A 139,696-nucleotide genomic window follows, 5' to 3' on the forward strand; every position below is an offset into this window, starting at 1 on the left:
CAACCCGGGAGTGCCCCATGGCTGTGGGGGTGCTGGGGCTGGCCCTGGTCCCTCCCTGCTGCAGGGGCAGAGGCTGAGGGGCCTCGTGGGGCTGTTGCAATCAATGTCACCGTTGTCCCCATGCAACACCTCTTGTGACACCCACGGCACAGCAGCAACGGGCTGTGGGGCCAGCAGGGAAATCATTGGATGGGCACAGGAACTGGTGGACAGCCACAGCTTCTCTGGGCAACCTGTGCCTGGGCCTCTCCACCCTCACAGGGAAGGATTTCTCCCCAATATCCCATATAGTCCTGCACCCTGCCTTTTTGAGATCATTCCCTCTTCCTCTTGTCCCAGGTTGCCCCAAACCCTGTCCAACCTTGAATAGTTGCAGGGATGCCACAGCCACAGCTTCTCTGGGCAACCTGTGCCTGGGCCTCTCCACCCTCACAGGGAAGGATTTCTCCCCAATATCCCATATAGTCCTGCACCCTGCCTTTTTGAGATCATTCCCTCTTCCTCTGTCGTTTTCTTATGTCTCTTCTCCTCTGATTGAATTTTCAATTGGAACAGCGTGTGAAAAAACTCACAGAATATGGAAAACAACTTTGGACACTACAAGGCCATCTTATTAGACAGCAGGTCTGTGCACCTGCCATGTCAGGGGGATAAGCAGGGCTCTCTCTAGTGACTCTTCAGATAAATGGAGAGCAACACAGGACAGATGACAAGTTCTGTGAACCAGGAGATCCAACAAAACTGCTCCTCCTTCTAGTGCCAACCAAGGTGAAGAAATACAAGCTGGATGCAGCCATCACTTGTGAATCCAGCGAGTTTGATGCCAGCCATGGCACTGGGAGAAGTGACAGTCCCTGGCAGGCTGGAGGGTCTGTGCCATGGGACAATTTGGCAGCTCCTTCTCCAGGTGTTTGGCTGAGCAATCTGGTTCCCCCAAACTGAGCTGAGCTTCTGGGGATTTGCAAGTGGAACATCTTGGCCTTTTCTGCTTCACAATCCAGAGATGTGAAGCCACAGTGACAAGGTGACAATCATAAAAAATGTGGGAGAGGGATTCTTGTGTCTCAGCAGAAGCAGAGGCACAACCTCTGCTGATGGGGCACCACCACATTACTGATGATGGGCTCACTGGGAGGGTTTCTTGAAAGGACTCATAAAAGGTTTCATTCAATGCCAGAGCAGCTGGTTGGTGCTGGTGTCCTGTGATCAGGGTCTGTGTCCCTGTATCCCTGGACACAGGGACACAGGGACACAGCACCACAGGGGCCTTTAACAAGCTGGGATGACACAAAGCTCTGGGTTGGGAATCCTTGTCTGAGGTGTCACAAGAGGAAAGCAAAGCCTCCTTTTCTCTGGTGCAGGGGGAGAAACAGGAAAAGGAACTTTTGTTCTGCTGGTGACTCCAGCCTGGCCTCTGTGCTCTTTCCCTCCTGATGCTGCAAGGAGCAGCAGGAAAAATAATAAGGAATTTAATTGGATATGCAGAAAAATGGAGAATATAAGTGATGCTGCCGTGAAGCTGTGCTGTGGATACTCAGGTTTCCATATAGCCATAATACAGATGAAAGAAGACAAAGCAAACATTTTGGTTCAGGTAATTATTTTGCCGCTATCAAGCTCATGATTCACCTGTGAGTTCTCTGTATGTCTATGCTGTCTCCCATGACATCCCTCCACCGCATCGTGATTAAGGAATGACTCCTGCTACAGGTTTTTCAGCTGTCACTGGGGATGGAACCTTGGAACAAAGCTGAGGCTGTGTTAGGGATGAGGATTTGCCACTAGGTCCACAGTTCCCCATCCACGTCTTTCTGACATACAAGTAGAGTCCAGCACCCACGGCACAGCGGCACCGGGCTGTGGGGCCAGCAGGGAAATCCTTGGATGGGCACAGGAATTGGTGGGTTCAGGCACAGGCACCAGTGCTGTCCTGGGGGAGTAGAATCCTTCTTTCATAGAATCTGGAATTGTTTGGGTGGGAATGGACCTGAAAGATCATCTCATTCCACCCCCTGCCATGGACAGGGACACCTTCCACTGTCCCAGGTTGCTCCAAGCCCTGTCCAACCTTGAACAGTTGCAGGGATGCCACAGCCACAGCTTTTTAAATCAACCTGTGCCTGGGCCTCTCCACCCTCACAGGGAAGGATTTCTTCCCAATATCCCATATAGTGCTGCACCATGTCTTTTTGAAATCATTCCCTCTTCCTCTGTCCTTTTCCTATGTCTCTTCTCCTCTGATTGAATTTTCAATTGGCAAGGCGGGTGCAAAATCTCACAGAATATGGAAAACAGCTTTGGACACTGCAAGGCCATCTTATTAGACAGCAGGTCTGTGCACCTGCCATGTCAGGGGGATAAGCAGGGCTCTCTCTAGTGACTCTTCAGATAAATGGAGAGCAATGCCAGGATAGATGACAAGTTCTGTGAACCTGGAGATGCAACAAAACTGCTCCTCCTTCTAATGCCAACCAAGGTGAAGAAATACAAGCTGGATGCAGCCACCACTTGTGAATTCAGCGAGTTTGATGCCAGCCATGCCACTGGGAGAAGTGACAGTCCTTGGCAGGCTGGAGGGTCTGTGCCATGGGACAATTTGGCAGCTCCTTCTCCAGGTGTTTGGCTGAGCAATCTGGTTCCCCCAAACTGAGCTGAGCTTCTGGGGATTTGCAAGTGGAACATCTTGGCCTTTTCTGCTTCACAATCCAGAGATGTGAAGCCACAGTGACAAGGTGACAATCATAAAAAATGTGGGAGAGGGATTCTTGTGTCTCAGCAGAAGCAGAGGCATCGCCTGCGCACATCACCGATGGTGAGTTTACTGGGAGGGTTTTTTGAAGGCACTCAGAAAAGTTTCTACTCTGTGCCACAGCAGCAGGTCAGTGCTGGTTTGCACTGAGCAGGGTCTGAGTCTGTGTCCCTGCATGTGTCCCTGTGCCCCTGCATGTGTCCCTGAGCCCCTGCATGTGTCCAGCAAGCCACAGCACCGCAGGGTCCTTACACAAGGCTGGATGACACAAAGCTCTGGGTTGGGAATCATTGTCTGAGGTGTCAGAAGAGGAAACCAAAGCCTTCTTTTCTCTGGTGCAAGGGGATAAACAGAAAAATGAACATTTGTTCTGCTGGTGACTCCAGCCTGGCCTCTGTGCTCTTTCACTCTCCAGTGCTGCAAACAGCAGCAGACAAGATAATAATGAATTGGATGTATGGAAAAATGGAGGATTTAAATGTTGCTACAGTGAAGCTGTGCTGTGGACACTGATGACACAGGAATGGCTGTGTCCAGATGCCCTTGGGGCCAGGCAATGCTGCAGTGCCCCAAAGACGCTGGGTTTATAGCAGTGCTGGTGGGTGGGACAGGCCCCAGCTGCTGCTGCTGGCACAAGTGGCCTGGGCCAACCCGGGAGTGCCCCATGGCTGTGGGGGTGCTGGGGCTGGCCCTGGTCCCTCCCTGCTGCAGGGGCAGAGGCTGAGGGGCCTCGTGGGGCTGTTGCAATCAATGCCACCGTTGTCCCCATGCAACACCTCTTGTGACACCCGTGGCACAGTGGCACCGGGCTGGGCAGGAGAGAGATGGGATGGAGAAGAGTTCTGGGTTGGTGTTGGGAAGAGAAGAAATGAAGAAATGGTTTCCTTCCTTGTGATCTCCCATTTTATCTGTTCTATACTCAGAATGGGATGTGGAAGATCTGACTGAATATTGCCATTGTGCTTAACTTTGTGCAGTGAGCGGAAAGTTTTGCCACTCATTTCAAATCCACAGCTCTTTTTGGGGAGTTTGCAAATGAGATGGATAAAGTATAATTTCCTTCACTCCCTCTTATCCTTTACTTCTCCCTGTGTGTCCTTGGTAAGCCCTGAGCTCGTTTTCCACATCTCCATCAGTCTGGCTCCAGATGTTCTGGGCCAAGGAGCCTCTGGGGTTGGGGCAGCAGCATTTCACTGCTGAGGGAAAGGGAGCTTGAGGTGACAGCCCCAGAGTCAGTGCCAGGACAGGTGACCAGAGCTGAAGGAGAAGCCAAAGTAGGCAGGGATGTTCTGAACATCCCTCACCAAATCCTCCAACTTGGAAAGCAATGGCAGCGCAAACATTTTTGGGGTCTGTTTCTTCTCCCAGGTTGCAATTGAAACCATGGGAGGAAGTGGTGTCAAAAAGCACCAGGGAAAGATTCGACTGGGTATTGGGAATAATTTCTTTGAAGAATCGGTGGTGGTTGTTTGGGACATACTGCCCTGAGGAGTGGTGGAGTCACCATTCCTGCAAGGAATTTAGAAGATGTGTGGATGTGGCACTTGTGCTCATTGTTTCATGTTGGGGTTGGCAGTCCTGGGGAATGGTTGGATTCAATATTCTAAGAGGTCTTTTCCAACATCAATAATTTTATGGGTATGATTCTTGAGTGGGAAAGTCATAAGTGAACCAGGCAGGGTCCCCAGGTGCTCCCATTCAACCCCTCCAGCAGCAGGACACGCACACACGGCCCAGCCCTGCAATGCCAAAGTGCTGCTCTTTATTCAAGCCGGGAAAAGCAGCCCCTGCCCCAAAGACAGCGGGGCTGGCACCACAGGGCTCCAGCCCAGCAGCAGCCAGCAGGAGCAGCTGCCACTGCTGCTGTCAGCCCAGCTGGGCACGGCACAGGCAGCGAGGGCAGGGCACATCAGCAGATGGGGACATCAGCAGATGGGGTCCAGCATCCAGAAGCGAGGGCCGTCCTGCTTGGGAATTTTAGGGTTTCATCCCCTGGGACTGTAAGAAGAAGGCAGACAAGCACATCAGCAGGTGTAACTTTCCTTGCCACTCTGTCCCCTGCCCTGCAATGCCCAGGGTGTGCTGCAGCAGAGTCAGGCTCAGGGGAGGTGAGCTGCAGTCCTTGGTGCAGACAGGTTGGAGCTGGGCTATCTCAGTGCTGGCAGCCCTGGCTCCAGCTCTGTGCAGATGCAGCAGGACCTGGATCATGTCCTCAGTGCTGCCCAAGCACAGGGAATATTTCAGTCCTTGGTGGCTTTGGTGAGTGGGGAAGCATTGGCTGTCCTGGGGCTGCTGCAGCCCCACTCAGGGAAGCTTGAAACCCCACAAGGGCTTTTCCCTTCTCCTTTTTCGCCTCTTCCACTAATTATAAAAGCAGGTGAGATTTTATGAGATGGTGGCCAGAAAGGAATTTGTAATAGATCCCTCCAGGGAAATAAGAGGAAACTCTTTCTTTAGACAGAGATCTGGTCCTTACCTAATGCAGCACACTTGGCCTGTTGAACATCTTCCAACCTGTTGTGTTCGGGGGCGACATCTCTCAAAGCTGCAGTATCCCCCTCTGCTCATGCATAGAAGTATACTTCCTGTTTCCATGACAAAAGCACAGACACAAACAAATTACAGCAATGAAAACGATAATGGTGATGATGATGATGATGATGACAATAATAATAATAATCATAATAATAATACACTCAGCTGATGAATAAGAAAAGGACACCTTTGTGCCCCAGGAAATGCTTCCATCCAAACCTTCCTCCATCCCCCTGGGACACTCTGCCATCCCTGTGCAGGGCAAGAGACTCCCAAGCAGGAACAGCTGTGTGCAGGCTTGGAGCCTGAAACCTTCCTGCTCTACAGAGCAAGGCAGGATTCTGTCTCCATGGGATTTCTCTCCCCTAAATCTTTGTGGAGATGGAAACACATTTGAGAAACCTCAAGAGGACCTCAGTCTTCCTTTACCTTCTCCTCATTCCCAAACCACAGTCACTTCCAGGGACACTGAATTGCTCCTGGTGCAGACTCACACTTTCCTGCATCTCCCCTTTTCCCTTCTTACCTGCAGCACCCTGGACCAGCAGGAGGAGCAGGGGGAAGAGCAGGAGCAGGATCTTCATGGCTGCTGCCTTTCCTGAGTCTCCACAGAGCTGCAATGGGAACACCAAGGCAATGGGGACAGGCAGGACCCTGGGTTGGACAGAAACCTGGGCTCTGTGGTTCACCAAACTGCAGTGGGGCTGCTTCCCAACCACAGCAGATATTTCCTCGCCCCTTCTCTTTAAAAATAATTCTTAGTTTTGTGCCACTCTCCAAACGTTGGGAGTGTTTCACATCTCTGTCTTTTGGAAATTGATTACCTCAATTGAGTTTTTCAATTAATTTCCTTGAAGGATTTCCAAAGACCTTTTCCCAGAGAATGGGCACCAAACCTGGGGCCAAATGTTTCCCATCCATTGAAAATACATGGCCAGTGAAATGTGGGGAATAACTGAGGAAAAATTGCCCTGAAAGTTATGGAACAGTCCATCTTTCTGTCCTTCAGGTTTCATGCATCAAACACATGCCCCAAACACCCTGTCCAACCAACTCTCCTTCCCTGGGATCAAGAAAATCCTCCCAGCTCAAGGTGGCAGTGCCCATCCCCAACTCCAGAGCATTCTAGGATTCCTCGCAGGGACATTACTCAGCCCCACACTTGCTCCCCCTGATCTGGACAGCACCAACCCATGGAGCAGCCAGAGGGCAGGGAAGTGTCTTGGTGCCCAGAAATGGGAACAGAAATCAACCTTTGCAGTAATTGAAATCTTGAAATGATGGGAAATCTCTGTACTGCTGAGGAAAAAGACTCTCCTTACTTTGTAAGGGAAAGCCCTCATGACCCCAGCAAAGAACTTCCTGGGTCCCTCCTGCAGCATCAAGGCACTTTTCCAGACTGTGCTGTACTTAGGAAACCTCACTTTCACCTTCCACATGTTATAGCCGCTTAGATTCACAGGAAGGCTTTTGTTCTCTTTCCCAAAAAAATCTCTGATGACCAAATTTTGCCCTAGGTACTTCCAGCAGCTTGTCCTTTAGGAGATGCTGCTCTGCTGGGCTTTGAGCAGAGACCCTGAGTGGGCAGGATTCAGGAAAGAGACCCCAAACTCACCTCCCTGACAAAGGCTGTGGTGTTCAGGCAGCAGCAAAGCCAGCAGGAATGGCTGTGTCCAGATGCCCTTGGGGCCAGGCAATGCTGCAGTGCCCCAAACACGCTGGGTTTATAGCAGTGCTGGTGGGTGGGACAGGCCCCAGCTGCTGCTGCTGGCACAAGTGGCCTGGGCCAACCCGGGAGTGCCCCATGGCTGTGGGGGTGCTGGGGCTGGCCCTGGTCCCTCCCTGCTGCAGGGGCAGAGGCTGAGGGGCCTCGTGGGGCTGTTGCAATCAATGTCACCGTTGTCCCCATGCAACACCTCTTGTGACACCAGTGGCACAGCAGCAACGGGCTGTGGGGCCAGCAGGGAAATCCTTGGGATGGGCACAGGAACTGGTGGGTGCAGGCACCAGCACCAGTGCAGTCCTGGGGGAGCAGAATTTTCTCACAGAATCACTTCTGGAATGCTTTTGGTGGGAATGGACCTGAAAGATCATCTCATTCCACCCCCTGCCATGGACAGGGACTACTTCCACTGTCCCAGGTTGCTCCAATCCCCATCCAACCTGGCCTTGAACAGTTACATGGATTCTATAGCCACAGCTTCTCTGATCAATCTGTGCCTGAGCCTCTCCACCCTCACAGGGAAGGATTTCTTCCCAATATCCCATCTAACCCTGCTCCCTGTCTGTTTGAAACCATTCCCTCTTCTCCTGTCCGTTTCCTATGCCTATGTCTTCTGATTGAATATCCCATGTGTGTATGATGTGCAAAAACTCACACAATATGGAAAACAACTTTGGACACTGCAAGAACATCTTATTAGACAACAGGTCTGTGCACCTGCCATGTCAGGGGGATAACCAGGGCTCTCTCTAGTGACTCTTCAGGTAAAGGGAGAGCAACACCAGGATAGATGACAAATTCTTTAAACCAGGAGATCCAACAAAACTGCTCCTCCTTCTAATGCCAACCAAGGTGAAGAAATACAAGCTGGATGCAGCCATCACTTGTGAATCCAGCAAGTTTGATGGATTGATGGATTGATGGATTGATCAGCCATGCCACTGGGAGAAGTGACAGTCCTTGGCAGGCAGGAGGGTCTGTGCCATGAGCCCACTTTGGCAGCTCCTTCTCCAGGTGTTTGGTGGAGCAATCTGGTTCCCCCAAACTACAATGGGTGAGGTGCTGGGGATTTGCAAGTGGAACATCTTGGCGTTTCTGCTTCACAATCCAGAGATGTGTAGTCACAGTGACAAGATGAAAATCATAAAAAATGTGGAAGATGGATTCTGATGTCTCAGCAGAAGCAGAGGCACCACCACATTACTGGTGGTGAGTTTACTGGGAGAGTTTCTCAAAGGCACTCAGAAAATGTTCCACTCTGTGCCACAGCAGCATGTCAGGGCTCATTTCCAGTGAGCAGGGTCTGTGTCCCTGCATGTGTCCTGCAAGCCATATCACTGCAGAGTCCTTACACAAGGCAGGATGACACAAAGCTCTGGGTTGGGAATCCTTGTCTGAGGTGTCACAAGAGGAAAGCAAAGCCTCCTTTTCTCTGGTGCAGGGGGAGAAAGAAGAAAAGGAACATTTGTTCTACTGGTGACTCCAGCCTGGACTCTGTGCTCCTCCCCTCCCCATGCTGCAAGGAGCAGCAAGAAAAATAATTATGAATTGAATAGAAAGTATGGAAAACTTAAGGTTTTTGATGATGTGTTAATGAAGCTGTGTTGTGGATACTGAGTATTCTATACAGTCATAATGCAGATGAAAAAAAGACAACGCAAACATTTTGGTTCAGGCAATTATTTTATACCTATCAAGCTAATGAATGATGTGTGCGTTCTCCTGATGTCTTTGTTGTCCTCCATGACATCCCCGGCACCACATCCTTATTAAGGAATGGTGTCTGCTGCAGGTTTTGCAGGAAACCTTGGAAAAACTATCCAAACAGCTGTGAATATTTTAGGGATGAGGCTTTGCCACTATGTCCACAGTTCCTAATCTATGTCTTCTGACATACAAGTAGAGATCAGAGAAATGAATGATATCTGGGCCTATGAACATCAGGACAATGTTCCTGTTCCCCCAGAGGGAGCATCAGCAGGGCAGCCCCACCACAGGCACCCCACCCAGCCGGGCCCAGCAGGCACTTGCAGGCTCAGCGTGCCCAAAGCACGGCCAGGCAGGAGCATCCCCAGGGACACAGGCGCTGCTCAGCCCCAGCACCATGCCCAGGGCCTCGTGCTGCCACCAAGGCAGTGGAATCGGTGGTGGTTGTTTGGGACATACTGCCCTGAGGAGTGGTGGAGTCACCATTCCTGCAAGGAATTTAGAAGATGTGTGGATGTGGCACTTGTGCTCATGGTTTCATGTTGGGGTTGGCAGTCCTGGGGAATGGTTGGATTCAATATTCTAAGAGGTCTTTTCCAACATCAATAATTTTATGGGTATGATTCTTGAGTGGGAAAGTCATAAGTGAACCAGGCAGGGTCCCCAGGTGCTCCCATTCAACCCCTCCAGCAGCAGGACACGCACACACGGCCCAGCCCTGCAATGCCAAAGTGCTGCTCTTTATTCAAGCCGGGAAAAGCAGCCCCTGCCCCAAAGACAGCGGGGCTGGCACCACAGGGCTCCAGCCCAGCAGCAGCCAGCAGGAGCAGCTGCCACTGCTGCTGTCAGCCCAGCTGGGCACGGCACAGGCAGTGAGGGCAGGGGACATCAGGAGGTGATTTTCAGCAGCCAGAAGCGAATGGGATGTCCTTCTCAGGAATTTCAGGGTCTCATCCCCACATACTGTAAGAAGAAAGGAGACAAGCACATCACCAGGTGTAACTTTCACTGCCACTCTGTCCCCATGTCCTGCCATGCCCAGGGTGTGGTGCAGCAGAGTCAGGCTCAGGGGAGGTGAGCTGCAGTCCTTGGTGCAGACAGGTTGGAGCTGGGCTATCTCAGTGCTGGCAGCCCTGGCTCCACCTCTGTGCAGATGCAGCAGGACCTGGATCATGTCCTCAGTGCTGCCCAAGGATATTGAAGGCTTCAGTCTTTAGTGTCTTCGGTGAGTGGGGAGGCCCTGGCTGACCTGGGGCTGCTGCAGCCCCACTGAGGGAAGCCCCAAACCCCACAAGAGCTTTTCACTTCTCTTTTGGGCCTCTTTGACTGAGTATAAGACAGCAGAGATTTTATCAGATGCTGGCCAGAAAGGAATTTGTATTAGATCCCTCTGGTGGAAGAGGAGGAAACTCTGTTCAGGCAGAAATCTGATCCTTACCTCTTGCAGCAGGATCTGAATGATGAACATCTGCCAACAGGGGTTGTGGGGTAGCGGCAACCCCCAAAGGTGCAGAATCCCCCTTTGCGCCTACAGGCTTTTTCATTTCCTGTATCCATGGACAAAAGCAAACACACACCAATTACAGCAATAATAATAATAGCAACAACAACAACAGCAATATCAATACATTCAGCCGATGGTTAGAAAGAGACACATTTGTGCCCCAGGAGATGCCTCCATCCAAACCTTCCTCCATCCTCCTGGGGCTCTCTGCCAACCCAGTGCAGGGCAAGAGACTTCCAAACAGGAATAGCTGGGTGTAGGCTTGAAGCCTGAAACTTTCTTGACCTACAGAACCAGGCAGGATTCTATCACCATTGGATTTCTTCCCACTAAATTGTTGTTGAGTTGGAAATGCATTTGAGAGACCCCTTTGACCTCAGCCCTCCGTTACATTCTCATCATTCCTACATCCTCAGTCACTTCACAGGACATAGAATTCCCACAGGTGCAAACTCACACTTTTCCCCCATCTCCCCTTTTCCCTTCTCACCTGCAGCACCCTGGATCAGCAGGAGGATCAGGGGGAAGAGCAGGAACAGGATCTTCATGGCTGCTGCCTCTCCTGGGTCTTCACAGAGCTGCAATGGGAACACCAAGGCAATAGGGACAGGCAGGACCCTGGGTTGGACAGAAACCTGGGCTCTGTGGTTCACCAAACTGCAGTGGGGCTGCTTCCCAACCACAGCAGATATTTCCTCGCCCCTTCTCTTTAAAAATAATTCTTAGTTTTGTGCCACTCTCCAAACGTTGGGAGTGTTTCACATCTCTGTCTTTTGGAAATTGATTACCTCAATTGAGTTTTTCAATTAATTTCCTTGAAGGATTTCCAAAGACCTTTTCCCAGAGAATGGGCACCAAACCTGGGGCCAAATGTTTCCCATCCATTGAAAATACATGGCCAGTGAAATGTGGGGAATAACTGAGGAAAAATTGCCCTGAAAGTTATGGAACAGTCCATCTTTCTGTCCTTCAGGTTTCATGCATCAAACACATGCCCCAAACACCCTGTCCAACCAACTCTCCTTCCCTGGGATCAAGAAAATCCTCCCAGCTCAAGGTGGCAGTGCCCATCCCCAACTCCAGAGCATTCTAGGATTCCTCGCAGGGACATTACTCAGCCCCACACTTGCTCCCCCTGATCTGGACAGCACCAACCCATGGAGCAGCCAGAGGGCAGGGAAGTGTCTTGGTGCCCAGAAATGGGAACAGAAATCAACCTTTGCAGTAATTGAAATCTTGAAATGATGGGAAATCTCTGTACTGCTGAGGAAAAAGACTCTCCTTACTTTGTAAGGGAAAGCCCTCATGACCCCAGCAAAGAACTTCCTGGGTCCCTCCTGCAGCATCAAGGCACTTTTCCAGACTGTGCTGTACTTAGGAAACCTCACTTTCACCTTCCACATGTTATAGCCGCTTAGATTCACAGGAAGGCTTTTGTTCTCTTTCCCAAAAAAATCTCTGATGACCAAATTTTGCCCTAGGTACTTCCAGCAGCTTGTCCTTTAGGAGATGCTGCTCTGCTGGGCTTTGAGCAGAGACCCTGAGTGGGCAGGATTCAGGAAAGAGACCCCAAACTCACCTCCCTGACAAAGGCTGTGGTGTTCAGGCAGCAGCAAAGCCAGCAGGAATGGCTGTGTCCAGATGCCCTTGGGGCCAGGCAATGCTGCAGTGCCCCAAAGACGCTGGGTTTATAGCAGTGCTGGTGGGTGGGACAGGCCCCAGCTGCTGCTGCTGGCACAAGTGGCCTGGGCCAACCCGGGAGTGCCCCATGGCTGTGGGGGTGCTGGGGCTGGCCCTGGTCCCTCCCTGCTGCAGGGGCAGAGGCTGAGGGGCCTCGTGGGGCTGTTGCAATCAATGTCACCGTTGTCCCCATGCAACACCTCTTGTGACACCAGTGGCACAGCAGCAACGGGCTGTGGGGCCAGCAGGGAAATCCTTGGGATGGGCACAGGAACTGGTGGGTGCAGGCACCAGCACCAGTGCAGTCCTGGGGGAGCAGAATTTTCTCACAGAATCACTTCTGGAATGCTTTTGGTGGGAATGGACCTGAAAGATCATCTCATTCCACCCCCTGCCATGGACAGGGACTACTTCCACTGTCCCAGGTTGCTCCAATCCCCATCCAACCTGGCCTTGAACAGTTACATGGATTCTATAGCCACAGCTTCTCTGATCAATCTGTGCCTGAGCCTCTCCACCCTCACAGGGAAGGATTTCTTCCCAATATCCCATCTAACCCTGCTCCCTGTCTGTTTGAAACCATTCCCTCTTCTCCTGTCCGTTTCCTATGCCTATGTCTTCTGATTGAATATCCCATGTGTGTATGATGTGCAAAAACTCACAGAATATGGAAAACAACTTTGGACACTGCAAGGCCATCTTATTAGACAACAGGTCTGTGCACCTGCCATGTCAGGGGGATAACCAGGGCTCTCTCTAGTGACTCTTCAGGTAAAGGGAGAGCAACACCAGGATAGATGACAAATTCTTTAAACCAGGAGATCCAACAAAACTGCTCCTCCTTCTAATGCCAACCAAGGTGAAGAAATACAAGCTGGATGCAGCCATCACTTGTGAATCCAGCAAGTTTGATGGATTGATGGATTGATGGATTGATCAGCCATGCCACTGGGAGAAGTGACAGTCCTTGGCAGGCAGGAGGGTCTGTGCCATGAGCCCACTTTGGCAGCTCCTTCTCCAGGTGTTTGGTGGAGCAATCTGGTTCCCCCAAACTACAATGGGTGAGGTGCTGGGGATTTGCAAGTGGAACATCTTGGCGTTTCTGCTTCACAATCCAGAGATGTGTAGTCACAGTGACAAGATGAAAATCATAAAAAATGTGGAAGATGGATTCTGATGTCTCAGCAGAAGCAGAGGCACCACCACATTACTGGTGGTGAGTTTACTGGGAGAGTTTCTCAAAGGCACTCAGAAAATGTTCCACTCTGTGCCACAGCAGCATGTCAGGGCTCATTTCCAGTGAGCAGGGTCTGTGTCCCTGCATGTGTCCTGCAAGCCATATCACTGCAGAGTCCTTACACAAGGCAGGATGACACAAAGCTCTGGGTTGGGAATCCTTGTCTGAGGTGTCACAAGAGGAAAGCAAAGCCTCCTTTTCTCTGGTGCAGGGGGAGAAAGAAGAAAAGGAACATTTGTTCTACTGGTGACTCCAGCCTGGACTCTGTGCTCCTCCCCTCCCCATGCTGCAAGGAGCAGCAAGAAAAATAATTATGAATTGAATAGAAAGTATGGAAAACTTAAGGTTTTTGATGATGTGTTAATGAAGCTGTGTTGTGGATACTGAGTATTCTATACAGTCATAATGCAGATGAAAAAAAGACAACGCAAACATTTTGGTTCAGGCAATTATTTTATACCTATCAAGCTAATGAATGATGTGTGCGTTCTCCTGATGTCTTTGTTGTCCTCCATGACATCCCCGGCACCACATCCTTATTAAGGAATGGTGTCTGCTGCAGGTTTTGCAGGAAACCTTGGAAAAACTATCCAAACAGCTGTGAATATTTTAGGGATGAGGCTTTGCCACTATGTCCACAGTTCCTAATCTATGTCTTCTGACATACAAGTAGAGATCAGAGAAATGAATGATATCTGGGCCTATGAACATCAGGACAATGTTCCTGTTCCCCCAGAGGGAGCATCAGCAGGGCAGCCCCACCACAGGCACCCCACCCAGCCGGGCCCAGCAGGCACTTGCAGGCTCAGCGTGCCCAAAGCACGGCCAGGCAGGAGCATCCCCTGGGACACAGGCGCTGCTCAGCCCCAGCACCATGCCCAGGGCCTCGTGCTGCCACCAAGGCAGTGGCAGCCCCAGGGGCAGCAGGCACAGCACCCCTGCAGCAGCAGGACACGCACACACGGCCCAGCCCTGCAATGCCAAAGTGCTGCTCTTTATTCAAGCCGGGAAAAGCAGCCCCTGCCCCAAAGACAGCGGGGCTGGCACCACAGGGCTCCAGCCCAGCAGCAGCCAGCAGGAGCAGCTGCCACTGCTGCTGTCAGCCCAGCTGGGCACGGCACAGGCAGCGAGGGCAGGGTACATCAGCAGATGGGGACATCAGCAGATGGGGACATAAGCAGAAGGGTCCAGCAGCCAGTAGCATGCAGGAGGTTCTTCTCAGGAATTTCAGGGTCTCAGCCCCAGATTCTGCAGAAAGAAAGGAAACAAGCACATCAGCAGGTGTAACTTTCCCTGCTACTCTCTCCCCTGCCCTGCCATGCCCAGGGTGTGGTGCAGCAGAGTCAGGCTCAGGGGAGGTGAGCTGCAGTCCTTGGTGCAGACAGGCTGGAGCTGGGCTGTCTCAGTGCTGGCAGCCCTGGCTCCAGCTCTGTGCAGATCAGCAAGGCCTGGATCCAGTCCTCGGTGCTGCCCAAGGACAGGGAATGTTTCCATCTTTGCCGACCTGGCCACTTCTCTGCAGAGCCCAAATGAGGCCCCGGGGACAGGGGGAGATTGGGGAGGCTCTGGCTGACCTGGGGCTGCTGCAGCCCCACTCAGGGCAGCTCCAAGCACCTTCCCTTCCCTCCCCTGTATTCTGCCTTCAGACCTCAAGCACACTGAGCCTTTAGATACTCAGGGGCCCTTAAATAACATCTGCCATGACAGAAGCTTTTGTAATTCCAAAACTTACTTTTTGCAGCAGGAGTAAAACTTGGAACATTTCCCCGCAATGCCATAAGGGAAGGGGCAATTCAGAAGTGAGCAGAATCCCTTTTCTCTCTCACACTGTTTCTTATTTGTTGGAGCCAACGAGGATCCTGCACAAAAAGGAAAGAGATCAAAGTGTGTTTGGCATAACTGTCAAAAATGTGTCTGGTTCCAGAGCAGCTGCTGCTGGCTCTGAGTCCCAGTCTCGTATGGGAACTGAGCACCAAACCCCACACCTTAAACTCTCCAGTCAGAGTTCATTTTTTCTACAGCTGCGTGTGCTTGTGGGGAAAGAGAGAGGGAAAGACCAGCAGGAGCTACAAGAGTTGCTGGACTGGATCCTCAGCTGCTCAGGCCTCCCTCACAGCAAATCCCTCCCAAATGTTATAAACACCTGAGAATTGTGGCTGCTTATCAGGACCTGGAAAACCCCTCTGATGGGGGCTCCCACCTCAGCCATCTCCCCTCTGTCCCTCTCACCTGCAGCACTGTGGACCAGCAGGAGGAGCAAGGGGAAGAGCAGGTAGAGGATGCGCATGGCTGATGCCTGTGCTGGGTCTTCTTGTGGCTGCAGAGGGAACACACCGAGAACCAAAGCAGGGCCGAGGATTTAGGGGAATCTTTGTGCCTGGAGAGGCCAAGCTAAATGAAGTCTTATCCAATGCTGTCCATTCTCCAAGCCAGCCCACAGCTTGCTGCCCAGACACCCTGCACAATCCCCTGCAGTCAGGAAAGTCTTCCCAGCTCTGCTTGCAAGCATCCATCCTCAACTCCTGATCATTCCCAGGATTCCCAGCCAGTCCACTTCCCATCCCTGTGCAGCACTAACCCAGGAAGGAGCAAGAGGTCAGGGAAGTGTCTTGGTTCCCCAGAAGTGGCTCCCAATTGACCTACCTGAGAAAGGTGTTGGTTCAGAGCACACCAAGGTCTGTCAGTAACAAACCAAGCTGGAAACACTTGTGTGAAGAGTCCAGCTCAGGGAGTGTCCCTGTGCCCGAAACACGTTGGTTTTTCCCTATTTCCAGGGGGTGGGACAGACCCTCCCACCCAGGAGTGCCCCATGGCTGTGGGGGTGCTGGGGCTGGCCCTGGTCCCTCCCTGCTGCAGGGGCAGAGGCTGAGGTGCCTCGTGGGGCTGTTGCAATCAATGTCACCGTTGTCCCCATGCAACACCTCTTGTGACACCCGCGGCACAGTGGCAACAGGCTGTGGGGCCAGGAGGGAAATCCTTGGGATGGGCACAGGGACTGGTGGGTGCGGGCACCAGCACCAGTGCAGTCCTGGGGGAACAGAATCCTTCTTGCATTCGCTCACAGGATCCACTCTGCAATGGTTTGGGTTGGAAGTGACTGAAAGATCATCTCATTCCACCCCCCACCATGGCCAGGGACACCTTCCATGATCCCAGGTTGCTCCAAGCCCTGTGTAACCTAGCCTTGAACACTTCCATTATGGAGTAGTCACAGATCCTGTGGGCAACCTGTACCAGCGCTTCACCACCCTTAGAGACAAGAATTTTTTCCTAATGTCCAGTGTAACCCTGTCCTCTGTGGCCTTTGAAGCCATTCTCTCTTTTCCTGTTGCACAAGGCCCTGGCCCAAAGTTGTTCTCCGGCTCTTTTGGATCTCCTTGAGGCACTGGATGGGGCTCTCCAACCCCACTCTTCTCCAGGCTGGACACCCGCAGATAACTCAATCTCTATGGTTTATGTTTTGGTATGTATGAGTCTGCTTTTTGAGTAAGGCAGCAAATGAAAAACCCTTTTGAGCCTTCTCCTCCATAACTCCTTCACTGGTCAGAGTTTTGCTGCCAAAACCATTGTCCTGAGACAAACATGAAATATTTCATTTAGGATATCATGTGTTTTGGAGAAAGACTGTTGCAGGATAGAGGCACCTTCGTAGGAAGTGGGAGGTGGATGAAGCTCCCCAGTGAAACAGGATGGAAGCAAATGCCAATAAGCAACACTCTGGCATCTCTGCCAAGTGCTTCATACCCAGCTGGAAATTCAGAATTGGCCAGGGTGATATCCTTGGATAGAGAAATCTTTATCACTAGAACCAGAGCCACTTGTTATGAGCACACATGTTCATGGATCATGATCATGGAGGCATTTTCCACAGAGGGTGAGCTCAGCCTTAGCAGAGGAAAGCCATTCTAACCTCCAGTTGTGTCCGGGTGGGTGGAGAGGAGAAGACCCCCCAGCTCCCCCCCTGCAGGGCTACCCAGGTTACCCACCTGACCCAGAGGGCCCCTTTGTGATGTCACCTGGACAGCTCCCCTGGGAAATCTATTTTCCTCTAAGGTCCACAAAGGTCTCCTTGAGGTGTCCCCATGGGATCATCCCAAGTGCTCATGAGGGCAAGGCAGTCCCTCTCTGCCACGTGGTGGGATGGGGTCTGGAGCAGCACAGCTCCCAGCAGGGTCTCTGGCAAGGAGGGTTACACTGGACCCAGGGCCTCCAGGTGGGGAATGTGGGATTTTAACCACACTTGTTTTCCCAAGGAAAGATTTCTGTGCAGTAAGAAATAAGGGATTTTGGCATCTGAATACATTCTGACAAAGGGAATGAGTTCTTTTAGCCAGCCTTTCTCTTGGCACTGTAGGTTAAGGGCTGTGTAGACTTGGAGAGCAGTATGGCTCAGAAAAACTCAAATTAAGGAGCAGTTTGCACCATAAATTGTTGCCCTCTGGGGTTTGTGTGTCAAACTTCAGGCAGGATCATGACCCACATTTCAGTGACCAATGCTAATCAACAACAATTTATTTAGAAGGAGGGAAAGCAATGCAGAACACATTTGGATTTACTCTACATCATAAAGCCTTTTGCATAGGCAATGAAAGGAGTGTGAGGCTTTGCAGCAGGATCCAATGGGTTTAGGAGTAAGGAGATTCCAAGCAAATTTTTTTGTAGGCTTAGAAGAAATTTTCATTACTCTTCAATGAATGGCTCATCAACTTCTCTTAGGTTCCATGGCCTTCACAAAGGAAAAAAAAATTCAGATTTTCTTTCTGCTTATATTCCCTCCCTACTCACTATCAGTCCATGCTTTTTTCCCTCCTGGACACAAATTCTTCCCAAAATTCATAGTTCATGTCATTTTTAGTCATGTTGGGACAGCTCTATGCAGTCATACCTATGAGTAAGGAGACTGTTTCCCTATTGTTTAGGAAAAAGCAGGGAATTAAATGGATATCCCTAGATTCTGGGGTGAGTTCATTCATTCCTGAGTGAAAATAGAGGGCTGTTTTTCATATGATAATTTAATTTTACAGCAAATTTTACAATAAAAACCTCACCCTGTGCCTGAGAGCATTTCCCAACTTCTTGGGCAACACGTAACACTTGAGGCAACACAGAACACTTGACTGTCCTCATGGCATAATAGTTCTTTTTTTCTCCTTATACCTAATGTAAATATTCAGGAACACCTTAGGGTTTTAAGAGACTCTTTCTGCTTATATTCCCTCCCTACTCACTATCAGTCCATGCTTTTTTCCCTCCTGGACACAAATTCTTCCCAAAATAGTTCATGCCATTTTTAGTCATGTTGGGACAGCTCTATGCAGTCATACCTATGAGTAAGGAGACTGTTTCCCTATTGTTTAGGAAAAAGCAGGGAATTAAATGGATATCCCTAGATTCTGGGGTGAGTTCATTCATTCCTGAGTGAAAATAGAGGGCTGTTTTTCATATGATAATTTAATTTTACAGCAAATTTTACAATAAAAACCTCACCCTGTGCCTGAGAGCATTTCCCAACTTCTTGGGCAACACGTAACACTTGAGGCAACACAGAACACTTGACTGTCCTCATGGCATAATAGTTCTTTTTTTCTCCTTATACCTAATGTAAATATTCAGGAACACCTTAGGGTTTTAAGAGACAGGCAAACTATTTACTATTTCTCTCCTCATGCTGCAGATGAGCCTTGGTGAACCCCAAACTCACGGTTTGCAGCAGGAGCGGAACCCAAAGCAGCTTCCAACTTTAACCAGGTGGAAGGGACATGCTCCAAAGTGACAGCTCCCTCCTCTGCAGAAAAGCATTTCCCTCCGGGGCGAAGACAAACCTGCAACAAGAACAAAATGTTTCCTTCCCCCTTGCTCTGCAGGGCAGGGAATTGCAGTGGAAGGATTTCTCATTCTCAGGTTACAAAGCAGGTCTAGCACAAGCATTGGGCTGATTGATTAATTCCTGACTGGCTTCTAGCAGTTTGGAATAGAAGTGGTTAAAATGTGCTGGGGATTTTCCTTCAGGTGCACAAAAATCTCATTCTAGCATCTCTTTCCCATCTTACCTGGAGAGACCTGGAGTGCCAGGAAGAGGAGAGAAAAGAGCAGACAAAGGGTCTTCATGGCTGAGGACGTGCTGTGGCACTGTTGGGAAAAGGACCAAGGAAGACGTAAGAGACAGTCCCTGGGATCTGCAGTCTCCTGAGCTACATACTTTGTTAATAACAATTACATTTATATTAATTTTAGCTGCAAGCTTTCAAAAATAATCAGTAAAACCCTGACTATTTTATGAGGCAAAATGTTTTCAGGACATATGATCATTAAGTTACTTTAATAGTTTAGTAGCTCAGATTTCTTTTCCATTTTGCAAAGAGTCCTTAGCCAGAACAGAATCATGGACTCCCAGAATGGTTTGGATTGGAAGGAGCATTGAAACTCATCTTGTTCCAACCCCTGAGGCTGAAACACCTTCCACTAGACCAGGTTGTTCAAAGTCCCATCCAACCCGGTCTTAAGTACTTCCATAACTTTATTTTTAGCTAAATGATTTTATCAAGTAAATAAACAACATAAAGCAAAATTAGGTGACAATACTGTAAAAATTACAAACTTCAGGGGGAAAAAAAGTTTATTTTGTAATGTTTAAATTTATCAAGAGGTCAGTTTGCTCAGCATCTCCAGTCTTGGTCTACAGGCAGCAGTTCTAGAATAGAAATGTACAATCAAACCAATTCCTATTTGAAAAGAAAATTTTGAAAGCAAACATATGATACCTTCATTGGAAAAGTTTCAACTAATATTAGTATTAACTTTATAGAATAAAATAGTCCAGAAGGGTGGTTATGGATAAAGAAGTGGCAGTTAATGTTTCATATCCTGGCATTGGGAAAGTTCTGATCTGTCACAAATGATGGTCTCTCAAGCAAGGAATGGAAATGAGATTGTGCTGAAATGTCCTGTTGCTGAGAACAAAATTGATAGAGGGTGAACAAAACTGTTTCAAAATTAATATTAGAAGTTTACACAAGTTTCTATATATTTGAAAATATCAGGAGAAATGAGGAGATTAAGTGAACAATTCTGAAATTGAAATAAGGGTTTTAGAGTAGAGACATAAATAAAAAAGGCAATAAATAAAATATGCATTATATACAATATTAAAATATATAAATATACAAATAATGTATAATTTTATACCTATTATGCATTACAAAAATATTGTATAACTATTTATAATATTTATATTTATATTCAAAGGCTATATATTTAATGGAAATATCTAGATATAGACATGTAGATTCCCACTGAGAGGTCACCAATTTCTCTGGACCACAGACCTCTCTAAAGAAACCTGAACCAAACAAACATTTATTTTTCCTAGGACTTAGGAGGCAGAAAATTTGTTAAAGAATTCTAGATATTAGCATATATTTGAATCACTTATTCAACATGTTCAGTTTTCCGAAATCTTAGGTTTACCATTTTAGTTACAAACAAATTAAAGATAATAACACAGAGGTTTGGGAGTTGGATTTTTGAGGAAAAAACAAAAGCTAACATTGAAAGAAAAGAACTGTGACATTACCAGTATCAAGTGAGCCCTGAAGCCAAACAAGACTTGCTCTTGGTCCCTTCCCTCCTGAAGACTTTGGCTCTGGGACACTCTTTTATAAGGTGAGCCCCAAAAGGGACTGACAAGTACTTTCTCTTCTCAGCCATTCATTGAACCAATCCAAAAATTGCTCTTTTTTTTTTTTTTTTGGATGGCTTCTAATCCAATCAGAAACCAGCTGCTTTTCATTAGCCAATGATAAAACAGGGTTTCTCTCTGAACCTGTTTGAGCTTTTTTCCTGGAAAATCCCATGTTTTTCATGCAATACCTCTTGTGACACTCCAGTTTGTGTAAGATACGTTAACCCACCATGGTATGTGTCAAGCATCTTGGGACAGAGGTTGAAATGCCCCTGCCTAGGAGCGACTTAAAACCTTGCAAGACAAAGCATCTGTGTGTTCCCTGCAATCCCAGTTAATTTTCTGTTCCATAAATACAGACTAGAAGAACAGTGAATGGATATATGGAACTAAAACAAATGTCCGTTGTCTTCCTGGCCCGTGGCCGCTGGAGATGCCAGAGTGAAGCAAGAGGTATCCAAATAAAGTGAATACATCATGGTTATGTCCCTGGATCTCAGGGTTCCCTCTGGTTGAGATGATCCCGAGGTGTGTTAAAAGTCTCTTTTCCCCACCCCAGCTGTCCGAGAAGAAACCAGAAGTCTTCGGCTGTCGTTCTCAAGGTTGTTTATTATTTCTTATCTAAAACATTTTCTGTCTGGACTGCCAAGGTCTGTTCTGCAGGTCGGTCTGAGGCACACTGCCCGCCCCTGGGCTGGTGTTGTCTTTTATACTACAAACTATGTGTTCAATATTTACAATTATGTTCCAATACCTATCACCTATGTTAGACAGTGACTTTCTACTTTAAACCAATCCCAAAGTGCCACCATCACCAAGAAGAAGGAGGCTAGGAAGAAGAAGGGAGAAGGACAGGACAACACCCAAATCCCTCCATCTTGTCTCCTAGAACCCCATAGTAAAATTCTTCAAAATTCCACCTTTCACCCTGTGACAACTACTGTTATGCTACTTAAATTTTTGTGACTTGTAATTCTTCATATAAAGTTGGTAATTTGCTCCATGGGTCGAACTCAAAGCCACAGGAATCTTTGGCTGCATTCCAGGGTCTCTGAGCTCCCTGCCAGGGCTTTGAGCCATCCAGGGCATCCAGAGAGATGTCTTGGGTTCTGACACCTGGACACCCTTCCAGCTGATGGGAAATATGTAAATTTAGTCAAATCCAGTGCCAGAGCATGTCTTTGGGCCTTCATGCCCCAAAGCTCCTGCTTGAGCTTTTTTCCCAGGACTCTGGTTGATTTTTTCATACTTTCTGCCTTCCACAGGGCCTTCAGTTGATCATTCCAAAACCAGATTATGCCTTAGATGAGCATTCAGGTTTTGGTTATCTGCTCTCAGTCTGCCAGCTGTTGAACTCTGCTTCTCCTGCCCTGGGAAGTAGCACCCAACTTCTGCATGGATGGAGCACCTCTCCCGTGAAGAGATGGAGAGAGCTGGGGTGTTCAGCCTGGAAAAGAGAAGGATCCAGGGAGACCTTAGGTTCCATCTTAGTATCTAGAGGGGTATTATGAAAAAGGGGGAGAGGGATTTTTTATATGGACAAAAAGTGACAAGACAAAGGGAAATTGTTTTAAACTGACAAAAGGCAGGTTTGTGATAGATGTTAAGAAGAAACTGTTCCCTGTAAGGGTGCTGAGGCCCTGGCACAGGTTGCCCAGAGAAGCTGTGGCTTCTCCATTCCTGGAAGTGTTCAAAACCAGGCTGGATGGAGCTTGGAGCAACCTGAGATAGTGGAAGGTGTCTTTCTCTGCATTGGGGAGGTTGGAATGAAATTATTTTTAAGGATCCTTAATCCAAACCATGCTATGTTTCTCTGACTCTAAGATATTAAATGCTTTCTCCGATCATATTTTACTTTAAACCTCCCTTCAGTCAACAAAAAAAATATTCTTTATGCAGTATTTTAACATGATATATGAAGTACATCATAATAGGTAATGATACATTTGCTAATTTGAATGATTGGTGTCTCTAATTGGCCAAGACCTCTGCAAATTACACCATGTCTTACAGACACTGCTGTACTGCAGTGTCTAAAAGTAATACCAAAATAAATCTGAAATATTTCCATTGCTGACTGGCAGTTTACCTCCTAGCCGTGTAATTTTTTCATTACTTTGATATTACGTTCTTAAGTAGAACCATAGAATAGTCTGAATTGGAACGGACTTTTGAAAGGTGCAGTCCAAGCCCTCTGCAATGAGCAGGGACATCTTCAACTAGATCAGGTTAGCCCAGACCTAGCTCAGAGCTCTGTCCAAGTAAACAGGTCTAGAGAAGTGTACAGAAATCACCTATATGCATGTGAAAACGTGACTACAAACCATTTCCCTTACAAGCATACCCTGACACAGCTTTTTATTCTCTAGATAATTTCGTATGTGAACTGTTTCTGCAATAGGAAAAAATGGTAATTGGATTTCTGGTGTGTCTGCCAACGTGTGGGCATAAAACTGAAAAATAGGGGGAATAAAATTGCAAAAGTTGCAGTTGCTTCACCTCTTGCCAAGTGTTTGTGGTTAACTTGCCAACTGTTGCTCTTACCCAACACAATTCCTCAAGGAAACAAAGGTGCATTGTTAATTTTTATTGTCTGTAAGATTTTATGTGCAAGTACTCTCAAGGGCTTGGCTTTAACACTGGGCATCCTTGGCCCTGTTTAATATAAATTTCACATGGCCACAGTCCCATCCAGGCCATCAGAAAACCTCTGCCTGGACAAGGGGAAGGGAGAAGCAGAGGAGCGGTGGAGCACCTTTGGCAGAACTCAGCAAGAATTTTGGGCTGTGGCTCTTAGTGGGGACAATCTTTCCATCCCCATCTGCAGCTCCTGTTCTTCTGAGCAAGAGACAATCAAACACTTCCAATTATTATGGTGGGATCAGCATTTTGTGAACAAATCCAGTGCTGAGGAGCTGCTGTGCCTGAAGCAGGTGGGATATGCTCCAAAGGGAAATGTCCTCAAAGGAGACTGCAAAGTGTCTGGAGCAGAAATTTTTTTCACGCTTTTAAAATCATATAATTTTACCAAGATCACCTTCCAGAGAAGAAGGAGGATCTTATCTCCACCTTAGGAGTTTGTATCTAGCACAGAAGATGAGGCAATTGGGAGCAAAAAGGAGAGCCTCAAACTCTGCTCCTAGTAGTTTTCTCTTGAAAATAAAAAAGGGAAATATTAGGCATGTCTTTCACTAGTGTTACCCCTAATTAAAGTGCTTCAAAATGTACATAAAATGTATTTAATCAAGCTCAATACTTTATTGATTATGCATTTATCTTGAGTAAATGATGAGATTAACATCTGCATGAACAATTCTGTCTCCATCTTTTGACCTGACAGCTAATTAAAGGTACTGGGGTACAAGGGCAGAGTCCCCTCTCTTTTTTGAGAAGCAGAATGTGACTGGCAGTGATGTATGTGTGATCAAAGCTCCTTGGCACAGGCCAGGAACCCCAAAGTTTCTAAAATTCAAAGAACCTTTGTAAACCGAATCAAATTTTCTAGAGAAAACTGGCAGGAGTAATCTCACCAAATTTCAGATATCCTAAAAGGAAATATCCAAGTACAAACTATTTTCACTGCTCTCCCTTTATGGATAATGGAGAGAGACTGTTCTACAGACTTTTAATAGACATTTGCAGTAAGATTGTTAGAAGTAAAACATAGAAGTAACAGAAGGGATAGAAAAACCCAGAAACATTGCAGGAGGAGGTGTTTTGCACTAAGAGCCACAAGCACTGATTCAGAACAACACAAGTGGCATCTGTGTCTCCCACAGAGACAGAATTTGCTCTTCAGAGGGTTTTTCTAAATATGTTGTCACCTCTCCAAACCCACCCAGAAAGTCATTAGGAGTCCAAACCATCCAATTTTGGCAACATATTTCACTGGGCACTGTTGTGACTGTTTAGCAACTGCTTTTGAAGAGATAACAACCAAATCCCTATGATGAATACCCATAACTCTTGAGAATATATTTTTTTTACTCTATCCCTTTTTTAACTTTTTTTTTTCCTATTTTGTGTTGCTGATATGATTCAAAATGCTCCCAATTTTCCTTTGCGTAAGGTCCACTCAGAAGCAAAATTTCTCAGATGCCTCCAGGCCCTCTGAAGGAAACATCTGGAGCTATCTTGGCTTTATCTACACTGCTAGGCCATGAAGGCAAGGAAAAGAGACAGAAGCACACATTCCAGCCCATATTTTTTTTTTCTTGCAATGAGAAAGGAAAGTTCACTTTGCAACTGCAACGACTGCTCCTCTTGGTACTGAGGGCTCCTAATTTGCTTAATTGCAGAATGATTTGGGTTGGAAGGGACCTTAAAAATCATCTCAACCCAAGAGCAAGACACCTTCCACTATCCCAGGTTGTTCCAAGCCCTGTCCAACATGGCCTTGGACACTCTCAGGGATGGGAAAGCCACAGCTTCTCTGGGCAACCTGTGCCAGGACCTCACCACCCTCACAGGGAAAATATTTCCCTCTTTCCCTACAAAGAATCACCAGAGCTCAACCACATGACTGCCACCATAGCTGATTTTATTAAAGGAGAGGAAAGAAATAGTTTCCACAGTGTTGCCTGGTTCATGTTTGTGGTGTTTGCTTCACTGCAAGGGAGGATTGTGACAACTTTTCATTGCAGCAGGAACTGGTGCCACCAGGAGCGATGGGATCAGGGTGATTCCCAGGAGCCATTCAATAGAAGCAGGAAGGATTTCCAAGGTGAATCCAGGGACTCTTCAGCTACTCCAACCCCTGCATGAAGAAGAGAGGGTCTCTCTACCCACCTGTAGGTTTTCTGCATAGATGTTCTCGTTATCTCATGACATCAGAGCAGAGGCTGCCGTGCGATGTGAATTCCCCCTCTATGCCAGCAGCTTTGGCACCAGAGAAGTGAGACAGATGGCAGAAGCTGTGCCTCTAAGATGTTGCTCTGGAGGAAAAATAATGAGGATATGAGCCATTCCCATAGAGATCCCTGCATTTCTACTCACCTTCTGCAGCAAGAATATCCATTGCTACATGTTCCAATCCAGTAATAAGGGCGACGGCAAATCCCTGGGAAGCAGAGTCCGTTTTGGATCAAACAAGAATTGTCTAGCCTAGGAAACACTTGTCCTGCACAGCACAAAGAGAGGAGTCATTTACCACGAAAGTGATCAAAAGAAAATACAGTCTTCTTCTTTACTCTCCTCAGTCCTTACCTGCAGCTCCTTGGAGCATCAGGAAAAGGACAACCAGGAGAATGTGAAGGATCCTCATGGCCACAGCTGGGATGTGGATTCTTTGCCTGCACTGAGCAGAGAGCACAAGGTTGAACAATACTGGACAGAGGATTCCCTCCTGACGAGGAGATGATGATTAAAAAATGACACCAAAGCCAAAATCTGTCCAGTGGATTTGGACAAAGAACAGAGTGAATACCTTATCCTTGGAGGTATTAGCAATTTCAAGGAATGCATCTCTAATCTGACCTGATAAGTACCACTTTAAGCACAGATTCAGACTAGAAACTCCTGGATTAGCTCAAAACCTAAGTTATTCTGGGATTCTATGTTGTTTTGGTGCTGATTTTCCTTTTTTTTTTTCTTTTTTTTTTCTTCTTTTAATTTTGGTTTTACTTCATGGAAAAAAAAAGATATCTCAGATCTCTTCAGCACCAGCAGGTTACTCTGGTACCAGCATAGGCCCAAAAATTATCCCTCTTCCCCATATTGAAGTACACAAAAAGTTCAGAGAATGAGCCAATCTTAATCCTTAGGAAAGTCTAAAAAAAGACATCTCTATCTTTTCAGTATTAATTAAGGTAACCACTCAAAATATTACTGCATTCAGGCAAGACACGTGGCTCGAAATGCAAAGCTCAGCTGCTGTGCTGGCTGGGTGTCTGTTTCCAGAGTAAAACAGACATTTCTGCCTCTGATGTCTCAAGGGAAGGTTCCCAGGTCTCTGTTCCTCTTGGAGAGCAGCAAACTCAGTGCCCTCCTGGAAGCCCTGCAAGCAGCCAATCCATGGTTCTACAGAACATGTATACACAGGGGGCACTTGCTGGAGTAAAGAGAGGGAAGGGGTTAATCAAAGCAGAAACCTGAGACTGATGAAAGGAAAGGTTAATAAAGATGGAGAGGTGAGGGTGGCTCTCCAGAACCAGGCAGAGTTACCCGAGGAGAAGGTGGAGGATTACTGCCGCTCCTGTTCTCCTGTGGATACACCAAGACCCAAAGGCCTATAAAGGGCTGGGGATGAGCCAATGCAGTCATTGGCCAATAAAAAAAGCCTTTTCCAGCCTGTATTTTGTTCCTTCCAATGAGAATGGAAGGTCCACTTTGAAACTGCTTTCACCACAGAGCCCCTGATCTTTGTGCAACCCATCCAAGTTTGTGTAAGGCACGTTAGACCACAGGGTGATGTAAAATACCTGGAGCATGCACTGAGTGCTCCTGATCCTGGGGACTCCTTTGCTGTAGAATCCCAGAATGGGTTGAGCTGGAAGGGTCCTTAAAACTCATCCAGTTCCACCCCCTGCCATGGGCAAGGACACCTTCCACTGTCCCAGGTTGCTCAGAGCCCTGTCCATCCCAGCCTTGAACACCTTCAGGGATGGGGCAGCCACAGCTTCTCTGGGCAGCCTGTGCCAGGGCCTCACCACCCTCACAGGGAAAAATTTCCTCTACTTCCCTGGAAAATAATCACTGATAATGTCACAAGCTTCTCCTGGTGGTGCTTTACAGATCTTCTGGACCAAGGATCCAGGACAACCAGAAACCTTGATGCCTAGGAGGGATCTCAAAATTACATAAGGACGAGGACAAGAGTGGGCTGTGGAAATCTATGTGGATTTTACGAAATCTTAGTGCTGGGAATATCTTCGTCAAGGTACATCTGCTTTACAGCTGCTCGAGTGTCCTGAATGAAAAGGCAGCTCAGATGTTCACCTTCAGGTTAGAGAAATCTAGGGTTTGTTCCCAGATAGGCCAAGCCCACATGGAATAAAACACGGCTTTACAATGCAGTCAGGGAAGCGCAGATAAATATTACTGATGGTTTAGAGAGGTAAAGATCAATTTCTGCTCTCTGGATCTCCAAGAAGCACTTTTATCCTTGTATTTCCAGGGTTTTGGGAGCAGCTGACAAACCCTGTTTGCTGGTGCCTTCCCTGTGCTGGGGGGGTCTTTGTTGTGGGAGAGGTGCAATTCCCAAAGGGAGTAGGGGCAGCTCACTCCACATCACTGCTCAAAATCCCCGACAGCAGATGGGATTTCCAGGCAGAGTTTGGCCAAGTCAGGTCTGGGCAGTTTTCCACAGGGCTGTCCAAGGTCAGTGGATGGACATTAGGGCTGCTCCCACATGGATTTCATGCCATTTTCTGCCAGGTGTGGAGGTGCTGTGAGGACAAACGTTGGGCAATCGTACCAAAGGTCTGTCATCCTTCCTGTCATTTGCACAGAGGACGCTGGAGGAAGAGGATGGCAGAGAGAAGGTGAAGGATCCTCGTTGCTTCAAGTGTCTGGGGACATCCCATTGTCACAGGTAAGCTGAGGTGACACACAGGGTTTAACCCAGTAGCCTTCACGCCAGCTCCTAGAGTGATTTAGGGTGCTCTGGGCTGACTGGAGATCTCCTCCTGGGGTTCATGGAAAAGGGTCAGGAGAGAGGAGAGCAAGCCAGGGAGGAGCGATGTGACACAGGGACAACTCAGGCAGCACTGGTCTAAGTGTGGGCAAAGGAACTGAGACCTGAATGTTTACTGGGAACAAAATCTGTGGTGTGCTGAGTAAGAAAAAATCAGCTGGGATTTGGAGGAGTCCTTCCACATATTAATTTTAACAATATTTTATGTATAAATATATATCTATGTTAGAATACATTTGCTAGGAGGGCTATAGAGAATCAGGAGAGTAAGAAATATCATTACAAAATTTGTCTATGTTAAAAAACAATTACTGAAATTAATATCCTGACTATTCCTGAATAAATAACCCATTAGAATACCCAGTTAAAATATTCTTTATTTGCATGTTCTTTAGCAAAGATAAAATATAAATAGTTGAGTAAATCCAGCCTTTGTTTCTCTTGGAATATTTATAGATTATATGTACAGGCATGCAGATATATATTTATGCTTGGAGAACATAATTTTGGGGGCTCCACAAAATGTCCTTTACAGTACCCCAGGAAAAGAGAACTAAGACATTTAGTGGCCAAAATGCTTTCTAGATGCAATATTAAATTGATTTGCAATATTCACTCTTTAATTGCATGTGTTTAACTGCCAATAAATAGGTGAATTGTATCACTTTTGTAATCATGAGTGGCCAAAACAATGCTTAGAGTAAATAACAGTATGTTGGAATTAAGAGTTAAATTATAGTATTTAAGATATTTAAAGGAAGTTTTCCATCAGTCATAAAATAAATCAAATTAATTAGTTAAAGATCTTATCCAAATCCTGATACTTGAGCTTGGATCTCTTTTGTTCCACTTGGGCAGGTGGCACATGGACAAAGTGGAAAAGCAAGAAGAAAGAATAATTTTATCCTATTTTAACTTCCTTTTCAGGAGGTTACACCTCCTGAAAATCTCAGTACAGAGCTCTGTGCCTCTAAAAACTCATTTATACATTCAACATTCACAGTGTCTATTTCTGCTTATTTACATATCATCACTTGAGTTATTTAAGTTTTTGTGGTTTTTTTTTTTTAAGAACAAAATCAAAACCCAATAACAGAAACAAATGCTCTTCCATATAGTAAATCAAATATACATATTCTTCCAATTAAATAATACAGGAATGGGATTTTAAATATATCTATTTTTCTGGGGAGCCTTTTCAGTGCCCAGCCACCGTCTGAGTGAAGAACTTTTCCTGATATCCAACCTAAACCTCCCTCAACTCAGCTTCATTTCATGTCCTCGAGTCCTGTCAATTTGATTTTGAGAGCAGTGACTGGTTTCTTGTCCATCACAGGAGTCCACAGCAGACTGCAGAGCAGGGAGAGCTTTGAGTCTGGCCTGTCAGAAAACATCATTCACTCACATATCAGCGCTGGGAATCAAAAGACATCAGTATAATTAAGGAGAAAAATCCATAAACCCCCGCTGTCAGAATAATTTCCGTACTCTTCACTGAAGAAGGGGAGGGGAATTGCTGGAGGGGAATTCCAGGATTAGCTCTTCATTGCCATCTTCTGGGAGAGACCCGAGTAGGTGAACGCTCTTTGAGGTACAGGAATGTTGGGGTTTTTCCCTGGTTTCTTGGTGGTATGACAATGAAAACACAACATCTGGACTCACAGGTGCCTTCAGTGCTCAGGTTAAACCAGTGCTGCCCCAGCTTCTCTAGTCCAGATCCTCTGAGGGCACATATTTGACCAAAATATTTTTGTTGGAAGTTGTTTCCTTTGGCCACCTGGAATCAGAAAGGCTGTGTGGTGGTGGGTGCTTCCCTGGAATTAATTATCCAAACATAAATATTTCCTCTGGGACAAGCAGAACACAGATGTGGCAAATCCATGAGAATGAAAGAGGGACCAACAGGTCAAGGCAGGGCAATCTGCTCTTGTGATGTCCTACCTGGGGTCCCCAAGATAAGGACATGGACCTGCTGGAGAGTCCAGAGGAGACCAAGAAGATGCTCCAAGGGCTGGAGCCCCTCTGCTCTGAAACCAGGCTGGGAGAGCTGGGGGTGCTCGCCTGGAGAAGGCTCTAGGAAGAGCTCAGAGCCCCTTCCAGAGAATAAAGAGGCTCCAGGAGAGCTGGAGAAGAACTTGGGATCAGGACCTGGAGGGACAGGACACAGGGGGTGGCTTTCCACTGCCAGAGGACAAGGTCAGATGGGATATTGGAATTCTTCCCTGTGAGGGTGGGGAGGCCCTGGCACAGGGTGCCCAGAGAAGCTGTGGCTGCCTCTGGATCCCTGGAAGTGTCCAAGGCCAGGCTGGGGTTTGGAGCAACCTGGGATAATGAGAGGTGTCCCTGCCCATGGCAGGGGGTAGAACTGGGTGAGTTTTAAGGTCCCTTCCAACCCAAACCATCCTGGGATTCTATGAACACAGAGGGCTCTCACCTGTATTTCACACAGAAGAGACATTGCAAAATCTGAACTTCCCAAATTCAGCTGTTATGGGGCTGTGGATGCATCTGCAGGCCCCAGAGACAGCCCTGCAAGGTTTGGTCCCCCCTGGATCCCCACCTGTGTGTCCCAGACCACCGTTTCCCCCTGGCCAAGAAGGATTGATGCGCTGGGCACACATCTGGGCGGTGTGAGGCATTTTTGGGAAGAGCCAGCTCATGTTCCAGGGAAAGGGGAGGGAGTTCCCAAGAGGTCACTGTCCCCCATCAGCTGCTGGGAAGTGACATTTCAGCTGCTGGGAATTGCTGTGGCAAGTCCATGTCCTTGGCCAGCTGCTCTGTGGCAGCTCTGTCACCCACAGAATATATAAAAGCAGTTGTTCTGTGCTGAGACATCACTCTGTGAAGATCCCCTGGAGTGGAACCAGGTAGGACCCACTGGTCCCTCTCTCCTCAGCTCCTCTTGGGTGAGCTAAAGGTGCAGTTTTCACACAAATTTCAACCAAAGAGGAGAAAACCACCCAATTTTTGATAAAATTTGTTGCTGCTCTGAAAAGAAATTAATCATCCAAGACGTAGAATATTGCATCTTAATTAATGAATATCTGAAATGGTCAGTGCTTGGTGTTTCAGTGATGCATTTGGCTGATTGTTATACTCAGTGATGGTGATTCTCAATTATTAAATTAGTTGGTGTTATTTTCCAAAGGTAGCTGGAAATGATGGTGGAGAGGCAATCCAGGGCCTCCAGGATGGATAGATGGCTACATAGATTTTATGTACAGATATTTCAAGGAGTAATTGCTGGCTTGTAAGATAAAAAAATACCATTATTTCGGTAATTAAAGCTTTTGAGTGTTTATATTCAAGGAAATTGGAAAGGGTTATGTTATTAATTAAATAAACTGAATGTTTTAGTCATTAAGTGACTTGCTTTGAACATGAAGCACTGCACTGTATGGACTGCCATGATTAAAGTTAACTCCATCCCAGCCAGACTCAGCAGAGTTGCTCAAATTAAAAAAAAATTATAAGAATATTTATCGTCATAAATACATTTAATCAATCTTATACAGTATGCTTTCGAATTTATTTTTCCTTAAAAACTGTTATTTCTATAGATACCTTCTAGAACATTTTCTCTATTACATAAATGCCAATTTTATTTAAGAATTGAAGCTAATTTGTCATTAATAGTGTTTGTGGTGGGTGATGACAAATGCAGGTTAAATGCATGACCTCTTTTTTAATTTTTCTTAGCATCTGTTGCATTTGGTGGCACTGAATTTGGACATGAAGATCTTTTCCTTTTTCTTTGCTATTCTTCTCTTAATGCTCCAGGGCACTTCAGGTAAGAGTTAAATAAACTCTGAGGAAATGCAGAGGAAAAATTGCGAGAATGGAAAAAAAAAATGGGAATAGAAATAAAAACAGAAATAAGAAATAAAATAAGAAATAAGTAATAGGAATAAGAAGCAATAGAAATAGAAAAAGAAATAGAAATAGAAATAGAAATAGAAATAGAAATAATAGAATAATAAATAGAAATAGAAAGAAATAGAAATAGAAATAGAAATAGAAATAGAAATAGAAATAGAAATAGAAATAGAAATAGAAATAGAAATAGAAATAGAAATAGAAATAGAAATAGAAATAGAAATAGAAATAGAAATAGAAATAGAAATAGAAATAGAAATAGAAATAGAAATAGAAATAGAAATAGAAATAGAAATAGAAATAGAAATAGAAATAGAAATAGAAATAGAAATAGAAATAGAAATAGAAATAGAAATAGAAATAGAAATAGAAATAGAAATAGAAATAGAAATAGAAATAGAAATAGAAATAGAAATAGAAATAGAAATAGAAATAGAAATAGAAATAGAAATAGAAATAGAAATAGAAATAGAAATAGAAATAGAAATAGAAATAGAAATAGAAATAGAAATAGAAATAGAAATAGAAATAGAAATAATAGAATAAATAGAAAAAGAAATAAAAATAGAAAGAAATTGAAATAGAAATAGCAATAATAGAAATAATAGAAATAATAGAAATAGAAATAAAAATAATAGAAAAAGAGAAAAATAAATAGAAATAGAAAGAAATAGAAATAGAAATAGAAATAGGTTTAGTCCCTTTTGCCCAAAGTGCTCGCATGGTGTTGGGCACATTTTTAGCAGTGACCAGACACAAAATGGGTCCCGTGGATTCACTGAACCCTCCCAGTTTGGAAAATAAGGGAATTTAATGGTGTGGAAGTGGCCAGCCTGCAGGTAATTTCAAGACTACTGCCACGCTATAACCTGGATTGTTCTTGTTCTTCTTTGGGAAGGCAAATCTCGACTCTGCATTGTTTTATTTTTCATTCTGCCCAGGTTTCCTGCGTGCCCCCAACACCGAGGTGCAGTGCAGGCAGGCTGGGGGCGTCTGTTCCAGTGACCGCTGCCCCCCGCCCCACACCAGACCCTTTGGACGCTGCCAGCAGGGAATTCCCTGCTGTAGGACCGTGGTGAGTCCAGGATGTGATGGATCACACACCCACAGAAGGGCTTGGGTTGGGCAGGGCCTTTCAAGGTCATCTGTTCCACCCCCGTTATCACGGACACCTTCAAAAAGATCTGGTTGCTCCAAGCCCCGTCCAACCTGGCCTTGAACATTTCTTCGGGTTTCTTGGGGTTTATTACTCATTTATTACTCATTTTTGTACATCTACTCTGTCCTTTAGGTGGAAAATTCCTCCTGCACAAGCTGGCAAAGAGCAGAGACTCTGCACACTCAGATGTAGGATTTCCTGAGGATTTCCTCACTGCTTCCCTCTGTAGCATTAATGGTGCAGCTCAAGTGCCTCGTGGGAAAGATCACAGTGAAACATTATCACGGACACCTTCAAGAAGATCCCGTTGCTCCAAGCCCCGTCCAACCTGGCCTTGAACATTTCCTCGGGTTTCTTGGGGTTTATTACTCATTTATTACTCATTTTTGTACATCTACTCTGCCCTTTAGGTGGAAAATTCCTCCTGCACAAGCTGGCAAAGAGCAGAGACTCTGCACACTCAGATGTGGGATTTCCTGAGGATTTCCTCACTGCTTCCCTCTGTAGCATTAATGGTGCAGCTCAAGTGCCTCGTGGGAAAGATCACAGTGAAACCTCTTGGGCAGAGAGAATTAATTAGCCAGAAATGAACTCTTTTTGCTGCTGTTCTCATTAGCTGGTTCAAGCTGCTCATGATGAGTTGTACTGGCTTCAAAGGACACATCTCTCAATGTGTACTCTGTCCTGAAACCTGGGATTTTTGGGTCAGATTCATAGAAAACCTGCATGTTCCACCTTGCAAAGGCTGCCTGGTCCCATAGTCAGAATAACAGCCTGAAAGTCATGTTGTTCTCCCAGATTTTTTTTTCTATGGTTCCATAAACTGCATCTTCTAGACAAAACCAAAATATCTGGTCTAGTGAAAGGTGTCCCTGCCCATGGCAGGGAGTTGGAACTAGATGGTCTTTTAGGTCCTTTCAAATCAAAATCATTCTTTAATTCTGTGATTAATTTATTCTTTTTCCCCACAAATTCCTTACTGGAATCCTAAAGTTCACCCCATATCTTTATTCCAATATGAAATTGCAGCAACAAATATTTACACTCTGCCTCCACAGATTCTAAGATTTCATTTTCTGATTCTTTTTTTCCCTATAAAATGCTGCAGACTCTTTTATTTTTGGAGGTTCTTACTTAAACTTTGTTCAATATTAGTAGCAAGAGATGTTAAAAAGAAAACTTGAGCAGCAAAAACTCTTTTCAATACTAAAAATTCCAAGAGGAGGATGAGGAAGCTTAAGGCACAGAGTGTGGTCAATTCATTATTAATTAAAGTAGAAAATCAATTTATTATTAAAATTCAGCAGCAGCAGGTCTGTGAATATCCTGAAGAGTTGGATTCAGGCATATCAACCCTTGGTTCTCATTCAATCCCTTCTGTGCATTTTATTTAAATTCTTTCCTGGTCATAAGTACAAAATCTAAGAGTTTTTTCCTTTTTTTTTTTTTTTTTTTCAGTATGATTAGTGACCACTGACATCACAGATGGGCTCTCCAGAGCTTCTGGCAATTTAAAGGATGTATCATCTCACTGGAAAATCTGGAATTCTGAGCAGAATATATGCATTTGACACATACAGGCACATGCCACAATGTGAACCACAGAAAGAGAACAAACCCCTCCACAAAAAGCCTTAATGACCTGAAGAAACTCCAAAGCAATTCTTGAAAAGACCAATATTTTTCATTTTTAGAAATGTTTTGCTGCTGAAATTTTATTGTGCCAACCAACATCTGTCCCAGAGGTCACCAGCATGCAGGAGTATGTGCCCATGAGAGGATGCAAAGTTCTTCCTTTGGCCCTCAGAACATCTATTATTTTATTTTTATTATCATTTTTATTTTATTTTCCTTTTGGAGTCAGCAATAATGTATGTAACGCCAGAATGCTCAGCTAAGGTGTTTATATTTCACAGTCTACACACCTCAATAAATTTTAATAAACTTGCGCTGGAAGATATGTGTTTGATCCTTATCCCTGTGAAGAGCACCTTATTCCTGTGAGGAATTCTCTTGATTTGCGTTTTTGTTGGAGGGTTCACCTGGAAGCAGTTGAGATGTGCCTTGTGGTAAACTTATCCAAGAAAAGGGGAGGAAAACAAACCCATGTGACAGGAATAGGTCCTTGTCCTAATCATTATTAATTTGACCAAGAATAACTACAAGGCCAGGTTGGGTGGGACTTGGAACAACCTGGGACAGTGGAAGGTGCCCGTGGCTGGGGTGGAACTGGGTATCTTTAAAGTCCTTTCCCACCCAACCCATTCCATGATTCTGTGACTCTCCAAACCCAGTGCGATGAGGCCAGTGCAGAGCTGGCACAAACTGATCAGGCTGAGCACCCATGGAAGTCCTGAATCCATCCAGGAGCTCATGGCATGGACACTTTGGGTCACCCCCTGTCCCAAACCCTTGTGGCAACAAATTCCTTCCTAACATCCAATCCAGATCTACTCTCTGTCAGATTGAAGCCACTGTCCCTTGTCCTGTCACTCTTGCAAACAGTCTCTCTTTGTCTCTGGAATATTCCAATACCACAAAATCTCTGTATTGTTTTCACCACACACCAACCCCAGCAATTAGCAGGTACTTTTTGGAGGTTGCAGGGGGCTGGAGAAGGGGCTCTGATGCTGAAAAGGGGAAAAGCCCAGTGATTCTGCTTGCTCTTGGCACTGCAGCCCTTCCCTGGAGGAATTTCTCTTACCATTTGCAGCATTTTAGCTTCCCACCGCGGCAGGTCCCGATGTCAACCAGAGGGGCAGAGCAGGGCACGAAGGAGCAGGAGCCCCGGCTCTGCCGGCAGGCGAGGGTGTCAGCGGCTTCCTGGCTGTAAGCTGCAAAAAATGGGGAAAATTCGTGTTTGTTTGTCCTGGCAGAGGACTGGTGACTTGAGGCGTGAGATTTACCTGGCACTGTGCTAAGCTTTCTGTCATCAAATTGGATTCCGTCCCTAATTTGAAAGGCTTTATTCTAAATCAGGCTTTATTGTAAATCACAGCTTTATTCTAAATCAGGCTTTATTGTAAATCACAGCTTTATTCTAAATCAGGCTTTATTGTAAATCACAGCTTTATTCTAAATCAGGTCTATAACATTTCAACCACTTGGTCCCAGTGGTTCTCCAGTCCTTTCTCTTAGTCACATATTGTTCAAGGATTACATGTTTTTGATGTCACTCAGCTGATTTGGCCTTAGTTTCCCTTATCTCTTAAATTAAAAAGCCCTGTGGTGTTTTATACATATAATCTTTATGAAGAGATAGCAAAAAACTGGTTGCCCTTTCCCCAGAGATTTTACTGGAATTGTAGCAGTCCTGCAGCCATCTCAGTTGTCACAGGGTGTTTTGATATAAATAAAACATTTTGTGGTGCATGAAGTAGGAAAAGCCCAAGAAGGCAATCCCAAAACATGTAATGCAGATTTTGTCTCAATGGTTCTACATTTCTTCTGTGAGTAGACAGACATTTGATGATCTAAGAAAGCTGGTACAAATTTGAGACTACTGCAAATCAAACTGAGACAACTTCATCTGTTTCAAAGACACTCAAATAACCTGAAATGATACATGGGCTCCAAAACCACTTAATGCATGTGGACAGTACAGGCAAAGGGTTCAGGCAAAAAGCAACATTCAAGATAACATTTTTTCCAAAAACAGATGAGATGTTCTAATCTAGAGTATATGGTCAAGGACATGTGGGTGAGAATGTGAGAATGTTGCTGGGTAACATCTTTAGTATTATTCTAAGAATTGCATTAATAAAATCTTCAGGAAATCATTCATGTTGGAAAAGGGTCCTTGGATTCTCCATAACCAGTGAGTCCAACCATCCCCAGCACTGCCAAGGCCACCACTGACCCATGTCCCCAAGTGCCACATCCACACAGCTTTTAAATCCCTCCAGGGACGGGGACTCCACCACTTCCATGGACAGCTGTGCCAGGGTTGGAGAATTTCTGGTGAACAAATGTTTCCTAACATCCAATCTAAACCTCCCCAGGTACAACTTGATGTAATTTTCTCTTGTCCTGTCCCTGTTCCCTGTGAGCACATCCCGACCCCCCCGGCTGTCCCCTCCTGTCAGGAGCTGTGCAGAGCCACAAGGTCCCCCCTGAGCCTCCTTTTCTCCAGGCTGAGCCCCTTTCCCAGCTCCCTCAGCCTCTCCTGGTGCTCCAGCCCCTTCCCCAACTCCATTCCCTTCCCTGGACATGTTCCAGCCTCTCAGTGTCTCTCTTGCCATGAGGGTCCCAGAAGTTTTCCCAGCACTGGAGGTGCCCCAGCAGTGCCAGCACAGGGGTCTCTGCCGCCCCAGAGCTGGGACAATCCAGGTGCCTTTGTCCTGTTGCCCACCTGGGCACACCTGGCTCATGTCCAGCTGCTGTCAGCAGCACACCCAGGGCCTTTTCCAGTTTTTTAGCCACTCTGCCCCAGCCAGGATCTGCAGGGGTTGATGTGAACACCACTTGACCTTCTTGACCCTCACACAATTTGCCTGATCCCATGGATCCAGCCTGTCCAGGTCCCTCTGCAGAGCTTTTCTGCCCTCCAGCAGATCAACACTCCTGCCTAACTTGGTGTAATCTGCAAATTTGCTGAGGTTACCCTCAGTCTCCTCATCTGGATTATTCATTAAAATATCAAACAGGACCAGCCCCAGTACTGAGCCCTGGGGAGCACCACTGGTGACAGCCTCAGTTGGACTTAACTGCATTCCCCACACCTCTCTGGGTCTGGCCATCCTGGTAGTGTTTAACCCAGTGAACAGTGCACCCATCCAAGCCAGGAGCAGGCAGTTTCTCCAAGAAAACTCTGTGGGAAATGGTGTCAAGGATTTAACAATACCCAGCTAGATACCTAATCCACTAAATGGGACACCTTTATCATAGAGGATAGATATCATAGAGGATATCAAGCTGGTCAAGCAGGATCAGCTTTTCATGGACCAATGCCTGATCCCCTGGGTGTTCTGTGCATGCCACATGAAGGCACTCAAGATGAGCTGCTCCAAAACCTTTTCTGGCATCAAGGTCGTTACAGGACCATCATTTTTTTTTTCTTATCTTGTCATCACATGCTAGAAAGAAACCATCAGTACGACTATCAAGAACCTTGAATTGATAGCTTGAAAATTAGGACAATGACCAGGGAAGCGGAATTCTAATAGGAATGTTATGGATTCCAGAGCAGAGAGGTAATCTGACCCTTAGCACTGGGATCTAATGAGGTTCTCTGCATCTTCACCCTTTCAGTGTCCATCTCATCTCTTGTCAGCCTTACCTGGAGCAGCCTGGAAGAGGAAGAAGAGAACAGCGACGAGGAAGAAAAGGATTCTCATGACTGGCAGCTGGCAGCAAGGTAGCTTTGGCAGGGATGGAGACAACACCAGTGTGAACAGAAGCTGTCCGAGACCGAGCACAGGCAGTGCCTCTGCATATAAAGGCTCTGGGACAGAACAAAAGGGGGTGGAGGAGTGGCTGTCTGGAGAACAGAGAGTTCATTGCCCTGTTCCCATGGAGATTGGTGAGGTAGGGAGGTGTTGCAACCTCCCACATTACAAGATGCCCGACCTGAGCCATGACCACGTCTTGCTGCTGACCCGAGCAGCCAAAGCACCCCGTGCCAGCTGGTGGGCTGCGCCCAGGGAGGGTACAGGATTGGAGCAGGAGGGAGGTGGGTTCCTGGGATCCACAGGGCTGTAAACCATGCGGAACTGATGGTGCCCTGTGGCTCTTGGCCATGGTCTTGTGCCAGCTTTTCCTCCCCCTCAGCCACCAGGCAGGGTGAGCAAAGGAGAAAATTCCTCCTTGGAGACAAGAGCATGGAGTGACAGGGCAAGGGGCAATGGCTTCAAGCTGAAAGAGCAGGTTTAAGTGAGATATTCAGAAAAACTCCTTCACTGTGAGGGTGGTGAGACAATGGAGCAGGTTGTCCAGAGAAGTTGTGGCTGCCCCATCCCTGGAAATGTTCAAGGTCAGGTTAGACAGGGTTTGGAGCAACCTGGGATAGTAGAAAATATTCCTACCCAGGCAGGGGCTTGGAATGGGATGATCTTTCTGGTCTTTTCCAACCCAAACCATTCTGTAATGATGAAGACAAAGGCAAGAAAGGATCAGAGATTTAATCCTTGCTTGGGTTGGAATTGTAGGGGCTGCAACAGAAGGAGACAGAGTAGGGCTGAAAGGGTCATGGATATCCCCCCTCCTGGATATGAAACTAGCAGTTGCTCCAGTCTCCCAGGAGTTTTTCCAGCATGGTTCACAGCTCAGTCACTCTCTGTACCTTTCATTTGTGACTTTAGCCAGGGATTTGTGATTTAGCCAGGTACTAAATATCACAGAAGTTATTAAACAGAAAGGTCTGGAAGGGACACTGCTTTGTGTTGTGCCCACTACCACAGGAGACTGGTCCTAATTCCCTCCAGCAACCTCTAAGATCTCTCCCGAAAAAAATGATATCATAGTCTGAACCTTCTTGCCAAATCTAGTCTGCAAGGAGTGTCTAAAATCACTCATTCTTGCCCAAATGATCTTTAATGACATTTTCCCTTGCCATCAATCACCATGCTGAATGTGGTTATAAAGAGACTCACATCTCCGATTTCACAGATTCAGCATATCAAATCCACTTCTGTGTGGTGTGTCCACCTCTCTTATCATCTTGTAACTTATTTCTGTATCTAAAAATAAATCTAATTTTTTTTTCATGCATGTGAAGGTCCAGCCTTATCTAAAATGGACCAGCAGAAGTGTCACCAGAACTCTGCAAAGGTCTCTTAAAAGCTTGTTACTTGTCACCAAGAAATGCCACTCCTGAGACATACAGGAAATTCAAGGGAACATTTTTTTCAGGCAAACAGGACAAACCAAAAATCATCAGTGAAAAAAAGTCACGAGGGTGGTTAATTATTTACTGCTTCAGCCAGAGCAGCAAACTGAAACCATGGAGAGCAAGAGCAGGGATCAGCTCTGACTGCTCACAGAGGGCAGAGAGGTCTGTGCCTGGTGAACCAACTGCTGCAAGCTGGGTGGAGAGCATGAAAGAGCTTCAATTTTTTTTTTTTTTAAACCCCATTAATTCAGTATATCAGGGCTAGAAAAACGCAAAACTCTTCTTGTGGATGGATGAGGAGGTTGAGGAAGGGCAACAAGATACAGATGGCAAAGAAAACTCATTCCCACCCATACTTCATTGAGCCCACATCCCTGAGGAATATGGTGAGGATATTAACCTTCAGACCTCTGCCAGGAGCTGTGAGAGCTGGGGTGGGCAGTGATGGTTTAGGGAAAGGCCCTGTATTTTCACACGCATGAAAATGCACGTGTGTATTTTCACACACACATTTAGAACCTGAGGCAGAGGCACAAGCTGTAAAATGGGCTGTTGCTGTCACCTCTCCTCCATTTCCCTCCTGGATATAGAAGTTTCAAGGAATCAGTAATTTATATTAAATCACTCTGTGTCCCTGTGTGCCTGGAATTTTATTGAAGGGAGTTATAGGGAACACTGACCATCTCCCTGATTCCTGATTTGTGATCCAGGAGATGGACACAACCCCACAACCCAAACCACTCTGCACAAGGCTTCAGACAGGCAGCACATGCACCTGCACCCTCAGCTTCACATCTGGAAAGACAAAAATAAGGAAAAAAACCTGGAGTCCACGGTCTTAAAACACAGCCAGCTGTAAGGAAACCAACAAGGGTGAAACTTACTGTAGAAATAACAGGATTTAATGGAAAAGGGGGAAGTGCTTTTCTACACCTTGCATAATCCCCCTGTCCCAGGCAGCACAAGGGGCAGGGATGTTTAATTTGGGGAGTGAGGCTGCTGAGCAAACCCTGCTGGGCCATGATGTCACAGATGGTTCAATGCTCTTTGGAACCAAACAACATCAGGGAGAGGGAAGGAAAGAGGGAATGGCTCCAGCCTCCTCAACTCCCTCCCCCAGCTCCAGCTGGAGAGTGGCAGCAAAGCTTGTCCCAGGTCCAGGCTCCCTCCATGGAAACACAAATGTACCTGGGGTGATAACAGCCCCCTTGAAGACTGCTTGGCACCAGGCAAAGGGAGTTTGGACACGGTGCTCCACTTCTTCTTTCTTCTTGAGGACCAGGAAAAGATGACCCAAAGTCTCCAGTGAACAGAGAAATCACTGAGGCAGTGACTGACAGGAAGCTGTTGATCTTGAGGTCTCTGTTAGTGTTAATATTTGACCTGGCAGCCAAGCAGTAGGTGGTGGATTTTGTATGGGACCTGTCCTTTTGATGGAAAGTAATTTTGTCACCCAGAAAGAGCAAATTCATCTGTTTGGCTTACTGATTCTTCAGAGAGCTTGGGAAATTTGCCTTTACACCTTGGGAAATCACCACCTGTGGTCTCTGTTCTGGACTGTGGTGAAACCAGTGCAAATATCTTTGGCTCTGAAGGAGTTTCCCTGCTCTTAATTACTGCTGATGAGCAGCTAATGTGCCTGATCAGAAGAGGTGAATTAATTTAGTGACAATCTCCTCTGTTCCAGCAGTAAATAAACAGGCAGAGGCAAGAAGTGGTGTTGACCTCCCCTGTCCTGAAGTTAAGGGCATGGAACAAGTTGTGTCCTGGCCATGGACCAGAGCAGGGAGGGGGATAAGTCACTGATAGCAGATTTTTGGAAAGCAGTGTTCCAATCATCATTTTGAAAACTGATCTGTTCCTTAGGTCACCAAGGATGAGCTTTTCTCAGGTCCTGCATTGGCTTTGGAAGGGGAATATCAACCAAAGCGACCTTTTTCTCCCATACCTTGAACACTATCAAAGAGTTTAGCTTGAGCTTCTGCCCTGGCAGCCTTCCAAGGGAAAACACCAATGGTGTCCCAGGAGACAAGTTCTCAACAGGCATAGAATGAGGAAATCCTTGGGAAGAACTCTCAGTGATCACTGCAAGAGAGAAACAGGGCAGGGAACTAGGATAAGCAGATCCCTGTGGGCCATCAACAGAGGAGAGCAGTGGGAGCTGTCTCACATGAGGCCAAGGCCAGGTTCCACTCAGGCTCGTGGGGGGTGCAGAGGTGAGATGGACACTCGAGGGACTCTGTAGAAATTGGGCACAAATGGAAGAATGAGCCTGGAGTGAGGGTGGCTGCTGGGCTGAAATGCCAGTCCTTGATGGACGTAAGGTCCAGCATCCCGAGACAGAAATGGAGACAATCCCTTTTGGAATAACACCTCTCTGATTTACACACCAGAGATGTGTTTCATTGGGGTAGCAGGGAAATCTGAGGCTCAGTCTGTTCTGAATTTTTCCAGTTTAATAGCAGAGGTTTTCTGCAGGATGTTGTGGTTTAACCCAAGCTGGAAATTCAGCTTCAGGCAGCTCTTGCTCACTTCTGCCTTGGTGGACTGGGGAGGAAATCAGAAGAGTGAAAGTCAAAAAACTTGTGGGTTGAGATAGAGGCAGATTAACAGCCAAAACAAAATCTGTGCAAGCAAAGCAGAACAAGGAATTTATTCACCACTTCCCACGGGCAGGCAGGTGTGCAGCCATCCCCAGGAGAGCAGGAATCCACCACAGGTAACTTGTGGTGACTTGGGAAGAAAAACTCCATCGCCCCAAGTGTCCCTTCCTTCCTTGTTCTTCCTACAAGTTTTATTGCTGAGCATGACCCCAAATGGTCTGGAATATCCCTTGGATCCCCTGGGGCCAGCTGTCCTGGCTCTGTCCCCTCCCAACTCTTTGTCACCCCCAGCCCTCTCTTTGGTGGGGTGAGGAGCAGAAAAAACCTTGACTGAATCCTGCTCAGCCATAACAAAAAACATCCCTGAATTATCAGCACTGCTCCCAGCACAAACCCAAACCACCACTCCAAACTGGGAAGTAAATTAAATCTATCCCAGCCAAAACCAATATATTAATTGTTACATATTTTATATATATAATAATTACATATATATTATATTCTATATTCTATATTTTATATTCTATATTCTATATCTTACATCTTATATGTTATATCTTATATTTTTATATAATATATTATATATTATATATTATATATTATATATTATATATTGTATATTGTATATTATTTTTTAGATTTTTTAAAAATTGCAATACTGCTGGTGTTTATTTGCCACCATACAATTATCCTCTGTGTCAAGAGTTGCCTGTAAAGTTCTTCCCAATAAGCTTTCATTCCTGTCATCCTAAATGCTTTATTACCATCATCAAAACTGGTTGCTCTTTTAGTCATTCCCTTCCCCAAATCCTTTGGGAATATGCGACACTGCACAGACTCACTTTTTTAAAAAATACTGCATCACTCTGAGCCTTGAGTCAAAACCAGAGAGAAAATTACTGTGAGTAACAACAAAGATCATGGGTTTTGGTTTAAGAAAACCTTTATTTTCATGTGCGAATAAAATAATAATATATATATTGCTTCACATCCTCCAAGAGCTGCATGAACCTGAAGTGATTGAACCTCCAAACACCCCTGTGAGGTAGGCTGGAATAGGTGGCCAAGGAGCCAAAGTGGCTTGAGTATTAAAAGCAAAAAGGGAGTGACTTCAGCGAGGAAAAACCTGGATCTCCAGAAGCGGTGTGCTAACAGGACATGCCCTCTGGAAGCTTCTTTTAAAGCTCATTTGCAGGAGGCTTTAGATAGAGGAGGAATCCATGAAAATCAGCTCCTCAAGGCAATGGAAATGCTGCTGGTCCAAGGGCTCTGATCCAGGAAAGCCTTTTCTTCTTATTCTGCCAAAATCCTGCAAGGATAGAAAGGGTCTTGTTATTGTGCTGCAGTGCCACCTCAGCTCGTTCTCTAAAAGCCTCAATATCCTCTAATTACCTTTCAAAATGAACCTACAGGGTGGGTTCAGCCTGCAGGTTTAAAAACCTTCATCTCTGTGTGTGTTGGGTGTCCAGCTCTGCAGATAACCAGTGTATAAGAACTGTGGCCACTGGTAAATTAATATGACCACTTGTAATGACATTTTTTATTCCATTTACAGCCAAAAAAAATGCCACTAAACATCTCAATGTATCCTGCTGAATCAAGCCCTTCATGTCTAAATTCAAAGATTTGTTTTTAAGCAACCCGAGCTGGAAAAAAATATTTATATTGTACTTCAGAACACCCTGTTGATTTTAACTTCTACTCTTGAATTGGTCAGCTCAGCTGAAAATCAAACAGCCAACATAAGACCGTTAATCCTGAACACTAACATCCATCAGTATCAGGTACATTCTTCCAAGAAAGAGTATTTCTGTAGGAAAATTACACCTGAAACTAGACTTGAGAGGTCTTGCTCCTTTCCCAGGCTCAGTTTTCTTTCTGTCAGGTCTAGCAGATGTTCTGACAGAAATTTGATGTTGGAGTTCTCCCACCTGCTCCTACCAGTCCATTTGCTATCAGTGGAAATTGCTTCCCAAGGAGGATGTGTGGTCACAGAAAGTGAGGGATCACATCACTGCTTTGTAAAATTATCTAATATCAGGTTCCTTCTGTTCCATTTGCTTTCCTGAATTCCCAAATGCATCCTTAGCATTTTATTCCTTAGCATCTTATTCTCCTGGCAACAAACCTGTCCTGTTATTGGAATTAGGCTCCCTGAAACCACTGAGGATCCCCATATGCTGAATAAATGTATAAAACTTTTTTTCTAGAACAACCTCATCAGATTTCTTCAGTTTCTGGGAACCTTTAAACCCTGGCAATTCTATAAATAACAGAATCACAGAATAAGGAGTTCTGGGAAATTCAGACATCGCAGATCTGAGCTCTCCCATTGTTTTGAGCCAAAGTCTGTCCTGTCACATCAGTGGCTGGGGATCTGCCTGAACATCATGGCTGGGATAAATTATATCATCACACCAGTCCTCTTCAGCAAAGGTACAGGAACCTCTCCTAATCTGGCGCTGAATTTGGGGGTGTGAATGTCACTGCAGCTGGCAGGGAGCATCTCGTGGCCATTAATGGAACAAAGTTATTCTAAGAATTAAGTGGATGGAGAATATGTTTTATTTTAAGCTGACGAGCATTCCCCAAAAGCACGTTCAATACCTTAAGGAAATTTAAAAAAAAAAAAAATCTGGCTATCAGGGGAAACTCCAGACATTACTAGAAAGTGGTTTCCAAGGTCAAAATGAAATGCACACCCAAGTCTCCACTCACTGACAAATTAACTCCTCTTCACCTTTCTAAGAGCTGTGCAGTGGAGGAAGGAGAGAGGAGGAGAGGTTGAAAAGCAGAGTTCTGTGAACACTTTTTCCCCTTTAAATATACATTTTCTATGTAAATTTTAAAATAAAAACAGAGGGATGATGAAAAGCTCCCCTGATGGGTATAAATACTGTGAAGTATTTTCCTAATAATTTCTTGAAAAAACTTCCTTTCTTGTCCCATAAAAAATTCAAAATAAAGTGAAAAAAATACTGAATTCTTGGAAATTTTGACCATCCTGAACCCTTTCTCCTACACGTAACTTCCATTCAAATGAATTTTCTCCCGAAACACACATCAACATTATACACGTGTTCCTCCTCCCTCTGGACTTTCCCTCCTAGGATTGCCCTGCAAGTCCCCCTGAAGTTTTGCTGATTATTCAGAGAAACAGTGGATGAAACAGGGAACCTTCTGAGGTCCCTGAGATGTTTTGTCACCTACTTGGAGCAGCAGTTCATCACCCCTCCGTGGCACGTCCCCGTGGCAGCGAAGGTGGGTGGGCACTCCCCGGCACGGCAGAATTTTCCCTGGCCCCGGCACTGGATGGTGTCCTCAAAAAGAGGGTCTGCAGAACCTGTGGGGAGTGGCAGGAGTTAAAATCTCAGCGTTCTGCCTGAAATTGTGAGAGGCAAATGTTCAACAAATCATGTGTTGTCTTTTTTAGCAAGAGGGGCATCCTGAGCAGAGATGCTCCTGCTCCCACCACTGCACCATCCCCACGGCATCAGATTTTGCCTTTCAGCTGATGGTGGCTTTTTCCCCTCTGTGAACACTCTGCTGCTTACAAACCCTTTTGCTCTCTATAGGAGTTTTGCTTCTCACCTGAAGTAGCCTGGAAGAGGAGGAGGAAGACAGCGAAGAGCAGGTAGAGGATCTTCATGGCTGTCAGTTGCTTTTGGGTTGTGAGGTCCTGCAGAGCACCTGAAAGGACAATGATGGCTGGAACTGGCTTGAGCAAGGGCTGGGACAGACACCCGGTATTTATAGGGCCCTTGGGGTTGTGCAAGTGTGACAAGTCAATGAGTAACTCCATGAACTTTCTGGAGAGGGACCCTTATCACAGGTGGCAGCGAATGTGTTGCAATCCCCCAAGGGTGAATTTCCACTTCATGTGTCAGTTATATAATCTGACCATCAGCCAAGCCTGACTGAACTGCACCAATTTTCATGGCTTTTGGAAATCTCTTCCCAACACAAGCACCAGAATGGGTCAGAAGGACTTGGAACTCAGTGACCATTAGAGTGGGGACCCAGCTTTGACGCTGGATTCGTCACTCATTGACAGTTCAGGTAACATTTTGTCTCCATCTCCCCATCCCTGTAGCCAGGTGGATGATATCAAAACCAGAGGAAAGCATTGGGAAAGACTTGAGGTGATGCAACTGCTCTGTGTCACTTTTTAAACAGGTCTCAGGACAGCCTCACCCACTGCAGGGGGCTGACACAAAGCTCTCCCCCTCCTTCAGTCCTCACTTGTATCAGAGAATCACAGAACAGTTTGGGTTGAAAGGGACCCTAAAGATCATCTCAATCCACCACTCCTGCCATGGGCAGGGACATTTCCACTAGAACAGGTTGCTCCAAGCCCCATTCAGCCTGGCATTTCATTCCATATCATTCCCACTGCTCTATCTTCAGCCTTAATTTGCAAATTCTGACCTCTCCGCATTCAGTTTGTTTGTCCATATTAAAAACCTCAGGAGTTAAAGAGTTGTAACACTCACTAAAATATCTCTTTTCCTTTAAAGGGGATAAACTACTTCCTTTACACGCACAAGTTTGTGGTGCAATGTCAAAGATTTCCCCTCTTATTGCCCCGAGAGTTTGGGAGAATGGGCGGATTCCACAAGAATCATGTCTGACCCAATGCTTTGAAAGGCAACCTCTTCTGGGGCTTCACTTCAGGGCACGATGCCTGTGGCTGTAAATGTTCTTAAAAGGAGATCAATGCAGGAAGGGTCTTCTTCACAAAATCCTGGGCTAATAAACAGCTTAAACACTGTCACAGCCCAGGTGTTTCTGCAGTGCCTACCTCTGACATTTTGGTTCAGTGGTTTGCTTCCTTATTACCTCATTCATTATGTTTAACTCGGAGTTAATGGCATTTTTGTTCCAAGAATTGTTCAAAGGATGAAAACGTTACTGAGGTTTATGTTTAATTTGCATGGTAATGGGCCAGCTCGAGCAGCTGAGGGAGAGGTAACAAGATGAGTTTATGCAGCAAAAAACAGCAAAACTGATTTCCCTCTCCCACTCATAAAATCTAATTAACCAAGAAATGCCAAGTGCTCCTTTTTTGTGTCTCTTTTTTTTTTTTTTGTACCCTTTCCTTGTAAATTATCTTTTCCCTTGCCAGCAACTCTCCAGCTTTCCCCATTTATAATGGAGAAAAAATTTAATTTGACATCCCTCTCTTTTTAGTGGGATACAGAGAGGCAAACGCCTGACCTGCAACACCAGCATGAATAAACCATTTTTTTAAAATAAATAAAAATAAAACCTTTTTGTTTTTATCAAGATCCATTGAGATGTGAATTCACCTCACCTGTCTTTCACACAGACAGAACACTGTGGGAATGTTGTGCAAGTGGAAGCACTTGTCCATAAGACATCCAAGTGAGGGAGTAGGGGTGTTTCTCCCAAATAAAATTAGAGTGTGGCACTGGGGAAGGTTGTGATTATTTTTTATTATTTGAAAAAGTTCCACTCACTTCCACGGCTTTATTTTCCCTCCTCTGGAACAAAGTCAATCTGTTATCAGAGTTAAATTATATAATTTCATTTACATGGACTGCCATAGCACTCTGATTTTGCTGAACAGCGTCCTTCCTTGCAGAAAGAGAACAACCTCTAGGAAACAGGGAGGAAGATTTTTGCAATGGGGGTGGAAAACCCTGGCACAGGTTGCCCAGGGAGTATGTGAATACCTCTGGAAACAATCAAGGATGGGGCTAGGAACAATCTGGTCCTGTGGAAGGTGTCCTTGCCCATGGCAGAGGATTTACTGAGATGAGCTTTAAGGTCCTTTCCAACCCAAACTCTTAAAATTCCATGATTTTATGGAAGTGACCAACACGTTGAACCCTGCTAGCACAGGCAACCCGAAAATGTCACTCAGAGCAAGAGGAAAATTCCACGACTTTGACTCCTAACCAAAACAAAAACAGGAGCAAACTGGTTGCTTAAAACCAGGCAAAACTTGTATAAAACAGGGAAGGAGCAGAACAATTCATGCAGCACAGCAGTGACCTGGGGCTGGAACATGGAAGTGTGTGCATGGAACTCTATCCCACAGTACCCAGGGCCAGGATGAAGTCCTGGAGATCTCTGTTGATCACTAACTTCCACACATTAGGTGGGAATTCAAGGAGCTGCAAGTGCCTATCCCAGAGAAATCAAGCTCTCTAACCAAAGAGGAGCTGGGGGGATTTTGCAATTCAATTTTCCTGAATTTTGTCCCAGCAGCCCCTTTCCAAAGGTGATATTGCAAGGAAAATCTAATGTTGTTGTGTTGCAAACAGCATTTCAAGCTGATTTTTTCAATCTTCTGCAAGACAGGGTTTTTTCTTCTCTTGTTCCCTCCTTGGGTAACAAACTACCTCCATAATAATTCACAGCAAACACCATACATGATGTTATATAGGAGGGGTTTGCCTCAGTGTTTTCTCTTAAGTGTAACTCATCAGCTAATGGCAAATGAAAAGAAGTCTAAGAACTACTATGCTTTTGAGAAAGTTTGTTTGAAATAGGGTGCATGTATTTGGATGGTGGCAAAACTTCATTTTACCATTGTAAATATAAATATGCCTTTAAAATCTCATAGGCACAGGGTTATTTAAGAAATCATGTACTTATGTTCCATTAAAACCAAATGCATGCTAAAACATAATCCAGTACTCTCCTGGCTTTCCTAATGATAGCACAAATCATTATTATAGAATCATAGAATCATGGAAAGATTTGGGTTGGAAGGGACCTTAAAGATCACTCAGTTTCACCTCTGCCATGGGACACCTTCCACTACCCCAGGTTGCTCCATCTGGAACAGCCTGGTCTAATGGAAGGTGGAACATCCTTGGAACTGTCCAAAACCAGGCTGGATGAGGCTTTGAGGAACCTGGGGAAGTGGAAGGTGTCCCTGCCCATGGCAGGGGGTTGAAACTGGATGGTCTTTAAGACCCATTCCAGCCCAAACCATTCTGTGATTCCATGTTTCTACCCTGTGACATCATCCTGCTAAGGGCATGTGGAAAAGGTTTTACAGAGACTTCTGTGAGCCAGGGAGAAATTTGATAAGAGAATCCGTATTTACCCCTGAAAGAATTTTCTACTAAGGTCATTGACATAGAAACCAAGAAAGAAAGGATAAATAAGAGAAACCTGCCACTGCCTATTCCAATGAGCACTTTGTCTTTCATGACCAATGAGTAAAGTCTAAACTTATGAGTTTTGTAAGAATGCATAAAAAGCACGCATGCTATGATAAAAATGGTTTGAAGCCTTCTGAAAAAGTGTGCTGCTTTGTATCTGGAACAGCCTGGTCTAATGGAAGGTGGAACATCCTTGGAACTGTCCAAAACCAGGCTGGATGAGGCTTTGAGGAACCTGGGGAAGTGGAAGGTGTCCCTGCCCATGGCAGGGGGTTGAAACTGGATGGTCTTTAAGACCCATTCCAGCCCAAACCATTCTGTGATTCCATGTTTCTACCCTGTGACATCATCCTGCTAAGGGCATGTGGAAAAGGTTTTACAGAGACTTCTGTGAGCCAGGGAGAAATTTGATAAGAGAATCCGTATTTACCCCTGAAAGAATTTTCTACTAAGGTCATTGACATAGAAACCAAGAAAGAAAGGATAAATAAGAGAAACCTGCCACTGCCTATTCCAATGAGCACTTTGTCTTTCATGACCAATGAGTAAAGTCTAAACTTATGAGTTTTGTAAGAATGCATAAAAAGCACGCATGCTATGATAAAAATGGTTTGAAGCCTTCTGAAAAAGTGTGCTGCTTTGTATTGTCTCCGTCTCAACTACGACAAGGGCACAATGAGAATGGGAAAATGAGGGCCAAGGTTGCTTCATCCATGAAAATTTATTAGTGGGCATCCTCTAATGGATACTCTTGGCTCTCACACACAGTATTCCCACATGTCTCTTGTCATTAGAGGGGTTTGTGCCATTCCCATGGGCTAAATGGGTGCACAGGGCAGGTTTTACCTCTGTTTCTCCATCAGTCCTCACTGCGCTTGGCAACAGCTACAAAGGTCTCCTATTAAAGAAATATCCTAAATTTTTTAGATGAGGAGAAATACAGCAGATGAGTTAATGAATCCTGCTGTGTGAGACATTGGCTGGTGTCACTGAAAGGGCACAAGGGGAGGCCCCTGTGCATTTCAGTTTCAGGGATGGTGCTGTGCTGAGGTCTGGGAACCTGGTCAATTATTACCTGCCCTTGGCTGTTTTGATCTCAGCTGCTTGTGCCCTCCTGTTGCAATCCAGACACTGAGTCAACATTAAATAGAAATTTAAATGACAGCACTGAACACCAGCTGGGAGAATGTACTGTCCTCTGTGCCTCTAAGCTAAAGGGGAATTCCTCTGTGGAGGAGAGGGTGAGAAGGAATAATAATGAGTGTTTGAGAGGAAGGAGGAAGGCAGGATCTCATGTAGGTTATGGAGAAAAAACTGGTACTTCTCTGGTCCTGATGAGGAGTTCCCTGATGTGTCACACAGCCTTAGTGCTGCTGCTTTTCCTGAAAAATACTGAGACTTCTGTGTGGATGGTGTCCTACAGAATAATACAGAAGCCTTAATTTTTAAGAGTTATTATGCACTTGATGACAAGATATAACACCAGAAGTGTCTTCATTAGACAGTGAGCAGGGTCTGAATGCTTCTCTCTGTGCATCATTTAAATGTTAGACAGTGAGCAGGGTCTAAATGCTTCTCTCTGTGCATCATTTAAATGTTAGACAGTGAGCAGGGTCTCAATGCTTCCCTCTATGCATCATTTAAGTGTTAGACAGTGAGCAGGGTCTGAATGCTTCTCTCTGTGCATCATTTAAATGTCTACTCCTGTGTTGTACTGGGTAGTTTCTGTTGCCTTTGGCACCATCATCATCGTCAAAAACAGAATCATGGAACTCCACTGGTTCTTGTTAGGTAGGAAGTTGCTAATGCTGCAGCCACAAGAATTGGATTAATATATATTTATATCTGTAATCAGTCAGGTCAGCATGGCATTGACCTTCTCCTTGTTTTCATCTGTAGCAGAAAACTCCCTTGTGCCTGCTACATCCAAGATCACATTACAATTTACTGAGCTGCAGCTAATTCAGGCAGCAGAGTGTGAGCAGTGATTCAGGATGTGACCACTGAAAACTCATCATCTGCAATATTCAATTACTAGAACAGCCCTGACAGTTTTATCTTCTGCTAGCCCTCTGCCAAAAATTCCTGGGCTGTTTCAATGATTAGACCTGGCTAGGAACTATTCCAGCAGGCAACCTGGTGTGGTCACCTCGGACTGGAAGCCAAAAATTGCACAATATGGGTATGGTCAAATGATGTCATCTCAGAACCCAGAGAAAGGCACTGTTATGAGTTCCAGGCTGTATTTGCAACTAATCACATTACAATTATTACATATTGCAACTGACAGAACGAGAAGACACAGTCTCAAGCTGCACCAAGGGAAATACAGGTTGGATATTAGGAAAAGGTTTTTTATGGAAAGAATGATCAAGTTCTGGAATGGTCTGCCCAGGGAGGTGGTGGAGTCATCATCCTTGGATGTGTTTAGAAGAGATTGGATGTGGCCCTCAGTGCCATGGTTTAGTTGAGGTGTTAGGGCATGGGTTGGACTTCATGATCTTGAAGGTCTCTTCCAACCTAATGATTCTGTAATTCTGTGAATTATTCATATTTGTCTGTTTTGGCACCTGCTGCAAATGAGCCTTTTATAAGATGCTTCATCAAGTGCCCTTCTCCCCATCCTCATGGTTCAGTTGTCTTGAATTCCTCTGTCCTGCTGCTAGCAATCTTTCTTCTGCTATAAATGATAACTAATAACAATAATTTTTTTGAGATCTAAATATCTGTCTTCCACACAGGTGAGTGTCCTGATCAAAGTTTGGAATTGCACGGAGTTTCATTCCTGTCTCTGCTTGGATGCCACTGTCCCCAAGAGAAATCACAGTGATTATGGATGTGTAAATCCCACTCTGTGAGTCAACCAGTGCAGATCTCCACTTGTACAGATGGCACACAGTGAGGGATAACACTAAAAGAAAAGGTATCACTAAACTAACAAAAAAGCTTGTCCATTCAGTTATAAAAGATGGCTTGAAATATCATATCACAGGACAGTTTGGGTTGGAAGGACCTTAAAGAACATCTTGTTCCACCCCCTGCCATAAGCAGGGACACCTTCCATTACCCCAGGTTGCTCCAAGCCCCATCCAACGTGGCCTTGGACACTTCTAAAGAACAAAGAAATCCAGCTACTAGCAGGAGGAGTCACCTGAAATAGTTAGATACTTTGATTTACTCAGTTATCTCATTTCTAGCCCTCCGTAAAGCCGCCCACAACTTCGAAGGTCAATATCAGGGACAAAACCCAGTTGTGCAAGCCATGACATCATCAAGCACGTCACCAATTTCCAGTGAGCCAATCAGGGCATTGTGTAATGCAGGGGCCACAGCTGGGGGTGGAGTTTGTTTTATCCCACCCAACGGGGCACATCTGCTGGGGATGAGAAGTGGCAATGCCTGGCTCTTCACTTGTTCCTACACCACCCAATTGTTTTTACCTCCCAGGCTCTAGTTTAAATTTCAGTTAATGATTTTTCTTGAAACTTTTTTCCCTGAAATTAGTTTTTCCTGGAATTACACCCTTTGTGCATTGAAAGCACTTTTTAGATTACTATGTTATTTCTTAGGAGTCATAGAGACAGGACTCTGAGCATTTCCTTGATATCTGATGTCCTTTAAATATCTCATTGGGAAAGCATGAGGGTGGTGAGGCCCTGGCACAGGTTGCCCAGAGCAGCTATGGCTGCCCCATCCCTGGAAATGTCCAAGACCAGACTGGATGGGGCTTGGAGCACCCTGGGATAGTGGAAGTTGTTCCTGCCCATGGCACAGGATGGAACTGAATGATCTTTAAGGTCCCATCCAACCCAAAACGTTCCATCCTGTGATCTATCAGATGAACATCTGGGAGCATCAGGTAAATATAATTTCTGCCTCTCCTTGCATTTCATCTCTCCATTCACGGATATTTTTTCCCCACCTCGCTGGTCTCCATGCTGGGGGATGAGGTTTGCTGCAAACTCAGCTGGGAGCAGGGCTGACATTGCAGCAGCTGTACACTTCCAGCATGGAAGAATCCCTCAAAAAACAGGGAAGTCACAGAGTTGTTAATTTTTTATCTCCCTTCCTCACAGATGTTGACACAGCAAAAACCATCCTCACTCTCAGCTGCTGAAGTTTACAAAACGTTCAAGATGATTTTCAATGACCCCAAGCCCCCTCTGCACAGATGTCTCCACAGAGCCACGCAGGGCCAATAGTTCCTGCTCCCCTGTGCATGACTTTCCTGGGAAACCACGTCTTGAACAGCAGCACCTCACCCCCTCCTTGAAGGATGGGATTCCTCCTGGGTAATGAGCCACTAGGAAACTGAACTTTGGAAAGGCCAAGATTCCTAGCAGCATTAAGGGCTCCATTTCTCAAGTCATCTGCACATTTTCACTCCCACGCCTTTGCTGGGGGTATAAAACAGAGTTTAACCCACCTTTTGCCCGCATCTCCAGCCCCCCAGAGGGGCAGTAACGTTGAGTTTGTGGGTGTGGGTGCAGAGGTCCTTTCCAGCCCAAATGATTCCGTGATTCTGAGGCAACAAGGGTGGCTGGCCACATCCATACTGTTGAATTCCTTCAGCTTCAGGAACAGGTGGCTGGATTAGAACTATCCACAGGGAGTGGTTCCTAGCCCATACCAACCCCCATGGGTTTGTGACAGTTCTGGGCCCAAACTGAGCCAGTTTAGCTGATATTACAGAGCCAGGCCCTGTACCTCTGTCCCCACCCTGCTTTACTGCCAGCATGGACATGGTGCTGCTCCAGGACATTTTGTTATGGACGTTCTCACAGGAGAGGGTAAATCGAGCCTTTCCTTCCCTCCTTCCCCTCCACTCACTCCTCCTGCCCCAGAACACTCAGCAGTTCTCCTGGTACATTATTTGGACCAAAGCTGTCGCAATCACACCACAAATAAGTGAAATCTCTGGCTTTTACCCTAAAATCTAATTGGCCTTTCAGATTACAGCAGTTCTGTATTTAATCAGCCATTTCCACCACATAAAGGACATAGGTCGTGTGCAGTGATTTAGCTGCAAGAACAGTTTTGGTTACAGGAATATGATATAAAATCTCAGAAGTATAGAGGAAGGAAGGAAGGAAGGAAGGAAGGAAGGAAGGAAGGAAGGAAGGAAGGAAGGAAGGAAGGAAGGAAGGAAGGAAGGAAGGAAGGAAGGAGCCAAGCTATTGGATCAAATCCCATTTGCAGGCAGCTCCTGTTCTTACATAAGGGACAAAATCCCAGGGAAAAGTTCAGGCAAAGGAAAGAAATTTGGTTGATTTTCCATCTTTAAAAGTCTAAGAGCTATATTATTTCTCTATCAACTTTGGAAGATGAGGAATGATATACTGAGCAGGGCCATCTTCTCCAGCCACATCTTGCCATTTTCTTTCTTGGGAAAAATTGCCATCATGACTTTTTCACTGCAAATATAAGGCATAAAAAGTGTCTAACACACTTCTGGGGCTTTGAAAAGCTAATGGACTGTGATAGAGCAGGGAATGCAATTAGGATGATGGGTACCTACAAACTGATGAGCTCTGGCTTGTATTCATTCAGACATTTATTAGTTTTAAAAATCTACTCTTGATTTTTAAATCCACTGCCAGCGTTGGTGTTTGCTCACAAGGCTGGTGGTCCCTGTGCATTGTCCAGGTTTTCTTGGAATTTGTTCTGATATTCACCCAGTTCCTAAGACAGCAACCTGAAAATCACTCATGAGTACATCCTGGGTCTGCACCTGGCAAGACAGCTGAAAAAAATAGAAAAAAGCATTTACAAGAAATGAATTATGAATGAAGGTCTGGAATCTGATGACAAATAAGTTTGACGATTTTTAGGCTTGGGGATTGCAACAGAGATAGAGATAAGAAATTGCTTTGAGCCTTTTTTATTGTTGTTTTCCCCTGAAATAAATCCAAGGAAATATTTCTCTCTTGAAGATTCTTAGCTGATAATCCATCCCATACTGGTTTATGGCCTGATTCTAAAGATATCAGTGTACAAGCTGAAACCCTTCTGCCTCCTGATTGCAGAGAGAGATAAATATCAGCCACATGCTGCCAACAAAATGTACATTGGGAAAGAAATTACCCAGTGTCACAACCGGGGTTATTTTCTCCTAAATCCATTACCCCCGAGTATTTCTGTTATATATTTTCCCACTTGTTCCATTTTATGAAGTTCCCTGCTGTCTGTGTGGCTTTTAAATAGCTGGAATAAAATTGCCAATATCCCACTCTTTGGGTTTTGGTTTTTTTTCCCATGCCATTGCTGAAGATATTTATAAAAATTTGTCCCCACATGGAAGAGTGAGCAATCACAGCCCTGGCACCCCCATCCTGCTCCACACTAAGGCAGGAGTGAGGTGTAGATGTAAACAGGGAAGGGATGAGAGCACCAGGGACAGGCTTGGCCAGAGGAAATGAGAGACACAAAGTCTGTTAGAATTACAGAATTACTGAATTATTTAGGTTGGAAAAGAGCTGCCAGACCACTGAGTCCAATCTGTGACCAATCCCCATCTTGTCAGAGCACTGAGTGCCAAGTCCAGTAATTCCATGGACACTTCCAGGGATGGAAACTCCACCACCTCCCTGAACAGCCCCTTCCAACTCCTGACCACCCTTTCCATGAAGAAATTCTTCCTGGTATCTAAATATTAATTTTAAAAAATGTTAATAGGTTTATCCATCACTTCATCATCCTCCATCACTTCTCCAGCAGTCACTTCATTGATTGGTTGAAGTGCTGATGGAATAAAGGCTAAAGATGTTTTTTTTTGGCGTGGAATGAGCCTCCCTCCACAAACAGGAGGACCCACAAGTTGCCTGGAAAGGGTGTGGAATCGCCCTCACTGGAGATATTCTGGAATTGTCTGGACACAATCCTGTGTCTTCTAGGATGAGCCTGCTTGAGCAGGGAGGTTGGGCCAAATGACCTCCAGTGGTGCCTTCCAACCTTTTCCATTCTGTGTTTCTGTGGTATTCTTAGAAAAGTCCAGCAGACCAAAAACAAAACCTTTCCTTGGTCACTCACAGGGAGACGTGACCTTGTCTTCAATTTGGACACTGAGACCTGAACCAACAGGGTGGAGAGAAATGAAAACAAAACTTCACCTTCCAAAACAGTCATGGGATCATTCTAGAAGGAAGCCTGGTGACACAAGAGTGACACTGTTGCTTATACAGACAGAAAAAAACCCCAAAAACCAAAACAAACAACCTTGCTGCCTGACAAAACATACTTCAAATTTCTACAGAAAAACAGTTCCACCAGACACAAAAAGTCCAGAGTTGAACCCAATCCGTCCCTGTGTTCAGGTTTCACATCCTCCTCTGGTCAAGCTACTTCTAAGTCAATATTCAGAGTAAACTACTTTGTGTAACAGACCTCAATAGGGCTGATCACAATTCCCTGAGAACTGCATTTTCACTGGAAAATAAAGTTATATAAGAAAGAGAATTTGTTACAGGAATTTACAGCAATATGGAATATTTTAAGCCTTTCTCCCTCACATTTCCCCATTTGATGCAGCCTCAAAGACTTCCTTGTTTATGCAAGACAGAGTATTTTAACTGAAAACATTTGGAGAGTCTCAAGATTATGAAACAATATTGGTTATTAAGTAGTTTATGACAACTTTTCTTGAATTGGAGACAAGTTCCACTCTCTGTTGAAGTGTCCCTTTGATTAAACCTCATCACCAGGCTCTTCACAGAATCATCAAATTGTTTGGGTTGAAAGGGGACCTTGAAGATCCTCTCATTCCAACACCCCTGTCATGGGCAGGGACACCTTCTCTAGATTGTGACTCAAAATGCTCCTGCTTAAAAAAAAAAAAAAAAAAAAAAAAAAAAAAAAAAAAAAAAAAGCTTTCAGAAGTCTTAAGAGTTTGGTCCTTTGAAAAGTGAGAATAGTGGTAAACTCAGATTTTTTTTTTTATGAAATGTAAAACTGTTCCCATTGCCTGTAGTGAAAATAGTTCTGGTGGGAAGTCTACAAGAATAATGCTTCCTACCAGATATCCCTTCAAGAGAGTGCCAGTTGTCCCAAATACAGCATCTTGGACATTGTACTATTTGGGGCTTTTTCATGTGTGGAAGATTTACAAAAGGAAATACCTGAGTTTCTTTCCATTCTGAGAAGTCAAAGGGACAGAAAATCACATTATGGAGACAGAGCCAAAGACAAGGACAATTGACTTAATGAGCTTGGAGGTCTTTTCCAACCTCGATGATTCTGTGACATTGAAAGCAGTGAGGCAGCGACATCTTGAGGAAATCCCTGCTCACTCAACCCTTGGTGGCACTCCAGGAGTTACGGAATAAAGGATCTCAGCTTCTTGTATTTCTTATTGATCCATTGTCTTATCTCAGTATGTCTCCTGGTTATATATCTTAAAATTCACCTTGAAAGAGTCTTTAAAGGAGTTCAACTACTTTTTATGAATTATAACTCATATAAGGTCCTTCTTACAGATTCAAGCCTTTTTTCCAGCCCTCCATGCCCTCTGTCCAGCTCACCATGGGGAATCAAAAGAAGACTAAGCAGAGAGTTAAAGATCCTGATGACCAGTCCTGATGGCTCAGGTTAGGCTCCCCACAGCCAGGTGTTTCAACAGAATCAACAAAAAAACCTCACTGACACAGTGAAGCAAGTTCAGTGAGAGCCATCAAGGTGGTGGGGGAGTTGGATACGGGGGATGTGGAGAGACATGGGGAGAAATTAGGATTATTCAATCCGAGGAAGAATGTATAAAGGGATCTTATCCCCCCTAACAGTTCCTTGACTTTCCAAAGAGGTTTTGGGACCAGAAGAATTCATACCCTGACATGAAGCCACATCTGGGGTGCCCCCCATTCCTGTCAGCTTTGCCAACATAGGATAAGGGAAAGCTGAAGTGATGCTTTGAAGAAGCAAAACTCTGACGATACTTTGAACACTCATCCAGCAAGGAAAGACCACTCTGCCATGGCTCATCCCCTGCCATTCAGCAGGAATTTGGGGTACAGATTTACAGAGTGGGAAGGCAAAAGTGAATATGCAGGAAATGCCCATCTCACATCCTCACAGCCTGACCCCGGTGTGATTTGAACACACAGCCTTCTGATCTGGAGTCAGACGCGCTGCCATTGCGCCACGAGGTCAGGGGTGGGATGTTTCCCCCTCAAATATCATCCTGGAATTTGGGGCATTCTTTGAGGGAATGGGAATTTTGCTTCACCTGACACAGGAGCGGCACCATCTTTGCCTACCTTGCCTTGCTAAAAAAAAGAGGGCTCTAAATGAGAAACTTCACAGGAAGAAGGACAAAAATGGCCACAGCCCAGAGCAGCCCTGCAGAGCCTCTCCCAGGAGAAACAGACTCCTGGATGTGGTGTCTCCAGAGGGACAGGAAAAATGGTGGCCCAGTGCTGGAACCCTGATTACTAAGAATTTTACGCTTCTGTGCTGACAGGCACTGACCCCCAAGAGAACACTGCATTTGACCTGAGGCCATGGAGAAGGCTTCCAAAAATGAATGATAGAGCTGGCATTATGGGTGTGTAGTTTGAATAGAAGTGTGTAATATCACATAGTAGGAAACTTAGAGTTTAAGGTTTTAGAATATAGTAACATATATAAAAAAGATAGAAGTTTTAGAGCAGAAGCTAGTCCTTCTTCTTCACCTTCTTCTTCATAGGTTTGAGTAGTATTGTGTAATTAGATTTAAAAAACCTGCATTGTGAGTCACAAGTAGTTAGTTATTAAATCAAATATAAAAATAATTTGTGTAATTTCTTAATTAAACGGTTTGTCCTTAAAAAACCTTAGAGAGAGACAGAGAGAGATACAACTTCATTTTTAGTTTGTTAAGATATAGTAGAACTCACAGTTTGTAAAACTATAGTATAGATAAAAACTAATAAACATCTGGGTCCAAACATGAAATTTCAACTCACACATTTAATCCCAACCTTAAAAAAAAAAAAAGCAAAAACTCCACAGCCCAGCACCTGCCTGGGGACAGAAGCCCCATTCACCTGGAAGATGCATGGATATCAAACCCATGATTCACAGGGCACAGGTCATAACCTGAGTGCAGGACAAAGCAGGGAGGTGTGGTGGGTGTCTGCTGCACTTTGCCTCATGAAGAAGCTGAAGGGAGTGAAGGCTTTCTCTGAAAAGAGGAAAAAGCTCCACAACTGCAGGCTCAGTCGCCCCTGGGGGACCTGGACTTATCTCCATGTGGTGTTTCCCTGTAAGACCAGGTGAGGTGGCACAGTCAGTCCTGGAGTGTTTAAGGACAATGGTTCAGTGTAAGATGATGGAAATGGAGAGAGGTTCCTGATGAACACCACGAGGAATTGTTTCAAGAAAAGAGTAAAAAAGAGTCTGGTCCATCCCACCTCAGAGGCCAGGTGAGAATGTTCCTGAAATGAAGGAAGAATGTGATGATGGCTGGAGACAGGGACCATGGACTTCCCAAGGGCAGAACACTGAGACAATACAATTCCTTCCACAATGGCCAAATGGACACTGAAGAGCATCATTTGTCTTGACTTTGGTTTCACCTCTGACAAGGTCTCCCAGACGTGTCCCAGCAGCAGGACACAAACACAGAGAGCAGCTCAGCTCAACCCAAAGGCAAATCAAGGGGCCAGGACCAGGCACTGAGGGGGTTGGGGTCACTGTTGGTGGTCCAGGGGACCCTTCACTGCAGGATGCTGAGCTGGGAGTGGGTTGGGGTCTCTGTGGTGGGAGCAGAGGCTGTTCCACAGAAGGAAGGACACGGCCAGCCTGGCACGGCCAGGGACGTGGGGGTGACCAGGGCACAGGGCCAGTGGCGCAATGGACAACGCGCCTGACTACGGATCAGGAGATTGCAGGTTCGACTCCTGCCTGGCTCAACCCTTTTAGCCCACAGAAATTCCTCCTGCTCCCTTTCTGAGCACCTTCCTTCTCCTGCCCATCATCCATCCTTCCTCCTGAAGTTGTGTCCCACATGGGGCCCACACCAGAGCCAGGGACACCACAGCAAATCCCAAAACAGAGCATAGATGCCTCCTGAACTGCTGTCCCTGAGCCAGCACTCCCAGGATGTCCTGGTCCCAGCCCCCCCTCCAAGGCTCACACTGGTCTTGCTGCCCTTTCTCAGTGCCTTGCCAAGTTCTGCTCTGGAAGCAGTGCCCTGCTCACAGCTTTGATGTCACAAAAAGATGTTCCTGTGATGGTGATGTCAGAAAAAAAGCCTGAAAGGTTAAGGGCCTCAGGAAGACAGTTGTCCCTTGTCACCTCCACCACCAGCCTCAGGGTGATCCAGGCAGGACTTAAACCTGCAGACTCCTGATCCACAGTTAGATGTGTTCATGATCCACTGAGCAACTGGCCCCAGCCTCTGATCCCACCTGCTGTCCTCACTTCAGGACCACATGGATTTATTCGTGGTTAAAGGGAAGTGGCAGGATCTCACCTTGCTCCCACCTGCCCATTCCATGTCAGCCTTGCCCTCCTCACCTGTGGTCCCACCGGTTCCACCACCCAGGAGAGGAGATGCCTCACTGAGCTCCAGGATCAGCCCAGCTGCTCTGGAGGGGTGGAGGGCACATCTTGCCTCCCTGTGGGATGTACAGTTAAACTTCCCAGGCCTTACAGAACCCTCTGTGGTGCCCAGTGGAGAGGAAAGCTTAGCCCAAGGCCACCTCCACTTGCTCCAGCCTGGTGACAGAGGGATGGGCAGGTGAGCTGTAGCATCTTGCTTGATGGCCAGTTGTTGTGGGCTACCCTGCACATGGACACCTTCAACCTTCCTGGCCCAAACCACAGAACAGTGAAGGTACAAAACAGTGATGACAGCACCACAAGTGTGCAAATGTGGGATGAAGCAACAAAAGAACGTGGAAACGAGAATTTTACATAAAATAACAGTGATTTGTGATGAAAATGACATGTGGCAGTCTCCAGTCCAGACTTCTGCTTAATTTATGACGTGCAGATCAGGACTGCATGCTCAGACTCTGCATATCTCCAAGGATGTAGAGGCCACAGCCTCTCTGGGCTCCTCTCTTGGTGATTTACCATCTCACAGAGAATTTTTTTCACCAGCATGTCCAGTCAGAGCCTGCCCTGATGCGAGAGAAGTTTTGCTGTGCAGGAAGAGACAACACTGGAGAGAGGCAGGGCACCATGGGGGAAGAAGCCCCTGTCACATCAATATGCCAGCCAGGCTGTGGGCAGGAAAATTGCGAGCCAGGCAGGAGTCGAACCTGCAATCTCCTGATCCGTAGTCAGGCGCGTTGTCCATTGCGCCACTGGCCCTGCCCTCCTGGAGCTCTGGGGGCTTCCCATCACTGGATGGGCTTTGTGAAAGAATTAATTAAATATAGGAAAAAATAGATTTTAGGAGATCCCTTGGAAGCAGGTGATCCAATCCCCAGTCAGAGCACAACACTCTTTGGCATCAGGTTGTAGCCAAACCTTAAATAACTCCAAGGATGGAAACTCCAAAGCTTCTCTGGGACCTACTCTGAGACCATTGCTGTCACATGCAGAACTTGGCAAGGCACTGAGAAAGGGCAGCAAGACCAGTGTGAGCCTTGGAGGGGGTTGGGAACAGGGCACACGAGGTGCCAGGACAACCTGGGAGTGCTGGCTCTGTCCTGGCTGTGGAACAGCAGTTCAGGAGGTACCTGCATTCCACTGTGGGATTTGCTGCAGTGTCCCTGGCTCTGGTGTGGGCCACAGACCTGCCCTTTCAGAGTGTGGGACAGGACACCAAGAGCTTGAGGAAGGATGGATGATGGGCAGGAGAAGGAAGGTGCTCAGAAAGGGAGCAGGAGGAATTTCTGTGGGCTAAAAGGGTTGAGCCAGGCAGGAGTCGAACCTGCAATCTCCTGATCCGTAGTCAGGCGCGTTGTCCATTGCGCCACTGGCCCTGTGCCCTGGTCATCCCCCATGTCCCTGCCAGGCTGGCCGTGTCCTTCCTTCTGTGGAACAGCCTCTGCTCCCACCACAGAGACCCCAACCCACTCCCAGCTCAGCATCCTGCAGTGAAGGGTCCCCTGGACCACCAACAGTGACCCCAATCCCCTCAGTGCCTGGTCCTGGCCCCTTGATTTGCCTTTGGGTTGAGCTCAGCTGCTCTCTGTGTGTGTCCTGCTGCAGGGACACGTCTGGGAGACCTTGTCAGAGGTGAAACCAAAGTCAAGACAAATGATGTTCCTCAGTGTCCACTTGACTCCCAAAGAAATCATCTCTTCAAAGAAATCTATTATTTTGGTCTAGGGTGGTCTGCCTTTGGTAAATCCTTGGCCTTCCAGTCATTTTCACATCTTTCCTCTTTCTGGGCATGGCTTTCTTAGGGGTTGTTTCCATAGTGTTCAGGCAGACCCCAAGCTGTGATTTCCCAGACCAAAGCTTTCCAGATGGTCTTTCTTAATATTGAAAAAAATCTTTCCATGTTGTTCATCAGAAACTTGTCCCTTTTTCCATAATCCCACACAGCATAATTGCTCTTGATTCCCCTCCAGATATCCTCTGGACTGACCACAGCACCCCGTGTTACCCTGCTAGGCAAGCATGGTCAGGTCCTCCAGAAGTGACTGAGCCCGGAGTAAAAAAGTTTCCTGCATTTTCCTGAGGAAGGCATTAACTCCTTTTTGAGCTAAATTATGGCAAATACCCACCACAACACAACCTCCCTGCTTGCATCCTGACCCATAATTTCCATCCAGCACAGCTCCCTGCTCAAAGGAGAGCTCTGGGCATCATGTTTCCCATGTAGTCTAGTCCATGCCCCTACACCCTGAGCCCTGCCCCTCTGTCTTGGTTTGAAAACACAGAGTCTTTTCAACACAGACAAAGACAAGGCAAAGTCTGTTAAGGAAGGCAGGAGCCTTCCTTGAAATGGAAAATGCAAACGCCCTCCCTCTGAATTATTACGATTTTGACATTAAGGGGCTCTCGGGCAAAGATATGGGAATAGGAGTAACAGTTATTTACTAGGAAAATTAAAAATACAAATGCAATAGTTCAAAAATAAACTGCAGACAGAGTCAGAATATGCCCTGACACCCTGTGGGTCAGAGTGGTGACAGCAGTCCCATTCCATGGTGGCTCAGCCCTCCTGCAGCGCCAGGTGTGGTTCTGTTGGAACAGGGATCCTGTACAAGGGGGGAGTTTTCCTCTGAAGCTCCAGGGCTGCTGTAGATGAGCCAGGTCTTCTGGGAATCCAGTGGAGAAGAAAGCTGCTTCTCTGGGATTCCAGAGCAAAAGGCTGCTGTGGTGTTCCAAAGCTCAGATTGTATCCAGGTAGGAATGCTTGGCTCGTCCCCCTGGGTGGAGCATCTCCCAGTGGGATGATGGAATTTTATCAGCCATGCCGTGACTGGCCCATGAACAGAAGAGATCTCCTGGAGCGAGGATTGGTTGTGGAAGAGATAAAGAAAAGCTGCCCAATTAACAGAGGATAACTGTCCCACCCCCAACAGATGGAAATAGAATACACAGCCCCAGCCTAAGACACCCTCCCACAGAACAGCCCCCCAGAAAAGCAGAGGGGTGCCAGCAGTGCCCCAGACTGACCCCGGTGTGATTTGAACACACAACCTTCTGATCTGGAGTCAGACGCGCTGCCCTTGCGCCACGAGGTCAGGATGGAGGGGTCCGGGGCCTGGGATTGGCCGCCGGGAATGTCCTTTCCATGGGGACCACCCTGGGGTGTCCCTGCATCCCGGGAGCAGGGCTGTGGCTGTGGAGGGACAACCTGAGGGGAGAGTGGCCAAGGCCTGGCTCTGAGACCAGCCCAGGATGAAGGACGAAGGAACGGGGTGGGATGAGGGGCCCTGCGGGGTCAGCGAGGGCAGGAACCACGCTCAGGGATGCTCCAAGGGAAGATGGTGGCCCAGCGGGGAACACAGGACAGCCCAAGGTGGGTTTTGTCTGTGGACTCTGAAGTGGTTTTGGTAAAGTGGAACACGCGTGGGCTCAGGCCAGACACAGCTCCCTGTGTCCTGCCCCAGCCACAGCGCTGTGCTGGCTGGGAGTGGCACCTGGAGCTCCTGCAAGGAGGGCAGGATGTCCCCCCAGTGCAGGCAAGGGCCACCACCAGCTCCAGCTGCCCAGTCCTTTCCTCATGGGCTCTTGGGGCAAGGCTGCCATGGATAACCATACCAGTAAGGAGGTGAAGCCTTCCTTAGCCCTCTCCAACTCCATTCCCAACTTCATTCCTACCCCATGGAGACATGCTGGAGACAGTCTGCTGAGAACCAGGGTGTCTGGAGAGGGGCAATACAGGCAGGGGCTGTGGCCAGCAGTGCAATGGGCAAAGCACCAGGAAAATCCACCCTGGCTCAGCCTAATCCTGGTAAGTGCAGAGCTCTCAGTATTACTATAGTTACAGAGACTTTTAAAGCTATGGAAATGTTATAAAATTATATGAAGTTAAGAAACATTAACTTCATAGTTAACACTTACCCTGAATGTAAGAAAGTCCCTCCAAAAATTCAATTCCTCTGTAAAATTTGATGTCTGAAACCAAATCCCATCCCTGCTGTCCAAACATATTAATAATCACCACTCATTTACTCTGAATTAACAGTGCTGAGGATGGAGCAAAGAGGCATTTCCTCTTGCTTTTACCTTTCCACCTGAGCAAATCCTGCACCACGAGATCTCTTCCTCCTCCAGCACCTTTTCCCACAAGAGGGAGCCAGGAACCAGCTCATGGGCTCCATGAGCTGTAAATCAGGCTGGAGATTAATTTCATTCAGTGAAGGATCCTCCATCCTAAAGTCAGGCTGGAAATTCAGCTTGTTTCCTTCTTGGAAATAGTGTTTTTTCCTCCACGGCCCAAAGTTTTTGCCTATTCAACCCCAATGGTTGCTATTAGATTTTCCCCCCGTATTTTTCCCTGCTGCCACTCCCAGTGGCACCTCTCCTCATCCATCCCACTCTGTCACTTGCTGCTCACAATGTTGTAAATAAAGTCAGGTTTTCAGCCAGTTTCAGGACCACTTCAGCCCAACTGCAGTCAAATCCTGCTGATTTACATTGCCGTAACACAAATCTGGTTAAGTGCTCTGGGAAAGCAGAAGTTTCCCATAAATTTAGCATCCCAGGTATTATTTTCAGAGCTGTGCCATGACTGAAAACTTTAAAATGAATGAGAAGTCTTCCCTTTTCATAAAAACTCCCTTACTCAAAGGGATGTGAGTCCCACACTAGATCAGCAAAACCCTCCAGGGGTGGGGACTTCACCACTGCCCTGGGCAGCTGTGCCAGGGCTGGACAGGGCTTTCTGTGAAGGAATTGTTCCTAATTTCCAATCTAAACCTCCCCCGGTGCAATTTGAGGTGATTCCTATTGCTCTGTCCCTTGTTTCTTGGGAGAAGATCCCGACTCACCCCTGGCTGTCCCCTCCTGTCAGGGAGTTGTGCAGAACCACAAGGCCCCCCTGAGCCTCCTTTTCTGACCCACCCCTTTGGCTGTCCCCGCCTGTCAGGGAGTTGTGCAGAGCCACAAGGTCCCCCCTGAGCCTCCTTTTCTCCAGGCTGAGCCCCTTTCCCAGCTCCCTCGGCAGCTTCTCACAAGAGATCCTTAGGCAAGGGGCAGAACTTCCACTGTGTGTGAGCATTTCTTTTGTGATCCATATAAAACACGTCTCTGACCTGGAATAACCTGGGAAAGTAACCTGGGAAAGGAGGAGAACAAAAACAAGCAAACAAAGTGCAGAAGCATCAAGGCAGACTGAGATGGTACTTGAATTTCAAAGAGTTGGGGTTTTTTCTGGGATAATTTCTGATCCTAATTTGAAGGGGACTGTGATTGTATGAGCACTTGTGGTCTGATAGTGAGGACATTCTGGAAATGATGGAGAGGGATTTTGAATGTGAAATTACTGGGCAGTCCTCTTCCACTATTGCTAACACACTTCAGGTTTTAAATTTGTACTTCACCTCCCATGGAAATAAAATTTTAAAAGACAAACATTTCCAGGCCATCACTACAGAACAAGACCATTTTTTTTGTGATTTAAAAAATAATTGTTGAGAAAGGTGAGTGTCTGCTCCAGTCTGACAAAGTACAATGACAGATCTTGAGAGCTGAGATGAATTTCTCAGCTAGGATCCCCTTGGATGCAGTCGGAACCTGAGCCAGCTGAGGGGTTCTTGTTGCAGCCTTTGTTTCATTCCTGTCCCTGGAGTACCTGGAAATGGACACAAACACCTCTCCTTCAGGACTGGATGGCACCTGCAAATTTGCAATGGAAAGCAAACAAAGAAAGCAGGGAGGCAGACAGAGAACAATGCACACAGCTGAGGGGGAGTTTGTATTGATATCGAGGCCGCTGGGTCAGAACAACATCAATAAATACCTTGTACAGAAAGAGGCTGAAGTAAGTGATGGAGGGAGAACCTGAGCTGTCAGCTGCCACTTCCACTTGTCTGTTGATATCATTCAAACTCTGTGCAGACAAATGATGAGGAAAACTCATTAATCTCACTTGTCATGTGCTCTTTGTGCACCTCCCAAGTTGAAGGTGCTGCTGGTGACACCTGAAAACTGATAATCTGCACTTCATGTATCATAGAAACATGGAGTGGCAGAAGGGTTTGGGATGAAAGGGATCTGAAAAATCATCTCATTCCAACCCCCTGACATGGACAGGAAGAGCTTCCACTAAATCTTTTTTTTTTTTTCTTCACAGCACCTTTTACAGAAAAAATTACAACTATTTTATATGTTTGTGTATGGAATGATCACAATAATTTATTTCTTTATCTTGGGAACAGATGTTGCATCACAGGACAAGCAGCAGGATCAGATATTTTCTGTTGTCCAGAGAAGCTGTGGCTGCCCCTGGATCCCTGGAACTGCCCAAGGCCAGGTTTGGTTAGCTGGGGCTTGGAGTAACCTGGGATAGTGAAATCTGTCCTTGCCCATGGCAGGGGGTTGGACTGGATCTCTAAAGTCCTTTCCAACCCAAACTATTCTTTGATTTCATGATGATTCTGTGATACTCCATCTGCCTTCTCTCCCACCAAACAATGGCTAATTTCCTCCAGATAACCCATTACCAACCACATTGACATTTCAAGTTATTGATGCTCTCTGGGTGGATCCATATTGATAAGGGGCCCTCCCAGCAGCCTTCCCAGTGGCCAGGCAGGCAGGCACAGCTCTTTGTCCCCTTGTTTTTTGCGCCCCTGAGCCATTGTTCAGGTTTAGCCACGTGCAGAGGTCAGGCTGTACCCGCTGCCTTCCCCTGCCACCCCTGCCAAGGCTCCCCAGACAGCCACAGCAGTTCCCACTGTCCTATAAATGCCAGAGTGCTCCCTCCTCCCCTCCTCAAAGGCTCTGGCATTGTTTTGCTGTCTCCACACTGCAGCTGAGACCTTCCACCATGAAGCTCTTCTCCTGCCTCATGGCTCTCCTGCTTTTCCTCCTCCAGGCTGTTCCAGGTAAGCGCCAAGCCCCACGCTGGGGTTTGCCTGTGCAGGAGGTACAGCTCGCTCGTGTGGTGGTGCAGAATGTTCTCCTCAGCTCCTTTTCTTAGAGCAGTTCCCTATTTCTCAGTCTAGAAGCAGAATGGTGAGCAGGTGCCACACCAGAACCTCCCCACACAAGCTTCTGCCAGGTGTTGGGTCCTGTGACTCTTTGAAATGTCTTTTGTGGCACTATTGGATGGTGGCAATCCAGGAAATCATCTCCTCTTCTAACCCCAGGGTTAAAAATTGTCCCCTCTGTGTACTGTAGAAGAGAGCAGAGGTGTTCCCTGGTATTGTTCAGGTTGAACTTCACCACTGACTTCAGCTGTCTGAATATCCTGGTTCCCCTTCCTCAGCCCTTCTGCTGCACTGACTCACCTTCTGATTGTGTTTTTATCCTCCATGTTCTTCATGCTTAATGAACCTCCTCACCTTGAAGAAAGGCTTGCAGAGAAAGAAGGGACTGGACAAACTGCTTGTTCCTGTTAATTGAGCCAGATCCTTCTTTTGGGGGTTTTTTAAAGCCATAATTTTATCTTCAGGGCATGTGGTGATCATGCTGTCCCTTGCATGTCCCTGCAATGCTGCAGTCCCAGAACTCAGAAGCATCTAAGACTGGGCTGTTACTTCCCAGTATAGCATGAATGGCCAGGATATGTTCAGAAAATTGCCATCAACCTCCATGTTTCACTCCAGTTGTACAAAAAACCTTCCTTGAAATGCTCTGAGGTCCCATGAGTTCCTCAAAACTTCTGGGTTTTGGGGGTATTTATGCCAGATCCCTAACTGGGGTCTGTGGGGTTTCAGCAGGAGAAATGGAGATGAGAATGGACTGATCCTGCAGCACAGCTGGGAATCCCATTCCCCCCGTAGGTCTTGGCTTGCCCAGGGACACCTTGCATTGTTTGGAATACCACGGATACTGCTTCCACCTGAAATCCTGTCCAGAGCCCTTTGCTGCCTTTGGGACTTGCTATCGGCGCCGGAGGACCTGCTGTGTTGGTACGTGTGGGAACCCTGGCAAGAGGGCAAAATCTGGGGGAGAAATGGCTGAACTCAGCAAAACAAACTTTGCCACCAAATCATAGAATCACTGAATGGTTTGGGTTGGAAGGGAACTTAAATCCATCATCCCATGGTGAACTCATCCAGTTCCACCCCCTGCCATGGGCAGGGACAACTTCCACTATCCCAGGTTGCTCCAAGCCCCATCCAATCTGGCCTTGGACACTTCCAGGCACGGGTCTAAGCCATCTCTTTCCATGTACAAAGATGGACCTGTGTGTTCCTCCACTGACATCAGCGTGGAGCCTTTGGGGGTGGCCAAAATAACCCAAAGCTCTACCTCCAGCTGGGGAAATACAATGAAAGTTTTGGCCCACAGAGAGTCCTCTTTCCTTGGTAAATCTTCCTATAATTATCTGTTGGGGCACTGCTGGCTGCACCCACTCTGCTGTGCTTAATAGGTGCCAACTGATCTTTTCCCTGTTATTTTACCTGAATCTTCACAGAATTGCTTGGTTTTGGTGCTCCTCGATAGATAACCCTTAGCATAAATAATTTATTAATATATACTTTAGAAACAACTGTGCTAATCCTAAAGTTCCTCTGATCCGGCATCCTGGATCCGTCCATGGCCAGAAGTGGATATTTCCTTGCAGTTACTCTGTGTGTGTAAAGTGACCACAACTATATTATTACATTTTTTTTATCTATTAGTCTGGCTTTCGTGAAATTGCAGCTCAGGATTTTTATATTTAGGCATCCTTGTGTTTAAAAGATCTTACTGGATTTTCCCCCCCAGGTTAGGAATTCCTTCCATTTCTTTTAAAACCTCATCCCTCACAACTTTACTCAGTGCCACCTACTTGAAATGTAGTCATTCTGCATCCCTCGTTTTCACAGCTCTACAATATCCCTCCCTCAGTTAATTCTTTTTCAAGCTGGTGGGTCACAAATTCCTTCTTTTACAGAAGTGCTGTGATAAACCCCAAAGCTCATTTTTGTGTCTTTGCTTTTGGAGACACAGTAAGCACAACTTCCCAACAATCTTTGTGTATGAGATGGTTTGGATGGCAGTGTCAGGTTTCCTGGTTTGACTTTAACCCTCTGAATTGCAGACACAACATCCAACTTCCACATCTGCCAAGATGAGGGGGGCCATTGTGTGCCCCCAGAAATCAGATGTCTGCAAGAGCAAGAAGGGCTCTGCCCTCGCAGAGGATGGAAGTGCTGCACAGAAGTGTGACAAGGACCTCGTGGGACTGCAGAAAACCATGGGAATGAACAGCCAAGAAAGCAAACAAGTTTTATTCCAAGTGTTGTAGACGTGTCTGCTGTTCTCAACATGCAAAGTGTGTAATTAACTAGAGGCGACATGTGTCTTTATATAAAGAAGGCAATAAATGCTAAATAATCAGGTGTAACAGTAATTTATTTATGGAAAGAGGCAGAATGTCTCTCTATTACGCCCACGTGCAGAATTACACAAAAATTTGCTGTTGCATCCTTGGAAACCCCATCCCCTAATCCTTCTTACCAGCCTAATCTTATTTACCATGTTTGATTTTACACTTGAATGCTTTAGAAGACTGAGGACACCTAATCACAGAATCATTAAGGTCGGAAAAGATCTCCAAGGTCATCGAGCCCAGCCTGTGACCGATCCCCACCTTGTCACCCAGCCCAGAGCACTGAGTGCCACGTCCAGTCATTCCTTGGACACTTCAGGGAGCAGCTGAGGGAGCTGGAAAGGGGCTCAGCCTGGAGAAAAGGAGGCTCAGGGGGGACCTTTGGCTCTGCGCAACTCCTGACAGGAGGGGACAGCCAGGGGGGTCAGACTCTGCCCCCAGGGGACAGGGACAGGATGGGAAGGAACAGCCTCAAGCTGTGCCAGGGGATGGTCAGGTTGGACATCAGGAGGAATTTCTTCATGGAAGGGGTGGTCAGGCATCAAAACAGGGTGCCCAGGGCAGTGATGGAGTCCCCATCTCTGAGGGATTTAAAAGAGAGACAGACGTGGCATTTAGGAACATGATTTAGTGGTGGCTTGGGACAGCTGGGAAATGGTTGGACTCAATGAACTTGGAGGCCTTTTCCAACCTAAATGACTATGATTTTAGTTATGTTGTTCTGTTTGGGTATTTTTTTAGGGAGAAAGGTGCTTTTAATTTTACTCCTTACTTAAACTCGCCAGTTTAAGATGTGTTCACAGAGCAGTTTTATTACCACAGCTGAAGGGACAGCAAACAGCAGCGCCAGGCAGGGCAGCTGGAATATCAGATTTTACAGCCAGAGCTGCACACTCACCACAGATTTACCACCACGGGGTGCACTGCTGAACTAAGAGCTCTTCTACCAGCACTGTGTGCTCATCACACTCAGGAATGAAGCCTCCCAAATTCCTCGGAAGCCAAAGCTGGGGAAAAAAATAACACCCAGGTTTCAGCTGGAGGAAATATTCACACGAGCTCAGATTAAAAATTAATCACTCCCAGCCTGCATCCTTCTCCTCCTTGCAGATCCTCAGAACTCTTCCCTTGCAGGTTGCTTCCCTCCTGTCTGTCACTTCCAAGGGATTTTGCTGGCTGCAGGTGAAGGGCAGAGGATCTCCCCGAGCTTCTTTTTTTCCAGCTGGAATTCTACCAGCCCTAAATGCCAGCTGCCAAGGAGAGGAGTCAGGAAAGCCAGTAACCAGTGAACGTGAAAAAAAGTCAACATTGTTTGGAGCAGCAGCGCAGGGTCAGAACGACATGAAAGGATTTCTCAGCAGCAAATGTTACTCCGGGGACTGGAATATAATTAACTCCTGCCTACTCCTCCCCTCTTCCAGGATGCCATCCAGCATGCCAGCAGCACACAGAGGCTTCTGTGAAATCTCACTCCCAGCCCTGCGATTTTCCAGCAGAGCCAAAGGAATGGGGATCCTCATGTTTGTTCTCATATTCATCTCCCTGACCCAGCACGGTAAGACCAGGAAGGCCTGGGTGGTGAATAGGATATCTGGGAACAGGGATAATCTTTCTTCACTGTGTGATAGGTACTGAGGAAAGAGGTTTTCTGGGTGAGAGAGTGGGTGAGGTACTTTGGGAAATTTCATTATTTAATCTCTTGGGGGAATACAAAAAATGATCAGGGAGGAAGCTGTGGAAATGGAGCACATCACTGAGTTGGGAGAAGCCCTAAAGAAGAAACCCTGTGCTCTGGGAAAATGTTCCTGCCTTTTCTCAGGCTGCAGTTGCCTCCTTGGCAGGGAGAGGACAACCCCTCTGACCTCCCATGCACAGTCTTTGCCAACATCCTGAAAAAACAACTCCATGATAAAACATTCCTTGAGGGAGGTTGGCTCAGCAGCTTGGGATTTCCAACATGGATATCTGAACCTGTCTGTGGGATGGGGATCCTGGGTGTGCTCGAGGTGCCCAGGCTCTCTGTGTGCTCCCAGTGCTGGCTTGGCTGGCTGGGACCATGGTGCCAGAAGGAGCCCCACTAATTTTATCCATGAATTTGCTGCTCCCTTGTCCAGGAGAGGCTCATGGACCAGACAGCTGCAGCCACGGAGGGGGCTTGTGCCGAGTGGGAAGCTGTGTTTTTGGTGAATACCTGGCTCAGTACTGCTTTGAACCCGTCATTCTCTGCTGCAAAAATCTGTCACCCGCCACCACAGAGAGCTGAAGGTTTCCAGAGGAGCCACTGCAGCACATGGAGAGCTGCAGGCTCCACTGGCAAGGCATGAGCAGCTGTTGGGAAGGAGATTTTGTGGTTTCTGTGGCATTGCTCCCCTGGGAGAATATGGCTGTGGGTTCACTCATGAATCCTGAATACTTTGGTTTTGCTGTAACTTTTTTAGGAAGCACTGTGACAAGAAGAAACCGGGGCCACCTATGTCTGTGGCCCTTTTGGGACTCTGATTATCTGACATGACCAGGTGAAAAATTGCTTTTCTGCTTACCTGAAATAAATAAACCTGATGTTAAACCCACCTGTGAGTCAGCAACGCTGCCAGTGGTGGGATGGCACTGAGCAGGAGTGACCTCAACATTCCTCACCTCCCCAGAACACCACAGGGACTCTGTCCCTCTATTTCCCTTCCCAGAGAAAACAGCTGCAATGGGGAAAATCATTTTGGCATCACTTTTGGTGCAAAAGACACCTGGTTTGACAGGAAGGTGAGTGCGGCCTGTGCTTCTCAGGCAAGATCCACCCCCATCCAGGTCTCCTTTCCAGGCTGTGCCAGGGTCTCAAGGCAGTCATGGAATCCCAGAGTGGTTTGGGTTGGAAGAGACATTAAAGATCATCTCATTGCCATGGGCAGGGACATCTTCCACTATCCCAACTTGCTCCAAGCCCCATCCTGGCCTTGGATCTTCCAGGGATGGGGCAGTCACAGCTTCCCTGGGCAACATTTGCCAGGGAATCACCACCCTCAGAAGGAACAATTTTTTTTCTCTAAGATCCCAGATTTACGTGTTTTAAACATGGTGGGGAGGGGATCTGAAAGCTGTGTCTCATTGCCCTGACAGGCTGCCCTCTCCACCCATGGACTGCATTTCTGGTGCAACTCCTTTCCCTTTTGGTCACCCAGCCCCAAGGAAATCAGTCTCTTTGTCCCTCACAGCTTTCCTCCTACGAGCTCCCTCAGCCTAAATTAATTTTCTGTCCAAATCCCCTCTCAGCCCTTCTGTGTCTTTTCAACACAAAATTTTGACACTTCCCTGCCTTTGTCAGCTCCTGGTCTCCCTTTCCAGGTAAAATATTTCTCTCTGGGTCAATGATTTCTGTGAAAGCAAGGAAACAATGATGTAATGAGAGAGCTATGCCAACCAGCTGGGGCACTGGTCAGACTGAGCCAGGGAAAAGTCCTCCCTGGGAGATGAAATTCTTGTTCTGATGAATCAAACAGGAAAATTCCCACTGACCTCACCAGGGTCAGGCCCCACTGCCAGAGGGATGACAATTCATTCATCCAAGAGTCTCCATTCACTGATGAGCAGCCCAGTTACTCTCCTCGAGTCATCACTGGGACTCCAGTGGTGCCAGTGCTCCCCTGGAGATCCCCTGCAGCTGGATGAACCCTCAGGAGAGCCAGATAACCCAGAGCTGGCTGTTGGCTTGGGAACTGATTGTGAAAATGGGGAGAGGGCTGAATCCAGAGCCAAATTCCTGCCCATTTCCAGCCCATCCCTCTGACGCACGCTGATGTACGAGGACAGCACGGGAAGGGCTTTGAATCAAGGCACCTCTCCAAATCAAACAGTTTATTTCTCACATTCATCCACAGGGTTCCTTGTTCCTGCCCCTCATCTGGGACTGCTCAGCCATCGTGGTTACAGCCTGGTTTCCCAGGAAAGTGAAGAGTGGGCTCTTACAGCTCACCTTGCACATTTCCCTCATAATCACTGGGCCTTCTGACCCTGATATGCTTCAGACCTAGTGGCCAGTCCATCAGGAAAGGTGGAAAAGCTCAGTTTATAGGGAATATTGTCCCTCTGGCACTAATGGGCATGCTCACAGGCATGGTCCCGCTGTCCCACTGCTGCGTGTTCCCTTGTTTGCTGATTTGGATGGAAATAACCTTAAAAAAACCCCAAACCACAGCCCAACAACCAAAAAAAAGAAACAAAAATCCATCATTCTTTCTACCCAATGAATAAGATGAACTGAATTCCCTTCCAGTCTCACAGAGAGGGAGGAAAGAGAAAGCACCAAGGATAGGGTGGATGATGAAGAATGGCACTTCCAGACCTTATAAAACTGTTTTTTGATGTGGTTTCTTTACCCCTGAACTCATCTGAGGCAAAGCAGCCAGCTCAGCTCATGGGGAGTTGCTTGAACAGCAGCATGAGCTCCTTTGGCGTAAGTGTATGACAGGGAATGCTGCTCAAATTAATTAAACCCTAGCTGGAGTACCCTGTAACTCTGAGGAGGAGGAAGACTCATAAAATCATCACAGAATTCCAGAATGGTTTGGGTTGGAAGGTACCTCAAAGATCATCCAGTTCCAATACCATTCCATGGGCAGGTGAAAGCCAAATGAAGAAGAGGATTTTGGTGGGAAATTCTTTATTGAGCTTTGAACTCCAGCTGTCTGTACCTGATAGAGTTCAGAAGGCTACAGATAGGAGTTCTTTAGTACTACCTTAGGAAATTAATACCTCAAGGAGGTGCAAAAATCATCCAATCATCTTGGGATGCATATTTGGGATCTCTGCAGCCACGCAGACAGCCAGGATAGAGTTCTACCTTCATGCCAGGTCTGTCAGCCACCACAAGCCTCCTGGATAACTGGGGATTTCAGTCCATCAAAGCATGGCATGGATTCCCTCAGCGGGATTTGTTTGCTGTTCCCAGGCAACAGGCCAGTGTTTGTTTGGCAAAGAGAGCCAAATCCTCCTCTTCTGCCCTAAAAACGTCATTGTGATGTGCAGTCAGGAGCAGGATGGTGCTGGATGGGCTCCTGCTTGGGGAAACTGTGCCATAGCCATGGGCAGCCCCTTGGATCCAGGCTGTTTCTGACACCCCTGGCAATCCCACGCAAACCAGTGCCTGGATCTTCCTTCATGCGGGAGAAAAGGGGTCACATTCCAACATTCCATCCGCTCACATGGAGCTCTTCCAAATCCTGTGGGGTGAAAGGAATCATCTCAGCACAGCCCAGCTCCAGGGCATGCTGGGGAGATAAAACAGGTCAGGATTCAGAGGCTATACCTACAGGAGTAAATCAAATCCTGTGGGGCTCAGAAGTTAGTGGCTGCTCAAATGTGCTGCCAGAAAATGAACTGTTTTCCATGCTGTTCCTTGGGTATTTTCTTGGCACGGTCTGGAGGTGGGCACATGCCAGGAATGATCAATAAATGACACCTGGATGTGGCCCTGCACTGGAAAGGAGAAGTTAATTTCACAAGGTGTGCTCTGAATATTTTCTGTGGTGCAAAACCCGTAATTTCTTACTGTGTCTGGCTCTGGGGGCCTCTACTTTAGACAAACATGGACCTGTTGAAGAGAGTTCTGAGAAGGCCATGAAGAGTGGTCTGGAATGAAAGCCATGGGGGGTTTCTGGACTAGGGCTGACCCCAGAGCTGAGCCCACAATCATTTCTTCACAGGTTGAATTGCAGGGCTTTATCAGTGCTTGCTTGTTTGGCAAAATGCTGTCAATGGGATTGTGAGTAGGAGGTGGCATCACAAGCTGGCAAAAGGGTTCATTCTCCCAAGGAATTGCTCCTGCTGGCAAAAACTTATCCCAGGATGCATTTCAAAATCAGCCTGCTCAGGTCCTGGCCTGAAGGCAATGAAGTCAGTGGAAACATCCCTCCCATTTGGGGACAAAGAGCAGATATAGACTAATTCAACTCCTCCCAGCCCCAAAACCTCTCAAGCACCCAGCAGCCAATTCCTGTGCCACGTGTCTGAGCACAGATCAGCCTTTGTGCATGGTGAGCTCTGAAAAAAGACATCTGCTGGCAGGTTGGGAAGCAGGGGAGGGTGGGAGGCTGCTGGGCCAGCCCCAGTGGGCTCACCAGAGCCTGAGGCCAACACGACAGCGGGACCACACCAAGGGGAGCCAGACCAGCTGTTGTACAAGCAGTTGCCCAAGGGACAGAGACTTCCTGCCCCTGATTTCTGGAGGAAATCTGTTTTTTGTTGGTACTGTATAGTCCTGGATTTCTTTCCCAAGGCACGTTCTGCAACTCAAGCCATGTACCACAGCTGCAGAGCTGGGGTTTGTTGCGGTGTGGTGGATGCAGCCTGGTCCCCATGGAGCCTGCAGCATCCAAACAGCTCCAGGCACAAATCACCCTCTGCAGTGGTGCTGCTTCCACCACAGGAGAGCAGCTGAGCCGGAGACAAACACCTGGAGTTTTGCCATCCGTCACTGGGAACACCGTGTCCACGTGGCGCCCTGGCTCCACACTCCACATCCTCTCTGCAGAACACCAAGCCATCTGCACACACATGTTCACACACTTCAGGTCACACACTCAGAGCAGGACGCTCACAGGAGCATCCACACACTCCTTCCTGCTTGGACTCAAGGACTCAAGTAGCTCAAGGACTGCTGTCTCCTTTCTGTTGGATAAGCTCTGCCCAAATTCTTTGCTTTGGAGGTTCTTTCCTGTGAGGACAGTGAGGCCCTGGCACAGGTTTCACAGAGGAAATGTGGCTGCTCCATCCCTGGAAGTGTCCAGGGCCTCCTGGACAGGGCTTGGAGCAACCTGGGATAGTGGAAGGTCTCCCTGCCCATGGAAGGGATTGGAACGAGATGATTTTTTTATCATTATCTTCCCACCCAAACCATTCCATGATTCCACAATTCCAGGAAATCCCACTGCACTATCTCTGACATTGGAGATGCCAATCCTCAGAGGTACAGGGTAGGTTATTGCCTTCCACCCAAGCAGGGCACCAACACACATCCTTGCACCCAGCTCTCCCCCAGGTGGGTTTCCAGGTCCATCTCCCTTCCCAGGCTGTGCGTGGCCAGTTTGCAGGACAGCCTGGTTAAGAGCTCAGTGTTCCCTACTCCAAAGTCCAACTGGTGAAGGCCCCTTTATCTGCACTGTTTGATGAAGGTGATCCTTGTTCTGTTCAAGCAGCCTGAAGGACATGGGGTTTGCATTTTCCAGCACTCCCTGGCATCCAGCCTGCAAAGAAAAATCCATCGAGGTGACTTCCGAAGGGAAAAGGGAAGACTCGGGGATGGCCTCCACTGCATCACCACTGTAAGAAAAACCTTTATAAAGTTTCTGTTTCCTCTTCCTCCATTTGTTGTTGGCTAGGGAACATTCCTGCTCATTGTTTGCTTTGTGTTGTTTTCCCAAGTTGAAATGCAGGTCTCACCTCTGCTGATTTCCTGGAACTGACCTGGAGAACTGGTACAAATCCGAGAGCCTGCCAGGATCCCTGGGAGAGCTGTAATCCACCTGCTTTGCTGATGCCACTGAGTACTGCAGGGAGGTGTCACAGCTTTCCCATTGAATGAGTACATAAATGAATAAAGTATTAAATTTCCATTTATTCATGACAGTTGTAAACAAAACCTTGGCAAGCATCCTCTCTGCAGCCTGGAAGTTGGGAAATTGAAGCAGACCCATGATTTTTTTAAGGATCCCGTTATTTTCAAGCCAGCTTTGTGTGTTGGGGAGTGCTGAGGAGGAGACTCTGGATTTTTTCACGCTTGACCGTGTCAGTGCTAAATACAGAGACTGAGAGCTGGAAATAAAATAAATTAAAAAAAAAAAAAAAAACCAAAAAAAAGCCCAAAACCCAACACTTTGATACTGCAAACACTTGGACTGGATTTTAACATCACATGCTCGAGCCTACAAACACAGAGCCAGACTGGGTCAGTCCCAACATCCTGTCTCCAGCAGCAAGCAGTAGCAGACTCCCCAGTGCTCGGTGTAATTGTCAACAAAACCCTGATTTTCCCTTCACTTTTTGGTCTTTTTCCTTCTATTATTTTCCTTTATTTCCCCTTTATACTTTCTGTCTGTAACACGATGTGACTGAGAGCAGGCATACCCTGTGCAACTGTTTGCCGTCATGTTGAAATGCACCTGAGATTGACAAAGTTCCCTCCACTCCAGGAAAATTACACAACCCCCCTGGCCTCTATAAATCCAGAATTTCCCTCTTATTCCTCTCTTTAGGGCCCTTCACTCCTCCTCGGAGTGGAACCTCCACCCACACCGAGCCATGCGGGTTCTGCAGCTGCTCTTTGCAGTCCTTGTCATTCTCCTCCTCCAGGGCGCTCCGGGTAAGGAAAAAATTCTCACAGGGGTTCCTGCAAGACTGTGGAGAGAGAAAAGGCAGGTTCCTACTCTTCTGAGGTAGAAGAGGACAAGACAGGGCCCTCAAGTCAAGGCTGACCTAGGACCTTGTGCTTCCAAGGAAAGAAATTTCTCCTGGGATGGTCTCCATTAAGTTCCTGCATGCAGCTGTCCTGAGTTCATAGTTTGTGCATCCCTTCCTCTCTGCACCCTCAAAACTCACCCAGAAATGCTGAGCCAAAGCCAGGAGCCTGAGCTTTGCTCCTTACCAGGATAAAAGCCTCATCCTCCACAAAACAAGGAGAATCCCATTAAATTATCCATGAGTGGAATACAGATGTGGCAAATGCAGGAAGACGCAAGTGTGACCAGAAGGTTGAGGGAGGTGATTTTCATCCTCTGATCTGCTGTGGTAAGATCCCACCTGCAAAGCTGCCTTCAGCTTTGGGATCCCCAGCATCAGAATCTGATGGAACAAGTCCAGAGGAGGCCACGGTGATGTTCCAAGGGCTGGAGCTCCTCTACTCTGGAGCCAGGCTGCAAGAGCTGGGGGTGTTCACCTGGAGAAGGATCCCGGGAGACCTCAGAGCCCCTTCCAGGGCCTAAAGGGGCTCCAGGAGAGCTGGAGAGGGACTTGGGTTGAGAGGTGGAGGGACAGGACAGGGGGGAATGGTCTTAAGGTGAAGGAGGGTAGGTGTAAATTAGATATTGGGAAGGAATTGTTCCCTGTGAGGCCCTGGCACAGGTTGCCCAAAAAGACTGTGGATTCTCCATCCCTGGAAATGTTCAGGGCAAGCTTGGATGGGGCTTGGATCAGCCTGGGATTGTGGAATGTGTCCCTGCCCATGGCAGGAAGTTGGAAGTAGATGGTCTTTAATGTCCATTCCAACTCAAATCGTTCTGTGCATCTTTGATTCTATAAAATCAAAACTATCTTTCTGGGGGAAAAGAAGAGGGAAAGGCAGATAGTTTACCTTTTTTTGTTTGTTTTCTTCTGGGATTCTGGTTTGATAGGAATTTATTCCTTGGCTTGGCATTTTTGCTGTCTGCTTGTATACATATGTCAGAGATTTGGGCTCCATTCAGGTGTAAGGTCACTATGATGTTAGCAGGACTTTGGTGATAGTTTGCAGAAGGCAAACCTGACAATCAGAAAGAGGAGATTTACTTGCTTAGCCTGTTTATGCTCTCATTTATTTAACTGAAGACAACAAAGAGAGGGAGAAGGGTTTGCACACTCCACTGGTGGTGGACCCTCCAGAACCCCCAAACTTGGAGTTTCTGCTTCATCTAAAGAGAAGCAGCACATGCCCTTTTAACCAAAACAGCAAAAGATTTGAAAAACCCAAGCAAACAAAAACCCCAAAACACCAAGAAGCAAAAAAAATCTCCAAATAAAGCAACAGGTAAAACACCTGTTCCAAAAGACACTTCTCTGTCTTTTGATGCTGTCCAGCTTCACCTAACTCATCCAACCTAACACAGCCAACACAAACCTGGCTGTCTCACCCAGGCCAGTCGTTAGGAGACTCCCAGTGCTTGCTGGATTATTGTATTTGCAGGGTGCCCAGACAAAGGAAGGAATGATGAATCTGACTCCATGTTCTTAGAAGGTTAATTTATTAAGATACTATATTATATTAAAGAATACTGTACTATACTAAAGAATACAGAAAGGATACTTACAGAAGGCTAAAAAGATAATAACAAAACTCATGACTCTCTCTCCAGAGTCTGACACAGCTTGGCCCCAACAGGCCAATAAGTCAAAACAATTCATGTGAAGCCAATGAAACAATCACCTGTTGGATAAAAAATCTCCAACCACATTCCAAAGCAGCAAAACACAGGAGAAGCAAATGAGATAACATAGTTTTCCTTTTTCTCTGAGGCTTCTCAGCTTCCCAGGAGAAAAATCCTGAGCAAAGGGATTTTTCAAAAAATATGAATGTGAGACTGGATGGAGAAGCTCCTCCCAAGCATATCTGATCCTCACCATGGAACCAGCTGGATTTCCCTGCTGCTGACTGAGAGCATCCCATTGCTCAGCCACCAACACCAGTGGAGTTTCCAGTAGGTTTTGGGGCTCTGAGAAGGTTCCAGCTCTCCTAACCAGGTCTCCTGTCCTCTTTCCCCAGCAGCCAGAGGCCGTTCAGACACCCAGCAGTGCAGAAGCAACCGTGGCCACTGCCGGAGGCTCTGCTTCCACATGGAGCGCTGGGAAGGGAGCTGCAGCAACGGCCGCCTGCGCTGCTGCCGGTGACAGCAGCCACACCAGGGTGGTGGGACAGCCCCAGGAGAGCCAGCCCAGTGATCCTGCAGCCAGAGCTGTACACAGAACCTGCCCTCAGACACCTCCGTGCCTCCACGTGCAGCTCGGTTTGTCCGCCACCAATAAACCTCTGGGTTTTCTGTGTCCTGCTGGGTCCGGAGTGCAGCCGTGCTTCCCCCTCACACGGACCACCCTGCCTGACACTCGGGGGTTGGTTGTGCTGGAGGTGCACTGGGGGATCCAAACCGTCTGCACAAAGGTGGCAGATGTGGTGTAGGAGCAAGGGGTGTCCTTCCAGAGTGGCAGCAAGAGAGGGATCTGCTGGGCTGGTCCAGCAGTTATGAAACCTCTCTTTGGACACATTCCTTCACCTCTGTCTCAGTCACTGCCTTTAACAACTTCAATTTCTAGCTCTGTTCGAAAGAGACCATGGCAGGATTCATCCTCTTCAAGGGGATGGATCCAAGACAGAGGTATGATTTTCCCTCCAGAAGTTCCTCTTCCTTGTTGCAGTTGAGACAGAGACAATACAAAGCAGCACACTCCATTTTCAGAAGGCTTCAAACTGATTTTATTATAGCATGCATGCTTTTTATACATTCTTACAAAACTCGTAAGTTTACACTTTACTCATTGGTCATGAAAGACAAAGTGCTAATTGGAATAGGCAGTTGCAGATTTATCTTATTTATCCTTCTTTCTTTCTTGGTTTCTATGTCAATGACCTTAGTAGAAAATTCTTTCAGGGGTAAACATGGATCCTCTCATCAAACTTCTCACAGAAGTCTCTGTGAAACCTCTTCCACTCTTCCTCTCCTATAGCAACAAGGTGAACCTGGGTGGGTAACTCAGATTATCCAATCTGATCTCCTGGAAGGTGTCCCTGCTCATTGCAGGAGTGCTGGACTAGGTCATCCTTAAATCTTCCTTCCAACCCAAACCATTCCATGATTCTGTCATCCACCTCTGTGCGGATGTAAAGGTGGGTAAGGCTGAGAAATCCCTGTGGGGAAACAATTCAAACAATTCACCCAGTCTCACAGGGAGCGTGGTGGATTCTGCATCTGCCCTGCTCCTGGATGGAGCCATTGCTAGGTGAAATCTTACTTCCATAGTGCAAATGATTCCAAACTCTATCCCAATATCACCCGAGGGGTATCACTGCTTCTTGTCCTGCATAGGCTGATTTATTGAATAGAATTAAGAGTGGGAATGAGCCAAAGCCAAGTTCACTTCCAGCAGCTCCTCACCAGGGAGTGAGAGTTGTTGGCTGTGGACTGTTGTTCACTGAAGGAAGGGGAATTGCCCACCATGGTGTGCTCTGGAGCAGGACCCCCTAAGAATTCCTCACCTTTGAGGAACTGGTGGTGAGGTGGTGAGGTGGAAAGGAAGTGGTGAGGTGGAAAGGAGGTGGTGTAGGAGGAGCAGGAATCGAGATCAAGGAGCTGTAAGTAGAGAGTTGGCGTGAAAGAGTATGAAAATCACTTCAAGAGAAAAGCTGGCAGATTTATCTCTGGAAAACACCCAGTGTGGTACTTAGGAATGGAAGAAATGAGGTGTGCAAAATTCCCACCCTAAAACCCCCAACTACACATCTGGCTTCAACCTAAATCCACTCTGCTGTCCATCCCAGAAGCACCAGTCCTGCCCTGGAGGAAACCACTAAAACCAGTGACCCAGCTGTGTCTGCTGACACCCAGTGGAGATCTGCCCCATCTCTGGCTGGACTGTGAGCAGGGAAAGATCCCCTCACTCCTCCCCACCATGAACTGAGGCAGTGAGGGACTGCTGGGCTCCATGCTGGGATACCCCATCCTTGCTCGTGTGGCTCCGCAGGCTGCAAACACGGTGGCCATGCCTCCGTGCAGTCCCCTCTCCTGGATGCTTCTCCTCTCTGTTGAGTGACAGTCTGGCTCCTCAGGGGCCTCGGAAAGCTCAGCCAGAGGTTAGCAGCCACTGTGGCTCGCATGAGCCATCAGCCCCATCGAGAGATAAGGCTCCCCTTGATAACAGGACTTGCCAGAACTGAGCCTCCAGTTTTTCCACCTTTTTGAAGTCTGGCCGGTGAAGCTTTGCAGAACTTTGTCTTTTTGCCAAAGTAACCAACTTCCAGCTCCAGCCTTTGCCTTCCCTCCTTTTCCCTGGCCTCCTCCCCCTTGCCTTCCCTCTTCCTCCTCTCTCCTCCAAGAGCAGCCTCTCCGTGATAGGGATTCTGGGGGGAGGATGGACACGATGAGGGGGTGATGTCATCTGTTTTTGGCCCTTCAGAGGAGCGAGGGTTAGACACGTCTGCCTCTACCCAGCCTGGCGCCGGGAGCAACTGGGAGCCTTCCTCTGGCAGCCGCCCCTGCGCCTTATCAGGGGCAGGATGACATCCCGGGGCCGGGATGCCGGAGCTGCGAGGGAAAGGAGGTGGGGAGCCCCTGCATGTGAGCCCTGTGAGAGGTGTGCACAGGGATGTGTCTGTGTGTGTGTCTGAGCTCGCCGGCAGCAGGGAAGTCGCTCCCAGCAGGATGGAGCCGGCTATCAGCCGCCGGACAAGGGGAAAGCACCTCTGTGCCAAAGCCGAGTCAAGGGTGATGCTGTCACCCAGGTCTGCTCCTGGTGGGGGGGGTTTTAACCTCTCATATCCCAGGCAGACAATCTGGAAAATCCATCTGAAAAAGGTTAGAAGATGCTCCTTGCCATCAAAGGAGAAGGTCAGGGCAGATGGAGGGAGATAAATTAATTTGTCACATACCCAAAGCTCAGGGTCTGGAGTGCTCTCAAGCAGAGCTGGGTACAAATTTACCATGGAAATGGTTTTGAGATGGACCATTGTCTCCTCCTCTTGTTTTGGCACCTTTCTCCAAGGTGGAATGCAAAATCTTCATTCTTTGTAAAATGCTAACACCACCCCCCCTTTTCTTCTCTCCCCCAGAAAGGCGGTTTGATCAGAAAACAGTGAAGTATTTTTGGCTAAATCCAGGGAAAACTGGGCTTCCTATCTCCTACAACACAGCCTTCAGAAAGGAAAAGCCTTGTGGGACATGGGAGCCCATGGAGAGAGACAATTCCCTACAGCAATGGTCTTAAAATAAATTCAATTTTGCATTATTTATTAATGTTAGAAAGAATATTTTTCCCTCCATTCTGATGGATCATTATGCTCACTTTGGAGACCAGTGCTCTGGAGGGAAAGGGAAATTTTGGGGAGAGCATCTACAGCCCCTGAGGACTGGGACAGAAATCTAAACAACTGGTAGGTCTCCTTCCAACTGGAAAATTTATAAAATTGATTTTCTTTTGCTTGGAATAAGTAAGGTTTTCTGCAAAAGTAATTCTCAGTTATTATAACTAGAGTGAGAAAATAGATATACTAAAAATCTAGGAGTGCTATAAAATCAGAGGGAATGGCCTCAAGCTGTGCCAGGGAAGGTTCAGGTTGGACACCAGGAGGAATTTCTCAATGGAAAGGGTGATCAGGCTTTGGAAGGGGCTGCCCCACGGAGGTTTGGAGTCCCCATCCCTGGAGGTAACTAAGAAATGACTGGAAGTTGCCCTCAGTCCTCTAGGCTGGTGACAAAGTAGGGATCAGTCACAGGCTGGACTCAATGGTCTTGGAAGTCCTTTCCAACCTAAATGATTGTGTGATTCCGTGTCAAATGAACCTCTGCCAGCCAAACCCTGGCTCCTTTTTTCCATTAATAAATGGTGCCCTGTTCGTACATCCCGAAAAGGGGACTGGGAAGAAACGCAGCCACTGGCACTGCCCTGTGCTGACCTCGGCTCTCCACACCAGCACAAAAACCTGGCAGTGGCTCAGCCCCAGCATCTCAGAGGCTGTGTAATAAAATACACACTTTTTCTAGGCATAAATAAATGACCTCACCCTTCTGGCAAGCTGCTCTGGGCTCTTTCAGCAGCTCCACGTGGAAGAACGGCAGCGCTGGAGCAGCAGAGCCCCCTCTCCCCACAGAGGGAGCACTGGCTGATGGGGAGGCTCCAAAACAAACACCGTGCTGAGCAGCTGCTGGGCTGCTCCCCAGCACAACAGCAAAGCCACCTGAAGCCAAAATCTCCTGGCTCTCAGTTTGGAGATGCCCCAGGGCAGGGTGGAATTTGGGGAATGTGCAGGGGAATGGCTTTGCACCCCAAATGGGGAGGGTGGATGAGCCTTTTCCCCTCTCCAGCCTCCTCCCCAGCACCACAGCTTGCAGGACCCTTCCCCAAATCCCACAGTCATTCAGGTCTTCTTCCAGGACTATCCCCCCGTGCCTGGGATGGACACGAAAGCTGTCAGGAGTCTTTATTGTCCAGATCTTTGCGCCGTTATCAGCGACTCCCACACACTGGAAGTGAGATATGTGTGACAACATTTTTTCCATCAGCGAGCTTATCATGGCTGAGAAGAGTGGAAGGGGTTTGGGAGGGTGATGGGGAAGGGGAGGGGGAGGAGGAGGAGGGAAGGAGGGGAGGTGCATTGGCATGAACGCCCAACCAGCCCATCCTCCACCCACCCCATGATCCCACATCTGTGGAAGAAGGAAAGGAAAAAGAGGGTTTTGGAGCAATTTGTTGTCAAAGCAGTTGTGTCAGACCCAAGGCCTCTTGACCCAGTAGAGCCAGTCCTAAATTCCTTGGGTAAGATCCAAAAACACCCTTCCTGCAAAAGCATCTCTTAATTCATATGGGTGTATGTACAAATGAGGAGAGGTTCTGCAAGGATGTTGGCTGGGCTAGCAGAACCCCAAGGGGTCTGATCCCTCCTTGGTGTCAGGCAGATCCTTCCCAGCGCAGGGGGAAGCTCCAGCCAGCAGGAAAGACATTAATGTGGAAAATATCTCAGCTGTATCAGATCACAACAGAGCTACTGGGACCCCAGCACTGCATCTGTGGTTGAGAACTGTGTGCTGCATCTCGTTGGGTTTCTGCTGTTGCCACTTTTCTCAAGCTCTGGGCCTACAACCCAGGTTTGTAGGGTAGAACCTGAAGCCTGTCCTTCCCTGTCTTCATCTGGAGGAGGTGGAGGGAGCAGAAGTAGGGAATGATTCTTTAAGACTGGAAGTTCATCCCCAGCCTGGAGGAGCTGATGCCATGGTCCTGAGGCAGTAAGAAACAGCAAAGTTTGTGCTGCAGGGGCTGTGGGGACAAAACTGAACCTGCAGCTGGGTGATGGGAAGATTTTAGGGAACTACAAACCTTGGTGATAGAGATGTGGAGCTGGCAGCACTTGCCAGGGCAACAAGTCCCAGTGAGGTCTGCAGGACAAACTAAAAATACAGATGTGATTTCACAGAATCATAGATTGTTTTGAGTTAGAAGGGACCTGAAAAACCATCTCATTCCAGTCCCTTCCATGGGCAGGGATACCTTCCACTATCCCAGGTTGCTCCAAGCCCCATCCAGACTTGAACACTTCCAGGGACAGGGATTCCACAACTCCCCTGGGCAACCTCATCACCCCTATAGTAAAGAATTTTTTCTTAATTTCAAAAGCTCTGTACATTTGTTCTGGAAATCACTACATTTGTTCCAAGTTCATGCATATCCCAAGTTTGCCATTAGCCCCTTTTCTCCCAAAGATCTGCTTGGCCCATAGCAGCCACTTCAAATTAAACACATTTCATTTGTGTTGGGGTGAAAAACACAGAAATTGTATAATCCCTCCCTCCAGGCTGCTGCTTTCAAGGAAAGCCCAAGAAGATGCTGCCCCGGTTTTACTTCAAGGTGAGGAGTCTGGCAGTGCTGTCTTGAGACCATGGGCAGGTGATTGCCCAAAGGAACCAGCTCTGGAAGCAAAGGTGAAGCTGAGGTCCCCCTTGCTGGCATGGGAACAGCTTCATCTCCCCAAGGAGGACAGTCATGGATTTTCCTGTTAGGATCTGCACAATGAACAGTTAAGGATTTGCCTTACGGACCCTCCAGGCTGATGTTTCCAAGGGTGAGGCTGGATGACAACACAATCCTTCAACGTATGATCCACGGCCCAGGGGCAGCCCTATCTGAGCACCAGACAACTCCTGACACAGAGCACATGGAGGGAAAACACATGGGAGGGAAAAAACGTGGATGTTTTGTCTGCTCGGGGCTGTGACTGGTTCTGGTAGCTGGGATGGGGAGGTGGCGGCTGTTCTCCTGTGATTAATGGGAGTTTCACCATCAGCACGGTCACTCCCAGGCTGCCTGTTCCCTCAGGAGCTGCTATCTGCTGGGAGATGCTGCTCTGGGAGCTGCTATCTGCTGGGAGAGGCTGCTCCTCAAGCACAGCTCGTTAGCAGGGTCCCCTGGGGGGTGACAGACTGCGGTGGGTTCAGCACAGGCTGGAAAAGGGGCTTTTGGATTTTGTGAGCTGACACGGTGGGGGATGATCCGAGGTCCTGCTGACTGTAGGCAGAAGCAATTCTGGCTCGAGCTAATCCAGTTATCAGCCCCCACAACAGCCCTGTCACTCACCAGAGTCACATGGTGAAACACTGCAAAAATGCCTTCAGAGATGGGAAGTCATCCCACCAGACATTGTCAGTCACCAGCTGGACAATCCTGAGGTAAAAAAGGATCCCAAAATATGTGCAGAGACCTTCTGTAACTTGGGCATGGGGCAGAGATGAGTGGGTTTCTCATGGATGATCTGCAGCAGTGACTCTCTTGTCAGCCTTATACTAAGAAATGAGGTTTGTGGATGAAGGTGGTGCAATAAAAGATGGGGACAAGCTTTTTAGCAGACCCTGCTGTGAAAGGACAAGGGGTGATGATTTTAAACTAAAGGGGAGTCACTTTAGATATGAGGAAAAGATTTTGCAATGCAGGTGGTGAGGCCCTGGAACAGGTTGCTGAGGCTGCCCCATCTTTGGGAGTGTTCAAGGTCAGGTTCTGTTCAAATCAGTTTTTTCAGGGCTGAATGGTTTGGGTGGGAAGGGAAAGCTCATCCAGTTCCACCTCCTGCCATGGGCAAGGACACCTTCCACTATCCCAGGTGTCTCCAAGCTCATCCAACCTAGCCTTGGACACTTCCAGAGATCCAGGGGCAGCCACAGCTTCTCTGGGCAACCTGTGCCAGGGCCTCACCACCCTCACAGGGAAGAATTTCCTTCCCAATATCCCATCCATCCCTGTCCTCTGGCAGTGGGAAACCATTCCCTGTGTCCTGTCCCTCCATCCCTTGTTCCAAGTCCCTTTCCAGCTCTCCTGGAGCCCCTTTATTCTCTGGGAGGGCTCTGAGCTCTCCCTGGATCTTTTTCTTCTCCGGGTGAGCACCCCCAGCTCTCCCAGCCTGGTTTCAGAGCAGAGGGGCTCCAGCCCTTGGAGCATCTCTGTGGCCTCCTCTGGATTCACTCCAACAGGTCCATGTCTCTCCTGTGCTGATGACCCCAGAGCTGGCTTCAACATATATCTTTCACTTAATTATTTTATGCTGGAGAGGGAAAGAGGGGCTGCTTCTCTCTGCAGCCCATGCACAAACAACTCACTGTCCCCTTCTTTTTTTCCCTAATTAGTGGCAGTTTTGTATCACGGTTGTCCTAGGCACCACTTTCTCATATCCAGGATGTGTCACCAACCACATCCTGGACAAGTTCCCTGTGTGCTTGTGACTCTGAGGCTGGAATTTCAGTTTCCATCCCCAGCGCTGTCAGTGATGGCTCCTGGATCAGGTCACTGGGATGATTCTGCTCAGGCTCCTCTGCTCACACCCCTTGTCTGCCAGCAGAGTTGGTGTTCTGCATCCCATCTCATCCCAGGGGACACTGGCACCATGGAGGTCTCCGCAACTTCTGCTGTGTCCGGAGGATTGACCTCTTCCCTTCTGGGGTTATCATCTACCAGCCCCTCACTGCTGCCACGTTACCTTGGCAAGACAGGGATAATCCTTCCCATCCAGGAGGGAATTAAATTTGTCTGCACTTTTAAATTAGCCACTCATTGCTTTTAACGCTGACCAGTGAGCACAGAGCTAAACAAGCCCTCAGCACAGTTTGGCCATCAGGACATTCCCAGGAGGCTCCTGTAGGGAAGAGGTCCCAGGGAAATGATTCTGAGGGAACACCAGGTTAGGTGTGCTCCTTTGCACCCATCTGTGTTTTGGGAAGGGCTCCTCCACAGGTTATGGCTGTGATCAGGATGGATCTGGATTGGGGTTTTATCCATGTAAATGGAGAAGAAAGGCAGTGTCCTGGAGTAATGATGAGATTTCCATGTGCCACAAGTGTGACCTGCTCCAAGGTGAGAATGTGGAAGTGATCAATGCCCGAGGGATCAGCAAAAAGTGGTGGTGACGGCAGAGACCAGCCAGGAAACACAGTTGTTGTGTTCTGCCACATTGAGATTAAACAGCAGGACACCTGCACAGGGAACCTGAGGCAGGACACACCTGGGATATGGACACAAGCCCCTCCCTCTGGTTTGTTCCAGCCCAGCAGGATCCAAGGGACTGGTTCACACCGAGTTATGGAATCACGGAATCATAGAATCGTGGAGTCGTGGAATGGGTTGGGTTGGGAGGGACCTTAAAGATTATCTGGCTCCAAACCCCTGCCATGGGCAGGGACACTTTCCACTAGACCAGGCTGCTCAGAGCCCCATCCAGCCTCCAGGACTGTCCCTGTCCCCAGGACTGTCTCTCTTTAGGGACAGCACCCACGAAGCTCAGTCTTACAACAATGGGAATCAGGCCACTAGCAGATTAATTAGCAGTCTTCACAACAGGCTAATTACCATTTTTGCTGTTTTTGGAGTTTCCCAACCAGGTATGACCCGTGGGTGTGTGACAACCCCTGCACACAGACCTGCTGAGCACCCCTGTGCTGTGAGGCTCAGACCCTTTTCCCAGTACAATGAGAAGGATATTTCTGGGCTGCTTTTCTTTCAGCAGCTTCCTCTCACGGCACGACGTCTGCTGTGATCTTCATTTCCCTCTTACCCTCCATTATTCCTCAATATTCCTCTTCCAGGTCCTTTTCCTTATCTGCAGCCACTTTCCTGTTTTTCTTCCTTGCTCAGCACCCTCCAGCCTGCCCGGCTCCTGGACCATCAGCTCCTGTCGAAGGGCTTCCTCCTCCTCTGGCTGATGTCCTCCCAGAGATAGCCCCCAGCATCCCAGGGGACCGTGGGCATCCCGTGGGGTCCTGTCAGGAGAGGGTGGCGGTGCTGACCCCGCGCCGAAGGAAACGGCGCCGGGAGGAAACGGCAGCGCTGGGCTCCCAGAATATCTGTGCTCTGGGTTACCCCAGGGATGCAGAGATAAGCAGAAAAAGGGGGAAGGAGGAGGAGGTCAGGGCTGTTCAGCCGAGATGTTTGTGTGTCTTCTGGCACAAACACCAGTCTGGGCTTCCCCAGCAGGCGCCAGGGTCGTTTTGGGGGGCAATTGTTTTTTTCAGCCTTGCTCACCTTGGAATGTGCAGTTCAGCACCACGGCGGCCAGGGAGATGCTCAAGGCCATGGGGAGACAATGCTGGGAGAGCCAAGCCTGTCACAGCAATTCCCAGGGGAGGATCCCCTCTTTTTGTGGTGTTTGTTGCCTTGGGTGGGTGCCAGTTTAGGGTTAGGACCTCGCTGTGCCTGGTGCTGGGCAGACTCAGGGCTATCCATTACCTCTCAGATGGCACAAGAGGCACTTGGTGTCACAGCCCATCCCATGGGACAGCTGCCTGCTGTGTGGGGACTTCCATGGGCGATGTCCACCCTTAGTGGGGCAGTCCCAGGAGCTCGTGGCCCTTGCAAGCACCAGCAAATAGAGTTTGCCAGGTCCAAGTCCTTGGAGAGGCTGCAGATGCTTGGAAAATGCAGCAAGGCCCCTCTTGGAAGACCCCATGGTGTTTAGTCAGCCCTGAGACCCTGAGGTCCATCTAAAGGCAGGTGACCAGGGGACTTGGCACAGTGGAGGCTGCAGCCAGAAGTCACCACCTCTTTCCCCATGCCAGGAGCTTCCTGCAGCCAAGTGATGCCTTGGCAGATAAATAAAAGACCCTGGAAGAGGAATATTGAGGAATAATGGGGGGTAGGAGTGAAATGAACATCACAGCTACTCCTTCAGCACAGGCATAGCTGGAGATAGTGACATTCTATTCTATTCTATTCTATTCTATTCTATTCTATTCTATTCTATTCCATTCCATTCCATTCCATTAAATTCATTCAAATGATTCATGGCTCCATGACTGTGCCGTGACCACGGCTGTGTGTTGGGACATCTGCCACCCTGTTCCCTGGAGAGAAAAGTCACCTCAAAACTAAAAAAAGCCCATTCCAGTCCAGCTGACTTGTTGCCCCATCAGCTGAGAAAAACACCTAGCTGCCAACTTCCCCTCCAAACCCCAGGACCTCTCCAAAGTCCCAGGACAGCATAACTTTAGACTTAGGTCTTGCTTTAATCACGTACACGTGACTCTGTTGCAATGACCACAAAGCTGTCCCAGAGCCAGTTCCCTGCGCCTGTCCCCAGCCAAACCTGCTGCCTTCCTCCTGCTATATTTATCAGAAGGATTTGGCTGGTTGGAAAGTGCTTGGAGAGGCAGCAGGGGTGGAGCCACCTTGGAGATCAGCCATGGGAGAAAACCTGGAGCCGGCTCCAGCCCCATGGGGCTGTTTTGAGATGGTCTCACGTCCCCCCTCAGGGTAATTCCAGTGTAAATCTGGGAGTCTGATCTTCAGTTGGTGAATTCTTCATGCTTTACAGATAATTTATAAGTCTTTAGCACCTTTGTGCTTGTCCTTGGGACCTGCTCCCCTATCAAACCTTCACAATCCTCATCTCCAAACAGATTTCCAGGGAGAGATGCTGCCACTTTTTTTCTACTCAGGAGATGTTCAGATCAATTTTTTTTGTCACCTTGTCTCTCTGAACCCACAGGACTGTCACCCCAAACTGGGAATTCCTACAGATTCCAGTGAGATTGGTTCACTTGAGTACTTAAAAAAGCTTTGTCACCCCCACTCTCCTGTAGCAGCGAGACCAGAGGATAACAGCACACAAAACCTCTCCCAAACCTCCAGAGTCAGACAGGATGGTGTTGGCTCCTCACTTTTCTTCATCCCCTGGGAAGATCTGTTCATAGCTGGAAGCCTTGCCCGTGCCAGCCTGGAGGCACTCCCTCAAATCCCTGCAGCTGCAGATGTTGAGCAAGCTGTGCAGAGATTCCTGCTGTACACCACAGCACGTGGGCTGCTCTTGGGCAACCAGGCTTGCAGCAACACGGGACCAAACCTCTTGGACGTGGAGGTTTTATGGTGCTCAGCTTCCTCTTCAGTCCTGGAGCACACACTCCTGGAATTTTGGGCTCTGGATGTGTTTTGGCTTTCTGTGCTGGGATCTCTCTCTGGGCACCTTGTGCCAGGGCCTCACCACCCTCACAGGGAACAATTCCCTCCCAGTATCCCATCTCACCCCACCCTGTGGCAGTGGGAAGCCATTCCCTGTGTCCTGTCCCTCCATCCCTTGTCCCCAGTCCCTCTCCAGCTCTCCTGGAGCCCCTTTAGGCCCTGGAAGGGGCTCTGAGCTCTCCTTGGATCCTTCTCTTCTCCAGGTGAGCACCCCCAGCTCTCCCAGCCTGGCTCCAGAGCAGAGGGGCTCCAGCCCTCAGAGCTTAAAATGAGATAGGATGGGACAGCCCAGCTCCCTTGAGGAATTCAGGATGGCAATTCCCAAACAGACATGGGATAAAGTGATTGAAATAATCCTCCAGGAATGAGATCTGTTCTAAATGGCAGGGGCAGGGGCAGATTTCATGATTCTGCCAAGGAAGTGACAGCAGGAGCTGCCCGAGCCCACAGTTTTCTGCTCAGCCAAGGAAATATGCTCCACACATCCCTCTGTAAAACCTTCCCGGACCACGAGATGGCATCAAAAGCCACGGCAGCCTGAACCAGTTAGTTTTTACCTCTGATCTGGCCTCCTCCAGCAAATCCAGACTTTCTAAGGGTCATCCTGCTGGGATGAATGGCACAGCATGTCTCTTCCTACAGGAATGTCACTTCTGCCCCAGGAAACTCCCTGCTGGCTCCCTCGTCCTGCACTTTTTTTTTTTTTTCTTCTAAATAAATTAAATTTAAATTAAAATTGAATCAAATTACTTCCAGTTTCTTCCACAACCCAAACAGGTCCAGGTACCCATCTCATGGGTCCCTTGCTGCTGACATCAGAAAACCCTCCTGGCACTTTGCCCTTCCTGCCCCAGCTCCTTAGGAATGACCCCGATTTCCAGTCCCACCAGTTCTCCTCCTATTTCCATTTCCCCCCTGAGGCTCATGTATAAACAAAGCAGAGAACAGGGAAAAACAGGGTTACCAGGAGAAAATGGGTCCCGAGTGGCTGGTGGCATGTGACAGACCCTCCCACGTCACCGGAGCCTGGCACGGTGCCTGATGAGATAACCTTTCACTGGAGCACCAAAAACACCCTTTTCTGGAGTATCTTGGGAGGTTTCCCTTCCTGCTAGGAGCCAGCAGCTCTTCTGGCTCTGCAGGCACTCAGAGGGTGCCAGCAGCACAATGAAAGCACTGCAGCAAGGCTCTCCATGGGCCTGCACTGTGCCTTTCTCCAGCTGGACTCGCCGTGGGATGGAGCCTTCCTGCCTCAGTTTCCCTTCTACCAAGAGGAAATCAAAAATCACTCTGCAGAGAAACTGGCCTCTCCCCAAAGCCAAATTCTGCCTGTACCAGACACGGTCTCCATCCCTGTATCACCTTTCCAAAAACAACACAGAACAAATGCTTGGGCCTAAGGAACCCCCCCACCCACTATGGGTGTTTCATAGTGTGAGCAGGAGACATCAAGAGATGAAGTCACAGACACAAATGAGAATCTGGGGATCTCCTGGAACAGACAAGGGCAATCACAGCCCCATTCCTTGGCCAGACACGTTGGGAAAACACCTTCCCAGCTCTGTGTTGGGAAGGAAGACTCAGGTGAGTGAAGGAGGAGCCAAGAGCTCAGGTGATCCCCTTGCTCAGGCTCCGATCTGGGCCATGGCCAATGCCTAAGCTTGCACAGAAAGGCCAAATTGTGAAACACTCCCTCAAAAAGCTGTGCCCAGAGCTCTCCCAGTAAAGCCAGGATGGCAAAGTTGCTGTGGTTGGAAGGGACTGACACACTGGTCATGCAGAAGAGCAAAGGACATGGAACAGGGGTTTTGCTTTCCCTCTGTACAACACCCACAGAAAAGTGCTTTGGATGCAAATTCTCACACGCCCCTGTCCCCACTTCTCTCTCACTTCTTCTTTTCAGTGGATTTTCTCTGGCTAGGAGTTTCTTTTTGAAGCATAAGGTCCTCATCCTTAGATGTTCCCGTCCTACGTGTGTCATCTGGGCAGTGGGTGACCCAGAGGGGCACAGAGGGGAAGTCAGGTCCCAGTTGCTGTCACAAGCCAGGATGGATGGACACAGATTGCAGCTGACTGGCTCAAAAGCACAACCTCAGCAAGAAGTGGAAGGATGAGGTCAGGATCAGGTGACCAGGCAGAGCAGCTGACTCCTGAGCACTTCCCAGCACTCCTGAATTCCCTGAGGTTGGGGTATGGCAGGAGCAAGGGCAAAGTCAGATGTGTACCACAAAGGGAACAGAGATCACAGTGGCTGCTCCAAAGTGTCTGAACACAGCTGGACATGAGCCAGGTGTGTCCAGGTGGGCAAGAGGACAAAGGAACCTGGGCTGTCCCAGCTCTGGGGTGGCAGCAGGACCATGGCAGTGCCTGTCCCCTGTGCTGGCACTGCTGGGGCACCTCCAGTGGTGGGGACAGCTCTGGGACAAGAAGGACATTGAGGGGCTGGAGAGTGTCCAGGGAAGGGAATGGAGCTGGGAAGGGAATGGAGCCCCAGGAGAGGCTGAGGGAGCTGGAAAGGGGCTCAGCCTGGAGAAAAGGAGGCTCAGGGGGGACCTTGTGGCTCTGCACAACTCCTGCCAGGAGGGGACAGCCAGGGGTGGGTTGGGCTCTGCTCCCAGGGAACAGGGACAAGACAAGAGAAAATTACATCAAGTTGTACCTGGAGAGGTTTAGATTGGATATTAGGAATAATTTCTTCATCAGAAGTGTTCTCCAACCCTGGCACAGCTGTCCAGGGCAGTGATGGAGTCCCCACACCTGGAGGGATTTAAAAGCTGTGTGCATGTGGCACTTGGGGACATGGATCAGCGGTGGCCTTGGCAGTGCTGGGGGATGGTTGGACTTGATGATTTCAAAGAGCTTTTCCAAACTAAATTATTCTATGACACCTTGTGTGGAAAGCACATGGCAAAGGTGCCCTGGAGTTAAGGCATTTCCAAAAGGAACCTCCTGGACTATCTGGGGCCAGAGCAGCTGCCCCAACCTGTCCCACATGGATGGGGACACAGCTCTGGGGAGCTGCCCCAGCCCCAAAAGCTGAAAAACACAATCCGTTGCCTGGGCAGAGAGAGAATATGGAATAAGTTTCCATAGATTCAAAAATCTGTCAGATTCATGGAGGAAAATTCAGATCTGATAAAGTTCCACCTTTGACTCCAGGAGTGCTGCAGCCAAAAATCCCTGGGAGAGAGGTCTGGCCATGCTGAGCAGTGACATTCACACAGGTCTACACAGCTCTCTGCCTCAAGAAAGACACAGGACAAGTCTGTTCTCTGCCTCTCTGATGTTCCACATATGAAGAAAAGCTTTTCCACCTCAGGATGAGAGCAGCTGGGCATGTCCTTGGTCACAGCTGGTATTCTTGAAGAGTTAGGGGACGAGGCACCCCAAGAAGACAGGATGGGTGGAGCACGGGAACCAAGGAGAGATTCTCCATAAAAATACATCAAACTATTAATGTTTAATCTAGACAAGGACTCTGCCTTACACTGGTGCTGAGGATCAGTTTTGTCACCCTGCAAAGGGACATAAACTTGGCAGGAACTAATAATATCCCTGTCCTTGCCTCCCTACATCCATCCAGGGCCAGCAAGTTCAGCCCTGGAAGTCTCACTGCTCGCCCAGCTCTGGGCTCGATGTGTCCCTGCCGTGGTGGGAAGAAGCTTTTTGCTGATGCCATCTGTTCCCGAGTCACCTCCCGGCGGTCACAGGGCTCCTCCTGAGCCAGCCCGGCTGAGTCACCGCGGCCGCGGGGTTGTGTAACCGGAGTTCCCTGTTTGCACCGAATTTTCGGGGAATCAGAGCTCCCTGCTTGCGAGGATTTGCCGAAAGCAGGGGGGAGGATTTTGCAGGATCCTGCAGATCTCGAAGAGGCTTTCAGCCTCTTTGGCAGCATCAGCAGCACAGGGCTAAAGGTGCTGCTGATGGGTGTTCAGGGGGTGTAGGACACCCCCTGATGCCTTAAATTCATTATCTCCCATCCAGGAGCACACAGCCCCCACCCTCCAGGGCAGCCTCTCTTGCTCAAGGAGGCAGCAAAGTTCATTTTCTGTCTGGACAGAAAAGAACCTGGTCAACAAACTTCCACCAGACAAGCCTAAATCCCTCAGAATTAGCCAACAACCCACCCAAGGCACGTTCCAGTGAGGTTTTTAAAGCCACGTGCTCCAGCAGTGACTCTGGCAGACTCTGAATGCTTGGGGGGGTGAGGATTGGAGCTCAGGATGTCCCAGCTCCCATGGAGAGGTGAGGATTACATCGGGGCCCAACCCTCCCAGCAAGGATTTCTCAGGCAGTGTTATGGCTTTACAAAATCCTGTTTTAGTTGCCCTGGGTGAGTATTTTACCTTGGCAGCTGATGCAGCAGTGTAATAACCATCATCATTGTCATCAAGGCCTCACAGATGCTCTGCTGCTGCCAGGGAGAGCGAGTCAGCTGCAAAATCGTGTCACAGAAATATTAGAATCATAGAAATACTTGGGTTGGAAGGAACTTTAAAGCTCATCTCATTCCAACTCCTGCCATGAGTAGAGACACCTTCCATTATTCCAGGCTACTCCAAGGCCTGGCCAACCTGGCCTTGGACACTGGCAGGGATGATGCTCAAAGAGGGATAAAAAGCCAGGAATAAAAGAACTTTAGAGGCAAATATTGTAATGCGGCTTCAGCAGTAAAATTATAGTGTTTAAAAGAGTCTCAAAGGGATGAATCAGGAAAAATCAGGGTGGATATTCCCCAAAGGAGATCTGGCAGCCCAGCTGGACAGGCTTTGGGTTCAGGGAGGAGCACAATTCACTACTACCCCAAGCAAAGCAGATCTATTTGGTTATTAAATAAACCTGCATTTCATACACTTTTTGCAAGCAATGATGGTTTTAAACCCTGAAGATGAAAAAAGCCACTCCTGCATCAATTAGGACCATTAAAAAATGGTCTTAATGGTAGGAGATGAATTTACATAGAAACTTGTTTTTTTTCTTCTAAAACCTATAGGTGTTGGCCCTGCAGCAGCCTCCTTAAGAGCTATTTGCTGTTCAGTGCTGAAGCAGGCACACCATGATTCAATCAACACTGATTTAACAAGTGATAAGAGAGGTTTGCCCAAGGCCTCCTGACCCATTTCCTTATCTCGTTCCTGTAGTGTTGGATTTTGCTCCAAAGGCCAAAGCCTCAGCAAACACTATTCATTTTTTTCTGATATGCTAAAAAAAATACAATGAGAAAAAAGGGGATTTCTTTCATGCCTGGTTTGAGCACACAAGGGATTTTTGAACTCTCTGAGAAGTCTTAAATGGGGAAACTTTCCTGGCTGCATTCAGCATCATATATAAAATCAACTTATCATTGAACCACAGAATGGTTTGGGTTGGAATGACCTTAAAATTCATCCTATTCCACCCCCTGCCATAGGCAGGGACTCCTTCCACCATCCCAGGTTTCTCCAAACCCCATTCAACCTGGCCTTGGACACTTCCAGGGAAGAGGCAACAACTTCTCTGGGCACCCTGTGCCAGGGTCTCATCACCCTCACAGGGAAAATTCCTTCCCAATATCCCATCATACCCATTGCCCCTTGTCCTGTCCCTCCATCCCTTGTCCCAAGTCCCTCTCCAGCTCTCCTGGAGCCCCTTTAGGCCCTGCAAGGGGCTCTGAGCTCTCCCTGGATCCTTCTCTTCTCCACCTGTACACCCCCAGCTCTCCCAGGCTAGCTCCAGAGCAGAGGGGCTCCAGCCCTTGCAGCATTTTATCTCAAAAATGAAAAACTTATCTCAAAAATTATTACCTTATCTAAAAACTGACATGTTTTCAGTCCAAACCAACTGCAATAGGGGCAGCAACTTTGGCACTTCCCCAAAGAGGGCAGAAAGTCAGCAGGCTGTGCAGAGTTTTAGTTCATACTTTCATTTCTTGAAAAAGACACCAAATATTTGCAGGAAAAACAGGTGGCTGCTCCCTCCTGAACAACCCACAGAGGACACCAGCAGAGCCTGAAGGCTGGGATCCCTGGTGACACAGAGCAAAGCAAAACAAAAGGTGTTTTATGGGACTGCACAGGTTTAAAATTGCTCTTCTGTGACTTCTGGGAATAAGGAGGTGTGGGGAGTTCAGAGGGAACTGACCAAATTACTGGAATAAATCAGTGTTAAATGATGACTGGAGGTACTGTGGCCTTTGGAGCCGGATTGTACAAAGGGCAGGATGAAATCCAGGTTATTTCTCCTGTGTTTTATGCCAATAAAACCTCGCAGACAATATGGAAAACTGAAATCAACCTTCACAAGGAGAGCGAAGAAATCCTGTGGAGTCAGAGGGAAGTTAGGCAAATTACAAGTGATTTTTTAAAAAAATATTTTAATTGCTAAAGCTCAAATAAAAACATCGTGAAGGAGTGGTTAAATATTACATGCAAAGGCATGCAGTGGTCCAAGGGCCATTGCACATAAAGCATTGAAGAATAAAAACATTTAAACACATCAAAAACATCTCCTATTTTGCTGCCTAAATACTGGGCTGTGCAGTCAAGTGTATTAAATGTTATTCTGATTTTTCTCATCACTTTACTAGGAAATCTTCTCAAGCCAAAATAAATCTTTAAAATGTGAGTATGACAAAAAAATTGATTTATATAAATGGATACGGAGCGGGGCGGGGGGAAGGAATATGCTCACTGGTTTTTGATCACTGATTAATTATTTTTGGTTATAGGCCATATGGTCTTTTCATTTCTGAGAATGGTGGGGTGTATAGTTTTTTCCTTCCTCCTCAAAGAGAAGGGTGAGAAAATAATAAAAATATATGTTTTTTCTCATTAAAGAGAAACTTTAGTGTCATTGTGGTTTAGAACAGGGCTTGAAACTGGTTCCTGAGATTATTTTTCTGTTGTTCATACTCCTGAAAATTGGCCAAAATGAGGTGAAAAGAGTCAGTCAGCACAGCAACACAGTGAAATATTTCTGTATTTCCAGATGAAAACTTCAAGGGATGCTGGCAGGACAGAGGTGGCATGGGGACAGGATAGCGGTGGGGTGCAAGGAGGGTGGAGTAGGAAAATTAGATGGGATAGAGGCAGGCTGGAGGAGGGAAGCAGGAAGATCACAGAAGCCCAGAATGGTTTGGGTAGGAAGGGACCTTAAAGCTCATCCCATTCCACCTCCTGCCATGGGCAGGGACACCTTCCACTATCCCAGGTTGCTCCAAGCCCTGTCCAACCTGGCCTTGGGCACTTCCAGAGATCCAGGGGCAATCACAGATTCTCTGGGAAACCTGTGTGATGCAGGTTGGACCTGAAAAGGGATGGGTGTGGGATGCAGGAGGGTTTAGGAAGGATACAGGCAGGTTGGAAGAGGAAAACCAGATGGGAAAGAGACCAGCTGGAGGAGAGAAACACGAAGGAAAAGGTATAGAGGCAGGATGGAGATGCGATAGCAAAGGGTCAGATAAGGTGGGATTCAGGAAAAATCCAGACAGGTTGCTGGAGGAAAACTAGATGGGATAGAGAGAGGATGGAGGAAGGAAGCAGGAAGGATGTGGATGGGACTAAGCAGGGATAAAGGTGGGATTGAGGAGGAATGCTGGAAGATTGGAAGATGAAAACGAAACGGGGATGGAGCACGGCAGGAAGGGAGAAAGACGGGAGGATACAGGACGGGTTGTAGGATCGAGGAAGGTCAGAGGCAGGCTGGAGGAGGCATACAGGTGGGCTGGAGGTGAAGTGAGGAATGATGCAGCCAGGGTGGAGGTATGAAAACCAGGTGGAGTGGATGTCGGGATGGAAGCAGAGCAGGGGTGCAGGCAGGGGTGGGGGCAGAAGGGAAGCAGGCATGAGGAGGGGAGGATGGAGGGGAGCACAGAGGAGCAGCGATGGAGCCGGGAGCAGGGATGGAGGGATGGATGGAAGCAGGGAGGGATGGATGGAAGCAGGGAGGGAGGGAGGCGGGCTCTGGGGGCGGGCAGCCGGCAGGATGCTGTCACACCGGGGGCGGGCCGGTCGGGCATGACTCAGCCTCCGGGAGCTACCCCAGCCGTGGCCACCGAGCGGGGGCCGTGAGTGCCCGTGGGTCCCGGTGAGTCCCGGTGGGTGCCGGCGACGCGCACAAGAAACGCAGCGCGGAGCGGTAAGGGAGGGGATGCTTAGGGGCAGGGGACACGGGAAATGTGGCACCGCCTTGCACGGCTCCGTGAGGGCCACGGAACACCCGCAGGGACAGCAGCAGCAGCGTCTCCCGCTTTTCCCAGCGGCGTTTTGGGGGATTTTTGTCGGTGGTTGGTGCGGGATGCGGGGTGAGGGAAGGGGATGCGCTGCGGAGGAGGTTGTGGCAGGGAAAATGAGGCCTCGAAAGGCATCAAACCTTCAAGGAAGGTCAGGGGAGGAGAGAGGAAGCCTTGTTTTTATGATAGAGACAGGAAAAACAGCGCAGCCCTGCTCGTCAGCTGACGCCGGGGTCGGTTTGGCGGCCTGGGAGCATCCCGTGATGCAGAGCCCAGCCTGGGTTTGGACCAGGAGCGTGGCTTGGGAATGGCGCTGGAGAAGCTGCCGTGGGTCCCTTCGGCCTGGAATGAATCTCTCGTCCCCGTATCCCACTCTCAGGGATGCTCTGCCGGCATGGTGATGTAGCAAAGATCGCTTCCTTTTGGCATTTCCCTCGAAGGGAAGGGATTTCTGTAGCACGAGGTGTCTGGGGGCTGGTTTATGGATTGGTCTGCAAGAATAAGAGGGAAAAAAAAAAAAAAGAAAAATCAGGCATTTCCCTCGAAGGGAAGGGATTTCTGTAGCACGGGGTGTCTGGGGGCTGGTTTGTGGATTGGTCTGCAAGAATAAGAGGGGAAAAAAAAAAGAAAAATCGGTGCAGCTTCATTTGGGAGGAATCTTGTGCTTTCTGTGCATGGAAGCTGCAGAGGTGAGTGTTGCAGCTTGGCTCAAGAGGGAATTATTTTGTCAGGTACAGAACAGCCCGGTCTAGTAGGGTTGAAATTAGATGACCTTTAGGATCTCTCCCAACCCATACCTCTCTAGGATTCTGTTATCTGACCTGCGTTAGTGATCTGGCTTTGCTAGAAGGGAATAAGCGTGGGGAGGAGCGCCTCATGTTGTTGTTGTTGTTGGTTTTTTTTGTTGTTTTTTTTTGGTTTGTTTTTTTTTTTTCCTTGATGAAAATACAATTCAAGCTTTGGTAATGCAGCGAGAGCTGTGATGAAGTCACCAGACCTCGGGTTTGGAGCTCACCTGGTGACGCAGCAGGCTGAGCTGGATCGGGAGCTGGAGCTGAACCTTCCTGGCTTTGCTTTGTTGTGGCTTGGAGTCACAAGCCCTGGCAAAGAGAACAAAGGACAAAGCTCGGCCCAGGCTAAGGGCTGGTGCTGGGCAGGACACATGATTTGGGCTGTGCTGAGCCCTGCAGGGCTGGGGGGTGCTGTAGAAAGGAGGGTGGGACAGCTTTTCCCTTCCTCAGAGCCTTGGAGAAGGTGTGGATGCCTCCGTCTGTGCCTGCAGGGGGTTGGCCCAGACAGGGCAGGAGCTGGGAGATGCTCCAGGGCTGTGACTTATCTCTGGGCTGACCTGCCTCGCCTGAGTCATGTGAGCTGGGCTCCGAGTAGCCGATTTGGGGGTTGGGCTGTTGCTTTTTCTTGAATGAAGTTAAGTGGGACTTGTGGGCTTTGTTTTGGGGAAGGAGACCTTTGTGGTGCAAAGGTGAAGGGATTCGCTGCTGTGGGCACCGAACGTGTGTCTGCCTTGGCTGCTGGGAGGGTGATGTGGGATCCTGCTGAAGATTGGGATATCAGGAGCTCTGTCCACGAGAAAACAGGCAGGGAGCTGCCCTGGCTGCCCGATCTGGTCAGGAGGGATGGAGATGGCACTTGGGTGCTGTCTCCTCCTCCTCCTCTGCGGCAGCACACAGGGCTGTGGGTGGATGCTGCAGCACCAGCACAGCCACAGCCCTTCGGCTGCTCTCCTCCCTCGCAGGCTGCAGCTGCTCCCAGCAGCTCCTGCAGAGCCTTCGGCCTCGCTGCCTCCTCCTCCTCGCTGCCTGATAGAGGGGCTGCACTCAGCTGGCCCAAATTTCCTCTTTCTAAGCGACCAGCTGGCTGAATCATGTGTCCTGTCCCACCCAGGGTCAGGTGTGCTGGTGGGTGTTTATTTCTTGCTCATCCTTCAAGAAATGGCATGAGCAGATGCTTTGGAGCTCCAAGTATTCCCTGCTCTCACTCTAGGGGAAGGTGGAGCGACCTGCGGGTCTCTTTGCAAGCCCCAGACATCCTCCTGCCACCTGGGGAATTCTGTAGGGTGAAGCTGACAAGCCCAACAGCCTTGTTTCTGTTTCCAGGCTGGCGGGATGGCAGCTGTGGATCAGCCTTAGCCTGGGTTATCCTGAAGCTGAGGCACCTCTGGAGATGTTGGGGGATGCAGAAGGAAAGGATCTGCTGGGGTTCCTGGGGAAACTCCTCTGCCCTGTTTGCTGTGCACAAAGTGGGGGGCAGATGTTGTTGGGGTGCAGCAGCTGTGATGCAATTTTGGTTTTGGGGCTGCTGTTCTGGGGTTTGCACAGCCCTGAGGTTTGAGGTGTGAGGAGGAGATAGCGGTGCTGGGGGAAGCATCAGCTGATAACGCTGCCAGGGGAAGTTTTGCTGCTCAGATCAGCTGGGACAGGGGGTGAGGGAGGAAACCAGCAGCTTTTTGCTGCTCTAGGGCCTCTGGGGTTGTTGTGGTTGGGCTGCACGTGACCCACGGCCGGTGGGAATCCGTCCTGCCAGTCCCGTGCCTGTGTCCTATTTATGGACCTGCTGTACACAGGATAAAGCCAGGGAGACGGGGGGTTAGGGAGGAAGAAATCCCACGTGGGTGAGGATTTCCCCTTCCTTTTCCAGACAGATCTTGGGATACCTGATCTTGGGTCTCAGCTCCCACCACCCTAAACTTCACAGCCATAGGAAACCTCGTGGAATAATAAAAAGATGTGGGGTGGAAGGGGTGTTAAAGGGCATTTAATTCCAACCTCTCTGCCATGGGCAGGGACATCTTTAACTATGTATTTTTACTGTATGTCAGGTTGCTCAGAGCCCTGTCCAACCTGACATTGAATGTTTTTTTGGGATGGGGCATCCCCCATCTCTTGGGGCAACCTGTTCCCTCACAGGTAACAGTTCCTTCCCAATATCCCATCCATCCCTGCTCTCTGGCAGTGGGAAGCCATTCCCTGTGTCCTGTCCCTCCATGCCTTGTCCCAAGTCCCTCTCCAGCTCTCCTGGAGCCTCTTTAGGCACTGGAAGGGGCTCTGAGGTCTCTCTGGAGCCTTCTCTTCCCCAGGCTGGACACCCCCATCTCTCTCATGACCCTTGGGGAGGCTCCATGCCCACAGGAGACTTGGCAAGAGGGTTTGTTTTTTTTTTGCCTCAAGAGCCATCTGGCTCCCAGCTATTTGCTTTGCTGGGTTTGCTGGCCCTGGGCCATGTCCATGGTGCAGATGCAAGGCACCAGAGCTGAAACTCTGCCTCTTTCAGGGGAAACTGCTGGGATCTATTTTCAGTTTGGTTTCGGGTTGCCTGGAGAGCGTGGTCTGGTAACCCGAGGCTGGGAGATGTGCCGTGTCTGTCCCTCAAAAGCTGGGTGTGAGCAGCACATGGATGCCTGGCAGGGTGGTTTTCAGCCTGTCAGCAGATTTACAAACATCCTGCAGGAAGAAAAAAGTGTAATCATGTGACTTCTGGCCTCAAAGACACCTCCTGCCTATGCTACGGGAAAATACCGAGCTGACTGCAGGAAGTACAGAGGGTTGTGGGGTTTGATATTTTTGCTTGTGTCCATATTTTAAAATTAGTTTTATAAGATTTTTCATTTAAAAGGTGCTTCAGCTCAGGCTGGTTATCTGCAGGCTTCCTGTGGCCTGTTGTGGCCAAAAAGCACAGTTGTATTTTAAGTGCATATTTATTTTCCTGGGTGTAACCTCCTGTGTAGGCAGGGGAGCACAGCCAGCGAGTCCCTTGCCTGCAGAAACCTCTAAGCAAGAAAATATTCATGAAACCCCTGAAAAATATGCATAAAACCCCTTCAAAGAGGTGATATTTAGGAGTGGGAGGACCCAAGTGCTTCTGAAACAGCTTTTTTTTTTTTTTTTTTTGGTGTCCTGCTGAAAGCACAAAGCAGGGGGAACAAATAAATAAATGGTGGAAGGAGGGGTGGGAAAGGAGAAAAAAGCCCCTTTATACAGCGAGCTGCAGCCGCCTGGGCTCACTGCTGGCAGAAAGTAGGACACTCCTGCTGGGTTTTCTTCTCTGGGAAGGCTAAACTTGGCTGGGAGTGGGTGGAAGCAGCCGGCAGGGAGGTGTGTGTGTGTGTCTCCATCCCCAGCCCCTGCTCATCCAGCTCTGCTGCTGTGGGGCTGCTGGCAGGAGCTGTGTGTCCGGTTTAAAGCCGGGCTTGCAAAGGTGATTTCACCCTCAGCTCGCTGAGTTGAGCAGGAATTAAAGCCTGAATGTCTCTGCTGTGGAGGATCTGAGGTCTTGGAGTGCTCAGCAGGCTTGGGGTGGATGTGGGGCTTGTGGGAGGGAGCTGGGAGGGTTTGGAGGAGGAGGGTGCCCTGGTGTGTTTGCAGAGATAAAGGAGCTCATGATGTGTCTGAGTCAGACGTGGGGACGTGGAGCAAGTGGCTGCTGGCGCTGGGGGTTACTTTGAAGTTGGGCAATTCGATGTGAATTAGGTTAAAGGGGAGCAGGGAAACCGCAGAGCCCTGGGGTGTCTGTGGGCTGGATGGTGCTTGTGCTCCTGCATGGGAGGCTGTGGTCCTTTCTTTGCTGCTCTTCTTCTGCATCTCTGATTCCCAAACTGGGGTTTTGCTGCTTCCCTGGGAAAAGCCCCAGTGGGAGGGGAGCAGAGGATGGCAGCCACAGGCAGCTCTGGTGCATGCTGACCCCCCTGTGCATGGACAGGGGGTCACACCAGGGGCTGTGACACCCCCAGGGCAAAGGGCTGGCCAAAATGAGGCTCTTAAAAATGTATTTTGGAGTAATATCTTTAAAGGGAAGAGCAGGGCCTATCAAATCCCATGCCTGAAGTTTGGTGTGGAGATGGGATGCCACTTGTTCCTTCTCCTGGTCCTTATTCTCCATTGTTGTGGAAGTAAACACAGGTTTTAATACCCTCTAAATCCCTTGGATCTGCTTCAAAAGGTATTTTCCTGCTGCTGCTAATCCTGCAGTGGTCAACAAACAAGGTTGCCTTGTCTGGTTTCTTCTGAGCTGCAGGGGTGGTTTGTTGTTGCTCTGTTCCTGTGCCTCTCTCCTGACCTTTGGGGCAGCTGGGGATCTGGAGGGATCTGGTGCAGCCACACATTTTATCCTCCCACGTGTTGCTGCAGCTGAGCCCACCCTGGGAATGTTTCAGCAATGCTCCAATCTGGCTGCAGGTGGAGTGTCCTGTTCAGCAGCCAGGATGTGGCCGGCCGTGTCCCTCCTGTGTGTCCTGGTGGCCTTTGCCAACGCTCGCAGCATTCCTTACTTCCCTCCTTTCTCTGATGACCTGGTCAACCACATAAACAAGCTCAACACCACCTGGAAGGTGAGTACTGGGCTGATTTGGGGGTTTTTTGGGGAGGCATTGCTGACTGTGGGATTCAGTGGCTGGGCTTGGGGAGTGTCACTGTGGTGGTGACATAGATCCAGCCTTGGTCCCAGCTGGCTTCTCCAGTGAGGTGATGCTGTCAGGGGTTCCTGCAGTGACAGGAACTGTGGAGCTCCCCTTTGGAGCAGAGCAGGATGAATTTGTGGAATAGGAGCTGCTGGTTCTTCACTTTTTTTCTTACCAAGGCTGAGATTGAAAGTGCTTGAGATGGTATTTTGTGTTCAGACCCAGATGTTTATTATTTCTTGTCTCTGTCACAGTCTCACAAGCTGTGAGTTCTACAGCATTTCACTAACAAGCTACAAAATGGCCCTGTATCTATCTCTATATGGTCTTTTAAGGAAAAATTATCTAATTAAGAAATGACACTTAAATTATTTTCACTTTTAACTCAGTAACTAATCACTTGTGTCCCACAATGCGGACTTTTCTGTCTAATTACTGAAAATATTATTCAAACCTGTGAAGAAGAAGGTGAAGAAGAAGGATTAGCCTCTGCCTTAAAACCTCTATCTTGCTTCACATCTATTATTATATTCTAAAACATTAAACTCTTAAGTTTTGCACCACGTAGTGTTACACACTTCTAAACAAACTACACACCCATAATCTCAGTTCTGTCATTCCATTTTGGAAGCCTTCTCCACGGCCTCAGGTCAAATGCAGTGTTCTCCTGGGGGTCAGATCTGTCAGCACAGAAAGTCTAAAATTCTTCAGCAACCAGGGTTTCAACATCTCCCCCTCTTGTCTGAGCCATGATCACTGCTTTAACAGCTTTGTCAAACCTCTGTTGGACACACTGAAGTAGAGGAGGAGGAGGAACAATGTAAGAGGAGGAAACTCTGCAGGAGGCTGGAAACAAGCAGCGAGTGTCCATTATTGGGTGGTGACCTGACCCTCCTTGGCCAGTTTTTTGTGTCCAAAGCCTTGAGCTGGACCTTTCTGGTCCTTTCTGGGCTGATCCCGGGCTGTGTTCTGTGTCTGTAGGTGCTGTGTCTTGGCCCCTGGGCTTTGCAGAAAGTGTCAGACTCTGGTTGGGATTCAGGGAGCTCTGGAGCACCAAGCTGTGATCCCAGAGATGCTCTTGGTGGCTTTGGAGAATTGTGTCCCAATTCTGTGTGTCTCTCCCCAGGCAGGACACAACTTCCACAATGCTGACATGAGCTACGTGAAGAAGCTCTGTGGCACCTTCCTGGGTGGGCCCAAGCTGCCCGAGAGGTGAGTGCAGGGAGGAGAAGGTGAAGCTCCAGTAAAAGTTGTGTGGATCCTTCATGAGCGTCTGGAGTGGGTGAGGGGCTCTCCTGGCAGGCTGTGGGTAGTAGGACATTGTTCATGGAATTAAGCACATGTGAGGGGAAAATCCATCCTGTGTCCTGCCAGACACTTGGCCACTTGTGCAGTTTGTTATCCTTGACAATGAACACGCCACAGGAGCTGCTGACCTGGCCTGAGGACAGCATAAGTATTTATGCTCCTTCAATAGGCAAACAACACAAATGTCCTCCAGGCCACCTTGAGAGGAGGTTGGAGAGTGCAGTGCACCTTGTCGTGGTTGGCTGGTGTTCCTGAGACGGGATTTCCCTCTCCTCACAGGGTGGATTTTGCTGCAGACGTGGAGCTGCCCGATAACTTCGACTCGCGGACGCAGTGGCCCAACTGTCCCACCATCAGCGAGATAAGAGACCAGGGCTCCTGCGGCTCCTGCTGGGTAAGGACAGGGGAAGTTTAATGCTGTCTTCATAAAATTTACTGGGCAAAACCCACACCTTTGTATTTGCTGCTGAACCCCCTGCCATGGGCAGGGACACCTTCCACTATCCCAGGCTGCTCCATGCCCTGTCCAGCCTGGCCTGGGACACTTCCAGGGATCCAGGGGCAGACACAGCTTCTCTGGCACCCTGTGCCAGGGCCTCACCACCTTTACAGAGAAGAATTCTTTCCCAGTATCCCATCCATCCCTGCCCTCTGGCAGTGGGAAGCCATTCTCTGTGTCCTGTCCCTCCATCCCTTGTCCCCAGTTCCTCTCCAACTCTCCTGGAGCCCCTTTAGGCCCTGGAAGGGGCTCTGAGCTCTCCCTGGATCCTTCTCTTCTCTGGGTGAGCACCCCAGCTCTCCCAGCCTGGCTCCAGAGCAGAGGGGCTCCAGCCCTTGGGGCATCTTTATTGCCCTTTGTGAGGGAACACTGTGGGATCCTGCAGTGTCTGAGATCTTGGGTGGCTTCTCCCATCCAGGCCATGCTTGCTGCTCTCATTTCCAGGAGGTTTCCTGGTTTCTCTCCCCTGGGTGAGCTCTAATGGGTGTTTTGGGGTTGCCCTCAGGCTTTTGGCGCCGTGGAAGCGATTTCAGACCGGATCTGTGTCCACACCAATGCCAAAGTCAGCGTGGAGGTCTCAGCTGAGGACCTGCTGTCGTGCTGTGGCTTTGAGTGCGGCATGGGGTGAGCTGCTCCTGGTCCTTTTGCTCCTGGAAGGTGGTTGGGAAGAGCAGGGGCAGACCCTGGAGGTGCTGATTGCTTCAGCCCTGCCTTTGTTACCTCCCTTAGGAGCTCCTCCAGAGGTTGGTGCTAGGTGCTGTGGATGAGGGAGTTAGGTGGGAACATAAAGGTGATTCCAGGGACTGGGACACTTCCTGCCCCCAGCATAGAGGGTGGTGATGGCTGCAACCACTTAGTGATGCTCTCCCACACAGCTGGCAGCTGCCAAAGCCAAAGGAAGGATCTTTTCTTAGTCCCAGATCCTTGGTTTTCAGGCACAAGCTTTTTGCCTGTGGCTTTCCCAGTTGTTGAGCACAGGGTAAGGAGCTGAGTCTCCAATTCCTGTTGCTCCTGGCAGCAGAAGCCGGTCAGGGACCTGGTAAGGAGGCACTTTGGGATTTGGAGCCACAGGTGCTCTTACCTCCTTGCCCAAGTCCTTGGTGTCTGAAGGTAGATCCTGGGCAAGAAAAGAACAGACTAAAAAAAGGCTTAATGTACCCAAACCTTCCTTGGAACCATCCCAGGCTGGCTCCATTCCCTTGCCTCTCCCAAAATGGGATGGCTGGGGCTGGAGCTGGTGCCTCTCCCCGCAGGTGCAATGGTGGTTACCCCTCTGGTGCATGGAGGTACTGGACAGAGAGGGGCCTCGTGTCCGGGGGTCTCTACGATTCCCACGTGGGTAAGTCCTGGCAGGTAACCCTTGGGGAAGCAGGGAGGAGCATCTCTGCTTGGTTAAAGTTCATGTTTTTTGGGACCCTTCTCTCCTGGTCTGCATCCTTGTGCCTGCTCCCTCCTTCAGCTCGAGCACCTCTGCAGTCCCAGCTGGCTGCCCCTGCCCCCATGGCTCCTTCCTTTGGGACAAGGGTCCCTGAGGAGCACCCAGAGGCAGGAGGCCCATCTGGGAAGGGAGCCAGGAGCCCTCAACACACCCTCAAGGCTCCTGTTTCCATAGCAGGAATGAATCAGGCCGTGAATTTTGTGTTGTTGCTGGTTTTGAACCAGTTCACTACGCTTTGGATGAGGTCAGGAGTCTTCCTGACATGTTCCTCCTTCAAAAAATAACTTCCAGACTGGAACCCTCTGCCTCCCCCTGTCGTGACCATCAGTTGGTTCATGTTTCCACCTTTTCCATCACCGTTTGCAGGGGGAGGTGGTGGGAAGCAGGCGTGGTGGGAAACACGTTGCTCATGGGGGGAAGACCTCCTGCACCCCACTAATTTCTGGGGTTCCTGGGGCAGAAAGGCTCTTTCCTGGGGCTTCTCCAGCGCGGCTGTGGGGATCTCTGGGGACAGGCAGCTGATGTCACCTCTGTCCTGGACAGGCTGCCGGCCCTACTCCATCCCACCCTGCGAGCACCACGTCAACGGCAGCCGGCCCCCCTGCACCGGGGAGGGAGGGGGCACCCCGAGGTGCAGCAGGCACTGTGAGCCTGGCTACTCACCCTCGTACAAGGAGGACAAGCACTATGGTAAGAGAGGTGGCCTCCAGAGCTGCTCCTGGTGGCAGCTGGCAGGGCTGGGCAGGATTGAACCCATTCCTGGTGTGTTTTTCTCCTGTCCCCGGAGGCTCCGTTCTGGTGGTCCTGGAGCAAACCTGAGTGTGGCAGATGTAGAGTTTGTGTTTGCTGAGACTCAGCTGGAAAGGGGGAACTGGTGGAACTGGTTTGAGTCCTCCTGGTGCACGTGGCTGGCTTCAGGAGTGTGGTGCTGAGCCCCATCTGGTGTCAAAGCCACCTCCAAGTCTCCTTGGCAACAGCCGGCCCTGCACATTTAGCATAATCCATCTGTTTCTTGGAGATTTGTCTTCACTTGGAATATTTTGGGTTTTAAAAAGCAGAATGTACCCGGGAAAAATATCCCTTCCCACTGCAGCTGTCTGGAATATATCTTTGGGTACAGAATAGGACTCAGATTAAATAATTCCCTCTGGAAGAGGGGTGGCTGGAGCCCACTTTTCCTGCTTGGCTGTGTCAGTCCCTCTGGAGTTACTGGGTTTGGATTTTACCTGAATTTAAGCGCAAGAGGCCTCCTGCAGGGTCACACGGAGCAGGTTTGGTCAAGCCAAGGCCTGACAGTGCCATCCTAATGGTGGGAATTCTTTTCCTTTTAGGCATCACATCCTACGGAGTCCCTCGCAGTGAGAAGGAAATCATGGCTGAGATCTACAAGAACGGCCCAGTGGAAGGAGCCTTCATTGTCTACGAGGATTTCCTGATGTACAAATCTGGTGAGCAGCACCACGGGGGCTGTGGGGGGGAGCTTCAACCAGAGGGTCTGGTCCTGGTCTGTCTGGCCCTGGTCTGTCTTCTCCATTCTTGGAGATCTCAACCTCACACCTGAGTATGGTGTGACAGGGACATGGGCAGATGCCACCTCCTGTATCCATAGCTAGGGGAATCAATTCTTGGGATTGGATCAGGGAAGGAGCCCTAAGGGAAGCACCCCAAATTCAAGCTGACAACAGCAGCTTGGATTTTAGGACCTCAAAACACTTGTGAGGAACTGCCTTTGAGCCCCTTGGGGAATGTCTCTGGGTGTCCTGTGTGCTCAGCTGGTGCTGAGCATCGGTCACAGTGTCATGGAATGGTTTGGGTGGGAAGATAATGATTAATAAATCATCTCGTTCCATTCCCTCCCATGGGCAGGAACACCTTCCACTATCCCAGGTTTACTGCAAGCCCTGTCCAGCCTGGCCTTGGACACTTCCAGGGATCCAGGGGCAGCCACAGCTTCTCTGGCACCCTGTGCCAGGGCCTCCCCACCCTCACAGGAAAGAATTTCCTCCTAACACCCAACCTAAATCTCCCATCTTTTAGTTTGAAACCTTTCCCTTCTGTCCTGTCACTATCTCCCCATGCAGAACTCCTTCCTCCAGGCTCTGCACTAAGTTTCAGTTTCACATTTAACCAAAACCCAAAATTAATAATATTTAATGATGATATAATTTATATATATTATTAATCTCAGCCACCCTGGGGTTTGTGATACCGGGTGGCCCCCAGCCTGTGGGCACTCTGTGGTGTGGACAGATGGTGCCTGTTGACATTTTGGGGTGTTTTTCCCTTGCAGGGGTCTACCAGCACGTGTCCGGGGAGCAGGTGGGAGGCCACGCCATCCGCATCCTGGGCTGGGGCGTGGAGAACGACACTCCCTACTGGCTGGTGGCCAACTCCTGGAACACCGACTGGGGGGAGAACGGTGAGAGCCACCGGGAATCCCCGCCCCATTTCCCATTTTTCTGCCCCATTCCCCTCCCACGGATGCAGACGGTGACTTTTTTTTTTTGTTTCTTGGTGTTCTCCCAGGCTTCTTCAAAATCCTGCGAGGAGAGGACCACTGTGGCATCGAGTCCGAGGTTGTGGCTGGCATCCCCAGGACTGAGCAGTACTGGAAGAGGATGTAACTCTGATCAAACCACAAATAATCCTGAGTCCCTGATGCTTTTAACTGATAGTGGGTTGGGTGCAGAGACCCTCCCTTCTAAAAGAGACTCTAGTTCAGGTTACTTTATTAAAGCTTTTTATCTTTTCTTTTTTTTTTTTTTCCAATTTTTTGTTCGTGGTTTTTTTTCCTTTTAAAAATTTTTGGGTTTGTATTTGATTTTTAAATCATACGGTGGAGCTGGAGGTGGAACTGCTTTCTGCCAACCTCCTGCTTTTCTGGTGGGTCACAGCAGGACATTGGGGCATTCCCTGCTCAGAGGACTGCTGGAGAGCTCGCTGGCCTCTTGGAATTTGGTTAGCCTGGACCCCTTCCAGCCCAGTTTGCTACTGGGAGGGCAGGAAACAGCAGCTTTGTGCCAGGATTAGGGACTTGGTGGGGCAGCAGAGGTGGAGGCTGCTGGAAAGCCATGGCCAGGGGGGATTTATGCACCCCCAGATGGGTTGATCTGACTGTTAGCACCCAAAACAAGCAGGGAAGGATTTCCTGTGAGTGTGTGCCTTGAACTGGCTAAATTTAGACCTATTAATGAACAAAATACTGCTGAACTTGCTGTGGGGGTGGCTCTGGCCAGAGCTGTCTGCACCAAGTCCCTCGTGCATCGCCTGCCCTGCTCCATCCTTCTGGCTTTTCAAACCACTTCTTCCTCAGCTGTTCACTGGCTTTTTTACCTGCTGTAGTCTGGGGTTATTGATGCTGGGGAAGGGCCTGGCTGGAGCTCCATGAGCCTTTGATCAAATATCCTGCAAGCATCTGGGAGGGAGCTGGAAAGAGCAAAGCCCTTCTCCTCCACGGCTGAGCAGCTTGGTGTGTGTAGGTCATGCCTGGGCAAGGGTGCAGCACCCAAATTTGGGGTGCTTTGGGGCTGCAGGTGCTGAGCTGAGGGATGGTTCCCAAGTCTGCTGCAGGGAGCTCAAGCTTGGAGGTGTCTCATTAACTTGGACACAATTAAAGCTTTTTTTTCTTGAGCCACAGGCATTAAGGAACGTAAAACCCCTTATTTTTGTTACTGGGGAAAGGTAACAGGTTGTGTATAGGAGGAATCATGTGATTTGCCAACACTAATATAGCAAAGAGCTTTTTTTTTTAATTTTAAAGCACAAAATATATTAGTGACCTGGGTCTGAAATGTGTGAAGCAGGCTCTCCATGCACTGTAAAATAGCCCCTTACCTCTGCTTGCTCAGGCACCAGTGAGGCAGAGCTGTGCTGTATTTGGCTGGAATACCTGTGCCAATAAATGATTTCTCCAGTGTCTTGACTCCTGGCTCTTGGTTGCTTCTGCTTGGTTTCTACCACCTCAGATGATTGTCTGGAGTGGAAGCCAAGTGAGACCCTTCTGTCCTCAGAGAATGGTTTGGGTTGGGAGGGACCTAAAAGCTCATCCAGTCCCACCCCTGCCATGGACAGAGACAACTTCCACTATCCCAGGCTGCTCCAAGCCCTGTCCAGCCTGGCCTGGGACACTTCCAGGGATCCAGGGGCAGCCACAACTTCTCTGGGCACCCTGTGCCAGGGCCTTGCCACCCTCACAGGGAACAATTCCCTCCCAGTATCCCATCTCACCCTGCCCTCTGGCAGTGGGAAGCCATTCCCTGTGTCCTGTCCCTCCATGGCTTGTCCCAAGTCCCTCTCCAGCTCTCCTGGAGCCCCTTTAGGCCCTGGAAGGAGCTCTGAGGTCTCCCTGGATCCTTTTCTTCTCTGGGTGAACACCCCCAGCTCTCCCAGCCTGGCTCTGGCCCTTGGAGCATCCCTGTGGATTCCTCTGGACTTTCTCCAGCAGCTCCACATCCTTCTGCTGTTGGCCCCGGATCTGGAGGCAGCTCTGCAGGTTGGGTCTCACCTGAGAGGGGCAGAATCCCCTCCCTTGTGCAGGTGTGGTCACTGCCAGCCCTGTCCTGTGGCCCTGCTGGTGACAGCCAGCCCGGGGGGTGTGTGCTGGGGGTGGGGAAGGTGCTTCCACCTGGAGCAGAGAGCAGCCAGCACCTGGCCCCAGTATCCCTGAGGAGGCACCAGGCCCTGGAGCATGTTCCTGCAGCCCAGGGCTGTGCCACCACTCCTTTCAAGGTGAATTTATGGACCCTCAGCTGTCCCTCTGGTTAAAATTCTTCCCCCAGTTCTGGCACACGGGGCTGTACTTTGATACCCAGACTGGGCACCAAGGGACCATTGGAATTTTATGAGCTGAGGGCTTGTAACTTGTGGAGAAATTACTGGCGTAAAAGTAATGACAGCTGAAAAAAAAATCCAGCACTTTTTTTTTTTCCCAAAGAAAACTTTTAATTTCAACAAGACGGGAAGCTGCACAAAGAGAGCTACCACGAGTTTCTTTAGAACAACAGCTTAAATCTACACCAGGAACTGTGGAGTAGGGGCTCTCCTTCTGAGTAACAGCCTGGCCACAGGGGCTTGGCCTTGAAAAGCTACCACCCTGCACCTGGTATCTCTGTCCTCGACCAGGATATGGACTCTCCTTCCCTTCAGGACAGCAAAGCAGCATTTGAAGGGGGTGGGTAGGGACCATGAAAACAACAATCCACCCCAGGAGAACAGGACTTGCCTTCAGAGTGCTGTTTCCTCTTGTAAGTCCAGCCTGTTTGAAGACAGCAGTGGGAGCCTCTTGCAGCTCACGTATCAGTGTGACCCAAAGCCAGAGCCAAGTGGGTCAGGGAAACCTGCCCTGGTCACCCCCTCCATGGCTCCAGCCTTCCCAGCTCCTGGCAGGGATCACTCCTGCCTTCCAGGGTGACCAATTCCCCCCTAAAAAAGCATCCTATGAGGGACAGCAGGGTGCAAACTCTCACTCCCCTGCCTTGCTCTGCCACCACCACCCATCCCCTGGGGCTGGGCCAGTGCAGAGCCCAGAGCCTGCTGTGGAGTCAGGCCTGGGGTTATGAGCTCAGGGCTGTGCTGGCAGCTCCCTGCTCATTTTAACCACTTCCCCACAGCTGAAACAAGAGCTGTGTCACTGCAGGGGCCATCTGTCCCAGGGCAGGGAGCTGCACAGCTGCCTGTCAGCTGGGGGCACATTCAGGTGGACAGAGTACCTCACCTCCCATACATTTAACATGAAAAGGGCCCATTTCAGCATCCTTCAGCACAACAGAAATGTGACTACTCTCTGCCTGCATAAAGGCTGCAGGATGTCAATCACTGAGGGCCAGAAAGTGGCCAGAGCTTTTTCCTTGGACAAGGAAACATGTTCCTCTCCCAGCTGAAGCAGCATCTTTCCAGCATGGAGCAGGCACCAGAGGTGAGGGAGAAGAGGCTGCCTAAGAAAGGGAGGCAAAACCCTCAGGTTTTTGCTCAGCTCTGAGCTGGAAAGATGCCTCAAATCTCAAGGAAGAAAGGAAACAACTGGAGTTTCTATTTCAAACCATCCTAATGGAAAAAACCAAAACAAACAAAAAAAAATCACCAAAAAAATTCAGGTAAACAGCAAAGAAGGGGGGAAAAAATACCCAACCCCAAACACTAAGACTCCAGTCAGCATTTGCAGCCATCCAAGCAGACAGCAAGGGCAGTGAGGATGGAGCCCAGCAGTGCCACACTGCCACCCCGGGGGCTGCAGCTCCCCAGTGCCCCATCCTTGTCACCATCCCAGTGCTGGGGACGAGCACTTGTCACCATCCCCACAGCAGGGGACGAGGAGCCTCCTGCCACCCATCTGCCACCACTTGTCCCCCCAGCCGGCCACTGCCCTTCAGTTGTCTCCTGCCTGCACGTACTCCTCGGTGGCCTTGGAGAGGGTGCTGAGGTACTGCCAGCTCAGGGCTGCCAGCAGCATGGCACAGGACAGGTAGATGGGGGAGTAGTGGTGGCGGGAGGCCATGGGGCTGCCGGGCAGGCTGATGGCGCGGATGGAGGCGATGACCTGCTGCGTCTTGTTGGACGAGGGGTCCGTGCTCGGGATCTTCTGGTAGATCTGAAGGAGGAGGGAGGAGTTGTTATGGCTCCCACAAGGAAGTTCAGGGAGGAAAACGGGAGGGGGTTGAAGTTTTAAGGGCCAAGAGTGAGGTCGGTGGTGGAGTGCCACGAAGCAAGGGACAGCTGGATGGCTCCAGGGGCCATCTCCCTTGGGAAGTGCACTAAGCCAAGCTGCCTCTTGAGGGCACCCCGTGATGGGACATGGACCACATGGCCTGGCACATGATCCCTCGAGCCCCAGTGGCGTTACTGGGAGCAGTGGTGTTACTGGGATCAGGGGTTCTCACCCTGCAATCCTCACTCGCTGTATAGCCCACCTGAAACCGGTGGGAACATTCCTGCCTGGAAACAGCCTCATCATCTCCTGATTCTGTGGCATTTGGGGTTTTCTTCTCATGGCCTATGAGATGCTCCTCTGCAGGAGTCTGAGCAAGGTGGGCACAAGCAGAGACCCTCTCCTGGGTTAAAGCCCTGCAGTGTCACTGTCCCTTGCCATGGGATCGGCCAGTTCACAAGGGCAGCTCTAATAACCCATGGTTTGGGGTCTCCCTGCTGCAGAAGTGAAGTCTTTTTATTTAATAGCCCTCACTGGAATTGGGCTTTGGGGAAGGAGGTGTTTTTTTTCCCAGAAAACCCCCCACCAGTTGACTCTCCACATGAACTTTTAATCTCCACAGGACTCTGAAGTCAGGAGGAAGTTGTAAAGTCCCCCCTTTTCTCCAGGCTGAGCCCCTCCCCAGCTCCCTCAACTATTCCTTGTGCTCCAGACCCTTCCCCAGCTCCATTCCCTTCTCTGGACACGCTCCAGCCCTTCAATGTCCTTCGTGTTGTGAGTGGCCCAGGACTGACCCCAGAATTGTGTCAAGGGGACAGGCACTGCCCTGGTCCTGCTGGACACCACTGCTGGCCCAGGCCAGGATGCCACTGGCCCCAGTCCTTACTTGTCAACACAGACCCAGACCCAGAGTTCATTCAAGGGAACACATCAAGCACAGTTTGCTTCAGGCCAAAACCACATCAGGGTCACCACTCCCCACCACCCCTGAGCCAAGGATAAAATGAACAGATCCCCATGTACTCCCAACTCCACCCCAAGAACGGGGACAGGAACAGCCAGAAATGACCCAAAGCAAACTGCTGAGCCTACCTCTTCTACGTACTGGTACATGATGGCTTTGACAGCTTGGATGTTCGTGGCATCCATCATGAGGGTGACGGCCTGGCCCTTGCGGATCTTCACCACCCCCCTGAACACCTGCTGGTTGTTGTAGCAGGCAGCCAGCGTGGCAATGGCCATCACCTGAGGACAGACAGGAGCTTGCACTGCAAGGAACTTGCCAAGGGACCACCCTGTCCACAGTGACATCCACGGAGTGGAGCCACAACCTCAACAACAGCTGGAATGGCAGGAGCCAAGAAATAAGCAAAAAAACCAAGAACAAAGAACCTCCTCCACCTCCAACTCCTCACCAGATGGGCTGCAGAAGATGAGGAACCACCTGGAAGCTCAACTCACCTGGGGGATAGCGCAGAAGTTGAAGACACTTTGGTTTTTGAGGCGGGACAGGTAGGTGAGGACGTCGGGGACGTGGTGGAGGGCGTTGGTGATGAGCTCGTTGAGGCACTGCACGGCCACGTCGATGTTCTCTGGCTTGGCAAGGTCTGAGAGCTTCTTGGCATATCTGCTCCAAACCTACACACCAAGATAAGCGTTTGTGAGTTGGAGGGTGCATTGATGTCATCAGAGAGACAGCAGGTCTGGGAGAGCAACAAGAACCCCCAAAAACCCCCACACAACAGCCTCGGAGCATGGCTGGGGTAAAGAAAAGCAGGAAGGGCAGGCTGTGGGGACGTGACAGTGGCCTTGGTGTACACAAAGAGATGGTAAAGGAGGAGGGTGCAACTCATCTCCACATCTTTCCTAGGGAGGGCAAGGAAAAGGCGAGTCACACATCAAGAAGTGCCCTATGAGACAGCTGAGCCACATGGAAAAGGGGGAGAAAAATTTTTGGACATCATGTCACAGGCACAGGCAAAGCTGATCCTGCTTTTTGGGAGCTACTGGGTACCCTCCTGGGAGCTCAGCCAGGTTTATCCTCCTTCAATCCTGGAGAAAACCCAGCAGAGAGGAGAAAGCTGCCTAAGTAGTTCTTGGCAGTGCATGGTGCCATCACCTTGTCCCCACGTCTGTACCCAGAGAGCTGCAGACAGATGTCAGCCAGCTGTCATCAGAACTGTCATTACCAAGAAGATGTACAGCCAACAGCAGCAATTTCATGAGGTTTTTCCTCACCTCTCTGGGCCAGAACTCCCTTCCCTCCAGCTGGTCCTCCAGATAGTCACGGATGATGTTGGTTTTCTGCAGGAAGAGGCCCATGGAGTTTGCCAGGTCTGTGTCCTGCCCCACGATGGAATCTTCCAGCTCTGATGCAGAGAAGAGACGGGAAAGGCCAATCCCCACCAGCCCAGCAACGTAGTGACAATACTGCCAAGGAGGTGCCAAGTTGGGAAAGGGGGGAAAAAAACAAGATAAAAGGAGCAGTTACAAAGAGCTGCCTGTTTGCCACAGTGAGTTTTACAAAAAGCAATTGACAGTTCATTTGATGCAAGGTCTCCCTGGGATGTCTCAGCTTTCCCATGAAAACAAACACTTTTTCCCAACAGGGATGCTCTGTCTACTCCTTTCATAGAGACAAGGTGGACCCTACCTTGAAGTGTTCAAAAAAACCTGTGGATGTGGCACTTGGGGACACGGTTCTGTGGTGGCCTTGGCAGTGCTGGTGGAATGATTTGGGCTTCATGGTCTCAGAGGGCTTTTCCAACCTTAACTCCATGACCCTACTCATGCTCAGTCCATTCCTCTGACTCACCTTGTCCCACTCACGCTGAGAATCCACCTTCTTCTCCAAGAACTCTGCCATCCCAACCCCCATCTTGTGACAAATATCAGAAATCACATCCTGGTAGACCTTGGACAGGTTTCTGAACTCCATGGAGATCTGTAGTGTGGTAAAAACAGAAAGTGTTCAGGAAGGAAGAAAAAAGCAGCACAGCTCAACATTTATTAACAAATCAGAAAAATACTGTTTACCAGGCTCTAATCCTGCTCTGTCTGGAGATCTGGGACAACTTCCTCACAACCTGAGCTGTTTCAAGGTCCCTGGAGCTCAGGCTTAGCCTGTTCCCAGTCTAAACAGGATGGTCTCTGGCAGGAGATCAGACACAGCAGAATCTTTGGGAAGGCTCTGTGGCCTTGGACTGGTATCATCTGGGAGCTGCAGGACAAAACTGACTGCACTTGGTACACAGAGCTGTTTTCCTCTGTAATTTGAGAGCATTCCATCACACCAGCCATGGGAAAAGACCCATGGGAGGTTTCTGGTGCTCTGCTCTCCCCAGCCCTCTCCAGCTCTAGCTTCACACATTTGGCACAACTGGAAAGGCATCGAGCAGTGAGGGAAGTGTGAAATCCTTCTACTGCATCTCCAGTAACGTGATCATGGAATCACAGAGTGGGCTGGGTTGGAAATGACCTTGAAGATCTTCTAGTTCCAACCCCCCTGCTATGGGCAGGGATACCTGCAGTGTCTCCATCACTCTCACACTGAAAAAAAAATTAAAAAGTGCATCCTCCTTTTCCCAAAACTGTGGAGCACCAACCATGTTTTACTCTGCTAAGCTTTATTCTCCATCAGTGGGCGACTGCAGCCAGCCCAGGGTTTGTGTGAAACAAGGGTTTGTCTGAAAAATAAATGTATCCACTCTGCTTCTTTCTCTGTGGCTTCTGCCCCCTACACAGAGGAGCACAGCCTGCAAATCCACCTCTAGGAAATATTATTAGAAGTTTTTACTATAAGAGTGGTGAGGCACTGGCAGAGGATGCCCAGAGAAGCTGTGAATACCCCTCAAAAAATTCAGGGTGAGGTTGGATAGGAGTTGGAGTAACCTGGTCTAGTGGAAGGTGTCCCTGCCTTGGCAGGGGATGGAATGGGATGAGCTTTAGGCTCCCACCACACTCAACCATTCCATGGTTCCACAATTTTATGATTATTAAAATCATACCAGAGCATGGATTTCCTCAAATAAATAACACATACACCAAGAGAGAACAGCAAAGTGCCACAAACACCTTCTCAAGAGCTCCTCTAAAGCCAAGCCACTGACATACCTACTGTATCCCTACCCACATTCTTCTTGCCAAGAATCCCAACACAGACGTCCCCTATAGCACTCCACACTCTGACAGGCCCCAGCCACGGTCACCCCAAACCTAAACATCAAAACTCACAACACACCTCAGTTCTCCACAAAACTACCCCATTCCCACTGCTATGGAAAGCCTGAAAAGGGTAAAATAAATTAAAAATGGTAAAAACTTGAACAAAACAGAACATCCTCTGAAAATGAGATGCTCCTCACCACAACTATTACATTTTTCCTTAAACAGAGCGAAGAAAAAACCCTAAAAATCAACTCAGTAATAAAAAAATCAACACAATATTGTTACTAATAACAGTGAGGGTGCTTTTTGCCTTTGATCACGGAATTATGGAATGGTTTGGGTGGGAAGGGACCTTAAAGCTCATCTCATTCCACCCTCTGCCCTACCTGAGGGCAGGCACACCTCCCACTGTGCTGGGTAACAGCCCCAAATCTCTCCCCACGAGACAATGGTCATCTGCTCTTCCAGCAGAGGAGGCAAAAAGACACTTTCCATGGCTGGCACTTTTCCACAGCCAGGTCCCCTCTGCCTCAGAGCGTTGCACAATGTTTGGGTTTCCCAGCCCAGCTTGGCACCCAGCCCCACAGGCAGGTGCTGGAGCCCTTGGGAAGATCTGTGGCACTGAACAAGACCTGCAGGCACCACGTGGAGGCAACCAGGCACCCAGAGGTGCCACCAGGAGCAAGGAGGAGGCTGCCTTACCGTTGGGAAGTCTTCCAGCACCTGCCTGTCCTTCTCCTTGCTCTCTGTGTACTTCCAGTCTGGCTGGTAGAGGTGGGAGTGGAACTCGTGCAGCATCGGGACCTTGACATCCAAGGGGATGCTCATGTCATCCTCTACAGTGTCCAGGGCACGGAGAACTAGGTAGAATATACACACTGCATGTCTGGGAGGGGAGAAAAAACAGTAATCCCTTACTTGGGAGTGCCTAGGAGCCAGGACAAGCAGCTGGGATTTACCACAGAGCCTTCAGCAGAGGCACTTTGAGCTCAGCGTGTCACACAGGTGCCTTTGGAAGATACCAGGCAGGTTAGGAAATACAGGATTTTCCCTCATGAGAAGAACTACAGCATGGTTTTGGGGGTTTCTTAGATGTGTATCAGGGAAGGGTCAGGCCTGTGAGCTCCCTGAGCAGGGAAGATCCAACCCTGCAAGCAAGGCCAGCGCTCACCTGGACGCAGAGGACAGAGCCCGAGGACAGCTTATTGGGAAAAGCAAATGTCAAATAGGGAAGGGGGGTAAAACCAGGTGTGTTTCCCCATCATTCCCCCTTCTCTGCACACCTTTTACCCTGCTGGGGTAAAATATTCCCCCCTCTGTTGGAGGGAAAAAAGGGGTCACACTGTGCATCAGGAACATCAGGACTGGCAAAAAGAGCCAAAATCACCCTGTATTTTATATCTCCAGGAGCAAGACACTGGAGGCAGCCCATGTGTCCCAGAATCCCAGCAGGAAGCTGCTGGAGAGCCACCTCCCCTCTTGCTCCCACCAGCCCTGTTTTCCCTATCCCTGCTTCCTTCCCCATCCCTGCCTCCACATTTCTGCAGCTGAAGAAAAAAAAAATTAAAAAAGCAAACCAAAAAACAAGTCCTGATGGCAAGAAATGCTGTTTGCAACTCCAGGATTTATATAAAATAATCCCAGATCTCCATGAGCACAGGGATATACGCCAAGGAGACAAGGTATTTGTTAATTATTTAACAAATGGAAAGTAGCTTGGTCTGCCTAAATGCTAATTACCAGGTGACAGTGCTGTACTCCTGGAACGACAATGTGCAAGCAGTGATTAATCACCCAGGGGAAACTGACTTGCTCTTAGAGCCAATAGTGTTAAATTTGGCTTTTTTTCCTTGATTAAAAGGGTAACTAAAACCTCTGTCAAACCACATGAGCAGCTCTCCCGTGCTCCTGTTCCTTTGCATGACTGAATTTTTCCATTCCAGCCAGGCTGTAAATGTTCATCCAACAGGATGCAAGTGCCCAAGGCTCCAACCCACTTCCAGGAGCCACCAAGAAAGGCAGAGCAGAACCTGGAAATGCCATCCCAGAGGCACCTCTCACATGGGCATCATGCCCAGGGAAGAGCCAGCAGTAATTCCAGAACCCAGCAGAGTTAAAACACTTATTTAACCCAAATTCTGCATCCAGACCTTACCTGCCTCCCTAACTTCCACCACACACTGAATTTAGACCTGTGGCACAAATGGAAGCAGACACTTGCAAAGAACAAGTCTGGATCTTCCAGAGCTCAAGCTCCAGCCCTGTCCTGGGTGCAGCTCCCTCCTGCCCAGGTGAGGAGGTCTCCGTTCTCCTTGCCAGGACATACAGCCTGTGCTGGACCCTCAGGAATAGATCCTGAAGAGTTCCAGAGACAGGCAAGACCATGGAACTGGTAGCAGAGAGGCAGAAGCATCCCTCTTCTCCTCTCCATCACCAGGAGAGCAGCTATGAGCTTGGATCATAACTCTTTTCCTCCACCAGCAGTTATGATGCTGTTGGCTCAGCCGTGGATGAAACTGCAGTTTTGAACCTCCCACCTTCCCAGAAAACGCCCTAACCATGCAGCAACGAGCTGGACAGGGCTCTGGCCAGCAAAACAGGTGGTTTATGGGGCCAAAAAAAATACCAGAAAGGAGGAACCAGGCATTTCAGCTCAACTACCAATACCTTGTCTGGCCAGGGAAGCACTGCTCCAAGCACTCCTCCAGAAGTTCCCCATTTTCCAGCAGCCCTTCTGGGATGCCTGTCTGTAACCAGGGGCTCAGCTGAACTCCCTGATGGGGTCAACATCAATGCAAGCACTTTTTTATCCAGGAAAATTAATTCCTTCTGTAAGGCTGTGGCTCTGCCTATTTCTCTATCCTCCCTATTTTGTATTTCCCTTGTTTGTACCTAAATTCTCTGGTGGAACTCCTGGGCTTTGAAAATTAGTCTTTCCTGATCCACTACTGAGCCAGCTGTAATCCAACCACTATCCCTGCCCAACCTGGGTTGCAAAGATCAGGCAAGAGCATTTTTAGGATGCCAAAAAGAAGTTTCTGTGCCCTGAAGGGTGATCCTGATCCCAGCAGGCTGCAGGGCAAGGATTAAAGGACAAAAAAGACAGACAAAGAAAACTGCAGGAAGTTTGAGGCAAGCGCAGGGCAGACACATTGCTAACAGGTTTCATAGTGTTTTCTTAATTTTTTTTCTTAATTCCTGCACAGAAAAAAACATGGAAAATAAAAAGCTTAATTCTTGGCCCTACTTGTACTTTTCCATGCAATTTCAGCCAAACCACTGAACTTCTCTGCCTTTCTTGTCAACCAGGCTGCAAACAGCATTTCATAAACACTGGACACAGCTATGGGGCACCATCCAAAATGCCAAACCAGGGCTCAGAAACCCCACAGACCACCAAGTGTTTGGGATGGTGCCTGCAACTGCTCAGATCAGAGCCATCACATGTGTCTGGAACAACTTCCAGAACCCCTAAATTTGATCATCAACCCATCTTGGAATTAACTGGGGATTTAAAAACTGAAATCAGTAATTGTCAAATGAATATAAGGAATTATATGGAGAATAATTACATGGCATGAGGCTCCCTGGCCAGCTGAGCTTTACATTCTCTGTTACTATTCCCGTCTGAAGCTTTTCTGCACAGGGCAGCAAAATCTGCACAGCAAAAAGTGGGTGTGCAACAAACCCCCTGTGACAACTGCACAGCTTTTGAAGCAGCTGCTTCCAAAAGCACCTCCCAGGCAAGGCCCAGACCCTTGGTCAGCCCCAGGTTTTTCCTCCTCCCTCCAGCCTTTGTCCAGCGCCAGCCTTGGCAGTGCCAGGACACATTCCCAGGGTGTCACACGTGGCACACTGCCAGGCCCTGTGTTTAACAGTCTGCTGGCCAGGAGGCTCAGCCCAGAGACCCAGTTTGGGGGGGGAATGTGGTGCGGAGGGGGGATGTGGTACAGCCAGCTGGTACGTGAAAAGCCCCACGTCCTGCTGCACGGGGTGGGGCTGAGCTGAGCCAGTCCAGTCATCTCCTGATGGGAGAGGGAGCGTGTCCCAGCAGCTCCACTACAGAAAAATGGAGTTTGGGGGTACTGCATGGGCTCAGCTCTGGTATTGCGGGGCATCACACCTACCAGCATTTGGGGAGACCTGAAACTGGGGGGGCCACTGCATTCACTAAGCTCCCAGGGATCCCCAGTGTCGGGGTGGCATTGTACCCACCACCTCCCAAGGAGGAAAATTACCCCCACCATCTCCAGAGGATTCCCGGTATCAGGAACCAGCTGTGCCCACCCCCTCCCGAGCATCCCCAGCGTTGGGGTGGCACCCCACCCACCAGGCCCCAAAGACCCCCAGTGCCGGGGGTCCCCTCCCCGGCTCCCCGGTGTCCCCCCGCTCACCGCAGCTCTCCATCCAGAGCCTGGATGACGGCGGCGAAGCTGCGGCTGGTCTGGTTGAGGTACCGGTAGCAGGTGCGGAGGCCGCATCCCAGCGAGTCCTGCGGGCAGAGCGGGGCCGCGGTTCGGAGGCGGGGGGCGGCGGGCGGCGGGGCCGGGGGCGCCGCGGGGGCTCCGCAGCGCTGCTGCTGCTGCTGCTGCTGTCCCCGCCGCCGGCCCGCTGCCCGCGGGGGCTTCCGCGGCGGGGACAGGGTCAGTGTCCGCCGCAGCACGGACACGGCGCGGGAGCCGGCTCCCATGGGGGCACGGCGGCGGCGGCGGCGGGGGGCTGCGGCCGCTCCGCCCCCCGCCCGAAACCCGCCCCTTAACCCGCCCCGTCCCGGCTCCGTGCCGGAGACGCTGCCATGTACGGACAGCGCCGGGGCAGTGCGATGTCCGGAGCACCGGGGATGCGGGCAGGGTACCGGCACCGAGCCATGCAAGGGATGCTCGGAGCTGGTGGGATGAATGCGGGTACGGGCACCGAGTGATGCAAGGGATGGCCGGAGCCGCGGGATGCTCCGGTAGCACCGGGGCTTTGCAATGTTCGGCATTGGTACCGGCACGGAGCAATGCAAGGGGATGCCCGGAGCCGGTGGGAAGCTCGCAAGGTACGGGCCACCGGGCAACGCAGGGATGCCCGGAACCGGTGGAATGCCCGGAACCGATGCACACACAAGCAATGCGATAGGATGCCCGGAGCCGGTTAAGCCGCGAAGCACCGAGGCGCACACAGGGCGCACAAAGCCGGGCAAAGTCCTATATGGGACGGTCACCCATGGCAACACCGTATCCGCGCCCGGACATGAGAGTGCCCCCCACCACCTCCTCCTCCCGTTCCCCGCTCCCCGCCGGGAGCACCGCGCACCGGCGACAGCGAAGCGCTTCCCGCCGCCCGCGCATCCCTCGCTGCTCACCGTGTCCATCCGCGGCATGACAGCGCGGTAGCCGCCCATCTTGAAGCGGAGCAGGTTGTAGATGTCCTCGGGGTGGCCCAGCCATTTCCGCAGCAGCTCCATGGGGGCCGCGATCAGACCCCAGCGCCGCCGCCGCGCGCTCCCGCCGCCCCCTCCCACCCGCCGCTTAACCGGGCACGGGCGGGGCCGCTCCAGCCCCGCCCCGCAGCCAATCACAGCGCTCGGCACATCGCTCGGTGGGGCGGGCGCGGCGCCGATTGGCGAAGGCGCGCTCGCACCAGGGCAGCGCCAGCCAATAGGGAGGCGGCGCGGCTGGTGTGACGGCCGGCGGCGGGCGCTGATTGGCGGAGGCGCGCGTCGGCACAGGCGGAGCGGGAAGGAGTCGGCGGCCCCGAACCCCCTCGTGTGAGCGTGAGGGGAGCGGAGCCGCCATGGAAGTACGGGAGGGTTGGCGTGGGAAAGGAGTGTGAACACCTTCCAGTTCCAACCCCCTGCTGTGGCAGGGACACCTTCCACTATCCCAAGTTGCTACAAGCCCCGTCCAACCTGGCCTTGGACACTTGCAGGGGTGGAGAAGCCACAGCTTCTCTGGGAATTCCACCCCAGCCCCCATCTCCTCCTCACAGGGAAGAATTCGTTCCCAGTACCCCATCTAACCCCGTGCTCTGGCAGTGGGAAGCCATTCCCCCTTGTCCAAAGTCCCTTTCCAGCCCTCCTGAGCCCCTTTAGGCACTGAAAGGGGCTCTGAGGTCTCCCTGGAGCCTTCTCCAAGCAGGACACCCCCAGCTCGGAGCCTGTCTCCACAGCAGAGGGGCTCCAGCACCCTCCATGGTCTCCTCTGGACTTGCTTCCACCGTCCAAACCTTTCCTGTGCTGAGAACCCAACACATACCCAGCTCCATCCTCATCCTTCAAAGTGCAAGATTCAGCTTTTGAGGTTCTTTTTTCGTGAGTGGTTTTCTTGCAGAAGTTGGGCTTTGATCATCATCGTGGGTCCTTTCCAGCTCAGGATATTCTGTGATTGTTTTGGACAGGCACTTGGCCAACACCCTGCAGAAGGGACATTAACCACCTTCTTTGGCCCCATAACCCCATTAATTGGTTAATTCAGCAATCCCATAATCTGCAACCACTCAAAGGTGTTGCAGTTCACATGGGAGAGGCTGTGCAAGTCTTGCCTAGGAAGCAGCTGCCTAAACAGATGTGTTTACCTCCAGCATTCCCAGCTGATTTGCAATCCATCTTCAAATCCAGTTCCCATTAATGAGACCACTTACACAGCCAAGGAAAGTCACTGGTACCACTCTGTAGAGGCAGCACCAATGAGGCAGCTGTTAACCAATTCCAGGCAGCTGGAATTTCCATGTACAGCCCAGTTTTTAACCAAGAAACTACCAAAAGGACACACTTGAGATGAACATCACTGATTCTAATTCCAGCTTTTATTTTTTTTTTTTTTTTTTGCTCAAGTCAACAACTTATTATTAAAATAAACTCAAATCCAGGGAGAGAGGACAGCAGCAGTTCCCACCTAGTATACAGAGACACAGCTCTATTTCCAAACCTTTCTGCTTTCAGGTTTCCTTGGAGATCCTGAGTTTTATGCAACACTACCACACACTGTAATTTTTTTTTAATTTTTACAGTGAGATCTAGAATTGGCAGTTTGCCACAAAGCTGAAACCTGTGGGTGCAGAGATGAGCTCCACCGAGCGCTGCTGACACACATTTTGTATATGTTGATGTGGAAGGAGAGAGCTGTTCCTGTCAGATCTGACACAGGGAACAGCCCCTCATGTTTAACCATACCCAATCACAGCCCAGCACACAGGTATTCAGCTCCAAACAGAGGTAGGATTATTTAATTCCTAATTAATCAAGCTGCTTAGGCAGAGGGATATCCTCTGTTTTGCTGACTCCTCCGGGGTCAAGTGACAGGGTCACTTCAGACCACAGCAATCCCCTGCTCAACCTTCTACACTTCCCATCCACTTCCACCTGAACAGGGTGACCAATGCACCTCAAACCTGCTCAAACTCTTTACACTGTGGTGTCACTGTGACAAAGAAAAAAAACATGGACAGCCACTTTTTCCTTTCTGCAGCCACTCTGGGGACCTGGCACCTCCACTGAGCACTTAACTCTGACAACTCCCTAAGGACCAAACTCAACAACCTAAAAGAAACCACAGAGACCTTCTAGGACAATAAAGAGCAGGGATCAAGAGACCACCCAGCAGGACAGGTCACTCAGTGACTGGGGAAGGGTCCCCATCCCCTGGCAGCACCGCAGGCTGGCACTGAGGGCACCACCACGTCAGTCTCTTGAAGCCACCTGAGGGTCCAAAAGTGCCCTTCATCAGGGGATGCCCCAGGGGACACTGCTCCTTCTGGTACACCTGGGGGTGCAGCCCTTGGCCACGCAGTTTGTTGTGCAGCCACTCAGAGCTGAATTGAACGGCGCAGTCCAGCAGACGCTCCAGATCCGAGAGAGCCAAGAGGGAGCCTGGTGTTAACGGGTGGATCCTGGCCAGGTACAAGATCTCGTTCTTAATGATGTTTCCTGGAAGGGGTCAGAAACAAGGAGACACTAAGGGTATTTCTCATCAAGGTAATGCAGGCTGCTGGCTCCAACCTGTGATTTCTGCCTCAAGGATCACAGCCAGCAACACCATTCCCTGTACCAGAGGTGGCATCCAAAGAGTAGACTTAGAGCTGGGATCGGACTGGAAGAGGTTCTCTTCCCTCTGCCATTGTTACACACTTTGAGGATGACCACACGTCCTCAGCTGGATCAACCAGAAGCTCTTAAACTAAAGAGAAAACTGCCCAGACATGCACTTCTGCATCTGTAGACATCCCACCCAACTTCCTCCATTTCTCCTTCTGCCCCTATTCCCTGGAACTCACCCAGCCCTGAAAAATATCTTTGGTCTAGAAGGGTGTAGCAGATGGGATCGGGTGCACAGAGGGCACGCAGCGCCCGGCCACGGTGGAATTCCACAGACAGGATGTCAGAAGCAGGATCAGCCCTCGGAGAGGAGCACCAGAGCATCCGGCAGTTGTAGAAAACAAGGAAGCCTCCACTCTCAAAATGCAGAACCAGCCTGGGAGAAGCAGGGAAGTTGGAGTCTCTTATCAGAAACATCTCTGAACTACTTTTTATACTCTGCAGCTGGCCACTGTCTCAAGGCAAGGTGGCATCTTTAACAACAGCAGCCATGAAGCTCGGTGGTAAACCCACACAGCTGGTGAAAAGTTTGTCCTTCTGCTGCCCTGTGACCCTGGTTGACAAAGCCTTCAGCAGGACAGTCCACAAATCAGAGAAAGGAATGTTAAAAGTAGCACAAAAAACTGTGTCTAAAAATACTTGTATAGAAATAAAGTTATCCTTCAAAAAAATCACAGAATCATAAAATGGTTTGGAAGAGAACCCAAAGATCATCTTGGGCCACCCTCTGCCATGGGCAGGGACACCTTCCCCTACCCCAAGCCCTGTCCAGCCTTGGACACTTCCAGGGATGGGGCAGGCACAGCTTCTCTGGGAAGCTGCTCCTCCTTGCTCTGTACAATTCCAGTGGGATATAGGACACAAACCATAGCCATGTTTTCAATTCACTGCTGCCTTTTACAGCATCACTCCACCCTGTGATTCCAGGTGAAAGAGACATTTGTTATTTATCCAAGGATTTTTTAAAAACATGTAACTGGGAGAAACTGGCACTTTTAGGGCATGATTCAGCCTGGCGTCCTAAAACTTCTCTCTTCAAGATAAAAATCTTAGCAGAGCTGGTACTATAATCCCCAGACAACTGCATCCTACAATTCCACTGTGGATTCTCTGGTTGAACACACCCCACATTCACTCATGCCTTAAAAATTATCAGAGAAAATCAAGGCTAAGAGCATTCCCACGCAGATTTGGTGTGGGAGAAAAGAGGAAATACCTGGGCACAGGATCCTTCCAGTCCCCCCTTTTATTGGCTCTGCTTGCCCTTGAGAACTCGTTTGCCCGGACGCTGCCGAACATGCCAAAGTGGATGCGCAGCCAATTGCCCCGACCCTCTGCTGCCTCTGGGCCTTCAGATCTTGAGTGCTGGGCTTCCTGCAGCTCCTCATCCTGGGAATGGGAATGTGGAGCATCATCCTGTCCTTGCTGTCCCTGGGCAGGACAGTGTGCCCCACAAGCAGCCTCTCTTTGCAGCGCTGTCTCTTCTGCAGTTGGTCCAACAGGACCTTCAGCTGCCACAAATGCCAGGTACAAGTTCTTCCCATGAACCTGAGAAAAGAGGTGGGATGTGATCCATAAAGGATCATAACATTCTAGAAAGGCTTGGGTTCAAATGGACCTTAAAGCTCATCTCATTCCAAACCCCCACCCATTGGCAAGGGCAGCCTCCACTAGACCAGGTTGTTCAGCCCTCATCCAATTTGATTTTGAACACTTCCAGGGACAAAACCTCTGTCTCTTTCCATACAAGGGACTTATTTTCCACAACCTCTATTAGAGGGCACATCAGCCCACCCTGAACATGGGATTCATCAGCATCCATGCCATACCCATCAGAGCTGGGGTCATCCTTGCAGATTCCTTTCTTTGCCTGCCTGAAGCAGAAGGTGTTTAGATGCCATTCAATTCTGAATCCCTCACAGAGATTCCCATCAGGCCCACCAGGACAGACACTCAGGGGTTTGAAATTTGTCATCATTGCTTCTAATTCATCTTCCCACTTTGTGCTGGGCACATTTTGTGCTTTTAATTTTGCTCCGCACCTTTAATCAGAGGCGAGGCTGCACTAGGGTTTGACCAGTCAGGTCCAAATCATCATCTGGGGGTGTCAGGCCAGTGAAGCCCCAGCAGGACCAACCCAGTGTGACTTCTGACAAGTACCCACAGCACAGACATCTCAACTTAGCCAGGTGAAACCCTGAGGGAAACATTCACAGGTTCTGCACCTTCTCTCACCCAGGTGCAGGACAATGGTGATTTCTGCCCTCAGACTTGTCATGGATCTGTAAATTCAACGCACCTGGGAGTCCTGGAGCCTCAGGGCATTCAGGTCATTCACACTGAGCTTCCGGCTGCTTCCCCCCACCTTGGCCACCACTTGTCCCACAAAAGGGGAGGTCAGCAGCTGGAACTTCCTCACTGACGGGCCCTCTGGCATCTCCAGCAGCTGCAGAGGGATTAGCAGGTCCTTGTCACACTCTGCCCTAGACTTGAAGGGAAGCTGCAATTCAGAAATACACAAAATATTCTCCTAATTTTCCTCAAGTTCCTGTGGAAAAGTCCATGAAGATAAATAGGACCAGGATGGTGGAGGAGCTTCCATCCTAGCAGATATATATAATTTAATCCAACACAGCCCTGAATAACATATTCCAATGGCAGTTTTCACACTGCAAACAGGAATTTGGCCTGGGGAATCTCCCAAAGTCCTTTCTTTCCTGGGGCAGTGGGAGGTTTCCCTGCCCACATCACAGGGGTTGGAAGTAGATGATCTTTAAGGTCCCTTCAACCCATTCCATTCTGTAATTTTATGATTAGTGACCCAGTACCAGCACAGGCCAGTGACCCATCTTTTTCCCCTATACACCCCGGCAAGTGCTGCTCCAATGGAAAGATCAGCCCTGGAATTAGAACATCCCCACCCCTGGCTTTACCCACTGCTTGCCCCACTGACTGCAATGGTATGGAACCAGTTGGGAAGCATTCCTACACTCTGCTAACAGCATCTGGGAGCAGAAGGGATGAGGGGGAGATGAGGCAGCACCATCCTGCAGCTCCTTCCAGGAAGCCACACCAATACATAAGGAGTTATTTCTGGCATGAAGCCCCAGTCACTTGCAGTTTTTCTGGGGACTTCTGCTGGCTGTGGGTGTACAAGGAAGGCTCGGCTTGGCTTTCATCCCACAGCACCAGTTCTCCCTGCAGACTAATCCCAGAGACCAGCACTGATCAGAGGCTCAGCTTCAAGCGCCACAGCACTCGGTACAGGGCTCTGAGGCACCTGGCACAGCTCTGAGACAGCCTGATGAGAAAATCAGCAGCAACCCTGGAGTGCCCCACCACAAGAGCCATTCCCACCTCATGCCAGCCTTTCCTGTGCTGCAGCACAAACCAAATTCCTTTTGGAAGGGCACAAGAGGAAAACATGTTAGGGAACATTAATTTAATGTCTTAGATCCATGTACAGATATTAAGTGGTCATCAAAACTAGATTTAGCAGCATAAAAGACTGAGCTTTAGTCCTCTGCCTTCAAGGGCATGTGATGATTATTCACAGGCCTGCTCTAGTTTTATTCAAAAAATCTTCATATTATGTTGATCATGAGACAGCTAAAGGATGCTTCTGCTGCCAAAGGCACCAGCAGCAGTTTGGATCCCTGGAAACAGCTGGGCACAGGTCATTCAAGAAAGTCTGCCCTGATTTTCCAGGCACTGGTTTCATGTCAGGCAGGACAGCCCTGTGGGCCCAGAGCTCACATCCCAGGGAAGTTCATCACCTGCAGAGCTCTGACTGCTGCTAAGTCAGCTCTTCACAGCTCCATGTGAGAGACTGGAAGTGCCAGGAGCTTTGTAAGGTATTAATGCTCACACTGCCCCAGCTGTAGCCTGTCTGACAGCAAAGGAACACTCCTTAAGAGGGAAACTGCCTTGTTCCCCAGCACATCAGAACCACCAGCATCTGCCATCCTTATCCCATGTACCTGATTCCCTTATCCCCATGTACCTCTTTGTTTCATGCTTTTTACTACAGACCCACTTCAGTCTCATCCAAAGCACTCCCCTCTCCAAGGAGGAAGAGAAGGAAAACCATCCCCAGCCCTCTGCAGGGCATGACACCCATCTCACCATGAGCATGGTACCTGAGCGGGTACCTCTGCAGGTCTGGGACAGGGAGCCAGGCCTCCAGGACAAATCCTCCCCTTGTATGGACTCATTCCCAGTTCCTGAGGCCAGACAAAAGCCCAGCACCCACAGCAGAACAGAGCAAGGACAAGGCTCATGCAGTTCACCCCAGCTCTGCCTGGGATTTCAGGAAGGTTCCCTGTGACCTTACACCCCTGGGCAAGGCTCCTGCAGGGGCTGCAAGGCACAGCTCTGACCCTCCACACGCAGTCAGGGGGGTGCAGAGCTCTCCATCTTCTCACATTCAGCCAAGCATCAGTTTGGAGCCATCCTCAGAAAACAGGCACTGAGTTCCCACCCCGTTCTCACCCACATCGTCCCAGGGCAATGAAGGCACCCACTGCTTTTCCCCCAAGCCCCACATTCCTGCATCCACCTCTCATCCACTGCTCTCCCCAGACCCACCCTATGCATCCATTTATGGAGCAGCCTGGGCAGCCTTCCCCCCTGTTCCTCACAGCCCTTCCTCTGCCCTCAGACTCCTCCCACAGCACCTTCACACACCCTCAACAGGACTGCACACAAATCTGTTCCACCCACCTTTTTACAAGGGAGGAAGATCCTCCCTCCCCTCCCCAAAAAGCAGGGGAGCTCCCCAGTTGGCTGCTGGGGGAGGGATGGGCGGGTTCCAGGTGTTGGCCTCACTCACCCCACCAGCTGTACCGGTTTGTAAGCCGGTTGTTCTGGGAAGGAAGCTGGGCAGTACCTGGCAGGGTGATTGGGCGCTCAGAGCAGGGCTGTGCCCCTGCAGAGTGGGAGGTGGCTCAGCACAGCCCTGGCTGACAGCCTGATTTCGGCTGGAGGCTGTTGCCTCTGAGTTCAGCTGGAAGCATTCAGGCTAAACAAGGTCTACCGAGTAAAACTCAGCGAGAAGACCAAAAAGCTAAGTCATGATGGTTTTTAAGTGCCCCCAAGGGCTTTCCCCCTCTCTTCTGTGTTTGGGGGCTTTTCCTTATGTACTGAGCCTTTTCCTCGTTTATATTAAAATCATAGTCACAGACTGATTTGGGTTGGAAGGGACCTTTAGAGATCATCCAGTTCCACCTCTCTGCCATGGGCATGGACACCTTCTACTAGACCAGGTTGCTCCAAGCTGGGTCTGTCACCTCTGAGTTCTTCATCCTGTGTTGGCCATTCCAAATCTTATGTATAGGAGGGGGCCCTGTGTGGCTCTGGGGCTTGGGGATAACATTGATTTTCCTGCAATGACTCATTGCTTGGGAATTCCCAGGTCTAGGCAATTAATTTACCAAAGATTTTTATCATTAATAATCTAATATTTATTAAATAGGAATTTTATATAGGACAAGAAGTAATGGGTGCAAGTTGAAAGAGGGGAAATTTAGATTAGATATTAGGAAGAAATTATTAACTTTGAGGGTGGTGAGACACTGGAACAGGCTGCCGAAGGTGGTTGTGACTGCCCCATCCCTGGAAGTGTCAAAGGCCAGGTTCAATAAGACCTTGAACAGCCTGGTCTAGTGGAAGGTGCCCCTGCCCATGGCAGGGGTGGGACTAGATGAGCTCTAAGGTTCCTTCCAACTCCTTGACATTCTATGATTTGGGAAAACATTTCCACCGTGAGGGTGGTCAGACACTGAACAGGAACCCAGAGAGGTGGTGAGATTTCCCTCTTGGGATATGTTCAAAACTTGACTGAACAGGTCTCTGAGAAAACTGATCTCATCTTTTCTGACTTTAAATTCCCTGTAATTTTTATATTGTGACCTCTCTGGGACAGGACCCACTTCACCATTTCTTCTCCGGGTGCATTTCATGTTTTCAGTATTTCATCATTTACCCCCTGCCTTCTCCAATAAGCCTACAAGGGTAGACAAGCAGAAAAGAATCAAGCAGAAACCTTCTGGTTTTATTATCATTGTTTTATTTCCATTAGTTCTAAAGGTGTAGAAGTTACGTGGATTGGTAGCCATACTACTTCATAATAGATATTTTTTTACATCTTTAAATAATTACAGCTTGTTCAGTTGGTTGGTTTCCCTCTCCCCCTTACAAATAAGTGTCTGTTTCTGTGAGACCTTCCCAGAAGACCTGGGAAGCTTCAAACTTTATACATGGGGAGAAAAAAAAAAAAAAGGCAAAACAAAACACCACCCCTGACGTAGTCACAGCTTCAATGTTACATTGAGAGTTGTCGATTGGTTTTAAAGCTCCCTTGCAATATTCCTGAGCTCCTCCTGATTGCACCCTCTCCATCCAAGCCCATAAGATTGCAAGCGATCTGTGGATCTTGTCCGATCGATTTACAAAGAATATCTGAAGTGAATCAAGATACTGCACTTGCACAAAGAGCAAAGACATTTAGAAGTGGTTAAATGACCTTTCTTGGCTCCCTGTCCTGGTTCTCATCTGCCCATCTCACTTCAGTTGCCACTGGGCTAGTGCCAAGGTCTGGTTTGACACACCCAAACCTTGTGCTGTAAACCCTTCAGCATCCAAATTTGCCTGATTAGGGATGATCTCAAGGGGAACACATCCCACAAATGCAGTTTTAAATGTGCTGAGGTGTTCTGAGGAGTGGGCCCTTCCCTCTTGCTCCTCAGAGGAGGGATAGTTCTCAGTCCTGTATTTGTGTAGAACCTGGTATGGATCTCATTAGGTTCTCCAACAATAAAAGCAGTAACAAAACCAATAATTACTTTGCCTTAATAGGTCTCTAATAATTGTATCTAATTCATTACCAAAGCAGGCTCTAACTGCCTCCTCCATCACAGGCAGGAAAGCAGAGCTCAGGTGGAACCTGTAATTTTGTAATTGGCTCCTCTTACTGGAAGGAGCTGAGTGTCCTGACAGTGGCAGCACTTTAATCCTCTTGTCCTGTGAGTATCCCTTGGTCTGTCACCTCTGGAGTTTGCCATCCTGCTTTAGCCAACCCTGCAAGACGTGGCTCTGAGTGATTCCTGGCCTTGGAGACCACGTTCAGCCTCCCACAATGACTCCTTACATGGGAATCCCCAAATGTGAGTAATTAATTAGCCAGTGATTCTTGGGAAAACATTTCCAGCATTAGAGCGGTCAAACAGTGGAACAGGAACCCAGAAAGATGGTGGGATTTCCATCCTTGGGAATATTCAAAAGTTGCCTGAACAAGGCCTTGAGAGACTTGATCTTGTCCCTTCTGAGTTAAATTATTCTGTAATTTGATCTTCAGAAGCCCTGAAGAAAGGGACCTATCAATTATGGTGTGTTTGTACCCCTCCTGAAATGGTGATGCTGCATCTGAGGTCAGTCTCTCACCATCCTGATATAAGCACTGGCCTGAAAAAGACAAAAACCTCCTGGGCCACCAGCAGCTTTACAACAGTTTTGGGTGATTGAAAAGAACCACAGAGCCTGGTGTATCCAAACTTCTGTTTCTGGTGCAGAAAGGGGGACAAAAGATCTAATTTCTTCCCCTAAAGAGTTGTCCTCTACCCCTAAAGCTGTCCTCACAGCCCCCAGAGCTTTGCCTGTTATCAGGGACTTGTAAATGCTCCTCACTCTGTTTCAAGAATTGTTTTTCAGTCTTTGAGGAAGGCTAAAATCCAGTTAATAAATCTCTACCAAAGGGACATAAGGCAGATATGTTCTGCAGGGATTTTTCCTTCTGGCATTATAAGCAGAGTTCTTTCTGGCATCTCTGAATGGGTTTTAAGGGCAGGAGAAAAATCCCACCAGGGAATTTGGCTTTGAGGGAAGGAGGAGGAGCACAGCAATAGGGAAGGGAAGGTAGAGCCAGTGTGAGCCTCCAGATGGAAGGAGAAATGGGGGTGTGGTTGGTCTGGATTTTTAATCCTCATCAGGAGGCTCCACTCCCTCTCAGGAGGCTCCACTCCCTATTGGGGCTTTCCAGGGTAGTTCTGGATGTCTCAGAAGTTGGCATGAGCTACGTGGCATTTTGTGGTGCAGACTGCTGTGTAATGGCCAGGAATTCACAGCCAGATCCCCGGAGACTGCCATTTGCAAAGGGATTTACTTCAAGGAGGAGTTTAGTTAAAGACCTTCCTGCCAATGGAGAAACACCTGTGTGTTTTCACCTCAAATTCATATTTTTCAGTGCCATTTCTGGCCTCTTCTCTAAAGCCTAGCAGGTCTGAACTAAATCACAGAATTTAATTTCTTTATATTCATGTTTCATGAATGTCTTTCCCTCATCTGTAATTAGCTGTAATGAGGTTAAACACCGCATTAGCTCCACAAAACAGTGGGAACTGGTGCATACACCACCCAGCTGTTCCCATGGCATCATTGCCATGGTGTTTTTCTCTAGGGAGTGTGGAGGCTCTGTCACCCCCACAAAACCCTGCAAATATGAGCTATGGAGAGAACGGTGAATGCAGGAGGGTCCAGGACTCTCCAGTCACAACCAGTCCAGTTGAATCCTTCTCCTTAGAGAAGCTTTTACACCTCAGGGAGGAAAAGGGTGAGTTCAAGCAAAGACAACACAATGCCATTCTTTTGCTTCAAACCTGTCCGTGGCTCTCCTCTTCACCAAGTCATGTGCTTTAGTTTGTGTGGAAGAACACTCCTTGTGGGAGTGTTAAACAGTGGGAGGCAGAGGGTGGCACATTTCGAGGGTTGCACAATCCCCCTTAGAGATTTTTCACCTGGTGGTTCTGTACTCGAGTTCTGGATGCAGGGAGGAAAAGAGAGGAGCTGGGTAGGCAAGGAGGGTAACAGAGCTTGGGAGCAGACAGAAACCAGAGTGAAGAATCTTGCAGGATGAGGTCTCCCAGGAACTCTCTGCGTGGACAGGCAAAGCTGTCCTTCCTTGGAAATGTTGATGCAAACATCATGGGAAGCATCTGGTGAAGCACTTGGACTGCTCAGGGGAGGTGTGCTGGAGTTTGAGTTTGTTAAACCAGAGGCAGAGCAGTCAGGGCTGGATTAGGCAGGACTGATCCCTTTGGGAAAAGGGAATGAGTCCTGCTCTTAGCATCTCTTCCAACTCCATTTGTCAGGATTCCCTGGTAGCTGAGAGCCTTATGGGCAAGCAAACAGTCGAGTCTTGTTTAATGGAGTTGTGCTTCTCTTGCAGGCAAGCAAGTCTGTGCACATATTTGATAAGGAAAACGGCCCCTGCCATCTCCAGTAGGGGCTGAAGCCACTGCTTGTTGCAAAAAGTGAAATCCTAAAGGATTAGATGTGGGAAATGGTCACGAGCCAGCTGTTGGGGGAAAGTGGGCACTCACAGTACAGTCAAAAATAAGTGACAGTCAGATTTCATCAGTGGCATCCAAACCAACATAAAAATAGGCAAAATAATTAAGTTATCTGTCTGCAAAGCAGTGGCCCAGCAGTGTTAGAAGAGCATCTTTCACTTGCTGTGCTCTTGAATCATCTCTAAACCTGGCTTGTCGCTATCCATCAGGGAAGAGCCCAGCCATTTCCTCCAGGATTTGCTGACCAGCATGGGTCTCATCTACCTTCTTCCAGAAGGTTCCTTCTTCCAAAATCCTCCTTTGACTTTGGACAGACCTACTCCAGGCTCAGCCAACAACCTTTTGGAAACACAGTCCCATGATTTCGTAGTGATAAATAGGAAAGGAGTTACTATTAAATACAGACATTCATGAGCTTTCCAGACCATCTAGAAAAATTAAGACAATGCTCTACATGTGTGAGCTGAGGAGGAAGGGGGATGTCTCTTTTTTTCTCTGCCCTACATCATGTCAAATCCACTAAAGCCACTAAAGAATCTCTAGTGAAGTCTGTTCAGCAAACTGTCCTGGAACTGGCTCTGTTTGGTGGAAGATCACTGAATTTAGGTCATGAGAAGACAACGGCATTTTCTTCTGTTTGGGAAAAGAATGGGTGGTGACAGAAGAAGAGTCTCTGTTCCACCATTGTCTGAGCCTTAAAATGCCAGATATTGTTAAATAAAACTCAAGAACTGTGTCCATTTCTGTGTTTCTGGCTGTTTCATAGTAAGTGTGACAGTCAAATAGAGAGGCTCATTTAAAGTGGGGAAAAAAGGCTTCAAATCCTTGAGTTACTCTGAGATTTGAGTCTTCTCTGTTCATTTCATAAGAGCTCCCCTACACCTCAGATAAGTTCTCTTTACCGGAACATGTCACAAGGGAAGAGAAGGCAGGAGAGCAGGGGAGGTGGAGACAACATTGACTTGGTGATTACGTGGCATCTTCTTCATCTCTCAAGCAGATCAGCCTGGAGTTCATAGGGAAAGGGCCAGGTTATGCAGTTATGATGTCCCCGTGGTTCTCAGCCAGCACCAGGCTGTTCCAGGAGTCCTGTTTGGAGCTGGTTTGGGGAGACTGGCTCATGGCTGACTGGTAAGCCTGGGGGGAAAGCTTCAGAGCTGAGATCGCAGGGTGAAGGGATGATCCATGTCCGGACATGGCAGAGACTGAGAATGCCTATGGAAAAAGAAGAATGTAAAAAAAAAAAAACCCTTCAAAACTTAGAGGACCATATACATCCCTTTAGTGTGGGTTGGTGCTGTTGTAAAAATGTGTCTGGATTTGCTGCAGGGCTGGAGATTGCACCCTATGTGGGATACTTTGGGCAGGCTCTTTCTTCCTGTCTCCTTTTCTTTGTAATTCTGAAAACACAGAACGATTTGGGTTTGAAGAGACCTTAATGATCATCTCCTTCCCACTCCCTGGCATGGACAGGGACACCTTCCACTATCCCAGGTTGCTCCATGCCCCATCCAGCCTGACCGTGGACACTTCCAGGGATCCAGGAGCAGCCACAGCTTCTCTGGGCACCCTGTGCCAGGGCCTCCCCACCCTCACAGGAAAGAATTGCTTCCCTATATCCAATCTAAACCTCTCTCTTTCAGTTTGAAGCCATTGCCCTTTGTCCTATCACTGCAGACCCTTGTAAATAGTCTCTCTCCATCTTTTCTTGCAACCTCCCTTCAGGTGCTTGTCTTTAAGTACCTAA

General features: G+C 48.6%; 7 protein-coding genes and 5 non-coding genes across 15 annotated transcripts in view; 3 read left to right on the forward strand and 9 right to left on the reverse strand.

The window, feature by feature from the left end:
* Positions 1 to 17,741: 17,741 nt before the first annotated feature.
* Positions 17,742 to 20,745, reverse strand: LOC121360835 (gallinacin-2-like). Its single transcript, XM_041480949.1, has 4 exons — positions 20,709 to 20,745; positions 19,186 to 19,264; positions 18,837 to 18,957; positions 17,742 to 17,861 (listed from the first exon to the last, which is right to left on the reverse strand). Exons 2-4 carry the CDS (start codon positions 19,241 to 19,243, stop codon positions 17,816 to 17,818), a joined length of 225 nt encoding a protein of 74 aa, XP_041336883.1. The 5' UTR covers positions 19,244 to 19,264; positions 20,709 to 20,745; the 3' UTR covers positions 17,742 to 17,815.
* Positions 20,746 to 43,848: 23,103 nt separating this feature from the next.
* Positions 43,849 to 46,631, reverse strand: LOC121360816 (gallinacin-10-like). Its single transcript, XM_041480915.1, has 3 exons — positions 46,508 to 46,631; positions 46,127 to 46,259; positions 43,849 to 44,225 (listed from the first exon to the last, which is right to left on the reverse strand). The coding sequence occupies exons 1-3, from the start codon at positions 46,563 to 46,565 to the stop codon at positions 44,210 to 44,212; spliced, it is 207 nt and encodes a 68-aa protein (XP_041336849.1). The 5' UTR covers positions 46,566 to 46,631; the 3' UTR covers positions 43,849 to 44,209.
* A 12,492-nt stretch (positions 46,632 to 59,123) lies between these two features.
* TRNAW-CCA lies at positions 59,124 to 59,195 on the reverse strand. Its single transcript has one exon. It is a non-coding gene; the product is annotated as a tRNA-Trp (tRNA).
* Positions 59,196 to 60,865: 1,670 nt separating this feature from the next.
* Positions 60,866 to 60,938, forward strand: TRNAR-ACG. Its single transcript has one exon. It is a non-coding gene; the product is annotated as a tRNA-Arg (tRNA).
* Positions 60,939 to 62,273: 1,335 nt separating this feature from the next.
* TRNAR-ACG lies at positions 62,274 to 62,346 on the reverse strand. Its single transcript has one exon. It is a non-coding gene; the product is annotated as a tRNA-Arg (tRNA).
* Positions 62,347 to 62,890: 544 nt separating this feature from the next.
* Positions 62,891 to 62,963, reverse strand: TRNAR-ACG. The gene has a single exon. It is a non-coding gene; the product is annotated as a tRNA-Arg (tRNA).
* A 1,644-nt stretch (positions 62,964 to 64,607) lies between these two features.
* TRNAW-CCA lies at positions 64,608 to 64,679 on the reverse strand. The gene has a single exon. It is a non-coding gene; the product is annotated as a tRNA-Trp (tRNA).
* A 3,752-nt stretch (positions 64,680 to 68,431) lies between these two features.
* On the forward strand, positions 68,432 to 70,764 carry LOC121360865 (gallinacin-11-like). Its single transcript, XM_041480989.1, has 3 exons — positions 68,432 to 68,489; positions 69,390 to 69,518; positions 70,637 to 70,764. Exons 1-3 carry the CDS (start codon positions 68,432 to 68,434, stop codon positions 70,762 to 70,764), a joined length of 315 nt encoding a protein of 104 aa, XP_041336923.1.
* A 30,049-nt stretch (positions 70,765 to 100,813) lies between these two features.
* CTSB (cathepsin B) lies at positions 100,814 to 113,634 on the forward strand. 2 transcript variants are annotated; one of them, XM_041480835.1, is made up of 10 exons: positions 100,814 to 100,918; positions 106,253 to 106,404; positions 107,600 to 107,685; positions 108,061 to 108,175; positions 108,786 to 108,904; positions 109,534 to 109,619; positions 110,262 to 110,408; positions 111,050 to 111,166; positions 112,009 to 112,137; positions 112,245 to 113,634. In XM_041480835.1, exons 2-10 carry the CDS (start codon positions 106,279 to 106,281, stop codon positions 112,340 to 112,342), a joined length of 1,023 nt encoding a protein of 340 aa, XP_041336769.1. In that variant the 5' UTR covers positions 100,814 to 100,918; positions 106,253 to 106,278; the 3' UTR covers positions 112,343 to 113,634. The 2 variants fall into 2 exon arrangements, with proteins under 2 accessions (XP_041336769.1, XP_041336768.1); XM_041480834.1 differs by having other exon boundaries at positions 100,825 to 100,969.
* Positions 113,635 to 114,639: 1,005 nt separating this feature from the next.
* On the reverse strand, positions 114,640 to 126,047 carry FDFT1 (farnesyl-diphosphate farnesyltransferase 1). Of its 2 annotated transcripts, XM_041480918.1 has the most exons (8): positions 125,876 to 126,047; positions 124,923 to 125,020; positions 121,231 to 121,414; positions 119,177 to 119,305; positions 118,600 to 118,791; positions 117,823 to 117,999; positions 117,454 to 117,606; positions 114,640 to 116,304 (listed from the first exon to the last, which is right to left on the reverse strand). In XM_041480918.1, exons 1-8 carry the CDS (start codon positions 125,975 to 125,977, stop codon positions 116,083 to 116,085), a joined length of 1,257 nt encoding a protein of 418 aa, XP_041336852.1. In that variant the 5' UTR covers positions 125,978 to 126,047; the 3' UTR covers positions 114,640 to 116,082. The 2 variants fall into 2 exon arrangements, with proteins under 2 accessions (XP_041336852.1, XP_041336851.1); XM_041480917.1 differs by lacking the exon at positions 125,876 to 126,047 and having other exon boundaries at positions 124,923 to 125,264.
* A 2,073-nt stretch (positions 126,048 to 128,120) lies between these two features.
* NEIL2 (nei like DNA glycosylase 2) lies at positions 128,121 to 131,956 on the reverse strand. The gene is given in 5 exon segments (XM_041480978.1): positions 128,121 to 128,437; positions 128,785 to 128,981; positions 129,822 to 130,153; positions 130,905 to 131,088; positions 131,724 to 131,956. Coding segments are annotated over 5 exon segments (1,263 nt in total).
* A 2,699-nt stretch (positions 131,957 to 134,655) lies between these two features.
* The window catches only part of GATA4 (GATA binding protein 4), a 30,033-nt gene continuing 24,992 nt past the window's right edge, over positions 134,656 to 139,696 (reverse strand). For both annotated transcript variants that reach the window (XM_041480921.1, XM_041480920.1), the window contains exon 6: positions 134,656 to 139,164. In XM_041480921.1, coding sequence (XP_041336855.1) covers positions 138,982 to 139,164 — 183 coding nt within the window. In that variant the 3' untranslated portion in view covers positions 134,656 to 138,981. The remainder of the gene's footprint in view (positions 139,165 to 139,696) is intronic.

The sequence above is a fragment of the Pyrgilauda ruficollis genome, unplaced genomic scaffold (assembly GCF_017590135.1).
Source record: "Pyrgilauda ruficollis isolate IOZ18807 unplaced genomic scaffold, ASM1759013v1 scaffold54, whole genome shotgun sequence".
In the NCBI taxonomy this organism is placed as follows: domain Eukaryota; kingdom Metazoa; phylum Chordata; class Aves; order Passeriformes; family Passeridae; genus Pyrgilauda; species Pyrgilauda ruficollis.

Coding starts and splice junctions, on each gene's coding strand:
- LOC121360835 (XM_041480949.1), bottom strand. CDS start 19,243: ATGAAGACCCTTTGTCTGCTCTTTTCTCTCCTCTTCCTGGCACTCCAG. Junction 18,958..19,185: donor GGCACTCCAGGTCTCTCCAG/GTAAGATGGGAA, acceptor TTCTTGTTGCAG/GTTTGTCTTCGCCCCGGAGG. Junction 17,862..18,836: donor TTCCGCTCCTGCTGCAAACC/GTGAGTTTGGGG, acceptor TCCTTTGTGAAG/GCCATGGAACCTAAGAGAAG.
- LOC121360816 (XM_041480915.1), bottom strand. CDS start 46,565: ATGAAGATCCTCTACCTGCTCTTCGCTGTCTTCCTCCTCCTCTTCCAG. Junction 46,260..46,507: donor CCTCTTCCAGGCTACTTCAG/GTGAGAAGCAAA, acceptor CACTCCCCACAG/GTTCTGCAGACCCTCTTTTT.
- LOC121360865 (XM_041480989.1), top strand. CDS start 68,432: ATGAAGCTCTTCTCCTGCCTCATGGCTCTCCTGCTTTTCCTCCTCCAG. Junction 68,490..69,389: donor CCTCCTCCAGGCTGTTCCAG/GTAAGCGCCAAG, acceptor TTCCCCCCGTAG/GTCTTGGCTTGCCCAGGGAC. Junction 69,519..70,636: donor CCGGAGGACCTGCTGTGTTG/GTACGTGTGGGA, acceptor TCTGAATTGCAG/ACACAACATCCAACTTCCAC.
- CTSB (XM_041480835.1), top strand. CDS start 106,279: ATGTGGCCGGCCGTGTCCCTCCTGTGTGTCCTGGTGGCCTTTGCCAAC. Junction 111,167..112,008: donor TTTCCTGATGTACAAATCTG/GTGAGCAGCACC, acceptor TTTCCCTTGCAG/GGGTCTACCAGCACGTGTCC. Junction 112,138..112,244: donor CACCGACTGGGGGGAGAACG/GTGAGAGCCACC, acceptor GTGTTCTCCCAG/GCTTCTTCAAAATCCTGCGA.
- FDFT1 (XM_041480917.1), bottom strand. CDS start 125,218: ATGGGAGCCGGCTCCCGCGCCGTGTCCGTGCTGCGGCGGACACTGACC. Junction 118,792..119,176: donor CTCAGCGTGAGTGGGACAAG/GTGAGTCAGAGG, acceptor CCTCCTTGGCAG/TATTGTCACTACGTTGCTGG. Junction 118,000..118,599: donor GGGAGTTCTGGCCCAGAGAG/GTGAGGAAAAAC, acceptor CTTGGTGTGTAG/GTTTGGAGCAGATATGCCAA.